This window comes from Brachyistius frenatus, unplaced genomic scaffold, assembly GCF_029030835.1.
Source record: "Brachyistius frenatus isolate BFR_SWC_R1_liver_20210118 unplaced genomic scaffold, ASM2903083v1 Contig_59, whole genome shotgun sequence".
Lineage (NCBI taxonomy): Eukaryota > Metazoa > Chordata > Actinopteri > Embiotocidae > Brachyistius > Brachyistius frenatus.
In genome coordinates this window covers 1,292,940-1,437,118 of record NW_027210658.1, presented here as the reverse complement: position 1 = coordinate 1,437,118, position 144,179 = coordinate 1,292,940, and the positions used below count along the sequence as shown (strand labels likewise).

The window sequence follows — 144,179 nt, the reverse complement described above, 5'->3', positions numbered from 1 at the left end:
GATTTACCACGCTTCTCTAAAACACAGCTGTAGATGTTTTTAACCAGGCCTCAGTTATCCAACAAATTTCAGTCTGTTGATGAATTTGTATATTTCAACAAGTAAAGACAGAATAAAATGAAATACAAACATTGTGCTTCCTCCATCAGCAATTGAACCGTTGGTTTAAAGTGTGGCCATGCAATCCCAACTCTTAACGCATATATAATGTTAATACAGTCCAATTCTATCAAAACCTGGAATACGTTAAATTGCAACATTTCTCAACATGCTGTGACAATGATTTTCAAAAATTATTTATTTTAAAAATATAAATTGTAACATGAATAATGTCATGACTGGGCAAAAATACAAAAACTTGGGCCAGAAATCTTTACAGTATTTTCTGACGCTGGATGGAAAGGATGAGCTGTTTTAATAGTTAGTGGACAATAACTTTTGACATCTGAGATACATTAGACTATGGATACACAAACACATCACTTGTTAGGATGTATATTAAATATCATCACACGTATCCTTTAATAGCTGATGGTCTGTGTTGTGGATGAGGATTTATCACAGAAATACTGGATGAAAAAATATTTGCTGAAACAACATATGTACACAAAGGTTACATTATATTTACATTGTATGAGGTCTGATGAAGCCTAAAACCTATATGTAAATTGTAATTCTCAGCAGCTAAAATATCACATTATCATGAAATCTCCTCTGAATCTTCAAACAGATTTAAAAACTATGATAAAGAAGATCAAATTGTTGGCGTTAACATTTCAAGTTTTGTCAGAATCTTTTTCTTATCTTATTATTCTGAATATCAGATAACAGCATTTTATTGCTACAACTTCAAAAGATGTTCAGAAAGCTGTGTTTGGGGAACAGGTTACAATTAGGTCAGTGTGCTGAAATTGAAGAGATGTGAAATAAAACACCCGAAAGGTTTGTTTCCTTTTGAGACTGCTATTCTGAAAATAGACCCTCCGTGAGGAAACTGGAATACCTATTATAATAGCACAGTATATAATGCTTTAAAACAAAGGGATGGTAGGTCTTCTCAGCTCTTTTGGCTTGTGAATAAAGTTAAATTCATTCAATATAACTGAATACTTCACATAAGATTCACTATAATGCACTTTCAGTCAAATATGCAATCAGGCAGAACAAAGAAGTGCTGCAATAAAAGTGCCCTTGAGTGTATTATATTCACATTACACACCATTAGTTCTCTCTGTGTGTGTGTGTGTGTGTGTGTGTGTGTGTGTGTGTGTGTGTGTGTGTGTGTGTGTGTGTGTGTGTGTGTGTGTGTGTGTGTGTGTGTGTGTGTGTGTGTGTGTGTGTGTGTGTGCCTCATGAGGCTGATAATCACATCTGCCTGTGTCATATCCTCAGACAGTAGTTCAAAACTCCTGAAAGCCAACAGACCTCTGCTGCTGCATGGCTTCACGACAGCAGCTCTATGCTCCTGCAGCAGGAAGAAGAGCTGTTTCATGTGAGAGACACATGTAGGCTGTTCCAAGAGAGCAGAGAGCAGTAATCAGATGGAAATTCAGCACATGAGGTCATTATCACATGTTAAACAGCGCGTGGCTCCAAAGAAACTCCATCTATCTATCTATCTATCTATCTATCTATCTATCTATCTATCTATCTATCTATCTATCTATCTATCTATCTATCTATCTATCTATCTATCTATCTATCTATCTATCTATCTATCTATCTATCTATCTATCTATCTATCTATCTATCTATCTATCTATCTATCTATCTATCTATCTATCTATCTATCTATCTATCCATCTATCAATCTCATCCACACTTATCAGCCTTTCTGTACCCATTTTTCATGTAGTTATGTCAGTTGTTGACTTCTTTGTACCAATGTGACATTTATATTGTAGCACTTGTGTTTAAACTCCTAAGTTTCTTTCTGTTTTGGTAAATTTTTACTCGATATTCTTTACATTCCCCTCCATATTTTCCCGGATGTTTGGGCGTGCAGCTGTACCTGACTGCAGCATCTCGGGACTGTTTTGCTGCAGAAGCACGTCCTGCATCGTCCACAGATTCCAGAGGCAACGGCATCACTACAGACCAACCGGTGCGGCGGCAGAAGCCGCACAAAAGACTGACCCACTTTTAAGAGCTGACTAGGAGTGAAGTGTGTTCCCCGGCTGGGAGGGGAAGGAGGTTTGCTGGGCTCTGGACGAAGGAGCAAACATCTTCTGTAGCTCACCGACATCATCTCAGGACAGAGCCACACGCACACACGTGGACACATCTAAACTCGGCAGGGGAAACGTCGGGGTGTCAGGTGCTCGAGCAGTGCACTCTTTGAAGGGCCGTAACTGTCACTGCTCTCCTCACCGTTACTGGGTTCATCACTCAGCCTGTCCACCACCCTGCAGGCCCATTGCTGTTAATCACATTAGCATTTTCCCCCCTCCTCTCCACCTTTTTCTTCCTCTTCCTTTGCTTTTCTCTCCATTTTTAGCCAGCCATTAAAGAGCTTAGTCCACAAATAAGAATTGTGATAATTAATGGCACAACATGTTTCTCATTTAAAATCTAATCTAAAGGAGGTGGACACAAATTATCCAGCCTAATTGAAAAGCTAAAAGCAATAAAACAGCTCCCTGCAACCTTAATGTGATTCTTGAAAGGGTGGGGAATGAAGTAAGGGGCTTGGAGTTTGGTAATATCAATTGTGGTAATGTAGCTTCAATAACCTTCCTCTTACCGCTGCTTGCCGAAACCCGACTCCTGAATCGTTGCCCGAGGACACATTATCACAGAGCTAAATTACAAGGGAGCATTGTGCTGCTGAGTTCCAATCATTACATTGGAAAACAAAATTTTTAGTTGTTTTTGTTCCTCACACTAAAATAGGTGGAGCTTAGAATACATTTTACTCCATTTTTGTTGTTGTTGTTGTTGTTTTTTAAAGCGAGTGTGTATTACCTCTTCATGAATAAGCCTTTCTATCCACTTTGTACAGAATTACCTCTAAAATGTGACTGTATGATTTTAGCCTGTTTTTGAGTGATGCTGGACATTGTTGAGGGGCTGCACTTCCCTTGGTACCATTATTCTATGTCCTTGTTGGCAAAAAAAATGAAAGAGAAATTTGGATTCAAAGTGCAAAAATACATAAGAAGCAGCTTTTAAAACTAGAATGTGGTTCAAAAGATGAAAAGAAATATGATAAAAAATGTCATCAACGTTGAGTGAAATTTACAAGTGAAAAGACTTGAATGGGATCTTTTCTTAGAAGTATCACAAAGTCCCTGAAATATCAGTGAGACATGAATGCAGTTGAAATGTAAAAGATGAAAACAAATCAAATGTTCGTTAAAATTGAAGTGAACCTAATTTTGGGGTTAGATTATAAAATTGATAAGATATTTCAATAGATTCCTTGATCTTGCAGTATAACTGAAAGTGTTGGAGAGAAATATTTAGTGGACCTTCATTCAGAATTGTTTCGCTAAATTAGTTTTCTGGAAACTCTAAATGAGTTTTAATAGAACATAGTTTTACTTAAGCAGATTCTCATGAAAAAAAAACAAATGCGGGGCCACATTTGGATGTCTTGGATCGTGGGACACAAGCAGCTGACCCTCACCACTCTGCACCTCCATAATTGTATTGAGATCCAACAAATGTGCCTCTCGGAAGACGAGTTCTCATCCGTGTTCAGACGGTAGAAAGAAAGAGAAATCTACAGGCTAATTATCCCTGACCAGGGTGGATTTGGAGAACCTGCCAGGTATCGTCTGATTGGTTGTCTCAGCAATTGTCAAGACCGGGATTAGTGAAGGGAGGGAGGTGGACAAACCCCTGTGGTGAGCCAGTCAAACCAGCACCCCACCCCACCCGACCAGAGCACCAATAGGCCTCTTTATCAGGGTGCAGATGGAAATGCCCGCAGAGACGGCCAACTGTGGTATGTGACGAGCTATTATGCTTGTCCTTTGTTGAAAGATGGCACTGGTGGGGAGAGTGAAGGGGGATTTAATCTTTTCTAAGGCAATCTTGCAAACTACAGAGTAGAGTGTTAACTAACTCTTATTCCTGCTGAACGTTTGATACTGCAGACTGTCAAAGGTCCAAAATACAACCAGTGACTCAACGAAGACAGCCCCCATCCAGGGTTAGGTCTGAACTGTCCTGACAGCAGCTGGAGCCGAGTCTCAAGAGACACAAAGGAGAAGGGATCCACTTGTAAAAAGAGGTTTTCAGTGCATTTCACAACCACGACTTCAGTTGTTTGTGAGGAGGGTCTCAGGCTCTTCACTTCTAACGAAAAACACAGCTACAAGACGATCCTAGATGAGTAGATGTCTATACTGTTTATGGTTAACCTGTTTACTTTCTTGGTTTGAAAAGACGAAGGGGTTTAGAAGGACTAACAGAAGGATTGAACATTGATCAAATAACCATGGTCTCACCTGGTCATTGCTTTGAAAGAAGATGTTTGCAGCGCTTACCTAAATAGAGTTAACTGTAAAGTTTGGGCTGCACAACAGATGTAGGTTATGTGAACTGTTGATCACTAACAGGACTAAAAAATGTTCAATGATCAATACAATTGCAGTTATTTTAATTTGGGTGTTTGCTGAGGTTTCTGCAATCACCTTTATTTGATCCCATACATAAACGAGGGTGGATCAATAATTCTGAGACTGTTACTGCTGTGCACAAACGATGCACAGCACCGTGACGTGCATGGAGCAGGAGGACGGTGTCACACTAATGAGTAAGAGTCACACATTATGTGTCCTTTTATGTCCTTATATGCAGTTATTTTGTTCCCGTTTTTGTTTGTTTATTTTATTCATTTATGTATTTGTTTCTTTTCTATTCCATTTGCTCATTTTGGTTATTTGTTTGATTTTCTTGCATTCATTACCTTTATGGTTTGGTCTTTTTTGCCTCCTGTTTTCTTAAATGTTTACCGGTATTGACGTTATGTATGACTATGCTTTGCTTCTCTGTAGAGCACTTTGTAAACTCTGTTTTTAAAGGTGCTACATCAATAAAGTTATTATTATTATTATTATTATTATTATTAAGTTGCTCGATCAGAATCAGCACCCCAGTTACACATGCTTTTATGAGCAGTGGTGCAAGTGTGTCTGAGATGTTACCCACACCGGAAAGTTGAGCAGAAAGCGCACATCAAAGTTGGTGAACAGAGAGAAGCAGCAGTGAGACCAACGGCGAGGGAGCGACGATTGTGTTGTTGCTGGTGTGTTGTCATTTTGGAGAACACAAGTGGCATGGCATCGCAGCTCAGGTTATTTGCACTGAATGTTTTACTTCAGATGGTCACAGTAGAACTCGGTGTTGACAGTCTGACCCTGAGGGGGATGAATTCATGGTGCACAACCCCGCCATTGTCAAAGAAAACCCACCTGGTTGCTCCTGACCTGATGCACCTTTTTCAGGTTTGACAGAAAAAATACCAACTTCAGCCAGCAAGAGGTTCACAGCTATAAGGTCACAATAACAACCTGGGTTCTATGGATAAGAGAGAGGTTTCTCTTTCCCCATAACCATGTCATTACACACACACGTACAGTATATATCTTTTTTCCACCAAATCAGACCTGTAAATGGGAGCAAATGAGTAAACATTGATCTTAATGAAGCTGTTAAAAACATTCTCAACTCCAACAAATCCTAAATCCATTTTAGACATGGAACTAATGGGCAGTCCTAAATCTGCAATCCACTGCAACCTTCAGAAATGTCAGGGTTGCGTTTAAACAGCAGACTGACTGTGGTCTGCAGCAATGCATCGTTCCACCCTGGATGTCCCTGTACCGCTCTTTGAATACAGCAGTAGTCTGGCCAAGAAACTCAGAAAGAAGCAGTCAAATGATACCGACAGGTTGTAAACAAATAGTCAGGAAGAGAACATTGAGGTAAAGAGTTCTCAAACAGCCTTTTGTGGCTCTTTGCCTGCCATTCATGGTCCGAAGGAATGAGTCTCTTGGTCCATCAGACCTTGTTGCAGTATAGTTTGCGTTATTATGGTTGTCATCATACTTTAAAACAGTCAGCTCAATTCATAATTTTTTACAATTTACAGCTTCTATAAATTGCCCTTTTGGCCATTTCTTAGTCAGGTACAGATTTTTAAGGGCCTCTTAGGGTCTCATAAATACTTGGCAGTCTCCATAGACACCACGTCCCAGTGTACCGAGCTCCTCAGATCCCCAGCAGGGTAATGAGTGCCGTCCTAGCAGGTTAATGTGTTTTTATTGCCATGGTGAAGCTAATAGAGTTGTGATGACTCCATACCTGCCACAGGCAGACGGGGGGGAGGGAAAAAAAGCCACCGTGAAGTCTCCCACAGGGCTGAGAGCTGTCCACGGGCAAGAGTGCAGCTGACAGATAAAGCGTTTGACAGTGACATGTTGCTACGGGATGGCAACAAAAATGAGGAGAATTTTAAAGCTCATTTTGTTTCTTCCCACCACCCTCTCTTTCCTTTTCACTTATCCATGCCAATTTCTTCAAGTCATTCCTTCTCTCGCTTGAATTTTACATAAATAAGTGGAGAAGAGAGGAAATTACATAGCTAGGCAGAGACATTAAGGGTTTGTCTGTGAGAGGAAATAAGAATGGAATTATTCCCACAAATATAATTTCCTTGATTTTCTTTCACGGATGACTGCTTTTCACTCATCCACCCTCCATAAATTCTCCAGTTATTGATCATTACATTACCCAAAATGCTCATCATTAAGGTTATATTGTATTGTTTAAAATAATCCTCACACCACTAGTAGCAAAGTAATACTGCAAATTAAAGTGCCACATTTCCTATATGGCTTCATTGTTTTCCAGTGAAGGTTAGGAGGGTTATTCCAGCAGTGTCATCTGCAACACAACACTGAACACCTGCTTCAAACGATGCTGCCTAATGGAATGGACATGAAGAAGAACAACTCATGACTTTCTCTTCTCTTCCATCTGGATTGCTTCTCTTTAAAAAAAAAAAAAATCAATATGTGCATTTAGTGAAACATTAAATTCTAATTTACAGGCCTCATTGTGCAGCGTATTAACACACTACGACTGCTATTAACTGTTGGTACACCTGAATAGAAAACCAAGGAATCCTACCCACTGTCTGTCACTAGAAGTCATTATATTACGATAATAGTATGACCCTCTGCAAACAGCAGAATACAGGTTATACAGTAGGCTTTTGTCCGGGAAATGACGCTATTCTGACCTCTTATTGTAAATATACATTCTGTAATAAATGTACCAGTTATATATTTGTAAAAAACAAAATGTTCTCATGCACTTTCCATTTGAAAGTAGTTCCATTATTAAATAGATGTCCGGCTAATGAGCATATATTTGGGGGCGTGTCTGTTTGATTGACAGGCCTGTGGTGCAGTCAGGTGTTCGCTGTAGGTGGGCGGCACATAGTGTACTCTGGTTTCCAGTCATCCCTCGCTCCTCCTCCTAAATATGGTCACTTCTGGCTCCAAAAACAAGATGGCGACACTGAAAATATCAGACTCAAAACTTGAAAGTTGCGTTTGGGTGACGTCACGGTTCTGACTGGACCTTCATACACAGCGGGATACTTTTTGAGGGGTTGACTGTAACAAAGCAAACCTCAATTTAAACAAACATTCAAAGACATCGGCATTTATGTGGGCATAACAGCAAATCATATTATTTATTTATTTCAAAAATTATAGTATTTGAGTGGTAGACCAGGATAAATAAAGTGCAGCTAACAACAGGAGATTACCGTAAATAAAACACTTCAACCTTTAGTCATTTTAAAGATTATGATCATCGCCACAGGAGACTGCAATTCATAAAAGTTCAATGAAATGTAGGAATGACAGTTTATATGTATAAATGTACAGTGAAAGAAGGGAAGAAGTCATCCGTAATAGCAGGTGATTAAGTTTCCAAACTGTTGAAAATGGACTGTATATGTTATTCAGATATTAACAGATTTTCTTATTATGAAGGTATTTCAATTTATTATGCAGTGATCATTATTTATAACTAAAGCACAAGAGGCACTCCTATCGTGACTTCAGTCAGCACCAACTTTTCTCTTTCATCTCGTGGAGACAAAAGCATCATAAGTTTTACCAACTGAACGCAGGCAGAGAGAAGAGAACAATAGTTTGAACATCGAGTACAGGACGGTGGTCCCTCGCTCGCATAGTTTCTGTTCTTTCTTTTCCAGATGTCCCGTCATGGAGCTGCATGTCTCTGCTCTGCGCTTGTCGTCTCCACCAACAGTTCTTCTCTTCTATCTCTATGCTGTCCTTTTCTGCTCTCCTATCACCCCAACCGGTCGAGGCAAATGGCCGCCCACCTCTGAGCCTGGTTCTGTTAACAGATGCTCCGCCCACCTCTGAGCCTGGTTCTGTTGGAGGTTTCTTCCTGTTAAAGGGAGTTTTTCTTCCCTCTGTTGGAGGTTTTTCTCCCTTAAAGAGGAGTTTTTTTTCCCTCCTAGCTTACGTGGGAATTGTTGAATTGTTGTGTTTCTCTGTATAATATTGTAAAGTTCTGCTGTAAAGACTTTAATGTGTTAAGATTCATGAAATAACTTGTGTTGTGATTTGGCGCTATATAAATAAAGTTGAATTGAATTGAATTGGTTTGAGGTGGAGTTTTCCGTTAAGTCCACCAGAGTGCAGCTGCTGGAGTTAAATAGAAGTGAGCTGTCAGATTAATTCCATTTCAGCCCTCCAAATAATGTACGGCCAATCACTCAACAGTTCCATGACAGGGTTACTTCGACATGGCACCGAAGCAACGTGAGTTTTCAGCAAAAAAGTTTCTATTGCCAAAATGTAATCAGTTTGGAATTTATTTAATCCCCGATTCACAGGGCGAATAGTAATATGTCTTTTCCGTAATCATTGTGTCTCCAGCAGAGTTCAATAGCACGCTGCATTCCTCCTCCCAACATCTCAGCCTGTGTGCACAGAAAAGCCTTTCATTCCCCGTCACATCACTCTGACAACAGTGTAAAATGCATGGAACATCTAAGCACAGCCCAGCAGTCGTACACACTGTTGGTTCAGTGCCAACAATAATCCACCTTAGATCCTCCTAATTCTGTTAAAACAACAGATCAGGGCAGCCACGTCTGACGAGAAGATCTCAGCAGCTTATCCTCCACCTTTGCAGCCACAGATGAAATATATTCTTATCTATTATGGATTGTTTGATTATGTTTGTCTGTTTTGTGAACACAAGTGCATAGAGACTGAAAGTACATTCTGCTGAGTTTACTCGTTAAAGAAACTTGTGAAAATATGATATAATCGTACTATGTATGAAACCAACCATCATCCATCAGTGATGTCAGCCTCCAGTTCAGATTCTGTCCGTCACCATCTTTGCTAGTTCGGAGCAGTTTGGAGCAGGAAGTGACCATATTTGGACGAGCTGGGGGAGGAGCCAGCGGTGGATCTGACCAATCTGATTGGAAACCTGACGATACTATGTCCCGCCCACCGATAGCTGTAACCTGACTGCACCACAGGCCGGTCAATCAAACAATTTATGTCCACTTTTATACACAGTCCATGGATTGGACACGGTTTTCAAATAGTCATTATAATATAAAATCAATTAGTTAATGAGACTATCGTTCTTCATTATTTCCCCTGTTTTTACGGGCCCCTAGTTTTAAGGTGTTACTCCCATCAGCAGGTGGCTGTAATGTCCCAAAAAGCTGTCTGCCAGCCGCCTTTAAACAACATAAGGAGAAGAAAAACACCTTGCTCCAATCTCCAGTGCTTTGCAGGTAAAACTGTGGCACCGTGTAAGATTAGATGCCGCGGTGCAAACGGCAGAAACATGCAAATGTTTGATTCATAATCAAATAGTTCAGAGCGAATTTCGAGCAGTATTGTTGCTTGAAGTGCTGATCCCTACAGCTTACTCATGCTAAACTTTAAAAAATTACAATTTTATGCATTTTACGAAACGCAAATTGTGTTGACAGTTTTTTAATCAAGCTGACAAATGTCTGCTTATAGCGCAACATTAATTTATATTGACGTTTTTTGGTCTTCCAACTGATCTAAATCTAATATTCACTCCTCTTTGAGCTTGTGTTCTTCTCTACCAACTGCTGAGAGAAACATGGGGCTCATTAGCTCCTAAATGCTGCGTTATGCTCACCAGCTAGTTGTTTTCCTTTTGCTTCTGGTGCTTGGCAGGAATGGTACAGTTAGATTATTGGTGCTTTCCCACTGAAAACAGGTGCCTGCTGCTGCTGGAAATTAGATTAATAAGATCTGTGACATTAAATTAGAACAGAGAAGTTCAAGTTGTAGAAGCAAAACAATGAGTAGAAAGAGGCTGAAAAGCAGAGTTGAGTGTAATTGTAGAAATTCATGTCCTTTTCTTTCACAATACATACAGTAATATGATTTAAAAAAAAAGAAAAGTATTCATGTAGTGCAACTTTAAAGTTGTTATTTAGTATGAGCTCTGATTGTGAGACTATTTGTTTGGTATCAAACACTGAAATTGATGATATTTATTATTTAGGATTTCCACCTTTGTTACATAAGTGGCAGCAGATGTTTCAGAAATCTAAAAACACTGATAAATGAATACAAAACTGCAAAGTTGTTTTTTTTTTTTTTTGTAATTTGAGTGAAGTGACCCTTTAGCTGGTTGGAACAGCAAATTCCAAAGTTGTTATGACCAGCAGAGTTTTATAATTGTGTGATTGTGTCATATGTTTGTGTTAAATAGCCACATCTTATTACAGTGAAGGTCAAAGGTCATGCCTGGTGTGTGGATATATCCACATGTTACACACCCTTTAAACACATTTAGTCCTGCGTGCCTGATCAGTCATGGTTTAGAGTGGTACCTGCAGGTCTCTTTGACGCTAATATACAGAGTCTGATATACACACAAACAAACACACTCACACACACATGTGCACCTGCCTGAGTCACAGTTTTGAAATCAGCCCAGCTTAACCTGCACATGCCCTGTTGGTTTAACGTATTGCATTCATATTTTGATGCAGAGCTCCTGGCACTCTGGCTCACCTCCCCCGGTGGAAGCATTTTCATTGTCTGCATTCGGTCACGGAGGATACTGGATCCTCTCCACGCTGCTTCCATCATGCTCGGCCTTCATGAGCCGGGGCTTCAGCGCTGAATAGCACCACGTACAACATACTGTGGTCAGACGGGAAAGCTGGCCATTTATCTGTGTTTGCCCTGAAATCCAGCACTGTTCAGAAGCCTCCCTTTCCTCTGAAAGTCGGATTATGTATCCTAAGGGGCAGCTAAGTCTCTAAACCCCAATTATTATGCTACCATTTGATTTATGGGTTTATTTTTAATGACACATTAAAATGCAATTAGCATCTGTATCCAGAACAAACTGTGTGCATCCAATGAAGGGCTGTGAGGGGGAAAAAAATGACACCTCCCATGTCCAGCAGTCTCTCTGGCACTCCTGCCTCACAGTATTTTACTGCTTAGTTTAGATGAAACAGCTCTGGCTTTTAATGGGAGTCTATTAAAGCCACATATATTGACTGCTTTCACCACAGCATGATCGAGAAGTTCTTCAGATGAGTGGATCCTTTGACTGAAACCTAAAACAGAAATCAAGTCTGATTCACTTGGCAAACATTCCTATGTTTTTTTCTTTCTCTGGCTTCACTTTCCTCAGTAACACACCCACACCCAAAACCTGCAAATAGAAAATCAACAGCACACACACGCATACTGTGCATGTCCACACAGTAGTGGGATCGTGTTCACAAATATAAACTCATTGATTTTTTTAGGACTACATTATTATCCAGTCCGACATGGATACAGCGACTTCTCCGACCACCGACCTCAGGAACTGTCACCAGCTTTAATATGCGTGAAAACACCACCAGTCAATACTGCGGCTGACCTACACCGTGCAGCAGAAGATATTGTGCTTCAGAAAGTCAGCTTTAGACATGGCGAAAAGCAGAAATAGCAGCAAGATCAGCAGCCTGCATTCCTGCATGCTGTGCTGCATGCTGATTGAGCTGCCAGTATTGTATTCTCATAAAAAATGGATTGGCTTTACACAGACCAGCAGACAGATTATCTTTGATAATCTTCCTCCGCTCTGGTTTAAGAGCACTTTTATGGGCCAGCTGGTGCTGCTTTGATATTCAGGTTAGTTAACCACTGCTACCTCAAATCCTTAACAGATTCCAGGAGCCAACCTGAGCACCAAAAGTCCCAAAGTCAGCAAAGCCTGATCTAAAGGCCTGATGACAAGTCCTTAAAACAGCCAGATTTTATTTTAACAAAACATTCATTTCACTCACAAGCAAAGTCAATCTGGGCTCATTTTAACTTGAGCACACTTTACAAAGCATAATTTGCACTGTGAAGGAAGCTGACCATAAAGTGAAGGGACAATTGCAGAGTCCAAAATTGAGGAAGTTATTGTAAGCTCGAGACAAGAGATCCACTGCAGGGAGGGAGCTTTCTAATATACAGCTAGCAAGACCTGAAACCTTTATTTACCTGATGAAACGAGGTTCAGTCTGAGAAAAAAAATGCCAGGTCAAAGTAAACAGCACAGTACAGAGAGATTGTAATTTACTAACACTGTCATGCTCTCTGTTAACGAGCTGTAATGTACCATTACTCACCACCAGGGGGTCGTGTTTTTTGTTGACATACCGGAGGATCTGACCAACTTTCCATTTATTTTTATTGGCTCTCTTGCATGACTTAAGCTTCACAGATGATTGAATTTCCAAGCACTTCAAATATATAAATTAATTTTAACTGGATGAAGAAAGCTGTGAACATTCATTTCCATACTGTGTTATTGCAGTGTGCTCCAGCAGGATTACACCGACACTCAACACCTACCAAATACTCAGGATGTCATCAAGCCTCCCTCAACACCGCACATTTTGACATACGAATGAACTTCATTTTGCCACTTTCCAGTATGACCAGCCCAGAAAGGTAATTTAAGGCTGAATCCAAATGTCCAGATTTAAAAGTATTGTTCTTGGGAAGCCAGTGAATGCTGACGTCTGTCCAAATCTAACTCATCAACAGGCATTAAGTAGAATTTCTACACGCTTCCACAGCCTCCTCTCTGTGTGCAAACTTGACAAGACTTTCTTCAGGAAATTACACTGCAGAAGATTGAAGCAGTAGATGCTTGTAGGTGATGCAGTAGTCTGTCGTCGACTGTATTTTTGTACTTATCTGTCGTAGACTGGTTTTCTGTTGCAGTTTGTGGTTCTCTGTAGTTGACTTTGTGCAGCGGTTCGTCCTCAACTGTAAATACTTGTCTTTTAAAATGACTTGATGTCAGTAAATGTGCTGAAACTGTGACATTACAGTTGTAGAATTTGCATAAAAGGACAGCATGCCCCGCCCTCTTTTGTTCCACCTACACAAACGATTAGGATCCATTCCATTTCTCATCAAAGAAATGCCCCGTCCTTTTGGCCCCGCCCACAAATATCAGGACAAACAACTTTATATTTCTATAATGTTGAATTATACTGTATATTATAACCTATTTTATAAAATGTATATATTAAAGTCTATGTTCTCAAAATATATGCATACTTTTTATTTTTAAATTATAATTTCTCAGTTTCAACATTTGATATGTTGTCTTTGGTCTAATTAAAGTAAATATGGGTTTACATGATTTACAAAACTCAAAGATTAGAAAAAACTACACAAACTGAAAATAGTTGTGTTTGAACAAAATCTTTTTCTTCTTTCTTCTCTCAGTAATCATGTAATGACCCCTCAAATATATCTATAAATAAAACTGCGTAAAGTATTTCACCCACAGCAGCCACAACAATGATGTCAAATATAATAATGCATCCATCATCAGACCAAACCAGTTATTTTACTTTAATACTTGAACTACAGTTTTGCTAATACTTTGCCTATGTACTTTTGCCTCATTGGGAATTTCCATGCAGGTTATTCACCTGTAATGGAGTATTTGTACACTGCTCTTATTTTCAATTAAATATAAATACATATTTACATGATTTAAAAATAATTTAATTCTGTTTTTATTTACATTTTACACAGTGTCCCAACTTCTTTAGAAATGGTTGAATTATATCCTGCATTTAAGATTTTTACCAAGAATACTATACCTGGATGAAAACCCTTTATAAAATCCAACATTCTTGAATCGTAATTGTAATTAAATGAACATGTTTTTTTGTGATTGATTACATTTAGATTTATTTTGTAATTGAGCTATATGTAACTAGTTACTCCTCTAAACTGCTGGTAACCACCATGAAAAAAGGATGTTTGACACCTGTTTTTACCAAAGCAGACAGAGCAGATGACTTTGATGTTGAAATCTCAGTTTTTGGAATAAAAAAAAAAAAAAAAAAAACAGCAACAGAAACAGATTTTGTTGTTATTGTTTTCTTCTCACAGTCCCTCGAAAATTGTGGTTGTTGCAGAATCTACCTGCACACGAAGAGAGGGAGGCAGACAGGAACATATACTGCAGGTTTTGTATGTAAAGAGGTTTAGTTTACAGTGATTATGTTAAACAAGTCAGAGGAAAGAAGGAAAATGACCTGGATGAATGTATTGGAGATTCATCCACGGCTGACTTAGTGTGTGGTGACAGCTGGAGTGAGCGAACTGACCTGTTACAAGACAGCAGCGTCAGCGGAAGTGACATGAATACAATTGATCTTGGCTCTGCCTTTGGAGAGACTCGGATATAAAATCTGACAAAGGGTCAACAGCTTCTTCCAGAGAGGAGCGTTTCTGCTCTCAGCCCCAGACAATAAAAACATTAGGCTGCAGACGACACTGCCACCACCACAGCCACCGCTCTCCTTGTGAGTCTCCAAACCCCCCATGCTTACATTAAGCAATTAACACAGGTGGAACATATGGATGCAACAGCCTGATGTAATCACTTATGCAAATGTACAAAAGAAAATTCGGGGGATTAATTGCAGCCTGAACACATGCTGTGAAAGATGTCACGATTCTCTGGTGTAGAGATGGAGATCAGGAAGATGTTTGTATCAAACTGGCTCATCTCACAGTCTGCACGGTCACCGTGGGAACAGATGAGATCATAAATGAAACTTTATTCAGTGTAAGTTACTTTTCAATGTCACAAAGAGTGTCATAAAATACAGGGCAAACACATTAAAAAAAAATTAAAAAACAGCAATTAATCACCTCATAAAAATTCAAACATGAACCAAACTTAGATAAAGTATAAAAACATACTAAAATAATGTATAGGTTGGTTCTGATCTCCAAAGGTAGTTCATTCCTCAATCTAAGAGCCCTGGCTGCAAAATCACCTTCACCTCAGTGGTTGCATCTTGACCCTGAAACAACTGACAGGTGAGCCAGTGAAGAGACTCTCAAGCACTATGTTGATGAATTATTGTGTGTCAGTAAACAATACATTAGTCAAGTCATGAAGTGATGGATTTATGCCAGTTTTGGTGTGTAAGAAAAGAAGGAAAATAGTCTTGTGAATTGCCCTGACACGTAAATAACAAATCCCAAAATCCTTCAGCCTTCTTAAAAGAGTACTTGACCTGTTCAGTATGGTGCTCGTACAGAAAAAATATAAATCAATTTAGCAGAACCAGACTTATCAGGCACCCACACAACAAGCCCTCCAATCTAAACGACCTTATAGGTGATTTGTCCATTTCCTTTTACAATACAGAGGAGAGGACCAGCAGCTGGAGATATGCAAGAGACAAGATGTACAAAATCACTGCTAAAAAAAAATACATCATTTTATAATGATGTGACAATGTTCTGGAAAAAGTTTGGTTAGATTTAGGCACAAAAATAGCTGAAGGGAAAGATCACAGTTTGGATGATTCATTAACCCTTTGAGCTCCAGGTTGTTTTCAGGGTATTTTACTCCCCTTACTTTTGTGTTCATATCTTGGTCATTTTAGGAGCTAACCATTCATGCTATATCTGGAAATGATGTTTTTACATGTATCTCACCATAAGATATTGTAGATATCATTTTACCTGTGTTGAGGAGATTGTTTAGAATCTGGCAATATCTGAACCATGTTTATGTGACACTGTATGACTCAGCAATTTAAAAAAAATATGATTATTGCCTGATGGAAAATAAATGTCGGGAATGACTCCCGGTGTCCAGGGGCCCAAACCAGGGACCCACACTCAGGACATACGGCCCTGTGATATGTGATAATAACTTGACTGTAGTGTAGGCCCACAAATATGATATTATTTTTTTTCATAATAAGTGGGATTTAATGTCAGCCCCATGTTGGAGACGATGCAGAAGTCAGCTGTGATATTAAAACTGGAATAGCTAAAAACACTTTGTCGTACAGAGAAATGACGGGTGTCATCAGAAAGTGTGAGGTGTGCGGTTTGATTTGATATGCAGTACGTTGCGATGTGATCGGGACTTCGGGTGTAATTCTCTTAACGGTAGTGGTGGTGGAGGTTCATATAGAGTGTAACAATGAGGTGAGAATTCAGAAGCAATTTGCGTCCATGGGGTTCTAATGGTTAAGAGTAGAGGAGCTTTGTCGTCATGGTTACTATAACAAACAGTAAGATTATGGATGGAACGAAACAATGCTGACTACAGGTTTGAGATGGGAAATGAACAGCAGTCTACCATCTTCAGGTCTGATGTTTTGTTGACTCTTCCATCAACCCCGACCTCCTCCCCACACTGACTCTGTGGCTGCATCACCTGACCTTTGTCTTTGCTTCTGTCATAACACTGTAAGAACACTGCACCTACACCGCCTGCAACTCAAACGCTGGCACTTCAGAGGTTTGAGTGTGTAACGCTGATAGCAGGTAATATAGCCTGGAGCCTGTAGCCTCAAGCAGAGATGAGCAGCTGGTTACAGAGGTCTGGTTTTATCAACCCCTTCCAACTCCACTCTTCTTCTACTACTTTTAGGCTTGTAGTTTTCAGACCCAACAACATCAGTTCAGGATATGACAATCATTGCAGACCCGTGCACCCAGTTATACAGTTACAGTTCTAAGGGTCAGCCATTCTTTTTGACAGTGATAGTAATGGCAATCACATCACACATCCTACATTTCTCAGTGATTTGGAGGAGGATCGATTAATTTAGTGTCCGGAGAGCCGAGAGCTCAAATTCATATATAATCTTATAATTCTTATGATCTTGTATGTATAAATCTATACTAATTGTAGAAAACTGTGCCCACGGTGTTAAAGCTATTAGGGAAGTCAATTAGGATTTTTAAGGTCATGATGTGAAGTGCTGCATAAACATGTAACAGCAACTGTAAGTTTTGATGTCTTCATCGATGCTAAGAGATCTTGGGTGACATGCGAGATATTTCTATCAAATTATTATGTTGTTTGTCTTCCAGCAGCCTTCAACTGTAAAGCCATATAAAAACAAATATTTGAAGGTGTCTTTAATCAGAGACTCCTTCTATTAATCATCCAAATTACTCCTCACTTTGCAATATTTGTGATAATGCAACCAACGACACAGCGTTAATTGCATCCATCCCTCAGCTCTTCTGATGGCGTGACACACCGATCAGAAGGAAGCCAGTTTCCTCTCGCTGCTGCTTACACTCAATCCATCATCTTCTCCCCTTTGTGTTTGATGAATGCTACATTAATGGGGCATTATTTTGGTTGTTTGTAGCCCCCCCGATGTTCCAGTTCAGCTGTTCATGTGGAATCTGACTGTTTGATAAACAGATGCAAACTGCATCTTCATATTGTAAGCACCTGTATGTTTTTCCTAAGAGCTGCATTTCCATGTAAAGGTAATATTTTTAGTTTTAGGAAAAGCAGGGTACAAAGAGGGGCAGCTGTGGCTCAGATGGTATAGCAGTCCCCGGTTCCACATGTTTATATGTTTAAGTGTCCTTGTGTAAAGCTCTGAACCCCAAGTTGCTCCTGATCACTTTTATGGTTTTATGACAAATATATGTACATTTTGAATTGGATACCAGCAACATGTTTAAAGAAAAGTTGTGACAAGGGCATTGTTACCACTGTAAGTGTTTGGGAACTGAAGTTTATCACCTGGACTCTCCTACTACAGAGCCATGCTATTGGAATACGTGCAGAATCTGTTTTTGCATTATCTTGCTAAAATAAGCAAGGCCTTCCCTGAAAGAGACGTTGTCTGGATATATATATATATATATATATATATATATATATATATATATATATATATATATATGCTACCCATGCCATGTGCACGATTGCACACCCATACTGTCACAGATGCTGGCTTTTGAACTGTGTGCTGATAACAATGTGGATGGTCCCTCTGCTCTTTATCCAAAAGGATGCAGTGTCCATGATTTCCAAAAAGTATTTCCAAAAAAATATTTTTCAGACCACAGGACAGTTTTTCACGTCATTTCAGCCCCTCTTAAATGAGCTCGGGCCCAGAGAAGGCGGTGTTTCTGGATCATGTTCATAAATTCTTTGCATGATGGAGTTCAATCTGCATGAGTGGATTCAGCAACAGACAATGGTTTACAGAAGTGCTCCTGAGCCCATGCAGTTATTTCCATGACTGAATTGTGTCTGCTTTTAATGCAGTGACACAGGAGAGCCTGAAGATCACGGCCATCCAATATTAATTTAAGCCCTTGTATACAACTCCTGTGAGCTTTTAATGATTTTATGTACCTTTGATGATGACACACGGTTGTTGAAATCCATGACTAGTTGATGCCAGCTCTTCATGAACTTAGTGTTCAGTTCAAGCTTTCAAGCTTTTTCTTCAAGGAATTTATTTTACATACACCATCGGTATCGGTATTATGAACCGAACTGAGTGATATATTTATCAAGCTGGTACGCTTCATACAGTTCACTTTTCATTTCAAAACTTCAAAGTGGGAATGGGTTCTCCTACTCGAGGTAAATGTGGCAGTACTTTTATACTGTAATCTCAAATTAATCATGTGTATACTAAGAGAAGACTAGCCAGTGAGACTCCTTTGGGATTTCTCCTGCTTATTATTGAAAGAAAACAGGTTGTGACCAAACAAAAAAGCAGCAAAAAGAGAAGAAGCTAAGTGAAACTGATATATCACTCATTGTTTACTGTAAAAAGGAATAAACTATTTCAACACACTGACAGATTGATGCGCATATAAAAACGAGGCATTGAAACAGATTGCCAGGAACTTGAATGCCATCTTTCTTGCTGTTGTTTGCAACCCTGTAAAATGCATAAAACCCAATCAGCAGCACATCTGAAGGTTACAGCAATAATAAGCAGAAGGTCTAACTGGTAGTATAAAACTGAGTTGGTTTATTTGTTGTTGAGCATCAAAGCACTTTAATACACACAATTATGGAATGTCCAATGCAACGGAAAACTACAGGTAAAAATGCACCCAATAAGCATTCTAAAGCAGATCTATAATAAACCTTAGCAGTCCATATTCAATAAGTCCCTTTACAAACAATTTTTCAATCACCTAATGCATAATTTTGACTCGTAATTTAACTGAGGAAAAACATTCCTTTTTTCCATTTTACTTACAGCTACCAAACTGTGCCGGGCTTTGTTTTTAGTTTTTTTTTTTTTTTTGTAGAAATGTACTTATCTCTTACAGCTAAATATCAGCTGATTTATACGAAATCACAAAAAAAAAAAAAAGGAATCCAGGAAGTTCACTGGAAAATATCAACTCAGAAAATAAAGCATTACAAAAAAATCTCAATAGATAAGTTTAAAAAATAGTTGATTCAATATATTCAACAAACATCCAGCTCCAGTTTTACAGTGAAACAAATGCCCCTTTTTTAAGGAACGTATGATGGAAATATAACAATTCAACAACAAGGCCCGTGCACAGCAAGTGGAAATAAAATCACAGGTTTTGTGACAGTCAAACGGAGGTGAAACCTGCTGGAATACATCCACCAACCCAGTTATTTGTTGCTTTAAAGTCACTCCATGTGGATATTTCAAGTTGTAAAATTTAAATCAAATTATTGCCTGTCTAGCAGTATTGTTGACAGAATCTTTTTTTTTTTTTTTTTTTTATGAAAGAAAAGAGCAAAACTTTTGCTTCCTCAAGCAACTCAGTAAACATTAGCAGAACAGCACTTTAATCTGCAGGCAATCATTTTATCATGCATTTAGTTGACCTTTCTCACAAATCCCGGCTGAGTGATCTGAGTGAACTCTGCCAGATGGAGAAAAGTTTGCAGAACAATGCAGAGGATCCTCTTTGTGTTAGAAAGCATCTCCGCGCTGGCTGCTGCATCTTATTTTAGCCCATATACTCAATTTCCCTGCAGATGTGCGCTGCAGCTGACAGCTGCATTAGAGGCTGATATAGAATGAACAATTACAGCTGAATAGTGATCTGAAGGTTAATTTGGTAATCAGTGAATCTGCAGTAATGATAGCTGCCATAAATTATGACAACGGGAAACATTTATCTTTGAATCAAAAGAAAAGGATTGTTTCCCAGCTGAAAACTGACAAATGTGAACACTTTAAAACCGAGCAGGAAACATGGAATTGGAGCATTATTATATATTATTCTACATCGGGTAAATATTCAATTACATCATCCAGTACAAACTTTCCAGATATGTGAAAGTCAAGGACTGGACACCTCAGGTCATTTCTTTGTTGGACACATGGATGTTCCAGCATCTGATAGTCATTAAAAGCAGTCCTTGGACTGCTTTGTAAGAATGGTCAGAGTTCCAGCTTCCATCCTACAGGTTTTGTGCGTCTAAAGCTGGATTATTATCAGTGTTAAGGTGCATGTTATTGGCTCTGGGCTCAAATTTATCCAGCTTTTAAAAGAAAGAATGCAGTACTTGCTTGAGAATCATTACATTTTTCTGTCTAAACCTTCCTGCCTCCACTTGATTCACATAGACATCCTCTTTACAGATATTATAGAAAAGATTATAGAAGATTCTTTTGTTGAGAAAACACTATCGGACACAAACACGTTAAATTTTGTTCATGCTTATCAGCTTATCAGCTGTAAAATAAATACTTAACTAGTTACTTAACATAATGTACACATCATTTTGCTATAAAGAAATTATGTTACGTTACTAAGAAGAACCGAAAAGATAGGCTGATAGTTTTGCAGCTGTTACTGACTACGTTTATATATATTTTACAGGTAGAAGTTTATTATAAAAAAAAAGGGGGAATTCAAGTATTTTCTTTTTCTTGTGTAGCTCTAATAGTAATTTACCTGGATTTTTACATATCCAAATACTTTAATATTTCCCTGTTCTCTTTAGTTGTGCATTTCCAGAACTTAGTTCCAAAACTAACAACACTAACACATCCTCAATTTAATCTCAAAGAGAGAGTGGGTGGTCTAAATACATCCCTCCCAAACATCTTCATCGTAAACTAAAGGTCTTCCTCCATGTCTGATATTAATAGCAGATGCTACTGCAGAACAGACAGACAGTCTGCAATATGGAATCATCAAAGACAATCCTGCATGAGTGAACAGTGATAATATGATACTGTGATAATGTTTGTCATACAAATCATACAAGAATATGAAGAATAAGGTTATTTTCTATACCAAATCCTGAACAGGATTATAACCAGGATGAATATGTATTTACAGATGATGTTAATGGGAGGAAACTGAATGGCAGTAAATCAAGTTATTATTATTATCCCCATGATATAAAGTGGTGAAGTCCATTTGGTTAGATGGACCTTTTGAAATTAATAATCCTGCAAATCGTATTATGTATATTAGTAGTGCATACATTTTATGTTCAATCAGGGGTTATATTTAATACTTTACACTGCTCAGATGAAAACTTTTTTAATAAGATTTCTCTACAATATCTTTCAAGTACAGTGTGGTGAAGGTTAGGGAATTATGATTGTCCCAATTAAACTGTGGTGTGGTTAAAGGTTCAGTGCGTAGGATTTAGGGGATTTATTAGTAGAAATTAAATATTATATTCATAATTATGTTTTCATTCGTGTATAATCACCTCAAACTAAGAATCATTGTGTTTTCACTATCATACAATGAGCCCTTCTTATTTAGATAGGGAGCTTCCTATGGCGCACACCATGTTTCTACTGTGGCCCAAAACAGACAAACACACACCGAGGGATGTTTGCATTTTCACAAGTTTTACAGCCACTGTAGGTTGAACAGAGGAGTGGTTGCAATCTCCAACCCTGCTGCTCGAAACCACTAACAACAACAACAACAACAACAACAACAAAAAAGAAACTGGATTCAAACTGCCTCCTCAGCTGCCCATCCACCATCTTGCTCATCTCTGGATATAATTGTGGGCTCCAGTTGAATATGAATATACCTCCGTAGGGGTACTGGGCTGATTTGTGCCACACACTACATCTTTACTACCCAAGACTGATCCAAATAGGCTGCCTGTTTATCTGGCCTTAGGACTGACAATGACCCCTTTATGTACAACACTTTATGTGCAAGCATGCTCTCGAACCTAGTTTACATTCAATATACGGCATCAAGGTCATCAGGGGACATGTAGACTATACATCATCACTGGTGGCTGTGAGCACTTATTCCAAGGGGGGAGTGAAGCACTCAAGGACAGCCTGCTTTTCCAGCATGAGCCTCCTCAGCTGCTCTTTTACTATATTAGCTCACCTTTCAGAAACACTCTGCTCCCAGCAGCTCAGAATAAACATCTTCTACAACTATTTTCTTTTCTGAAAAAGGCAAAGCAAAGTGAACACTTCTGCCCCGATGTGTGATCCAAACTCTGAGAGTGGAGACCGCTTTGCCCTTTTATTTTTTCAGCGGTCTTTTCCATTAGACTCATGGGGTGAACACCATGCTAGGATCAATACAGGCCCCATTAGGGACCCCTATTGGGTCTGGCTTCTGAGCATCGACCCGTCCACCCCCAGTAGGTGAAGAGAAACCCTATAGGATGTGGCTGCTGAGGACCATCCCTCTCCATCAAGCTGCATCTCCTAAAGGCACATCCCAAGCACGTCTACCCTCTCATGTATTCTAGCTGAGCACTGTCATTATTACAGTGATTACTAGATGCAGTTTGAAGCGCGTTTATCAGCTGTGTTTATCAAAATGAAGCTTCCTGAGAGAGGACAGCCAAGCAGCTGTTTGCCAGTCGGACCAGACGATTATGAATTCAGTCTCAGAGTTGCGATGAATTGTGGCTGATTTCCGAGGCAGCAGAATGTTCTATGCAAATGTGTTAGTGCAAAATAAAGCAGCGAAGGGACAGATGTCAACAGCTGTTTGTTTTATGAATATTTGCAAATGTGCACAATCTAATCATTGTTAAAGGAATGGCATATCATGCACGTTATCAGTTTGTTAGTAATCTCTAGACAGTGCTTCCACGGTATAAATACTCATCTATTGTTTTGTTTGCCCGCCTCCACTCAGCCGAGCCTCCAGGATCTTCCACCTATTCATTCGCCCTGAATAATGCGGCACATCTCATGTCAGATGGAAAGATAATGGTGTCATAATGCTGGCCCCACTTCTCCCGCTCAGCACAATTTACAATATTCCATTCTGTGATTTCCTCGCCACTTCATGCCTCACATTGCTGCCCGGTGAGAGCGCGATTTGCAGAGAAGCACATCCTGACCTTACACTGGCATACACCCACACAAATCACTCTGACTGCTGGAATGCTACTGATAAGTCCTGATTGGACTGCTTTGTTTGCTTCCAGCAGACCTGTTGACAAGATGGTGGATGCTTAAGAGAGATTCCCTCTTTTGTACACACAATGTCAATGAACTTTGCTCCTGATGAACCAGTTGTTTGAATTGTTTTGTGAAGAAAACTGTGCAATGTAGAACTTTGACCAGAAGAATACGGAGAACAAAAAAACATGCACATATATATTACAAAAGACATACATTAAACAGAGAACCTGAAAACAATACCACATGAATCATGCTGGACGTCGCATCAGGCCCTCATTATCTTTGAGACTGTCCTCCAAGAAAACAAACCCATCGGTCTTTTGTGCAAACAGCTTGATACACAGTTACGGTTTAAGGTCGGGCGACCTCTAACGGCTCAATGAATAATGAGAATCTTGAGCTTTGGAGCCGCGATGTAGTTCAGAAGACATTCACATAAGATGAGTTTTCCTTGAAAGGAGGTGGGTTGGGTGGATATTTAGATGCGTCATTGGACTTGGCTGCAGGAGACTGCTGTTCACTCCCAGTTTAAACCTACAAGTCTGGACAGTTTTTTAAAACAACATTTGACTGTTACCATGGCAATGAAGGTTGCATAACTTTAAGGGCATGGTTCAAGCCATCATTTGATCCCTAACTATTATCTTTTTTCTTCACCCTAACCAGGTTAGGGTGAATCTGTCTTGTGGCAATGATCCAAGCAGATTGCAGCATTGTTGACAAGTTGTCCCTTCGTGGAGTTGAACCATGAACCTTCGGATCGCAAGAGACGGTGACAGACTGTTTCACTGGGGAGACCTGCATTTACACTAACGTCTTGTAAAGTTTAGGGAATGGCATTACATGAGCGAAAAAGTTGTGTTTGTTTACTTTTAAAATTCACCAAAAAGTCAAAATATTTGTGATACAATTTTGAAAAAAATCACATCATTCTGATGAAATCAGGTGTATTATGAAATAATTTAGGGAAATTTAATCAAATGTTTGGGAAAATAGAAACTGTTCAAACAAATTACAGGAAGATGTGTTATATCACCACAGAGTCACCGTTTGGTCATTTTAAAGACGTGATATCTAGTATGCAAAGATTGTCTGTGTTAAGGTTGGTAATATTTGAATACATATATGTGGAGTTATAGATTTTAATTGATTTTGCATATTGCTTAAAAAAATCATGACCATTGACCATAAGTTGCAGTTGCAGTGGTCTGTGTCAGTTACGGTCACATTTGATTAAAGATTTGTTGAGTTACAGATGTTACTTGATTGAAGAATAATCAGAACAGAGACAAGAGGGGTCAGCTGATTAATAAAAACCCTTTATTGTGTCCAAACTTCCAATGGTACTGTATGAAGGAGGTAGTAGGATATGGTGGATGAAGACAGGCATGTGCAACAGGTCTGGATCAACAGATCAGCAGTGTGTGTGGTGAAAACCCAGCAGTGGGGCTGGCTTACCGTATACTGTGCACAGACACACACACTTTGTACAGCTGAACCTACATGAACCAAAATAGCAGGTACACTTGGAGATGCTCACACTGTCTGCTTATCCAAGACCTGCTGCTTTGCCCTTGAATGGTTAAAACAGGGTTTGAACAGACTACAGCCAAGCTGTTGACTTTATGATGCTGAGTTTAACCTCAATGCTAGCGTACTCACACACATGACTTCAGACACATTCATGTTCTGCAGGTCAAATTTACATTCATCAATGAATTACTTAAGAAAATTAGCATGCTAACACTTGCTCATAGGATATATAAAGGTTGATGTTTTGATGTTGATGTCATGGACCTACTGACTGATAAATCCAACGATCCCACTCCCATCTTTCAGAAGAGACGAGGCACTCTTATTTCACTTCAAATTAGCCAATAACAATGGAGCCTTTGGGGACTTAAAGGCTCGCAACAGCTAAAATGAAAAAGTTAGTGTACAGCAGTAAAATATCAGGTGTTAAGAGTTCAATCTGTCATAACAGAATCATATTTTATGACAATCTTTTATGAATACCACTTCACTTACTACTTTTTTCTGGTTTCTGTGTGCTGCAGGCAGCCCTGTCTGTCTCACATCTCTGTGGTGTTGAAGCTGACAAGCATTTTTCCAAAACTCAAAGTCCACTTTAAGTTCAAATCAAACCAAACACTTGCAATTACAGTGAATATCAACACATAAACTATTCACAGTCTTTCCAAATGTCAGTGCATTATTGCCATCCAAGTGGATCTGTTGAACTTTCCTCTGTGGTATTGCAGAAGTCACTCAGTCTGATCATCAACAGAGACTGCTGCTCTGCAAGCTGTTGAACGGGAGTGAATATGACAGCAGTTGATGAGAACTAGTATATATTTGTATATACTGACAATACACCCAGACTTCATTTTCAATCAATCAGTCACACTGTTAACCATCTGTGCCTCTTTCTTTTCATTTAGAAACATTCACACACTTTTAATTGTGCTGCCACAGTTCTGCTAAAGCACATTAACTTTATTTCACGCAGCTGATATCAGCGTTGCCAGATTGACCCGCAGTTTTAACAAGAAGTTGAAAATGGTTTGAAACACAAACAGGATGCTACAGCACCTATTTCCATAGTGGGTTCAGTTATAGGTTTTCTCAAATATTTACTGTGTACTATAATTTGCATTTGGTGCAACAGATTTAATTTTAAAGGAGCCTCTCCGGAGCTGAAGGCAGAGCGGTTTCTCTCACACCGCAGCGAGCTAATGGCAGCAGCACCATCACTCATTCTGCTCCACTGTGTCTTTGAAGGAACCATTGTATCTGCCAAATCCATCAACCTTTCCCACTGAGGCATTTGCCTGCCTGTGAAACTGATCATCTACCTTGGGGATTGCAGACCATAGCGGGAGGAGCAATATTTTACTGCCTCCTTAAATATTTAATGCGGGAAGGTGCCACGGGCTTGACCATAAAAAGGACCCCATGAATCCAAAGGCACCCGGTCACTCTCAATCAGCCCAAAGCATCCCAAGACACTCTCAGTCCAGACATTTGATGAATCTGACTGCCACTGCAACACTTAATCAAGATGAAATTTAGTTTCAGGAAGAAAAGCGGAATGGTAAATTAGTGTTCTTCAAGGTAAGCTGGTCAGATTTGCATTAGAAACACATTATCCTTTGATTTAGGAAGAGGAACAAATGATTGTAATCACCTTGTGCTCTACTTATCTATACTATACTTAATGAATAGCAATATCTACTTGAGGCAAGTCTCACCCTGGGAAATGAGCATATTGCAATTATTGTAGATGGATGCACAAGGATTATGCTATAGAGTAACATGATTATTTTCCAGGCTTATTATTTACTATTATTATGGTCATCATTTCGTCAACAAGTATGAAACATCTCTCAGTGTGCTGAAATAGTTTAGTATTAAGGTACTGCTGTTTTCTGCTGCATATGTGGTGAAACACTATATTGCAATTAAAAGACTAATCTTATGTCCACAAGGAGAACGGGCCGAGTTGGCATGCCTTAATGAAAAAAAGATAGATCAGCTGATAAACCAATCGGATGAGGCGACTGGCATGCCGTGGTCAAACTGTGATTAGTCAGGGCCGTGGCAAGAGGAGCCAATCACGACATCTCACCAATCACTTCATAGCATTTTGTCAACGTCATTGAGTAACGGCAGATAACCGTTAGCCACTTTATGTTTATATTACCGTTAGCAACATTAGCATGTGCAGTCATAGAAGTGAAGATTTGGGCTTTGTTCCAAATGGCGTACTTCCCTCAGTGTACTCACACTCTGCAGTCGTACCTGTTAGCACACAGACTTATGTTGTACTTGAGTTTTTTTTTTTGACAGGGTAGTATTGTCTCAAATGTAACTGCCGTTCTGCACTTACCAACAAAACAAATCACCGTAGCATTTCAATGCATCACCTGCCAACATATCTGCAGCTTGAATTTATTCACACATAAATTAACATGTTTTTGTGCACTCTGTTTGATGCAGATGATACACACACTGATGGACTCTGTCCAGCAGTAGTTTGGTGATACTTCATGAAAAATAAACATTTCTGTGCACTTTGACCCGCACTTTGGTAATTCTTCATGTGAGTGTTCCTTCATTTCCCGCTACAGAGCCAGGAAAGTGCAAAGTATCCAGCGTTTCATACTAAATTTTCTGACCGTTTAAAGTGCACCATCCGGGTACTTGTAGTGCACTGCATGTTTCCAGTCTTGTCAGTTTTTAACACGCACATGCAATCAAAATAGTTAGTTAGCACGCAAGTTTGCCTTTTGGAACACAACATTGGATGTTTTTAGTAAAAATAAAGTTTTACTGAACTCCCAGCAAGTTAAAATGAAATCTGATGGCAGGCCGATGTCAAACTGGAGCTACTTACAGAACGAAAAGAGGGATTCAGACATTCCATGTGTCAAATTAATGAGATGGGATTTTCTACTGCGTAGAGGTAGCAAACGTTATGAGTTTTACATCAAAACATATTAGTGTGGATGTTTCCAAAGTATCCAAAGGTGATACAAAATAAAAAGGTAGTTTTTGACACTGGATATATCTGAGTGAAGTGGCCAGCTGGTAGCGCTAAACTTCAGCGGCTATTCTACTGGCTGGGTCCTCTATTGACAGGGATTTGTGCTCACTTAACAGTCCGTGAGCCACAGCAGGATTCATCAACCTTGCCAACCTGTCACAGGTAATTAAGATACATGGGAAATCCAAACGTCATGTAGATTGCGCCGTGAAATGGAAAGCCTTTGGATGCATCAGTGTTGACGAAACTCTGGACCTGGCAAAAAGCATTAGTGTAAAGAAGCACAATCGACTGAAAAAGAGGGACAAAGATATTCTGATGAGACTCATTGTTGTAGCCTTGTATCTTGCACACCAAGAACTTGCATCCAGGGGACACGATGAAGCTGTTGGCAGCTCAAACAGGGGCAAACTTGTGGAGCGGGTACATCCTTTTGCGGAGTTTGACACTGCACTTTCAGAGAACTTGGAATCGGCACCAGTAACTCAGAATGACATCTCTAAAAGAATAGCTGGTGTTATGCAGGATAAGACTGATACAGAAATTAGCATGTTTTCTCTGCGGTAGAAGTGAATGACACATTTTCAACAAGTGCCAACTCCCTGTCATCTTTCATGTTAATGAAAAAGGCAGGGTGCGAAATGTTTCTGGCCTTTTTTGCTGTCAGCTCAGACAGACATGCAAAAACTATTATTTCAATTTTGATGACAGCCATTGTGAAATTGAATGTGATAAATAAACTCATTTTTTTAGGTGCAGTTACTGTGCTTGCTAATGATTGAGGTCCCTGTTCGGAAACTCGGGATATTTTGGCAGTTCGATAAAAGATTCAAAAAGAACGGTATCAGTTTCCTCTAAATTAGGGAAAAGTTTGTTTGTCATAATCAGCAACTTGGGATTTTTTTTTTTTTTATCAACGTAACATCTTTTGCAAACCACAAGCAGAGGGAAGTATTTTGTCCAAAATGTCATAAAAACGTCAGACATACATACGTATGGCATCAAAAAAAAAAGTCATACTGCAGTATTTTGTCCAAAATGTCATACTATAGTATGTAGTAGGTCATAAAAATGTCATACTATCATATGTCTTTCCAAATTTTTTTATATTATACTATGGCGTCGAAAAAGTCATAAAAAAGTCACACTGTACTGTGTCCTCCAAAATATCAAAAAAATGTCAAACAGCAGTGATATGTCATCAAAAAAAAAAAAAAAAGCATACTCTAGTATGTTGTCCAAATAGGTCAAAAATAATTAATTCTATTTTATTACGTCCAAAAAGTCATACTATATTTGTGGATTACATGGTATACATGTAGTCCAAAACTTCAAAAAATGTTATACTATAGTATGTCGTCCAAAATGTAGAGACATTTTCATACAATAGTATGTTGTCCAAAATCTAAATAAAAAAGTAATGTTGTGCAAAATGTGATCAAATGTCACCCTGTAGCATGTCATCCTAAATTCCATAAAAACATCATGCGATATCATATCTTCCAAAATGTCATACAAATGTAACATGTCATCCAAAATTTCAGAACAATTTTATATTATATTGTCATTCAAAATGTCAAAAAAAAAACTTTTTGGTAGAGCATGTTGTTTAAAATATCATAAAAATGCCTTACTATAGTATGTCGTCAAAAATATACAAATTTAAAGCTTATGAGGTAATCACTAACTTCCTGCCAGAAGATTGTATTTGGTGATGTGACTCGCCTGCTCATTATTCATACATTTTTCTTAAAAGCATACCTGCTGTTCAGATGCCCTTGTAACTATCATTCAGGCTTCTTAATTACCTCTGTCATAATCATTTATCAGGACTTGTTGATTAAGAGCAGCTTCAGAGGAACGCAATTACTTTATGCTGAAAATATGATGTTTACCCTGCAAATGATGAAACCAGAAAGAAGATTACGCCAGGAGATGGTGTTTGATTTTCAGATTATTTTGTTGACATCTGACACTTGGAGCCTGAGTAGCTTTTTACTCAGAGATTCACGCAACATGAAAGGGAACAATCAAGGAAAGGTTCTGCTGTTTGTTAGCAGTGTTGAAGCTGATGAGGTGCTTTCTGATTTCTCAACGAGTTTGAACAGTTCTGATGATGGATGCCTGGCATGTGAAAGTAGGAGGTGGTTTTTTGGTTGTTTTTTTTATCATGTGAAGACCCTTGCTCGGATGAATACATTCGTTATGATAGTGATGCATTTATTCCTGTGTGTACTGCAGCACGGTGGACTGAAATGAAGCAGCCAGTGCAGAGTTAAAGCCCCTATCTATTCCATCACTTCATTTAATGGTGTTTACATCAACATCTTATTGGATAGTTTAGGATGTATATCCCAACAGGGACATTTAGCATCAAGAAGACAAGTAAACAACAGTTGAATAGTGCTGATTTGTGCAGGCCTTAGTGGACCTTTCTTGCATATCTGACCACTCTCTCCCTCCTTCTTTTCATTCTATAAACTGCCCATTAAAGTCCATTACTATGGAAGATTTACACCCATCAATGATCTCCAATATGGTCAGAGGTCCAACATACTTACAACTTTGATCCTCAGAGGACAATGAAACACAGTCAATGTTTCTCTTTACTAAAGGTCATATGGACAAAATCTATCCAATTTCCATTGTCATGTCTGTGTGACAGCGAGAGCCACAGCAGGAGGCATTTTATGTTCAGATTATCCAAACATCCTGTTTTCATAAACACAATATCTCATAAGCACCTTGAGGGAATGTCTTCAAAATTAAGCACACGCATTCACTTTGTCCCACGAATGAACTGATTCGATTTTGGGGGTCAAAGGTCACGGTAACTGTCCTTCACATCTGTCCCGTACTTGTGAATGCAGTATCTCAATGCCTTGAGGGACTTTCTTCAGAAGTGGCACAAATGTTTACTAAGACTCAACAATAAGATGATTAGATGTTAGGGGTCAAAAGAGAGGGTCAAAGTCACCATAACCACACATCTGTCCCATTCTTGTAGGCACCATAGCTCAGGAACACCGTGAGGGAGTTTCTTCAAATGTGGCTCAAACGTTCAGTCGGACTTAAGGATGGACTGATAAGATTTTGGTGGGTCAGAAACAGGACGGGGAAATGTGACTATTTGTAACATTTCACCAGATATTGAATTGCAGTGTTTCCCTTATATGCAATTAGCAGCGGCGCAAGTCCACTGTTGAAACAGAACCGCCGTCGTTTCAACTTTTTTTTTTTTTTTTAAGGGCAGGATGAGACGACACCGACTGAAAAAATAAGGTTCTGCTTAATTTGCAGGATTTTTTTTTTATTTGGAAAAAAAAATATCTATAACTTCAGTCTTTTTTAGTTTGTTGTCAATAAATAATCATATCAAATATCAATAATCTCCTGCTTTGTTTTTTTCAATAAAAAAATCTTCAAAATTATGCAACAGCACAATTTTTCAAAGTATGAGTTGTAGAACAAGCAATAGAAGACCATTGATGTGTGAATGGATTTTTGAAGTCCTAAACTGTGTATGAATTGAAGTTATTGAAGATCCCCCCCCCCCAAAAAAAAATCCGGAAAATGAATTAAAAGCACATAATCCTAAACTAAGTGTTGTAGTAAAACCAACAGGAGATCGTTGATGTGTGAAATGATAAAAGTTATTCTGGAAAAAGGACCGTTAAAAGTGAGGAATGGAGATAAGGAATGACAGCTCCTGCATGGTAACGGTCACCCAGTGGGTGATTTGGGTCAAAGAAAAAATGTATACCTTGTTATGGAAATCATGTTTGAATTTTCTAATTTTACTGCAATAGGGTGGTTGTTGATACATATTTTATGTTCAATATTTTATGTTCAATAAACGTCAAATGTTTTTCACATGCACGCATGCTTAACCTCCGCTGCAACAACTGCATCTTAGGGGAAACACTGCACAGCAAGTATGACAACATTTCCCACAATTATGAGTAGGATAAGTTGCCGAAGTCATAACATTCTATAGCCAAAGGGTCAAAGGTCAAAATTCCCTGTGACATCAAGATGTTCGGCAAAAACACTTTTATGGGCATTGTTAAACATCACGACTCAGGAACAGAAGGGAAGATTGTGACCATATTTAATATTGGGCCAGATGCTAAATTGGTAACACTGATTTTGGGTGTGGTGATTGGCCGATTGGCCGGTCGAGGCCGATGGCCTCTGGCCTCTGACTCTGGTTCTGTCAGAGTTTCTTCTTCCTGTTAAAGGGGAGTTTTTTCCTCCCAGCTGTTGCTGGATGAATTCTTGGGTTTCTCTCTACAGTGTTGTAAGGTCTTCACTATGTTAAGTGCCCTGAGATGACTTGTAAAATTGAACTGAATCGATTTTCAAACTGTCTTTTTATGACACTGTGCCGTGCATCTTGAACTTTAATTGTAGTGTGACTGTCACAGCTCTGATTTCTATTCTATCTATTCTATCTACTCTATCTCTCTCTGTACAGTATTGTCGTCTTGCAAGCCGCATTCTCTACAAACTAAGGCTACATATTCTTTGGCCTTAAAATATGCAAAAATATACAGTATTTACAACTTGTTCTAATTTGCAAAAACACTTTTTTTTTATAAAATGAGAAAATAACCTAATGAGAATGGATTGATGTTCTCTCCCTGCAGGTAAGTCTAGGGCTAAACTTTTGATGAAGCACCAGCTCTTTTTTAGGAAACAGGGGCCCTTTCCCCAGAAATCACCTCTATTTTTCTTCAAGACAAGAGTAACAGATTAGGCGTGAAAAGTCGACGTTGTTGCATCTGTAAATACCACATAATATTTCCCAAAGGATGCACCTGAAGTGTGAAAAGCAAAGCCTTTGTTTTGTAAATGGGTCATGATCTGTTTTCCCTGTGGAGTCCAACAGGTAAACCATTAGTCAGACCTGCACGCTCCTTGTCTAATCAATTTACACAGTTTAAAACCATACATCTCCATATCCCCATTTGACTTCTATATTAGATGCAAAATGTCAGATACTGTAATAATGGTGATGCCGGGCTCTGGATTATTGCAGAATTGCCAAATGCAAATGATTTATTTTCCTGTTATCTTCCTCTGACAGTCTCCCAGGTTCGTCTGTTTGTCTGCGGCAGTACATGAGTTTATTTAAGAGATGTAGATGAAGACATTTTGTACTCTGATATGTAAAGGGACAATATGTGATGCAATACAGAGTGGTCATTAGCTGACAACTGGAATCAAATCGCTTGGAATCTGACTCAATAACGATTGCTGCTAATTAAATGTAAAGAGGACCATGCAGAGAAATCACATACAGACTCTACTCTTACTCAGAAGATTGACACCTGTTTCATTTGTGTGTGTTCAACACAGATGCACAGTACTGACAGAAAAGAGAAACTGCTAGCTGGGGCTTGTCTTAATTAAAATAAACACCTTGCAGCAGATCCAAAGCTGTCTTATTACAAACTGTATCCGTAGATGAAACAAAAGACACAGCCAAGTCTGAACACTGTCTTCAAATACATTGTTTCATGAGATGCTGTGAGTAGATTGACAGATACAATATATTCCCTGGTGAAGGAGTTGATCCTTGTGGCTAGAACTGAGTTTTGAGAGTAAAAGAAAATATGAAGATGATACATTGACAATACAATGTGTAATGGAGATGCAGTGCTGTAGGTTTGAGTTACTTATTGTCTGAAGTATGCACAGATGATGATACATCTTCACTACTCCCATGCTTTATTTACTGTGTACTTCAGATTTAAGGGATTTTCTCACACCCTGCTGACACACACCTGTTCCAGAATACAAATAAACATTGGGGCTACAGCGTCTGAAAGGTATCACAAGGAAACCACAAGAACTGTGATTGGTCAGCATTAGCTGCTTTTCTCCTACAAGTTTATAATACTGGTAAACAGCTGATAATGACAACAGCTTCAGGAAAGCTGAAGCAAGGTTATGTTCCCCAAACCTCCCCACGCACCAACGCAGACTTTCTGAATAAAATGTATCACACGGAAGTCATGAAACAGCGTTGAGAGCAAGAATGTACAGAAAACATGTGGTTCATTTGATAGATTTGTGCAGTTGAAGTGGTTAAATGAACGCGTGAAGTCCAACACTCAAATACAAATCAAAACCTGAGTCCTAGTTATTTATGACAACACTCCTTTGAAGCCCTCACATTGATAATACATCTGAATAGATACTGTATCTGCTGATACATTAGTTCGACTGTTTTCCCGGCCTGGCTCAAGCGATATAAATCATCACGTTATTGTATATTTTCTGATCACAAAATATTCCAAATATTTTTCAATTCATTAGTAAAACCCCATTTCCAAAAGAGTTGGGAAGCTGTGGAAAATGTAGATATAAACAGAATGCAATGATTTGCAAATCATGTAAACCTATTTTTGATTGCAAAAAGACCAAAGACAACGTATCAAATGTTGATATATGTTGATGTCAGCAGTGAAGATAGAAAAGGGTTCACCACTTTGTGAATGACTGCATGAGAAAATAGTGCAGCAATTTAAGATTAATGTTCCCCAGTGTAAAATTAGAACACATTTTTCTGATTTCATCATCTACGGTTCATAATATCATTAAAAGATTGAGAGAATCTGGAGAAATCTCTGAACACAAGGGACAAGGCTGGAAACCAATATTGGATGGTGCAGGCAGCACTGCATTAAAAACACACTATTCTGTGTTGGAAATCACTGCATGGGCTCAGGAACACTTGTGAAAACCATCGTCTGTGAACACAGTTCATCGCTGCATCCTGTTGGACTCGGGCTCATGCTAGTACAAAGCCAATATGTGTAAGCCCCCAGTCCTGCGTGTTCTTTTAATGAGGCAATAGGAGAAGATGTCAGGCTTCAAGGTATTTATTTAACAGCAGCAGAATAATCCGTTTACAGAGCTCTGGGTCCAGACTATGTTTCCCTGACCGCAACAGAGTATGTGTCAGTTCACGAAGTCTGAACTCCTGACTCTCCCTGACCCAGTCTTCTTATAGTACAGGAACCAAAAAGTCATGTATGGTGATGTGTCCTTTGTTGATTGGTCGAGGTGGGCCGTCTTGCCTTGTGGGGACGTGTTGCTCAGGTCAGTAACTTATTCCTGTTTTATGACTCGGAAGAAATAAGAAAGACAGGAGGTGAAACTAATGGTCGTACCATCAACCGTTACAGGTTGAGGCCTGTGGCCTTGTTATTATGCACAGCAGCATGCTGACCCCAACAGGATCGCTGACCTCAGCAGTATCGCTGACCTCTACAGAAACAGCCTGTTGCATACGCCTGAGGATTAATAGTTGATTAATACGAGATTGTATACAAGGAATATAATATGGCATACATATATAGTATTATTGTAAGCAAAGACTAGCATAGGATAGCACAGTCCACAAATGCAGGTTAAAACTCTCCAAAGAAGAAACCAGATAGAAACATGATCCAGAAACACCGCCGCCTTCTCTGGACCGAGATCATTGAAGATGGACTGAGGTGAAGTGGACAACTGTCCTGAGGTCTGATGGATCACAATCTGAGATTCTGTTTGGAAATCATGGACACTGCATCCTCCAGGTTAAAGAGGAGAGGGACCATCCAGCTTGTTATCAGCACTCAGTTCAAAAGCCAGCACCTGTGATGGTACATGGATGCATTAGTGCACATGGCATGGGTAGCAAGAATGGGACAACATGTCACTTTCAAAACTCCAGAAACTGGTCTCCTCGGTTCCCAAACTTTTCCAGAGTGTTGTTAAAAGAAGAGGTGATGCAGCTCAGTGGTGAACATGATCCTAGAACAACTTTATGGAGACGTGTTGCTGTGATCACATTCAAAACGAAAATACATTTTTCATCAAATTAAATTTCTGTTTCAACATTTGTTAAGTTGTCTTTGGTCCATTTTCAATTAAATAAGGGTTTAATCATTGCATTGTTTTTATTTAAATTTTACATTGATTTTTCTTAACTTTTTTTGGAAACGGTTGTAAAGTAAATACTTTTAGTTTTGCTGAAGTCATCTGGAGGGCACACTTCTGCTAAATTCAAACACATTGAAAACAGAAGAGCTGGAGTCATAAAAGCAATGCACAAACTGTCTATGTATTGTGGCCTCTGAATAATGCTAAAATATTCCTAATAAACACAACTTGATGTAACTTTCTCACTACAGCATGCCAAGATGTGCAGGGGAGCATCCATCCACCTGTTTTTATGCACACACTTTCAATTTAAATACTTTCATCTAATAGGGAATAGTGTAAATTGAAAAAAATGGAAATATCACAACTTTGCATTTGCCTGAAGTAAGTAAATAAATAAACAAATAAAGAAAAATAACAACAAAATATGAAAAATGCATTGGAAATGGATTTAACTGAAATATCTCATGATGTGCATGAAATCTTTGACTTAAATGTTAAAAAAAACAAAAAAAAAACATCAGCCCTATTTTGAGCACATTAAATAATACATATGAAATAAAGATATGTGATAATTACCTTTTTATGGTTTTCCAACGCCTTCTTCCTCTGATTTAATGGAACCAAACTGTTGATCTCTGTGAACCTCATGTTCATGTAACAGTAGCAGATCGAAAAGCTCATTCATTTGCATTTTATTTGACTGATTTTTGAGACATCTTTCACCAGATACAGAGTTGAGTAAACAATCTCATCGAACAGGCTTTTTGTTTTGGAAATATCACAATCTTCATGAGCAGATGGCGTTTTTTTCACTTTCTGTTGATGTTCTTTGTCTTTTTTCTATTAGTTGTTTGAATGGGTTTCTTGCTGTTAATTATTTCTTAATGATGTTGGGGATTTGGGTGACATACCCTATACGTTATTTGTCACCCAAGCTACAGCACGACTCAGCCATTTAACTTGAGCTGAGGTTGTTTTGAAGGATGAAACTAAAGAGAAGCAAAGTGGTTGTAAAGTGTGTCTCGTATGATGACCGATTAAGAGTAGCAGACTTTATCCACTGACTGTTAAGATAAGTATCTGTCTTTAGATTTTAAAGCCAGGCTGTAAGACAAAGCATCAGGGCACCATTCCTCTTTTCCGCATGTACGATCTTAGTGAGACACTTTAGTAAATGATCTAACCGTTGAAGCCGGATCAGACTGTGCAGTTTAAGCTGGGAAGTGAGGAGTAGCCGCACAGAAAAGGAATTGGAAAAAAGCCAAATTCATGTGAAAACCAAAGTTGTGCTTCACACAGACAGTCGAGCAGCTCAGAGACAGCATGGCGAGCCACGACTGGACTTACCAAAATAAATACTGGAACTGCTGAAAGATGTGATCAGAAGAAATCCATTCAATCTCTGGAATAATTGGAACTTTTGGGAAGATTATATTACAAAACAGGGAAGTTTGAAGGAGTGTTTGGACCGTTCTGGCTGTCTTATCATGTATGCATGTACAAACAAGTTTGTAAGAATGTCCACACGGTTTCTCAGGCACATCCACACTCAAACATGTTAATCCTGTTGATTCATGACTTCTCTTCTTCAATGCCTGGATCATCTTCACAATGAGCGACCCAATATCCCCGGTAACTGTGCCCAAACTGATTGGTTCTGCATGTCACCATTTACATTGAGAGCCAATGTTCTGTGTCAATGCAGGAAGTACAGTGACCATGATGTGGTAAGGCAGGAAGTAGGGTCTGCATGTAGGCATGGTGTGAATGGGCATTTAGTATAGCGTCATTTCCTTTTCTGTTTGAATGATTGTTGTCACATTGATGTCACGATACAAGCATTGGCTTTAATTTGTATCAGATCAGAAAGGAAATCACTGAACAATATCTGACCTCACAAATATTCTGGGAAAATGAACCCAACCAAAATCTCATGTGGGGTGAATTTACTGTATGCTGAAGACAACTTCCATTGAAATTGTAGTATATACATACAGTGATGATCCAAAACATGATGCACACCGGGTGAAGTGAATAAATGTGTTTGTGTTGTAACACGTCAAGTTACATTTTGCTGAATTTTGGTGGGCGTGGTCCTAATGTTTTGGCTAATTGATCTGATTACAGACATTTTTTAGTTCAGTTGATTTCCTAATGAGCTATGTCGTTTGTTGTCATTTAAAATCATGATCACATCACAGTTTCTCACCTTCCCTCGATGATAAGAAATGTTTTGTCGCTAAAATGAGTCTTGATTTTGATTCAGCTCAGGACAAGCTGGAGTTTTGTGGATTTGATCTTCAGGGCACAAGTGGTTTTAAATCAAGTTTGAGGTGATTTTAAATACAGAGAAGTCCAAAAATCATCAACAATATGAGGGTGGGTTGATAAGTTCAGAGACTGCTGCTCGTGTGCGTTCACGGAGCAAATCCAAGCTAACTCCAGTTAAAGCTAAGTTATCCATGTAAGAAGGAAAGATCTTTGGCAACCTAAAATAAGTTCTAATTTATAAAGTCATGGGTTAAAACTAATAAACCTTAACTTCAGTGTGCACTCTGCACTTTTGAAAAGAAGCTTTCTTGAATGATATGACTTAATTATTTTAGAAGGAAATCAGTCAGGTACATTTTTGTATGGACCAAAACAATGAATGAAACAAATCTAAAATCTTTTTTGTCACCCAAATACTCGCAGCAAATGATAAAGACCATCATTAAATAAATGTCACCAAAACTCAAATGAGCTTTGGATTTGAACATCATACATTTATAAAAAATAAACATGGTAAAAACACTCCAAAGGACACACGCAAATTCTAGAGATTGTATTATATTTCCAAAAATATATGTACAGTCTATTACAAAGGTTACAAAGCAAAAAGAATTGTCTATGTAACAAGAAATTGTCTAATTAAATGATCTTACAGTTCTGCTTCTGGGGAAAATACTTTTAACCAGTGGATATTCTCAATACTTTCATCACAGAAAAATAAATAATAAATCAACATTTTGTATTACTGTACAACAAACTAAAAAGTAAAATCAAAACAGAGTCAAAGGAAAGATGGGAATCCTATCAGCCGTCTTTGGTCCTAAATGAAAAAGTATGTACAACTGAAATCTTGTGGGTGACAATAATTCATCTGCAAGATACAAAAATATAGTGCATTTTCAATGTATTTAGAGCTCTACTGAGTAATATGTGTAAAAAACAATATAAATAAAATGTACAAGTTTTACAATTAGAACATATACAAAGATCCCCTCAAATCTCGGCTCGTTCTGACACAATCGACAGTGTTGCACTCTTTGGAATTACCCAACACCTCGCCAAAGTGGTGAAACTGATTTCCAACTGCTGAACCACGAGATTTGAAAAATAACTTCATAAATCTATCTGCTATTCCTGATTTCAACCAACACTCTACGTCCCGCACCTTTGTTTTGTTGTTTTTTTGTGTTTTTCTTTCCTGAAACAGAGCCTGAAACCGTTTTTTTGTCCAAAGTTTAACAACCTGAAGTTCAGAATGTGAATGAGAAAGCTGAGACGGTGACATGTACGATTAGTGAAGGTTGCAGCTGATCTCTTGATTGTATTCTGGCCTTAATCTCAATTTGGCTCAAACTGTTGTCTGCTGTCAAATGGAGGCGTGTGAAGGGCTTCCTCTAGATGCCTCCTTTAAAACCAGAGCAGGGAGTGTGTGGGGGTGTGTGTGGGGTGTGATTGTGTGTGTGTGTGTGTGTGTGTGTGTATGGATGTGTATGTGTGTGTGTGTGTGTGTGTGTGTGTGTGTGTGTGTGTGTGTGTGTGATTGTGTGTGTGGGCGGGTGTGATTGTGTGTGTGTGGGGGGGTATGGGTGTATGGATGTGGATGTGGGTGTGTATGTGTTAGTGTGTGAGTGTGAGAGTGTGTGTGATTGTGTGTGTGTGTGTGTGTGTGTGTGTGTGTGTGTGTGTGTGTGTGTGTGTGTGTGTGTGTGCGTGTGGGTGGGTGTATGAATGTGGATGTGGGTGTGGATGTGTTAGTGTGTGTGTGTGTGATTGTGTGTGTGTATATGTGTTAAGTGTGTGAGAGTGTGATTGTGTGTGAGAGTGTGTGATTGGTTGTGATTGTGTGTGTGTGTGTGTGTGTGTGTGTGTGTGTGTGTGTGTGTGTGTGTTAAGTGTGTGAGAGTGTGATTGTGTGTGTGTGTGTGGTTGTGATTGTGTGTGTGTGTGTGTGGTTGTGATTGTGTGTGTGTGGTTGTGATTGTGTGTGTGTGTGTGTGTGTGTGTGTGTGTGTGTGTGTGTGTGTGTGTGTGTGTGTGTGTGTGTGTGTGTGTGTGTGTGTGTGTGTGTGTGTGTGTGTGTGTGTGTGTGTGTGTGTGTGTGTGGGAGAGGGGGGGGGACTGAGGAGTTTTGCGCTGACTGAATGACTTCATGCTGGTATTAAATTCAAAGGTCTGGCCTAAGCCCAATGCTGAGCTCTGCTCTGTGGATAAAGAGGGTGCGTGACGAACAGGTCTGGTCAGGGCTAAGTCCTGGTGCTTCTTCACAAAGTTGATTCCGTCAGTAATTAATGGTTGGAAGCAGCATCCACACTAAACCGGCGTATATTTAGGTCTACAAATGTATTTTTTTACGAACAGTTTAGTTGTTCATATTTAAAAAAAATTCTACTGCTGTTGTCAGAAAATGGGAGAAATCACAAATCTGAATTTGACAGATGCTTATAAACGCTACTTGTTAAAGGGACAGTTCAACATTTTATCATATACACTTATTTGCTTTCTTGCTGAGAGTCAGATTAAAAGACTGATCAGACTCCAATGGAGTCGGAGTGGTTAACGCAGTTTAGGATTAAAACACCGTCCACAGTTCAGCATCACTCAGCTCATTGCCTCAAATATAAAAGCGCATTTTTGTGGATTTGGGACTTTTGTTTTGAAACGACTTCTTAGTGAACAGCAGTTTGGAGTAGTAACTTCTCAAAATCTTGTTTAGCTGTGAGGTTTTATCAGCAAAAGTGCTCAAATTAGTTGGCAAAGTCCAATCAGCATTTTCTGGCATTTTATAGTTGAAAAAAAATTGTTGCAGCTGTTGCAGTTCAGTATTTTATGATCACAAAGCTGTCATAAATATAAAATGAAATAAGTTTTAATAGAAAGGCTGTTATCCATTTTCAGACGATACCTTCCTTTTTAGCGGTGTGACTCGGCCTTTCACAGTCGGGCCAGTCATCGGCCTTCTCCGTTTTCTCTGCTCGATTTATCAACCATGTTCATTCACCAGCTCAGTGGGGACACCGGGTCAAACCAGAGAAAAACAAGGGTTTTCAAATGCATCTCGCTCAATGTAGACATACTCCAGGTGACAATGGTGAGAGTGAAGAAAGCTTGTTGGAGAGCTCAAGGTTGATTCCTGATGTGGTTCTACTTTCTTTATTAACTGTACGTGAAAAAAAACGTGAAAATATAGATTTATCTGTCCGGTTAGAGCAGCAGTGAAAGAGGATATACTGGTTGTCTTCTGGGAACACCACGTGACAGTTAAATAACTAGGATTTCTTATCCAAGAATACCGCACTAAAACATACTTAACAGTGAAACTTTTCTTTTCTTTTCGTTTCTTTTTTTTTTTTTTTTCTTTTTTTGAAGTGGAAACAGATGGCACCAAATAGGTTGATTGGCTTTTAAGCACATCTTCTGAAAAGCCTCCTCATCTCTGTTCTACATACAAAGCCGTGTGGAAGAAAAGAGGAGCAATCTTGAGAAACACTTTAATGCATGTTCCGTCACACACCGAGATGCATGAATAAACAAGGGAGCTGCATGACCGCCTGCAGAGCCGGGATGGAGGGATTTAACAGCACGCTCTGCATCTGACTCGGGCTCCGACGTTTGTTCCTGCGTTTTCATACCCAAACCCTGAAGGGGCTCTTTGATTTCTGGGCGGCACGATGTGTCAGAAGATGATGTCAGCGTGACTAATTGGCACCTTTCTAGTGTTTCAAATGGTGCCTCTTTCATCTCTGCGGCCACTCAATTCAACATTTCCATGCCATGTAAGATTTTCATCAAATGTTTCGCATATCATCGTGGCAAAATGCGACATGATTATTTCATTTGATGACTTGGCACGGCAGTATTTTGAGCACTTTCCAACGCCTTTTTAGGTCAAAGAGGTCCTTTCCTTTCCTTTCCTTTCCTTTCCTTTCCTTTCCTTTCCTTTCCTTTCCTTTCCTTTCCTTTCCTTTCCTTTCCTTTCCTTTCCTTTCCTTTCCTTTCCTTTCCTTTCCTTTCCTTTCCTTTCCTGTCCTGTCCTGTCCTGTCCTGTCCTGTCCTTCCCTTTCCTTTCCAGCGATGACTTAATCTTTCCAAAGGGTTTGTTCTCAGCACAGCACACACATGCGTTTCCACCTAGCATCTTAAAAAATGTCAGGTGAGGACCGTTTCTACCTGGTAATTATTGCTCTGTTTAGTCCAACTCGTCCTTGCTGAATATGTCACTCATGGCATTAAACCGTGCCCGTCCACCCCAGTTTGAAATTCCAGATAAAAAGACATCACGCTACAAGGACAGCAAAAGGGAGCTTGTCCACCCTTGAAATGAGCCGCAGAAAGCATTGCCACTGAAGTGCCTAAAATAGTGGCAATACTAAATCTAAATACATTTTAAGGCAGTAACACGTCTACTCTTTTCTTGGATCCACCCTTAAAGATTGTATTTGCAGCTGATCAATGCACCAAAACAAACACGGCGTGCAACATTTTAGGCAAAATGATGGCAAAACATAACGCGGTGGCTGCGATTTCAATACAATCTTCTAGTTGTGCTGAAACATTCGACTCAATAACCAAGTCACTGCTCTGAAAGTCTGCTTCCTGTAGTCAACACTGAGATGAAGGATATTGCTATTCTGATATAAAAGTCTGGTGATTTGAAGAACAATCTGAATCCTGCATCTCCTCTGTGTTGCACTTATCAGAAAATTCCTTAATATAAACTTTTTAAAAAGTCGAAACCATGTCGAGAACCCAAGAATGTGAGGATACCATTTTCACTTCAACAGCACATGAAGGAAAACACGAGTCACTGCAAACAGTTCAAACAGTCCAGCACGAAAAGGACCTTTAAATCTGCACCGAAGAACGTTCCCTCTGCATTTGGATTAAAGAGTTTACCCTGTTGTCACATCCAAAGAGAAGACGAAACACAACCTTTGCCACAACATGTCAATGTGGCAGATAAAGAAAATTAACAAATTAGAAAAAGAAACCAGTGAAACCACCGCGAGGAGACCGGTTGGTTTTTGTTCCATCGCCACGGTGTGCACTTAAATCATTCATTGAGTTAAAGAAACATAAAGTCCTTTCTAATGCGCCGTTTGATATGTGGTTGAGTCAGTAAGCGCTTCTACAAAGAAGAAAGTCGTGTCGTCCAGGTAGTTTCTTTTTAGTTGCTGTTTTTTTTTGCCCTTTTCCTCTCTTTAGTGCCCTTTGAAGAGGCGGACCACAATCCTTCACTGAGGAACAAAGGAATGATTTCACTCCAGACAGCGCCGGAAGAGTCTGACGTAACAGATGTCCGTTTACTTTGACCGTTATCCCGGTTGCATCCGAGGTGCTGCTCCAGAAAGGTTCTGTTTGTTCCCGCCCTGTCTGAGGCGGCCCGTCTCGTCTCGTCACACCTGGACGCCGGTGCCGTGGAGGTGCAGCATCTGGGCTCTCGTAGTCTGTATGCTGCTCATGATCTTTTTCTGATGGCCCACCAGCGTGATCCCCAAACTCATGACGTCCCTGGAAAGACAAAACACATCAGTCAGCACCACGTGAGCAAAAGATTTACAGCCTCACCATTTTCACAGCAGGGTTGAATCTCAATAACACATTGTAATATCAATTTCAAGGATGACGTGAGGTAGTCTGAAGGCTGATTTTGTTTCTTTGCGAAGTTTGGAAAGTTTGAACTCAAGCGTTTTATGTGAACGGGGACAAGGACTTTGACGACTCATGCAAGTGGAAAGCTTCACGTGGGAGCTGAAGGGCGAGAATGAAGAGCACGTTGAGAATGTAAGAAACAGCAGAGAGTTCACACAAGTTCACCAAGTATAAGACAGATTACATGAGAATAGTTTAAAACCCTCACATAGCTTCATCATGTTTGTGGCAGAGTTAAACTAACATTTACAACAACAAGTGCACAGCAGCCTTCAGCTAACTTTACATGTGGAAGTACACTAATAGAAGAAACACCTTCAAACGTCAAACTAAGAAAACAGTCCAGGAAGATTATGGATGATTGTTTCTGTTCTTTTGTTGAATCAGCAGCAGTTCTGCTGTGCTGTGTAAAGAGCCAATGGTGAAAATAAAAGGCTGAATGATGACTTCACTGTGCTGGAAGTAGTGTCGTACAACAACAAATAATTTGTATTATGTAACAGAAACACTGATCTCACAATAATTCTACTGTGAGATCCTGAAATGCTTTTAATGTCACACATCTGTGTACAAAGTGTTGAGTTTTATCGAAATTCACACTGGATGAAAAAAACTGGAAAGTGGATGAAATTCAAAATAATTAGTGAATGAAGACTGTTTCATAACCAAAGAGAAATTGATGTAACACAATTCTTTTGTTGAAATAATGGAGTCAGTGCTGTTGAAATGGGACGCCACTGTCCAAATTAAAATGTCAAACTCCCTGACTTTCACTGACTAAAGAGCTGACACTCTTTCCCAAACGGGACAGTACGACATGAGCATGCTTCTTATTGTGTGTTGAGACCAAAGGCAAAGCGAATTGTCTCCTCGCGTTACTCGCACGAGTACGGCCGCTCAAGTTTCATATTTTCAATTCACGTGGGAATAATTCGCTTTTCGTTTGCTCTAAAATGATCAAATACCCTGACTGTCCCCGTCTGGAAAGGAGTTTTTAAAATCCCCTGATAGTCAATGAGCAGTGGGAACCCTGACCATGGAATTTATCAAGACAACAGGTAAACATGGAGGAAGTGTTGAGTGTGCAGAAACAGCTGTTTAATGGGAGCAAATCAATAAACAGGCCTCTTGCTAAAATATGATAAAGTGTGGTAATAAAGGAGGGAGGACATGAAGGCTTTTCTCTCCTGTAAGTGTGTTACAGATGAAGACCTGCTTCAGTCTGAAAACGTATGATCACTTACTGACTCTGTGTGAATACTAAAGTAGATGAAATAGAGAGGGACATGTAGGTGAGATCACTGTCTAATGGTGCTCGGGTTTAATGTTCTCTACTGATGCTTCACCTCTCCAGAGCTTCACATCCACTTACTCGATTGACATCCTGGCCACAGATTCCAGGGAACTGTAGCCAGCCGCTGTGAAGTTGTCTCGGTATCGCTCCATCTTGATGGCTTCCAGCCACTCTCCCACTGAGCGGAAAGCGGTGAAGTCTGGTGTGCTCTGATCCAACAGTGGGCTAATTGGTCTGCGGGATGAGCACAGAAAGACGTTTATGTCTTATGTGGGAAGGAAACGTTCGGCTGAAAACACAATCAAGCGAGAGACGAGACAAAGCGGCGACCAAAGGCTTCCAGCAGGGAGGTAAATTGCGAGAAGGAGGAAAAACTCGCTGATTGGAGCGCTTCAGTCAATAAGAAAATCACAAATAGATGCAGGATGCCAGCCTCTGCTTCTGAAAAATATTTTCGTCAATATCTTTTCAATCTGAATGCATTCTCTGATACATCCTCCATACAGCCTGCACATGCTGTGCAAGTGCTTTTTAACCAGTTGTAACCTCCGAGTCTCTCTCATCTCAGGGAAGTCTGTCCTGACTGCAAATAGAGTTCATTTGACAAACGTCAGAGAGGTCTGGAGTTCCCACCACGCTCTGAAGTACAGGGAACTCATTACAGAGATTGATTTAAAAGCCCCACCGCTGACCATAAAGCCATGGAAGCTGCTTTGGGGCATCGATCCCGTGGGATTTATCTTTCATCTTTGAACCAGGGAGGCTGAATCATCCACTGGACACTTCGGATCATCTATTAATGTACAGGTTCAATTTCCTTCTCGTATGAAGCCGCAGCGTTTCGGTTCCTCACCGTGTACATGTTCCCACCGGGGTTTTCAGTGTGTTCGGGTTGCGGATCATCTTATCAAGGATCCCGACTATCTGATCGAATTTGGGCCGTTCGGCTCTGTCTTTCTGCCAGCAGTCCAGCATGAGCTGATGAAGGCCCGGTGGACAGTCCATGGGGGCGGGAAGACGGTAGCCTTCCTCTATCGCCTTTATGACCTGAAAGTACAAAACACGTGGCAGCATTAGCATCAGAATCTGATATCAATCGAACCCCAAACACCAAACCCGGACCCTGACTCTTGATTATCGGCCAGTGGCATCAGCCAAACCCACAACGCAAAGCCTTTAGCATCAAACTAACACCGCTCCCTCTGGCATCAGCCTTTTTCCAGCCAGTTCCACGACCCAAACCCTTCAGAATCCGCCTGTAGTTTCACTCCGACCCCAAACCCACAGCTCATTAGTATCACATGACCGCAAGCCTTTCTGACTAGGTGAACAGATTACTTCTCTGCATTCACTTGTCATCCCTTTAATCTCAGAGTTTGTAAAGCGTGTCGGGGTTAACCACATGTGATGGCCCTGTGCGAGCTTTGTTTGAGTAAACGTGAGGACTTAAAGCTTTCGACGCTGACGAGCTCTGAGGAGTAAATGTAGGTTAATCATCTTCTCCTGATGCTGAACTGCTTCGATGTGTCACTCGCATATGCCGGATTTCATGTCCGACAGCCTCTTCTATCAAAACGAGGCTGCTGGGATCATATCAATAATCTCCACTTCTATCTGACACAGTTTAAGTGGCCATTTACAGTGTTTACATTTTATGTCCAAGTCAATAAACTTGTAAAGGAGAGAACCTGAGAAAACTGTTGTATAATGTCTTGTTATGTCACTAAAGTTAAATCACTCACAAGATTGACAAAGACGGAGGAAGAGTCGAACCGAGTCAGTGACTCATTCTGTGGAGAAGGACTCAGAATGGTCAAACTTTCAAGCTGAGATATCTTAAATTTAATCGTTCTCTTTGCCCAACTTACTGTTATGTAATAAATAAACAAACTTTGATTTGACAGTTGTGTTAAAAAGGTGCATTACCAACATCGGAGCTTTCCTTTTGTCCTGCTCTCAGCTCGGAGTTAAACACCGCAGAGGCTTTTAACCGACTCTTTAGGGGATGAGATCATATTACAACAATCCCTTTCACTGTTCACTGGCTGATTGTGAGTTTGATAAATTGATTTTTAAGATTTTACTGATAACCTTTAAGGCATTGTAAAGATGGAGCTTGTGGTTCTACTGCAGCTGTTTCTCTGAGATGGATGTCCTCCACTGTTCATATGTCCAAACAAAAGTCTATATTTACACACTCTGATGAATAATAGAACAGATCTTTAAAGCTAATCTATTGTTACTCTGCACCACGCATGCACTTTAGTGGAGAGTTCATTAAAAGTCAATGCCGTGGGAACAGTAGCTGCAGCGGGCCCTTTGATTCCGGCCCCGAGCTCTCCGCCCTTTATTGTGCGGATAAGCAGCCGTGTACGTTTCTGCATATATTCATCAACTATTCCTGTCAGGGCCGCTCAGACGAGTGAGTCACGGAGGAAAAGGGTGTCAAAACACTGAGACTGTTGGCAAAAATGCAAATACTGTTCTTGCTGTACACCCGCAGGATGTTTGCTGACGTCTTGACGAAGCACACCATTTTCTGACATTGATGTCTGTCAAACAGCAGAATGTCAAAACACCACATATGCCACTTTCATGCCCGGACATCTTGTTTAGCATTTCTAACACCTAATTGTTCAATCAGCAGGCCTCTGCTTCGGAGCGCCGGAGAATCTTAAATGTGTTGAGCAACGTTGCTGTGGGTGCTAAACGCAGGAAGCCATATAGGAATCTAAAGGCAGAACTCACTCGCCCTCCCCCATCAATCAAAACGTGTCAAGTGTCCACGAATAAGCAACAGCTTCAAGTGAATTGGTGCAGTTGGACTCTCTCAGTGGGGAGTTGGCAGGAAAGCTGGCAACAGCACTCAGAGAACTACGGGTGAGTCCATCATTAAAGCAATTTGTGACATTTGTAAAGAGAAGTGTGGGATTTAAAAAAAAAGGAAGACATGTGTGGACGATGTCCAGAGTCGGCTTGTACAGTTTACTGGATGGTAGGGAGGGCTGCAGCTTTGGTACAGAAGGGTTCATCTTAATGATGGATCTTGTGAGTCTCTTTTGTCACTTTGCATGTTAAAGACACATGCAAAGGACAAACTAAGGTCCTGAAATGTCCAAATTTCCGGCTGTAGTGCAGACAGTTTTAGAATATCAGGAACTAGAAAATCTTGTTTTTCTGTATTGTAGAAGAGGTTTGACTGTATTTCTCCAGTAGTGGATGCTTCATTACTTCGTGGTGCAGCTACAACATGTTGGAGACACATGTTTAGGTTTTGTACATATCCAACATTTCTGATGCCATCAGATTAACGTTAAAGAACTGGTTTCACTGGCTGCCATATCCCTTTGCACTGCCCCTTTAAAATCTCATTATTATTATTATCCGTGTAGAAATATGCATCTACAATAAAGTAATGGCAGCAACGCACACTGCAAACTATGCATGAGTTGTCTATAGTGTAATTGGCTTAACACTGCTAGTCTCACTGCTTCCTATTACCATAAGTCATTACAAACTTTTAAAGACATTTGAATCAGAAGCATTCTGCATGACAGGAGTTTATCTGCATTGATGTTGTCAGGGCTGGATTTTAATACATGTCCCAGTTCAGGCTGCTTTCTCCTTCAAATGCATTCAAACGGCACAATTAAAGCAAGATTTCCTGAACTAATTAAGCCCAAGGTTACCGTCCCCACCGAGCCGCTCCCAGGAGGGTCGTGTTAAAAAAAAACTTTAAAAAAGAACCATAAACTGAGATTTTTGTCTGATTCTCTGTGTTTTAGTGTGAGGACTTCATTACTCATAATTAGGGATGAATCTGGGGAAAATCTTACATTCTTACAATTCATGTACACATCATAGTGAGTCCAGTAGTTCTCAGTTGACACTCTTAAAGCTGTTATCATTTTTATAAAATTATATTTACTGAATTTAATTAAAATGATTAATTAAAAATTAATTAAAAAGAGCAGATTTAACATTCTGCTTAATCAATTATTCATAATTAGTTATAATTACAACTGCAGTTGTTGCATTTTCATCTAAACAAATCTTTGATTCTATAACTGGATGTTTCCGTTTTTTTGAGGAAAATGCTGAAAGTGTAAGAATAATCATCAAGGGAGTAAATACTGTTAGAAAATCTGTGGCTCTTTGCTGTCTTAACTCTCATCTCAACTCTGCATGGATGTTTCCACATCACTGGCTTCACTCGGTCCACATGTACAGCCAGCTTATTATGATCTTTAGTTCTGATGTCGTCCATCATCACACAGACATTGTTTACCATCTTTTATCAGGCAGTAACTCACGTCTTGATTGGACATGTCCCAGTAAGGTCTCTCCCCATAGGACATGACCTCCCACATGACGATGCCGTAACTCCACACATCGCTAGCTGAGGTGAATTTACGGTACTGGATGGACTCTGGTGCGGTCCATCGGACTGGTATTTTCCCGCCCTGTTCAGTAAAACGCAGGTCAGTGGCTGGAGAAAACATCAAAGTCATTATATCCTGCATCTTCCCCTAAAACATCAATTACAGAGAGTTTTGTATTAAACACAGAAAACACAACAAATGCACCACAAACACAAAGAGACTCTTTAAATGGACCTTTAACTGGTTAATAAGTCGTTTATTAATGGGACACAGATCAGGTTGTCAAAAGTCCGACAGAAAACAGATTATTGTATAACAACAAAGAAGACCGTGTTTTAGCAGGAACTTAAAAACTCAGCTCAGACAGATGGCTCCATTATTCTGAACTCAAAGGCTGTTTTAACTGAAATATTTTACCTGTAATAATGGCGTCCTATTTTGCGTGGTATGAGTAGAGGTGCAATTAAATATTATCCTAATTATTAATTATTCACTCTAATAAACATCCAACATTTAGAGGAAATAATGAGCAATCAGAATAAAAGACTTTTACTTCATACTTGTATTACAATAATTGATTCCTATTGTCCTTGCCTTCAATAAACCACAACCTTCTGTATTATTTTATTTCCTTTGATCTTCAGCATAATCCAAAATCTCTGAGTAAAATCACTATTTTGAATTGCGCATGTACTTTTTCCAATTTCTTCTTTGCTCTTTCCACTTTGAAGATGTCTTCATCAGTTAATGAAGATGAGGTTCGTTTTTGGCTCCACTTCTAACTGGTTGTTTCAAAGATGACCAGAAAACTGCTTTTGTTTGGAAGTCAACGTTTTCTATTCATGATTTCTGAACATGTGTAACGACAGACACAAGAAGCAGACAAAACCTGGCAGCATAAAGGTCCTTATTACTGCTTTATAACTGCACTATGAGGCATTAATACATGATTAACAACTCTGATTAAAGACTTACTTGTAAAAACTTTTTAAAGGCTGTCTTACTTACTGCAGATATACAGCTTATTATCCATATCAATAACGGTGCAGGCTACCGTCGCTGTGCACTCGTACTTCTGCTCTATTTTTATGCACCAGCAGTGACTTGATTTGAGAAACTCAGACAGGCTGCTTGTAGGGAGAGCGAGCGCTTTAATTGACTCACGGTTGTTGTGTAGACAGCCTCGGGATCGTCGTCTATCACCCTTGACAGGCCGAAGTCAGACACTTTACATACGAGATTGCTGTTGACGAGGATGTTCCGCGCAGCCAGATCTCGATGGACGTATCCCATATCGGAGAGATACCTCATTCCCGCCGCGATGCCCCGCAGCATCCCCACCAGCTGGATGACTGTGAACTGACCGTCGTGTTTCTGTGCAGCGGAGAGAAACACGGGCGGGTCAGCCATCTTCACTGACCACGAGGTAAATGTAGGTCAGAGCACTGCAGCAGCTCTGGCACAAGATTTATGATATTTATGCGCTGCACAGATCCGGCTGCAGACTCCCGGCTCTCTGGGACACTTTCGAGCAAAATGAAGAAAAGTAGGAGAAGATGCTGCGCTTCGAAGGTGATACTCACCCTGAGGAAAGCATCTAATGAGCCGTTCTCCATGTACTCGATGACAATCATCACCGGCTTTCCTGGAGAAAGTGGAGAAAAAGATGGACAAAAAGGAGCCGGTTAATCAACATCGACGTTTTCTTTTCTTTAGAGATGCTTCACGATAAACAACTACTGCTTCCAAGTTATTCTTAGGTGCACATTTCATTGGCTTTTAATTAAAAGTTAGCATCTGCTCCTTTTATCACGGGGTCTAAATGAGAAAATGCTAAACAGGGAGCGGCTAATTGGATCAGATATAACGTCTCTGACTTTCATCGCTCGGTGTCATCAGGATGAAGGTCAGAGTTCAGACGCTGCTGTTTACCTCTCGTCACGACTCCCTCTAGGTGAACCACGTTGGGATGGTCGAACTGCCCCATGATGCTGGCCTCGCACAGGAAGTCCCGCCTCTGCTTCTCCGTGTAGCCCACTTTGAGCGTCTTGATGGCGACCGACACGTCTCGCTTTCCCGGCAGCTTGAGCCGCCCGCTGCACACCTCGCCGAACTCTCCTGTGTGGGATGAGAAAAAAACTAAAATAAAATCACGCACTTCACAATGACAAATTTATTAGTGTATTTTGAGACAAAGCAGCTGTGCAGAGCTTGAATACAAATTGCAGTGTGACATCTTGTTATTCTCAGGGGAGTGTAACCGGGTCCTATAATAAGACATGCTGGAGATGCATAGACGCCGTCAATGACCGCCTCTGTAAAAGCCATGTGGCAGCAGTTTCTCCACGGCTGCTATTTCGGTGACTAGCTCTCTCACACGCATCCCACACATTAATTGCAATGAACTTTTTCCCCTCTTTGCAATTGCGCCATCAATATATGATGCATAAAGCTGTGTCCCCATTCAAGGTGTAAATATTTGGCTGTCAGGGTGATGTATGAGAGCATGGAGAGGACTAAACACAGAGAGCCGAGACACACGAGATGGGCTCACCTGCTCCGATAACCCGCTCGATTTTAATGCACGAGGCGTCCAGCTCCTTGGCAAATTGATGGACAGCCCTGTTGGGGTCCTCGTAGGTTTCGGGGTCGATGTAGGTTTTGGTGCCTGGAAATTTAACTGTAGAAAGGTAAGAGGATTACTGTTACGATTAAATATGCACACTGCGCTCCAGCGGGCGCTTGACAGGCAAACGATTACTAAGACCAGTGAATCAGAGGAAATTGCTGAGGAGTCAGCAGCCGGTGTCAGAAAGGGTTTTCACACGAGAACGTTCAGCACAAAGATTTGAGTAACCCGAGCGTGGTGCTCTTCATGAGGCCATCAGTTGCCTTTCACCTCCCTGAAGCTGAGACTAACCTCGCTGGGAAATAATCCGTCTCGCCAGCCGTGTGGGTTCATACTTTTATATCCAGGATATCATTGATGGGGAGGGGTGTGTGGGTGAGGTGGGGGGAGGGTTGTTTCTATAATCTTAAATCTCTTAAAACTGCCCCTGATTGATGAAAATGATTACAGTGTGCTTACAGTAGTAAACTTTACAAACAACAGTGATACACAGAAAGTACAGAAAGACTGCAATGACTTGGATTCATGGTGCAACTGAATATTTATTTGTTAAATTCAGTTGTATTAGCTTTGAAATATTTGACTTTGAAAAGCACCTGTTCGATTTTAATTGGTTTGAATTCCCCTCTTTCAATACTTCAGGAGGTAATTTCAAGTTTCAAAGTTTGTTTTTTATCCAATTTTAATGGATATTGTTGGTTGGTATTTTTAAAGAAAGTTCCAAGCCTCTAGTGTTTCCAGTCTTTTCTTTGGGTTTTATAACTAACAGCTGATGCAATAGAAGTTGAGTCAGGGTATTAATATTAATGCTAATTAAAGTTAAAATGCTTAACATTTATTCTGATGTCTGAATTTCATCAACTTCAATTTTCTTTTACCCTGGAATTCATTTTAACGCTGCCAGTGACCACAATAACAGCAACATGGATATTAAACCCAACAACCTGTGGCTGACCGGGATGTTTGAAAAGTTTCAAAGTGCCTTACAGACACAAACACAAAGTAATATATTCCTTTGGACAAAAACTTCAAAGAAATCACAGGAAAAGGGTGAAAAATAGGACTTACGAAATCAAATTGCGCTGTTTAAAAAATACTTTCTGGGAGTTTCAAGCAGGTGAAATAAAACTACATGAAGCCATAGCTAGTTTTCAGAAGAAAAGGTTCCAGTGTGGACCTGTGATGGACTGGGGACATGTCCGTGGTGTACAAAACGTCTTTTATGCCTCATCAGGCTAAATATAGGTCATCATCAGATGTTAAGAGTCCTGGAATATGTACGTCCAAAGATCTTTTACATCTTCAATACAATTGAAATGAAGTATTTCAAAGAAATGATCATTTTTGGTTAAGAAGATATCCCTCACTGTTATATTCATTCTGCTGCCAGCCTCATCACTTTTCTGATTACAGATGACGAAGAGCATTTATTTTCTCTTAAAAAAGACTACAGAGCTGAACATGAAGGGAGGATAAGACAGGACAGGACGGATGCAGGTGTCTATCAATAAAACAAAATGAGGTGCTGCGACAAAGTCTGGTCAGTATTCTTTTGGGGGTTTGGGACTTTGTTAAAAAAAAAAAAAAAAAAGTGATTCATTTCCAACAGCAATATTATGGGAACAGTTCATGAATATCCATTCAGTGAGAGTCGAGACCTTTTGTAAAACAAATAAGGAAAACAAAGAAGGTTAGAGAAAGGCCAGAGAGGAGGTCGGGGGGAGCTGTTCTCCAAATTAACAGCAAATCACAGTATTATGGAGCATTAAGTTAACAGAGCATTCATGGGGAATATTACAACATGCATTTAAACTCCACTGATAACAGCATAACCTGTCAACTTTTAAATTGAATGAGATTGTGCAGTTGTAAAGCTGGAAGAGGATAAACACTGGACCACAACAACGCAACGCAAGAGAGGACCCGAGCAGCCAGAGAGACACACCTTCTCTTTGTGCTGTAAAAAAGCCCACTGCCCGATCCACCAGCGTAAATACAACTAATACATTGTGCAGCGGCGGAGGGGACGCCGGCAGTCGAGATTTCCCTCCACTTGCTCCCATAATTGCTGTGTCCATCCACGATGTCAGCGGATCTGATAGGAGATGTGACTTCCTCGCCTCGACATGGCAGACAAATTGGGTGTCCATGTTGGATCTGCGCGCTATCTAACTTGTGTCGCCTTGGCAGCCTCTTGTCATTTGACATTGCGTGGCGGATCCCTCCATTAAGCCCGATGCCGGCCTTGTTTGTGTGTTGTTTTTTTTTCAGGAGATGGGACCGGTGAGCTGCTGAGGTGCATCTGTCAGACACTTAGCAGCAGCCCAACTCGGGCTCGCCATCGCCGTCGCTGCCCTGACCCTTTGTTTCCAAATCAGCAGTTTGCCTACAGCATAGATCATTACAGCTGCACTCTGGGAAGCTGTCTGTGGCTGGATCTCCAGGGGCATCATTAGAGGTGGTGTATCAGTTTAAAAAAAAAAAACTTTTTGTGATAGAAGCACCACCTCCGACCGAGCACACCGTGAGCACAAACTGTCACCTGCTAAAACTGTCCGACTGATGATTGGCTGCATCGTTACAGAATCCTCCTTCACACACCGGTCAGCCCTTCACTCCCCAGCAGCTGTCACACTCATGTGCTTGTACAGTTTTGACTTCTTCATCTCCACAGTGGAGCCAATCAGCAGCTCGTGTGGGTCTGATGGATCATAAATGAACTGGGATACAACGTGCCTGCAGGGGCTGATGGGTTTTAAGGCCCCCTTCATATTCACAAGCCGTGATTGAGACGTTTCTCCGCCTGTGTACATATTCTATACATCTACTGTGTGTGTGTGTGTGTGTGTGTGTGTGTGTGTGTGTGTGTGTGTGTGTGTGTGTGTGTGTGTGTGTGTGTGTGTGTGTGTGTGTGTGTGTGTGTGTGTGTGTGTGTGTGTGTTTGGGGTGATGAATGCAGGCACTCACACTGGAAGTAGAGCTCCTCGTCTCCCTCCTGATCGGCTTTGCTGTAGCCACAGTGCCTGCACGGGGGGGAGAGGAAGAGAGCGGCAGAATCAACTGATTGTGCGCAGGAAATAAACGGCCTAAATTAAAAGAATTTTAATGCGACAGCTAATGCCGTGGATGACAAATCTCTTAAGGAACCCAGCTGAGCAGCAGAGGCTGTGAACCCAACAGCTGAGCCAACCTGGGAAATCAGCTCCAGCATCTAATCATGTGACATATCAAAAGTATAGAGAGCATGCGCTGTAAAGGACCGTTCAACATGTCTTATATCAATCTGTAATATTAACGTGTTGAAAAGTTCCTTTCAGCAGCTGATCTGCAGCACAACGTTGGTCTTTGAGCAGAAACTGAAAAAAGAAAGCAATGACATGGGAAGGTGAAATCAGCCACGAATGATGGACATGCACTTACTGAAGGTGCAAAGCGTGACTCTGCTGTTCAGACAACATGCTTTCATTTCCTTCAACACCAGCCTTCATAGTCGAGACACTTTCTGTTTTGCTCATTTGCTTTTTGTGCAAATGAGCAATTTTGTTTACAAAATTAATTATAAAAAGGGGATTTTCATGAGCAAAAATGAAACAATTTGAACCCATAATAAGTTTGATTTTTACCAGGTGACTCTGGTGTTTTAATACTGAGGACTTGACGAAAATAAAACTGGAGTTTACTGCAGGAGAAAATACTTTTACAAGCAGCAGTTGCTGCATTTCTCTCCTCTTCCTTCTGAGATGTGTGCGCTTTGAGTTTGTTTAACAGGAAGTGTTACCACGGCGTCGGAGAGGGAGCAGTGGACCACTCTGGAGACCAGCTTTAGTAGCCTAAAGCTGGATAATGGTGTGTTGTATATATACAGAGCTGTGCACAAGTTTTAGGCACTTTAGATGTTTAGATTCTTATCCATCAGGGAGACGTCTGATTGGTCCCGAATTTACTCTGCAGCAGGACAACAAGGCCGAACCTACAGCCAGTCATAAAGAGCTATCCTCAGTACAGAGGCCGGACCATCTGGCTGCGGATGGTTTGGTCCCTGAAGAGCCCTGATCTCAACATCATGGAGTCAGTGAGGGATTAAACACAGACACAGAAGACACTGAGACAGACTAAATCCTCAGAAGAACTATGGCAAGTTTTCCAAGATTTAACAGCAGATCTGCCAAGTAGCTGGAAAAACAGTTTCAAAGGCAAATGTTGCTCACAGCAAATAGTGTCATTTAGTTTCTTTTCTTTCATGAACTTTGTATGAAGTTTACTGGATAATGAAAAAGAATTTGACTTTTAGTGCCTTAAAAGTTAACACTATGCTGCATGTATATTAGATTTTGAGGATTCTGCACATTAAAAGTTAGTTTACGGGACAAACAATTCCAATGAAGAAGTAATTAATGGATATTATGCCTTCTGAAGAATTGGTTTACATTAGCTGCTGGCACTTCCTGTTTCCACCAAGTGTCAACCAACAGAGACGTCTCTCATTGGTTTGTGAACGTTACGAAGCCTCCAGTTCAGATTCTGTCCGTCACCATCTTTGCTAGTTCGGGGCAGTTTGGAGCAGGAAGTGACCATATTTGGACGAGCTGGGGGAGGAGCCAGCAATGGATCTGACTGATCTGATTGGAAATTCTACGTCCCACCCACCGATAGCTGTAACCTGACTGCACCACAGGCCTGTCAATCAAACAGACACGCCCCCCAAAACAGGTCTTTTTGAATCTTCTTTTCTAATGAATGAGGGATTATTTTCAGATGGACCTCCAGAAAACTAATAAGAAGGAGTGACTTTAGCTAACAACACCGAGATAACTGATGGACACATTTTATTAACTTTGTATTTGATGAGAGAAGTTGAATGGGAGTCTACGGAGCCGGAGGCTTTTTGGAGCCGACCTCTAGTGGCACTCAGTGGTATTGCAGCTGAAGACACTTCTGCATCGGAACCATTTTACAGACCTGGAAACTGTGAACTCTTTTATATCCAGTCTGTGGTTTGCACCTGTCTTTACATGTTTAACCCTCGTGTTGTTCCTTGGGTCAAAATGACCTGCAGCTGTGTTCAACCAAGTTCTATTTTATTTTCATATTTTTTGGGATCATTGGTGACAAGGAGGCTGTGAGGGTTTCTTTAAAGAATGATGACCAATGATCCCAAAAAATATAAAAATATAGAAATAAAATAGAACACAGCTGCGAGTCATTTTGACCCAAGGACAACACGAGGGTTAATCCTGATATTTAATTGATATCAGAGGTACCATTATCACCAGAAACTGAGAGTAACACTGATTCATCTGGGTACTCTGGTTGGACTGAGAAGAGTGATTGTTGAAACACAGCAGAGATTTAAACGGTTCTGATGGATCTATCATGAAAAGACAGTTTGGGCAACGTTACATTCGAGCAAATGAAAACACAGATGAAGTATGTGAGCGAATCATGATAACGACGATAAACTGGGTGCTTTGTAATGGTGGAAAAAAAAATAGCCCTGCCATACTTCATCCTGCCCTCAGGATCTCACACACACACACACACACACACACACACACACACACACACACACACACACACACACACACACACACACACACACACACACACACACACACACACACACACACACACACACACACACACACACACACACAGGGACACAGAGCCAAAGCTATCACACTCTGGAGTACATGTCTCATAATGGCTCTACAAAAATAGCTTAAAAATTTTGTTGGCGACTGGTGGGGAAAAAAATTATGCATCACAAGCCATTAGCACAGCATGCCACGAGATGATGGGTGCACGTGTGTGCGTGTGTGACGACTCCACAGACGTGGAGGCCTGTGAGTGACAGAAAGGCTAATTGACAAGCGCAGACTCACAGGAGCGGAGAGTCAATGGGGCCCGCGAGAGCGTACCTTCTCCCAATGATGAAGCCAAACACCATGAACACCAGGATGATGGTCCCCGCCACAGCCACCACCGCAATGATGATGACGGGGTTCTGCTCGCTGGAGACGATCGCAGCTGATCGGACACACACACACACACACACACACACACACACACACACACACACACACACACACACACACACACACACACACACACACACACACACACACACACACACACACACACACACACACACACACACACACACAGGGGAAGAAAGAAAGGGAGGATCAGTGAAGCACACAGAAAAACTATAACCTGCAGGACGTACAGTAACTGAGCCCAATGAGCAGCATGGAGATTGATACCCCCCCACACCCTGCACCCCACCCCATTTTCCCTCTGAGAGAGTGGAGGAGGGACGCTTCTATTTTTGAGCCGTCCTTATACACACGGCTCTACTGTTTCAGAAAGTGGGCTTAATAGTCCCAGACGGTGACGGCGATGCCCTTCATCTCAAACAAAGACACATTCAGGGTGAATTGTTTCCCGCTCGCAGCTCTCACAGTGCTCACACTGTTTGCGTTGACAAACGGCCGATTGCCCCGGAAGAACGAATCGCCTCGTGTAAAGTCAACGCAGGAAATCCATGCATTTTAAATCAAGTGGATCTGCACTGTATAAATAGTGAGACATGTGAAGAGAGGAGCCTCAATCAAACTTCGATATCACCAATATGTCTGCTCTGGGAGGAAATAAGAAGCTCTGTACTGTCAGGTTACACACTCGCAGGTTCCCCTCTGGAGGCCGTCGAAGAGGAGGCTGGTGGTTCAGCGTGCCGGTCAAGGACACCGAGACCGGACTGCAAGCCTCTCACCTTGTTGCAGGACGCACGCTGCATGTGGTATGAGTAATTAATGTGTCCTTTTATGCAAAAAATGTTGGATGTGAGGTCGGCGGGGGCGGATTTTAGGTGGGCAGGCTGGATCATGGGGCTCTAAACCGAGGGAAGTGAACAGAGAGGTGATGTACACGGGGTTAAATCCTTCAAAAACGCAAATAAAAAAAAAAAATCAGCAGATAACTTACTTGATAAAAAAGTAGCTTATTTGCCCACTTTTTGGGGGAATTTGTTGGAATAATTTCATAAAGGGAGCCTCACTGAAAGCTGTACAAATAAAACGGCCCGTTAGCGTCCCTTTTGGTTTGATTGTGAACATTTGTGTGCTGACTCAGTGATCTAAGAGACATAAATTGTGGCCTAACCTCGTGTGTTAAAACATCTTGTAATGGCAGACATCGTGATCCATAACACAAACACTTCACAGCATCGCACCTCACCAAACCTCACAATAAGCGACGGGGAGCCTCGCAGCAGAGCTAATGTAAGTGATTAGATTTAAATGAGTTTATCCTCACGACACTACAGTAGCTTGTCCTTGTGTTTAGTGATTTTTCCCATGATGTGTTATCAGCATAAAGTCAAAGCAATTTGTGTTTGCTTTGCTTGAAAGCAAATAATTTCCCTGGGCTATTACTACAGCGGCTGGAAACATTAACAGGTTGTGCATAAATTGTTGAGCTGAAAAACTTGTGTTCCAGGGTGATGTGCAGATACACTGCTGGGGTCCAAGTCTGGAGCATCTGGACTCCTACTGGTATCCTGCGTGAGCTATTCATGTGAAATAGGACTGCTATCTAAATATTACATTCGTCCTTTAACATCTAGTTCATCAACACATTTACAGTTGCACCAAAACAGTATAGATTTATTTTTTTCTTCTTGAAATAACATCATTTAATTTAATTTGATTAATATTGCCTAAACTGGCACTTAATGGCACAAAATCAACAAAAACAAAGTGGCACCGATATATATTCTCGAAGATTTTAAGTGATGAGGGAAATGGAGATACAGTACGTTTAAACGGCATAAATAATCTATATCCAAGCAGTACAAACTATCACTAAAAGCTATTTTGTATGTTTATTATTTAGTTTGAGGAAATTATTTGTGGTACTTCCTCTGCTGCATACACTTTAATCAACATTGTTTGTATTTGAATCCCACTTTAAGAAAAAGTAAACAGTGTTGATGGTCCAGGTGGAAATCAATAGCATGAGAACAAGAGGAAGTTTTAACAGAGTGAAAAAAACAAGACAGAATATCATCAGGCGATGTTGCATGGTTTCTCTTTAACCCTTTGAACCCTGCAGGCTGTTTTCAGGTTAATTTCAATACCTTCACTTTTAAGCTCCTATCTTGGTCATTGTTGGGTCGAACCATTCTTGCTGTATCTTGTTTTTTTCAGGACAGTCCAGGCTAACCAAATCTGTCATCATTTAATATGATAATGCTTGGATTTTTTTTTTTATATATATTAGCCTTTTTATCAAGGAAAACAAATATTTTGTCTTATGGAATTGTCATGTTTTTACATGTATCTCACCATAAAATATTGTCAGTAGAGATATTTTTTTTATTGTTGTGTAGATGAGATTGTGTAGAATCTGGCAATATCTGAACCATGTTTGTGGGACACTGTATGACTCAGCAATTTGAAAAATTGTTTGACGGAAAATAAATGTCATGACTGACTGCGGGTGTCCAGGGGCCCAAACAGGGACTCACACTCAGAACATACAGCCCTGTGATAAGTGATAATAACTCAGCTGTCTGCTCAGAGCCCGGTTTGTGTACAGAACCGATGGTACCTCCAGGCCTACCTGTGGTCTCCTCCTTGGTGGTGATCTCCAGCCGTGGTCCATAGGTTCCGTAGCCGGCCTCGGTGAAAGCCCTGATCTGGAACACGTAGGCCGTGCTGGGCTTCAGGTTGTTGACGGTGGCGGACGTAGACTTGGACCTCACGGTGGAGTAGATCCGGTCCTTCTGCTCCTGCACAGGGAACAAATCACAACTTCGTTATTTCTTCTTCCAAAAATAAATTTATGTTTTAGCAATCAGGCAGAAAAAGGACATCTAACTGCTGAGAGAAAAACAGCTTATAATTGAGTCCCATTGAAGTGCTGTTATCTGTAAAGTCTGGGCTTTGAACGCAGCACAGAAAGACTTCAGAGGATGTAATTACCTGCACTTTGTAAACTCAATGAATGTGATACAGCAAAGTTTCATCTAACTAGAGATGAAGCCATTCAGATTTACTCGTCATTTTCATTTTCCATCTATATATATCATCATTTGACCTATATTTAAATGAGGGTTTTAATAGAGACAGACTTCATACTTCAGACTTTCATTCGTTTTTATGTCTTGCTAAATTTAGCATAATTATAATGCCATTGTTAGACATATGTCATTTTATTCATTTGCTTTCCTCTTAGTTTATCTTTTTATGAACCTATTTTTTTTTATCATATATCTTCTGGACATGCACTGCCCATTAAAAGGACATAATCCACCTTATGTTATCTTGTGTTATTCTTAAGCATTCTTCAGGTGTACTGCTGCCGGAACGACCCTCCAACACTTTTCATTCTCCAAGTGAGAAAATAAAAATTGTCTTGATCCAACTGAAATTAATTTACATTTTTAAAGTGCTTCAAAATCCAATAATCTGTCAATTTTATGTCATAAAAAAAAATGGAAGGTCAAAGTTGTCGCAAGTGATTCACAATGTCGACTCCAGGACTGATTTTGATCTGCTCTCGTGGAAACTTGCCACGCAGGAACAGGTGGAAATGAACGTTAGAAATGAAACACAACTCTGGTACTTCAACAAACAGCTACACATCTGTACTTAAGAAATGATTCATTAACAGCAGATTAACAATGATGGGGAAAAAAAAACCAGTAAAGTTAAGGCAAATAGAAAATATACAGAGAAAATCAATGAATACATAAGTGTACTACACATGTGCAATATGATGAATATATTAAATGAACGGTGATGTTATTGTACGGAGAACTGCCACCCCTCCGATGTCTTCTGGCCCAGCAGTTACTGTGTTTTATTTGAGAATTGGCTGTATTAAAAAAGGACACTAACATCACATTTCTCTTGTGTTTCCTCATGCTGCCTGTAGATTACACAGAAGACCTCCGGTTTTAACTGAAAAGATCGTCTTGCCACGATGCAGCCGACCGCATAGAGAACATAAGTACACGTGAAAATAGCCTCTCTATCAGGGATTGCATAGGGATGCACACGCTGCGTGCATTGTGTACTTTGTTGTTGATCTGTAAATGTTTTGCTCGGCAGCCCAAATGGGATGCCAGGGGCTGTTAGGGGTGTAGTCATTGTTTCCAATTTCCCACTTTTACAGCTGGGCAGAGCACAGCCACCGTACGTGACGCAGGAGACTGATTGGTCGGTGTGTGTGTGTGTGTGTGTGTGTGTGTGTGTGTGTGTGTGTGTGTGTGTGTGTGTGTGTGTGTGTGTGTGTGTGTGTGTGTGTGTGTGTGTGTGTGTGTGTGTGTGTGTGTGTGTGCGGGAGGCTGCGGCTGGCAGGACCGGCATCACAGCTCTGCTACCCTGCCTTTGATTCGCTGGGTTAAATCCGCTCCATTAAACCTGGCTGTAAAAAGCTGATGCGCTCAGACTTGAAACACGGCGAAGCAGCCGTGTAATCTGTGTGGAAGGAGGAAGGAGATAATGCTAACAGATTGCTCATTCTGGCAGTGTGGCAGCCATGTATTGTGTGTGTGCTAACATGTGCGTGGGGGCGACTGTGAAGGACTACAGCCTGATTAAAATCTTATGAGCATCTCATTCATTATTGCAATTATGAGACAAAGAAGGTACTTGCAGAATCTCATGAATTCCACTCACAGCAGCATGCAGACCAGAATGCAAAATGAAGAGTCGGCAAAAGGGGACGTGAGGCTGAGAGATGGAAAGGAAAGAGCTTCAGAGAGACGAAGACAAACAAATCTGCTGCAAACTCACTTTTTCGTAGTATTTGATTTCGTATTCGGTGATGACTCCGTTGGGTTGCTGGGGCTCCTGCCAGGAGAGCTGGATGCTGCGCTGCTGCACTTTCTCCTTGATGACCTCGCTGACCTGGGACGGAGCTGTTTAGAGAAGAACATGTCAATAAGTGGAGGGCAAACCCTCTCAGCACGCACAAGCATAAACTCGACTCCTCCTCCTGAGCTGATGAATATTCACGCGGACGCCTCCGAATGTTTACACCTCATGATCAAAATTTCAATTACAGTGCAAACAGCGGGAGGTGGCGTCATCCCGGCCCGTAGAAAACTGCAACATGTAGATTATGAATGACAATTTGGTTCAATTAATTCCAACATTTCCAGTGGAACAAGCAGCACTTAGTGTCCCTGATGACAGAGGAGCTGAGGAAGCCTCTTAGAGGGAGACGGGTGTACCTGTAACCTTCTGACACCCGTCTTATGCACACCAATTATCTCCATCTCTTTGCATGACTCATTCTGAGGGTCTGGGTGTCTGGATTAGATTTACTAAACAGTGAACACACACACACACACACACACACACACACACACACACACACACACACACACACACACACACACACACACACACACACACACACACACACACACACACACACACACAGGAGTGTGTAAAACAGTAGTGTATTAACAATAGTACCAACAAAAATAACAGACATAAATGGAACAAACAAAAACAAAAACAAGGCATGTCGGTCTTCTCTATTTTCTGGTGCGCTTGTATGTAAGCACGTTTTTTTGTGCATGTGTGCGTGTTCCTGTGAGGAATGAGCCGTGGGAGGACGAGGTGGTGGGTTGGATATAATAAAGAGACAATTTGGTGATATGTGCGACTGCGTTCGTGTTGGATGAGTCGGTGAGGATGTGGTTGTGGAAAAAACTCCCTTTCAACAGGAGGAAACCTCGGACACAGCTCAGAGGTGGACGGACGTCTGCAATTATTATGTACTGCTGCTGATTCTGAGCACCTGTGCTGTAGCACCAACTACTGCTGCTGTACTTGGATTTAAATGCTGCTAATAAGCTACTGCTGGTGCTCTAAAATACTGCTGACGCTGCTAGGACAGCTGCTGGAACTGCCACTACGACACGTCCATGTAGGATTATGTACAAACTAAAGAAAGCTGCGATGAAGAACCGTAGATCAAATGTTATTTAAAGACATGACAAAGGTCCCCGTGTCCACAATTAAGGCTTCCTTCATTGACTTTCAGACTAACATTTTTTTTGTTAATGTGATGAATGTAAGAGTATTAATTCTAAGTTCTGAGGAAAAACATGTGACTCTTCGAATGCACAAAGCTGCATTCAGACAGTTCAGCTGAAGATACCAAAACGCTTCATGAAGCTGAATGGAACTCTTCTATTGTTGACACAGTTTTTAATGTAATAAAAAAAAGTCTCCTGGTCTTTAATGAGTTTGAGGCTTGAAGCAGCGTGTTACAGTAGTTAGGAGCTCCACAGCTGCTGCTTCTGGAATATCTTCTGTTACCTTTACAGTGCATCATTATCATCGTCGTCTTGATTATAATCACCATCATTTCACAGCACTTTTCTTAAAGACCCCAGTGAGGGAAGAGATGGCAGGCTTTGTGGATTACTCAACCTCACCCCGAGGAGACGATGCTTTCAAAAATATGCTTACTGCAAATGTGCACTCTAAACTGCCCCAAAATCCTTTCTGTAAACATACTGTGAAATCTTGATGACTCACACCGCTCCTGGGGGCAAAATATATTAATTAACACGTCTTAGCGAGTTTGAAAAGCCGTCCTGGGGATGACTTGAACTCCGAGGTAAAAGCCACTTGTCAGACTTGGTGCTTTGATTTGTTTCCTGAGTCTCTGACAGATCAGCAGAGTGCTTTCACATGAAAAAAGAAAGCTGCTGAATGAAGAATTTACTCCGAAGTCAGAGATGCAAATACTTCAATGGCTCTGTAATCATACAAATTTAGTTCATCATCTCATTTGAAGCAACGTACAAATGATGACACAGATGAAGCAGCGGTTCGACATGTTCCACAACCTGAGAAGTGAACGGTGGAAACCTGGAGATTTATCTTCTACTCTTAAAAACAAAGATCTAGCTGCTCTGCGTGGACGAGCAGCAGCTCCGAAGTGTCTGCGCCGTGCTCGGTGACCCGGTGGGAGCGGACCTCTGTCGCCGTAATACAGCCTGACCCCCGATTGTTTTAAGATGACCCGCCACTAATCACTCCGGCTGGATTAAAACCTCATTAGGCCTCATCGGCATTCCTGACAGTAACGCGCACAACAGCGGACACCCGGGACCTTGTCAGAAACCTGCTGCTGTGACATGTCCCCTCATAATCCACCCAAAACAGAGGAACAATGTTTCCTTTCTCAGCGCCGTCGGCCGGTCAAAGGGACGATTGAGTTTTCACTCCCGAGTCACAACAAGCAGTTAGTGCAGCTTAACTTCATCCAATTTGGCTGCGTGCTCAACCGCCATCCAGACGGCGTCCTTGAAATACGGACTTCTCTCTTCACCAACATAATTCTGCTTCGGGTTTATGGGCGCTAAATGATGCTTCTTCACTGTGTTTACTGCTTTAATTTGACATTTGCTTTCAGCCCCTGCAGATGCTGTTTTATACACTGCATGTGGACGGAGAGAAGCTGCTTTAAGAGTTATATTTATATAGTCAGGAACTCTTTCTGTGCTTCTGACCACAACTCAAGAGACCTTTTACGATCCTTATTTTCTGACTAAATACAAGGGAGCATTGTTTTAAATATAAAAATAAATAACTAATGTTTCTGTGTTTTCGTTTGTCTATGATTTCTTTAGAAAACAAAATAGCCCACAAAATTGAATAAAAGATTGTCCAGCTGCTTCTTGCTGAAGGTCATAAAAACCTCTGAACCATAAAGTGTCTGGTGTATCTATGAATTCTGTCTGAAATCAATCAGCAAGTAGAAAACCAACAGGCTGATGATACAATCCAAATCTATGTTTTAATCTTCCAGCCGTCGAGAAATTATGTTGTAAACTTGTGTTTGTTCCCAAGTAATAAACTTGTTTTGGTCGTGTCTGCCTCTAACTTTGGCCATTAACTATTAACCATGTTTGACATGTTTTACATGTCTTCATCCAAAAAGGAGGATTACTTGCCAGAGGGAGAAACAAACAGTAGGGTTGAAATTGATGCAGAATAGGCTGATTCCAAAAAGATGAGATCCTACAATTCCCATGATGCAACTCGGTGGTATCTTCAGTTACACCAGATGGTTACATGCAGGCCTTTTGAATATCCTGACATATCCCTTACTTTCACGCGTTTTTTGGGTAATCTTCCCATCTTCACTTCCCATGATGCAACTTGCTAGTGTCTCAAGCTACCAACTATGGGACCCGATCAGTTTGGACATGGTGAAACATCCTGACTGACCAGTATGGCTGGTAAACCAGTACCAGGTCTCAAACTGTTGATCTCAGTATGGGGTAAACCAGGGGTGTCAAACATACAACCCGCGGGCCGAATCCGGCCCGCCAGGGGGTCCAGCTCGGCCCGCCAGATGACTTTGCTAAGTGTGAAAATTACAGAAAGACAAATTGCATTTCTATGAGAATATGGAGGTTTATGAGTACAAACGTTTTGTAATTTTTTTTTTTTTTATCGATCCAGTAATTGCTTCAAAAACAGCGTAAATGCGACGTCTGCTCCGGAGGCAATCTGCAGAGGAGAGCCAAGGCAGATAAACAGTGGGCTGATGTCTGAGTTTTTGCTCTTTATGTTTCTAGTTTATTGTAGAAAGACCTTAAAATAGGGTTTATCATCCAAAAACCTTCACCAATGATTTAAACATAGAGAAATATTGTCATTATGTATGCGTTATTATGCTATGATTTTACTGGTCTGGCCCACTTGAGATTAAAGTGGGCAGTATGTGGCCCCACACCAACATATCAAACATGAACAGGCAAATTTTGGTTCTTGCTGCATGGTTTCACGTGACCGCCGTGATATTATCCCCTCTCTCCTCCCTCTCTCCTCCCTCCTCCACGGGTGACAGAGAGCTGCATGGGGCCATGTGTTTCCTCAGGAAGCATGAGATCAGTGAACAGGACTCACAGCTAAAGGATGACCATCACAAGAAGGAGATTTTCAGAACGGAGAAGAAATTATCCATTTCTCAGGACGGTGAATCAGGACCACAGCTGAGAGATGATTTGAAGAAAAAGTGCTCCTCCGGCTCCGTCCGTCTCCCCCCTGAATCATCCAGGCGGCACTGCGTGACAGCCGTTAATGACTGACTTGATATCATGGAGGAGCAGTCAGCCTCTCTCAGACTTGCAGCCTACCTGCGGGGCTCAGCACGGCGGAAAATTGCGTAATTGTTCTGCTGCTCTTACAGAGCCTGTTTGGGAAGGCATTTGTGCATTCATTTTGCAATATTAGAAAAGGTGTTAGTGACCCCGAACAGCTTCTCCTGTAAAGCTAACTGATCCAGAAGCCAGTCGCTTCCATACTCTGCATTTATGAATACATTAGACAGTGCATTTTTTAATATCCTCCTCTCTGAGGCAGGAAGCAGAGCAGAGGTAGTTTATTACACAAGAGTCTTTCTCTGCCTCCCTGCTCGCCTTATGGACCGAACCGATGCTATAAACTCATATATTAATTACTGCTGTTTTGAGGATGTGCTGGCGTATCTCAACGCCTACGGCACCATCTGTGTTGAAGATTGCTGGTGTTTAACAGTGTTTAAAGGTTTGTAACAGGTTTTTAATTTGAACAGGAGATGACAACGTCTCCTGCAGAAAATAATCCAAATACAAAAAAAATCCTGTGGTTTCTGCAGAAACAAACATGGAGCACGTCTACCGAAATGAAACGAGCGCACATTTGGATACTTTTTTCCTTAGAAATGAAACTTTTTGTGCCGCAGATGAAACTTTGGTTAAAAGCAAATTTTACACTATTTTCAAGCTGAATATGTTTTTTTTTCCAATAATCTGTTAACATACTTAAAATCTGTGCTCTCCATCTTATCCAGTAGTTCACACATTGGCAGCTCCTGATGCATTAAACATACTGTACAGGTCCATTCAGTTTCCTCTTTCATCGCTGCAGAGCTGAATATTTACAGTTCAGGGGAGGCCAGTTATTAGTCTGAAGCCTTTTAACACATCATCTCCAGCAGCCTGTGAAACAAAAGCCTGGCGACAGTCGGGTCCCGGGCCGGGCTGACACTAACGAGGTATGACATAATCAAGATTACTTCTACTTGATGCTGCGGCTCCCATAACAGAGCAGAGCGTGACTGCTGTGAAACGTTGGCCGCTCAGGAGAAAGTGACATTTAAGGAGTGATCCCTGCACAGCACCCTGAACATGTTGATTACTCATTGTTGACACCAATAATTCTCCTTGAGAGGAATTCTGGACGTTCAGTTGAAGATGCAGTCTGGCTATTTGTTTACTGCAGTGACTCAGTGAAGCAGCGGTGTCTTGAGACTTTTAGTACTCAGTATTGGTCAAGCACCAAACATCCTGCTGTTTTCACAATGCAACTTAGTCGTGTTCTTAGTTAAACCAGGAGTCTAAAACTAAGCTGATGTGACTGAAGACATCCTGGTTTTTAGGGCTTTGCATTGAACAGGCTCCAAAACAATTTGTCCTCCATCTTCATAACTCAACAACACTTTAAACAGATTGCCTCAGCTGTTAAGTGCCCCGTTCGAAACTCAGGCTTTCTGTTAAAACTGTCGTCTCAGAGAACAAGCCCTGATAATCCTGATGACACCACCACGGGGTTATTTTCCCAGACTTGAAAAGTCTCGACAAAACCACTGCAGAGCCGTGCAGGATGAGTAAACCGACATCTCTGCGGCTGGAATTCTCTTTATGCTCAAAGCTACGAGCGTTCTGGTTAAATGTTGCTCACCGTGAAAACAAAGACGCGTTTCTGGCACAGAAAATTGCTTGCATGAGTTGAGGATTGTACGTAGGTTGTCAAAGGGAGACTGACTTTCCTGGTGGGGAGAGTCTGTCTCTCCCCGTGTGCACCATCCAATTTACATTTTAAGATTTCACCAGATTTCATGCCATCGATTTTTCCAGCAGGAATGTGTGTGTGTGTGTGTGTGTGTGTGTGTGTGTGTGTGTGTGTGTGTGTGTGTGTGTGTGTGTGTGTGTGTGTGTGTGTGTGTGTGTGTGTGTGTGTGTGTGTGTTCGGTGTGTGTAGGGTGATGTCATCCACCCCCGAATCCTCCCCACCTGACCGAGTGACACGAGCGTGCAGCTCATCTCTGAAGGCCGTTCAACACACCTGGAGGATACTTGAATGGAAAGAATTCCCTTCGGTAGCCGGAGCACGCTCAGTGAGTCGCAGAGTAAAGGATGGAGGACACTGATGGAGCCGGCTCTGAAGAATGTGAGGGGAAGTGTCAGAGTGGATGTGACACGTCTGCTGCTGGGCTGCAGAGCCGGCGTCTCCCCCCGGTGGCACCGAGACTCTGCACGGCATGGCGTCCCACCACCTGCTGACATGTCACCTCTCCTTAGACCCAAGCAGGCCGAAGGTGTCGCTCGGGGTGCCGACAACACTTCGCTATTTCATCCCTCTTTTAGCCTACAGTTTTGGTTTTCTGGCCAACAACCTGCACCTCCTACAATTATCTCTTTCAAAACCAAACCGACGCGGTGAAGTGCTCCAACACTTATTTTATTAAAATGAGGAAATTAAATGTCCAGTTTTCGTCACCTGATTAAAATTCATTAACATGTTTTGAATGTTTGAAGATATAAAGCATATCATTCAACAGAGCCAATAAAAACTAATGTTATGGTCAAATTTGTTATAATTACATTTGAGATGTATGAATTTATTCTTTAATTAATATTTTATCAACCTGAAGTCTTGCAATGATTTGCTGCCATTTGCGCAGTCAAAGTTACTGCAAACTCAACACTACCTCTATTATTTAAAATTAAAAGCCCTCTAGTAGCCCTCATATTTTACAATATCTTTTATTGTGAAACTTGTGCAGGAACATGTGCCCGAAGTTGAACAGTCACACTAACAGAAATCTCTTGATAAATGTATAAAATCAAAGCAATAGAAATATATACAATGTTATTATGACACTTATTTTTAGCTACTATACATCTATGGTTGACTGCCATCGTTCGTCTTATTTGATCTTAGTTTTATCTGTTTTTTATCTTGTTCATTGCTGCCGATCCTGAGTTGCCAACTGTTGTATTTTTATAATGACAATAAACTGACTTATGTCCTTATTACTGACTTGCCACCGTATGAACAGTGTTTACACCTTAGAAGCGAGCCATCCGTGCACACACACATCACAGGCACGCTCCGGTACTTCAACAAATATCACTCCACCCCCGCTTGTAGGTATCTGTCAACCGATCTGGCAAATATTCTAATTTTGGGAACCCAACGGTTCCTGTGGAGGTGCTCGCAGATACCCTTGAACCAAGCATGTTTGAAATTAGAGATTTAAAGAGCCCGGCAGAGGACAGAGCGCTGGCTGAATAACAATGTCATCAGAGGCAGGGACACCTTTAGTGACCACGCGGGAGGTCAAAGGCGCCTCCGTTTGAAAGCAATTAGCTGGGCCTGATGTGGAGGAGACCCGGCCGGGTCTTTCATGTTATATAGGCCTGACAGCTGCAGACGGTGATGGGATGGTTATTAACACACATCTGATGCAATGACCGCTGACAGCATATCACATACCCCCCCCCCCTTATATTTCCCAGTTTGAGGACCATATTTACATGAGTTCTGTGGATCAACAGACTGCCATCGACTCTAACTCTTTTCTCTTTTAAATGTGACAGAGGACTGATGGAGACATCCTCATCAAACGGTGTCGAGGTGTGTTTGGCCGTGAGCAGAGCACATTACACGTCAGAGAGATTTTCTCCACTTAATAGAATCCCTCCTTGAATTGTGCCTCCACTCCAGCAAGTAAATGTTTTTTTAGTGTGAGTCACCAAGTGCATCAGCCACACCTAACAGCTTAAGTACAGGCCTGTGTGCGACTGTGCAGCCAGGAATCACAATCACAGTGCAAGTCGGTGGGGAAATTGCATTCATGCCACACTGACATGCACACGCGAGGCGCACGGTGCATGATTGCTCCTCCAATGCCTCCTGACAGCAGTTCATTTTAACACACAGTGGTGCTCCATGCCGGTTGCTCTCACATAATATCAGAATGCTGTTCAGTAGTGTGAGAGATGCAGAAATCACTGGTCAGCTTTGTTACGTAATTGTCAGAGCAGCAGGGAACCCGCTTATCGAGGAAGCACTCAGCTTTCCCGGGTCAGTGTCGAAATTAGGGAGCAGCGCTGGCAGCCTATCATCACACGCTCTCAGCACACTTCCTGATTTCTTCACGTCAGCAAGAATTGGGTCCGCAGCAGCCGTATTTATTTTCCCCCATGTGGGGTTGAGAATAGAGTAATTTTGGCTCTATTGTGCTGCGGCCTAAATTTACATAATTGTATACCTGTGATGGTGAAATGATGGTGTTGTTCACACCGGGCTCTAAAACGCATTATGGGGTTATCCCTTCACAAATGGACGGGACTACACACACACACACACACACACACACACACACACACACACACACACACACACACACACACACACACACACACACACACACACACACACACACACACACACACACACACACACACACACACACATACAGGATACAAGGCTGATAGATTCACACACAAGAACAGTAATTTCCCTCTTCTTTGGATAATCAGAGTTTTACGGTGGTGTGTCGCGAACTGAACTGAGAATCAACATGAACTAATCCGTCTTCCTCTCTCACTGGCTAGCTGAGTAGATGTAGATGTATGTGCTGCATGCTGCAGAGTAACATAATTGTGATTTCCCAGCATGCCCGCTCCCCTTTGTAACCTTTGAGAATAAAACAACCAAATTAAAAAGGTGTAAGTGATTGGTACGTATTTCTTTGCATTTTTAATTATTCATTCATTTTTAAAATAATATTTTAATTTGTTACATTTCAATAAAGACATTAATATAGCCTTCATAAAACAGGCCGCTTGCTAAATACGCTCTCTGAATAAGGTTTGTGACCCAGCGGTGTCGTCATAGAACAGAGGCACCATGGATCCAGCCTCATGAAAACAGGATTATGGGAATTCATATGCAGGGAGGTTAAGGGGACTTTTATTGTAGCAGTAATATAGTATAATAGTATTTTTAGAACAACACCGGAGGGACTGTGCTGACAGCAGGAGGAGTGCTGAGCGACATTTTTGGGATTCAACATCTGTATAAACTTGTGAGCGGTCTCTTTGTGTCCAGTTGTTCTCCAGACTGTTGAGCTGACTCCTCCTCTTATTATGTATTCAACACCAACGTATTATACAACAGCACAACAGTAAATAACTCTAAATTTCGGTGCTTTCTATGGGGAGAGGCCGCCTTGGGCACCATTAGTGCACCAGGAGGGAAGGTGGTATATATACCCATCACAATCATTAGAGTGTGGAAAGTAACACTGAACAGACTATACGTCAAAAGCATCATCCTGATACCTTATGTGAGCCTCTGACTGCTTCGGCTGCGGTTGCCCTGGTGACAATAACGCCACGGAGCATGTCTGCCTGAGTGAACCTGGACATTAAAGGTAACCTACTGGCAGTTGGTTCTTATAATGACTTGAAAATATAATCCTGCCAGCGCTACCACCCAACAGGACAATCTTTTCCATCGCTTACACAAAACGGGATCCTCTTGTTGGGAGGGAAATTAGAAATATAGTTCCAGTGACAAAAGGCGAGGTATACATTTTCAATAAAATGTAAAAGTACTCATAATTATCCTACAGAGAAAGCCTTCTGGACTTGTCAGGATAATCTCACCAGACCCGAAGGCTCAGGAACACGGGACCAAATATAACAAGGCCAAATAAATCCTCTCCTCTTTGCCAATTGCAAATATATATTTCCTTCTTTTGCAGTTTCCCACACATAACATGAAATATAAGCAGTGAGGCACATTTTTAACAATTCCAGGTGTGAACTGCAATTTCCTGCTCTGCCTCCCAGAAACCAGGTCATGTTTTAGAAGGGCAGAATAATCAAGACGGCAAACAGCAGTGTGACTCAGAGAACAATGATATGGAACGTAAAGTGAAAGTGTGCTGCAGCTTGATTGTGCCAAACCCAAGTATCTACCACAGAACTGAAGCCGAGCCTCCTGACTGCATCACATCAGAAACGCTTGTTTGTAATAAATGTCTCAGGCTGCCACAAAAACGACATTTGTTGACGTAGCCTGGCAATCATAATTATCATGACAATACACAGCAGGCCAGCATGTGTGTTGGATGTGATGTGATGTGAGGCGGTGCGGAGGGGAGCTGGTTTCAGGGAGGTCGCTGGAAATAAATGACACGGTCTGAAACGGGAGGGAGAGCTCGGCCAGTCTGTAAATAATAAACCTGGGTTTTGTTCGCAGCCCGTTTTTCCATCTGAACCCACTTAATCAGAGTAAATCCCCAGAACCCGCCGGGCTGCATGATGTACAGCCTGATATCCTCGCTCTTAATTGCTGAATTTCCTGAGATCTGCAGAATTCATCGCCCAGACAGCCTGATGAAGTCATAAAAATATGCCACGCTCGTCCAAATCCCTTCTGTTGGTGAGCTGTGTTATAATGATGCTATCTAACTCCGGCTCAGCACACGGACTGTCGGAAGGAATCCACTGTGAAACCAACAGGCAGCGGCCAGATGAGGAATGAAAGCACTGGTACTTGTTCTAATGTACACAGTGGGCTGTGCTGATCCACTACGTCTGTGACCTTTCTGCTACGAGCCGCTGCGAGGCATGTCTTTCCAAACGCAGGACCGGCCTAAGCAGATATATGCGTTTGCATACACAGTGGCTTTATCGTTTATCTTGATAAAACAAAGACTGCGGAGTGAAAAGGCACAGAGCCGATTAGAGCCGGACCCGGCGCGGTGACTCAGGATATATACAGGAGCTGCTAAGCAGCCAAACGGCCTTACACCTCTTTGTGTTCCTTAAATGTCAAAGCGCAGCCTGAGGGCCGGCACCCCAATCTGAAACTCTGATTGGACATCTGAGCTCCACGGGGATTGATAAGTGATGTAATTCCCAGAATGCAGTGTGCTGCAGACTGAAGGCACACCGGGTTGCCGTCCTGAGGCGCTGCTATTATTTGGAGGTTGCAACCCCTACAGTCAGACTTATCTGTGGCTTCATACCGAGGCAGCTGCTCTCCTTCCCTTATCGTCTGATGTTTAGCATCCAACTTGAGAAATATTCAAATTTCAAATTAAAACCAGCGCTGCTCTTTAGCCGAACGTAGGGACATATGATCGCTGAAGGCTGGCATCATAAACATCCATTTATTATAGGAATACGTCTGTCATCAGGACGATGATCGTATTAATCAGTGCTCATATGCTCTTTAATCAGTCCTGGACCGAATCCATCTCCGGGAAATCTTATCCAGGGCCCCTCCAGCCGCCACTGTAATTTTGCACGGAGCTGTCTGGTCCAACACGCTGCTGATTGCCAGCAGATCCGAGCCGGGCCTGCAGTTCTCCGACACGCCGCACGGTTAAATCAGATCACAGCAGCGACACACACACACACACACACACACACACACGGCTGTGGACGGGTGGGGGAAGGGTGGAGGGGTGAAGGGGGCTCCCCAGGTCGCTGAGCATCTCCAGTCTGTCAACCAGTTCACTGCTCCACCAGATGAGGTGACACACACACACGCACGCACGCGCACGCACACACACACACACACACACACACACACTCGGTTTTGGTTGTTTCAGCACCGGGCTGCCGTTTTCATATTTCATTCTGCACAAAGACAGAAAACAATCAGCCGCACAGCAAGTGGGACAAATCTGTAAGAGTGCAAACGCACCTCATTGTCAGGGATCACCTCCATCTTTGAAAAGTGAAAATAAAGTAGTGGAGACGACTGCGACCAAAATAAAACACAAGCAGCTGTTCACCTCTTCAACATCACGAGCCGCGCGGTCGAACTTTGTTCAAACAAACCAACATTTAGAAGTTACATATCTCAGATTTCTCAATGATACCAAACATGCCAGTCTGCATGTCGGGAAATATGTTTAATATGACGCCGAGAATATTTCTATGTTTACGAAAAGGTCCGAGATAGACTGCATCACCAACCTTCTTGGTTTTAACTAATTTCAGAAACTTCACATTTCCTAAAACACAATATCCGTTATTATGAATAGGACCTTTCTTGTAGAGGGTTCAAACTATAGCGAACTCATATCCTGCTTCACGTCTTATACATTTGGGTGATATTGTGATAAAATTGTGCATACTGCAGTGTGTATTTTAGAATAAGATGCCATATAAAGCTGAAACAATAAGTAATTTAACCGATTAGTTAATGATAGTAGTCAAAATCTGGATTTTGAAGCCAATACACACAAATCACTGGCTCCAGCTTCGTTGTTTGTTTTTGTCATTTGGGATGTTGCTCAAATTTCAGGGACATTTGAACTATTTTCTAACTAAATTAATGAAGAAAATAATTGTTAGCTGTAGTATGTATGTATGCACTGTACTCACGAGGAAAGGGGGGCTACGTAGGATTTATTGCCCCCAGGACCCCTCAAGCAGGCCAATGCAGCCCAGAGCATGCACATATTATATAGTGTCATTTAATGCAATATAATACTGTCAGACAGTGACATTATTTGAACAGCCTGAAGAGGAAATAAAAGTGGACTCTAACTGATATCATCTCTAATGAAGCTCCTGACGTCTGTGATTCTAAAGTCTCTATTTTAAAACGACCTCATGCTGAAAGGTGTTAATGATCAGGTCACATTCACGCCAGCAGCTGTGAGGTATTTCCTCTTTTTAATAAATCCCACACTGATTCGGTACACGCCCGCCTCAAAGCTCCACCTAGCAACACCTCAACCTGTCAGAGAGGAGAAGCCGGATGTCCATAACGACCGTAGGTGGAAACTACGTTCCTCATTCTGATGCTCCCCGAGTCGGAGTCGAGCGAGTAAAAGCACCTGGTGATACGGGATAACACCGGAACGCCCAGCCAACTCAGCAACAGGCCTGTAATCAGGGGGCGGCCAGATGCTGGCAGCTGTGCTCGTGATGACTAACCCCCGGGCCAGGCGCTTCACACGGGCCTCCAGCCAAACCAGAGCAAAAAAAAAAAAAAAAAGAAGACTGACAAAAGCCTGGTGAGTGGCTGACTGCAGTTTCAGGGACCGTCTTTCTGCGTCTGTCATCAGCGGTGAGCTCCTCCGTCACTCAGCTGTCTGCTATGAGCTCACTTGATGTCTTCTTTATGCGCAGACAAAAAGCAAATGACAGGATGTGAAGGAAACCAGACGGCAGCGCACGAACGCTCTCGACTGGGTGTGTCGCTTCACGCTCGACAAAAACGCTCGGCGAGTAGATTCGTCGTGGAAGAGCAGCTCGCACAGCGACCTCCTGAGACACATATTTCCTTCTTTATGTTCTGTTAAGTTATGGAAGCAGCTAACTGATTATGATTAATGACCACTAAGCACAGAGAGAGACAGGCAGCGACTGTGAATACAGTGCGATTTAACAATATTTTTCATGCGTTTGAAACAATTTCAGAGTTGGTTTGCCACAACTCGCCGCGCGTAACAATCTGTTTAGATCAGATTCATAACTATGATTTATTATGAAGTGTCGTGCAAAAGCTTTTTTGTGCTGCTAAAAAGCTGCTGAGTCTAACAGGGGCTGATTATTCGCGTACTTGAGGACGACACCGGCTGACCTCGACCTCCGAACAGTCATCGACCCGAGTGGCGCTGAGTGATCGGCTGCGTGGAGACAAAGAAGCTCTCAGGCTGAACTCTGTCTGCTCTGCAAACACAGACTCACTGTCCTCGGCCGGGACGTTAGAAAGTTCACATGATCAGTCACTGTCAAGTGTATCTTCAAGCAGGTTGTATACTGTAGAGAAGCATACATACACTGTACAAACAGCATATTTCTACGACTTACACTTATATGTGTGCTGCACACCATGTACACAAATATTACATAGCTTTTGTTCATTTAAGTTTTTTTCTGCACAATTATTTTTTACTGTATGCACATATTTAAATATATTCATATTTAATAATAATATATTTATTTATAAATATAAATATATATTTATATGAATCACATAAACTGATACTCATAATACAAATCAATACCATAAATGTAAACTATCATAATCACGATACAATACACTTGTTTGACCGAGTTGCAATATTAATGTTTTATTATCAATAAAGTGTATTTCATGTATTTAATGTATAGCTTGTCTGTGTGTATTTATATATCTGTCCTTTTTTTTTTTTTTTTTTTTTTTTTTTTACATTTTCCTAAAATGACATTTTTTATTGGATTGCTACCTCTATCCTTGAGCTGCTGTGATGACTGATTTCCCTGCTGTGGGATTAATACAGCTTTGTCTTATCTTATCTTATAAAATCACTGATAATATTTCTTTAAGTTAATTTATTCCCTTCAAATCTAAAACGTATTTCAGTGTTTGCATCACATATATAAAACCGAGTGACCTACACTGACACCGACAAGTCTTTCTACGTGTAAACATACTTTTCACTGACTGTAAATATGAATATCCACGCAGTTATATATTCTACAATAATTCAGGTGGAAACTGAAACGCTGGAGGAGATGAGAGGAGATGAGAGATGAGAGGAGGCGGTTTCTGCAGCCACAGAAGCAGACAACAATCCTTCAGGACTATTTCAGTCGAGGTCGTGACTTTCACTTTCTCTTGACTTTTTTTTTTTCACCATTGTTCATCGCACCTGTGCACAAACCCAAAACCCACAAACCCACAGCTGACAGCATCAGGTCCTCAGTGGAGAGGAGGGAAACCGAACGTCCAGAAAAATGAATCTGAATTGTTCATTTCAATATAGTCAGTGATGTAAAATAAATGTTAAAGAGAGAAACCTGCGCTTCTTTTATTGAGTTGATCAGTTGTGACCAGAATTAAACTGTTCGTACTCCGCAGCAGGACCGAGTGCTGAGCTAACACAGATTCATTCTTCAACAGCCTCACCATCATTATAATGATGTCATTATTGCCAGATAATTAGCTTTGAAAATGTATCTTGGGAAACAATCTCATAGTTTGTACTTTCTCCTTCGAGCAAAGTGTCCCTGTTTTCCTGCCAACTATATATTGGACATGATAATGACTCTTTTCTTCTCTGGCTGGTTACAGAAATGTACTTCCCCGTTTCCAGCGTGATCTCTTAGCGGGAGTAATACGCAGAACAGATCCGCTAATGAGATGTCAGAGATCATCAGTGGAGCTGGGGAGAAAATACCGGTGATATCGAGAAGGACTTCAAAAACGCCGCCGCGAGCTGAGGAACATAATACACCCGGCGCGCTCGAGGTGGAACCTCGTGGCATTGAACAATCCAGAGAGCTAGTTTTTCTAACAGCTCTGTAATGTTTTCTCAATTTGGCTATTTGGTGGCTTTGTGGTGAGCTTATGGAGAGCAGCTCATAATGACAGAAGCAGGGAACGCTCCGTCTCTGCTGGGAGAGGAAGGAGCCTGTGGAAAGTACTGCACCTCCTTGACTTCAAGGCAGACTGATTCAAGTTTGGAGATTAGCCAGAAAAACAGAACAAAAAAAAAAAAAAGAAGCTCAATCTGTACTTCACTTCTTTTTTCTTGTGCTGGGAATCATGTTTCTATTTTCTTTAAGAGGGGGGAAAAGAAGCAGGTGGAGAAGAGAAGAAATAAAACTAAAAAAAAAAAAGCTATTTCTTCATCTATCCCCTCTGCTGGTCGAACAAAGTCTCCGCCTCCACATGGAAATCATCAGCAGTCAGTGCCTTCAACACACTGTGTTGTCTCCTAAAATGCCCCCCCCTTCACACACACACACACACACACACACACACACACACACACACACACACACACACACACACACACACACACACACACACACACACACACACACACACCACGCACCACAAACTATTAGTCACACAGGGACAATTAAAACCGCAGCCCAGCCTGTCCTTTGTAAATCTGTCTGAATCGCCTTAAATCCTTCACTATTAAACTCAGGAATGCTTGGTGGGACCATTCATATCTATACAGGCGAGAGCTGTATGGACTCAAGCTCAGAAAGCAGCAGCAGGGGGTGGGGGGAGGGGGGCTGTTTGTGATGCAGATTCACCAGTAGAAGAGGACCACCAGCAGCGTGGAGCACACACACACACACACACACACACACACACACACACACACACACACACACACACACACACACACACACACACACACACACACACACACACACACACACACACTCATACAGTACGTTGGTCTGTCAAGATGTCAGTTCCTCCATCAATCAATCAGCTGATGTGATGGAAGCAGACGTGTCAGTCTGATTCAGACCGAACCACTAACAGGAAAGAACTGAATGCGTGTTGCTGTGAATTATTAAAAGTCGATACTGCTGCGGTTCAAACTGGAACATGTGACCATCCGTTCATGGTCGGGGTCATAGCCTCACATTCTGTGTTTGAGCAAGTCACTTCCTGGTCACCAGCTCTGAACTGTTTAACTTGAACCGGTGTTTGGGAAGTTCAGCGTCTTTTTAAAAGGCAAATGAAGGACGAGTTAAATGCCAACAGTCGAGCAGTTCCCACCGAGAAATCTGATTGGTCAACTGGACATTTAGAACGTTCTCAAATCACCACGACAACACACCATGCTCATCGCTCAAAAATGTAATGTAATGTGACCCCGCCATCTCCATGGCAACACTGTAACGACAGTGGTAGTCCGTTCCTGGAGACGGTGGGATTCCTCGGGCTCAATAAATACGACACATAGACACACTAAACTGCTCAGCTAGATAATGTTGTAACTGAGACATCTGCTGACTAATGAAATCCATGGACTCACGTATTTTTAGGATCGTAGCATCGTTTTTCCAAAACTCTGGAGAACCGTTAGCCTGTTGGGTTTGGATGGTATCAGCTGTGGCGGTGAGAGGGTGACGGGTGAAGTCCTGACCGCATCAGTCGGGCTGATCAAAGACGTCAAAGCAAACCATATTATGTAATATTGCTTAATTTAAGCTGGAGCTGACCATTTAGACTCCATCTTCTGTTTCAGACTTTAAATCTCACTGTTGTTTCGGACTTCGGATGCTGCTGAACATCTCACGTCCGGCAGGAATCTACTGCCAGCTCGGTGAACAAACTCGTTTCTATCAAAACAATATGATTTCACTCATTTTTTGCTGTTTGTTTGTTGTGGCCAAGTCTTTGACAAAATAATCACATTATAATAACTACAGACAACAATACTTTGATTTTCTGGAGCCAGAAATGGAACATTTGAAAAAAAAAAATGGCACAAAATACCAGCTATTGACAGCATTAATCAAAAATCATTGACACGAGCCTACAAAGCACCAGAGTGGTTGAATGTAACACACACACACACACATTCATGTCCTGGAGACACACCATTATCCTCCCTTATCCTCCATTATCCAAACCTTACCTTAAACATAAAGTTAAAAGAAGTGTTTACCATAAATGTAATGATTTTCATAATGATGACTTGCTTTTCGTCCCCCAAACAAAGAGTATCTGTGATGGACTGAAGATTATTATATTCTTCGGTTTGAATGAGTCCTTGATCAACCCGACTCGTCTAACTTAACTTCTCCTGAAATGCTTCCATCTCCACATGAATTCTTCCAATAATCAGTCAGCTCACTAACAGGAGTTTTAGAGGATGATAAAGTTTTCATGTGATGGCCGTGAGAAAACAAACACAAACTGTGTCTCAGACAGTTATTCTTCTAACAAACTCCAAACAGGATAACTACCCGAAGCAGCTTAAAGCTGCATACCAAGTGACAGCAGATTCACAAATAGAGAGCTGAAGCCCGACATCCTGATTAAGGCCAGCGAGGTGTCACATCATTGTCAGACTTTGTGTATCGGCTGCCTGATTTGCCATTACTGTAATTGGTGATTTGTGTGTGATAGGCAGCGAGAGAGACGAGGCTTAAGACTTAGTGGGAGGGCCCACCGAGAGCTTCTCCCAAACCACATCCCAATTACCTCCGGGACAATGACGGTCTGCCTTTTGCCTCTTTGTGTCAGGCGTCTGCTGTGTTTACTCAGCAGCTCTCCAGTCCACTTTGTCACCAGTTAATTGGAAAGTTAGAGTTATTTTAATGTAAATGTCCGACGTGTTCACACAACTCAAAGTGAGCTACCTTCACACAACAAAACCTGTGTTTGGGGGAGCCGTGTTCACCCTGACTTCACACCCGCCTGTCAAGACGCTGCACACGTTGGATTTCCACACTGAATCCATCTCCTGTTATCAACTGCAATTTAATTTCAGGCAGAAAGCAGAGGATGTTATCTGCAACGTGTCAGATTAACAAACCCACACAGCTGAAATCCATCCAGTCCATGCATTGAGTCACTGAATCTCGCAAGCTCGAAATAATTTAATTTTGCATAGCAGACAAAATCAAATAACATCATGACATTAATAAGTGATTATCTCCCTTTGAGCACCAGACGAGTGTTTCGCAAAAGCCAGAGCTGCTGAAAACACCGAGGTCTCTGCTGGCCTGTGATTTCCTCTCTCATCCAGACATCCTCTGCCAGTGTATACTGGTCTTAACACATTGTGACACACTTCCTGGCAGCATTGGTAGGCGACTCACCAGCGAGATGATTTGGGAAGAATTTACAAATTTAATTAGCTCGGTCTCTGAGGACACCGGCTCTTCCAACTTTCATTTAGATGTAATCTTTCTTCTGAAAATACATTTCAGCACACAGTCCTCGCACCAGAATAGCTCCACTCTGTCTCAGTACTTGTCGACGCAAGATAGAAAGCGGCGGGTTGTTTTCCAGAGAGACGACTGGCAGCGTAAGTGGTGAAAATAACACAATCGCCATAGAAATACGGCACAAACAGGGAGGTGGCGTAGAGGACTCGTGGGATTTCTGGGTCATCCAGAGCGGCTGCACCTGCAGGAGATAATTCCTGGACTCCTGCTGCCAAGTATTTTTCGAAGATGATGCCAACATGAAAGAGCATCTTGAAGGGACGTCAGACAGTTCACATCTCCAGAGAAAGTTTCTATCAGATTGGGAAGCGGTAATGCTTCCAGATGATAAATTAACAACAAACAAAGGGCTGCAACTAATGATTATTTCTGTTATCCATTAATCTGACAGTGATTGTCTCTATTAATCACAGCGATGTCTTCATATTAGTTTGTCCAACCAAAGTTCACTATCAATAAAAACAAAGGAAAAACAGTCCATCTAACATTTGAGATTCTGGAACCAGCACATATTCCCCTGGAAAATCATTTTTTTCAATATGAATCAATAATTCAATTTATAACCTCATTATTCTGTCGATCAAGTCACCGGCGCATTCAGTAATCATTGCAACACAACAAGTACCAGAACATTGACCTAATTAAAGCATATTGGGCTAATGTGACAGTAATTATTTGCTTCATAGTGTGCAGCCAAGCAAGGAAACTCTGAGCAGCTCGACACCAAATCTAACACCACAATATAAATGTTGATTCATGGAAAAATACCGTTTCAAAGCTTCTCCATGGTTAAAAAAACATTACCGGTCTCATCCTCGACCGTTTTACTTTTATTTCTTTTTTTTTATCTTTAAATATAAACAGACAACCAGACTTGAAAGTTTTTTTCATAAAATAAGCCCTAAACATGAGATTATAGGTAAAATAAAAAAGAGAGGAGGGTTTCATTGTAGACTCACCATCCAGCACCAGTTTTAATTATACAGAAGGAATGCCATCAAAGAGCAGAAACATCAATCTCTCCCCCAAAAATTGAATTAATAGATCAAACGACACGATAGGAATACCTTAAATGAGGTACAAGTTCAAGAAAGTCACCGGAATTAGTGACAAACCGTCTCCAACATTACAAACAGCAGAGATTCCTCTCAAATGTGAAACCAGAAGGTTAAATGGGCAATTATTTCCTCCACAGCAGGACTCAGAGAGCCCAACTCTTCCCCGGAGTCAGAGTCCCAGCTGTCCAAGGACGCAGCCGACAGGACGGACGGGTGACGGAGATCAGCGGAGACACGGGGATCCGGGGGACGCCACCGAGCTCTCGGCCACGTTACCTTGTCACAGCATCCCTCCTGCCCTCACTAACTTCCTCCGGCCCAGATGTGAAGCCCATCTGCTCCGCTGCCGACACCAGCGTCCTCTCGGATCCTCGGCTGCCATCATCTTTTTAATGTTGTTTAATGCCAAATGATTAAAAGCAGCCGAGCAGATGGCTGTCAAACACTCCTTCTGCTTTGATAACGAAAAGGTTTGGGACTCCTCCGGTTTGAATCAGTGCAGATGAGGAGGCGAGCAGGTGTGCAGGACTAAACTAAGTTCTGCTCGGGCCCTGAAAGAATTCCAGGTGACAGCTTTCGGGGGTCAAAAGGTCGCCCATAATTGCCAGTGGCCTGTTTGAGGGAAGGCAAACGGACTTTTCTCAATTTTTTTTCTCCCCTTTTCTCCAAAGCCAAAGTGGTCTGCCACAAACTCATTATGATTTCCAAGTGTGATGATCTGAATAAAAGGGGAGGGGGGTGAGGCAGGGGGTTGAAGACATAATTAGTTTTCCTCACTGCAGGAGACAGTATGCTGATGAGACAATGAAAGACGGAAAAAAAGCCGAGCTGTCAATCTCCCCTGATTCTTTTTCATCTCACAAAGCACCAGTGAGTAATGCTCACAGACCAAAAAAAAAAAAAAAATCCCCACACACACACTGCAACCGCCGTTACACAACGCAGACCTCTGCCAGCTCCACAGCAACAAACCGGTTCAGAGACCTTCGGAAGGAAGCAGCAACAAACACTTTAAAGGAGAGGCTTTCTAGAAAACATCATTCAAGACATATTCAGCTGAAGAAATAACTAAATATGTTCAACAGATTTTAATTTCTTATAATACAAAGGTCTGTAATTGTCAAAGTTATGATACCTGACTCCTAAACATGATTAAAAAAAAATGCTCTGAAATAACAAATGTATTTATTAAAAGCAAAAAACAAGTCACTTAAACCTCAAAACACTTGAAAAGCAGACCTGTCAATCATCTGATGTTCATTCTATTATAGTCTATTTTCAAATGCTTATATGACTGTAATTTCTAAAAGTTTATGTTATTTGTGGAAAATCTTTATTATCTTAGTAGCATGTTATAACGTGGTCAGACTGGAGCAATGGATTTGAAATCACTGGAAACATGCTTTAAGAGGGAAAAAGCTTCATAATCATTTTTTTCCCATCTTAAGCTGAAGGACCTTGAGTTTTGTGTTAAAGGAGGCCGCCATCGTTTCTGATGAGGAACCGGCCCCTTTGTTTCTGGACCACAGCTGTCTGCGATCGTGAAATACATCTAGATCCAACAAGTCGCTTGTCTCTGGCTGCAGGACAGATGTCAGCTTTGTTTCCAGCTTTGTTTGGTCGGCAACTTTCTGGCAAAAATGATTCTGTAGTCGCTGAATATTCCACTTTTATACCAGCTGTTAGGTTTCCCACTTTAAGGGAAATGTCTAATTCCTGGACTTTTCCCATGAAGCTGAAACTCCGTGACCTCTAATGAACAGAAACAGACACATTTCTGTTTAAAACATGCCGACACATGCCCCTCGGATATTAAAATAAATGTAATTAATGTCTAATTACTGTTTGCAGAGGAATATAATTCATCTAACAATAACTGTAATTAGCTCACAACCTAATAATCTACATTTCTAATTTCTGTCAGTGAGCACTTAATGTTACCAAACATACAATAAGCAGCGAACTGACCTTACAGCTACATGCATGGAACATATTACATTTTGATAAATGGAAACTAAAATTTAAACATGCAAATTAAATTCCCTGATATTTTTAGGACTTGGCCCCCAAAAAAATATAAAATTCCCACGACTTTCCCTTTCTGGAAAAGAGTTTTTAAAAGTCCCTGATGTTCAGGGCAGGTTTGTGTTCTGTAGGTTTTGTCACCGTAAGGAGCTGGAAACCAAAACAACGAGCTCATAGAGGCTACAGCTGAAAAAAAAAAAAAAAAAAAAAAGCTTGAGGGGCTGCAGGCTGAAATTCTCTGGAGTGACTTTTTTTTTTTTTGTTACACACACTTTACGCTAATGACAAAAATATTGATTTAACTCTTAAGTCTTCTTCAGGTGGAAGATGAACGGTTGTACATTCAGCCTGTGGCGGCTCGGTAGCAGCAGACTGGTGCTGTTATTGACCTGCGTGTGACAGATGAAACATGTCCTCTGACGAAGCGACGCTCTCTGGGCTACAGACACCGCTGCCTACAGGACGCAGCAATCACAGCAGCCGTCCGCTGGATCGCCGCCGTGCGTCTTTGTGTTTGTGTTTTTTTTTGTCCGGTAGGGGGAATTCTCTGCTGTCGGGCAGCTCCGGCATGCAGCCCCGCTCGGCTTTTATTACCCTTGGAAGTCCTTTTAACTCCTTCGGCAGGAAATGAAACACTCGAATGGCTCTATTGCAAAGTGCCGAAGCCATTTGCAGCCGGGGCCGTGACATTCCCGAGCATGTGTTCCATATAAAGAGAGGCTCGGGGAGTCACAGGTGCATGCTGACTGGGTGTGTGTGGTATGTGTGTGTGTGTGTGTGTGTGTGTGTGTGTGTGTGTGTGTGTGTGTGTGTGTGTGTGTGTGTGTGTGTGTGTGTGTGTGTGTGTGTGTGTGTGTGTGTGTGTGTGTGTGTCTGCATGAGTGTATATGAGAGAATGGAGTAGATAAAAAAAGAGGAGGAAAAGGAGTATTTGGGTGTTTACTGAGGCCTTACAGTCACCCGTGGGCCGTAAACGGAGCGCTGCTGCATTCCAGCGTTAAAGCCAGCTGCCTTCACCGACTGCTCGGCACACAAAGCCACTTTAAATACGGAGGCCGGAGGTCACTGCTCAGTACGTCCCAGAGAAGAGAAGAAGAATGCCGATCGCTGATTTTACTGGGATTTACAGTCTGTTGCAGCTTTGTAAACAACACACTTTTCTGTTATCAAGTATTTTCCTGATTTCGTCATCAACCATTATTCTTTTCTTTTGACTGTTCGGATTTTACAATAGTAATACAAAGAAAGAAAGCCACAAACAAACACATCAAAGAAACTATAAATTTCCTTAAATGATTGATGTAATATGAACATTTTCTTATCATGTAATGTATATTGGCAAGTATTTGCCACATTTATGTTTATTAAATAGAAATTAAATCCAAAAACGGAGCAAAATGTATCTGATTAGGAAACGTGATAAGATATTTAATTTGATCTATTGTAGAATTTTAGAAATGTGATAAGATATTTAATTTGATCTATTGTAAAAAAAAAAAGTGTATTCTATTATTACAATACTAGTTTTGATTTGACCAGTGCACGTGTACATACATGTTTATGAGTGATGTTGTGTTTTGTTGTAAATTGTTTTACTGTATTTGTCTCTGTTATGATATTTTTTAATGTGTTTTGTGGAGATGTTTGGTTTTGTAAATTTAAAAACAAAAAAACCCACACACACAAGATACAGTTAAGGGCTTAAAAAAGCTTGTAAATAAACCTTGAGTTAATCTGAATTGACTTCTTTGTCTAAATTCTGTTTCCAAAACTAGTTTCCATTCGTAAGCAGAAGAACGTGTTTCTTTGGCTTCAATGTTAGCAGACAAAAACAATGGTGATTTCTGATTTTAGAAACTTATGCCGCTTTCAAATCGAAGTCATGAACTCGTGGATACAAGACGGGAAGTCGTGTGCACCGTACAGTAAATCGTAAAAATGCTGTTGCTAGGCAGAAGCCACTGAGGCTGACAGTTTATCGAGCTAACAGGAAATACAAAGACACAGAGGGAAGAGATGAGGCCGTCGGGAAGATCAACATTATCCTCAGACGTAGAATATTATCCAAGTTACGAAGACAAACTCTACAGGACTGAAATTACAACATGTGAGCTGGACATCCAACCAAACATGAACTTCCACGACCTCTGACCTTTCTGTAAACGTCAGCAAACAACTGGTGAACTCGAGGCTTACTGAACATTTCGAGTCGTGACGTGGTGAACACCACCAGAGGGCGCCGTTCATACGGACTCTTCTCGTGAATGCAGCGTCACAACTTTCACAGCTTCATCAACCAAATTATATAATTATTTGAACTTGTTGTTGCAGGACCTGATGATTACTAAAAATGAAAGTTTCTCACCAGCAGTGAAACTAATAATCAACATGTAAAGACAGGAGGAACAATGGTTGCGTATGATGGGCTTTGTTGCCCGACTTGAGAACAGTGTGCTCTGGCTGCTTCACGGCTCGGCTAAATATGTAGATTCTCATTGCAGCTCTTTTGTTCTCAGGTCACACTGTTATTTGTCCCACGCTTCATCTGCCGCACCAGACTGACGGCCTTAATTAGTGGCTCTCGCTGAGAGACATTAATAAGTGTCCAACAAACTTGAGATGGAATATAGCCTATTAGAGTTCCATTTTGGTCGACAGTGACATTTCTCATCAACTGCCCCTCAGGTCGGTAATTTCACTGAGCGAATGCTCGGCTCGCGATCTGTCAGGTGGCACGGAGACGGCTCAGGAGATCAGGCCTTTATCGTGGATGGGAAATTCTACCTGATGCAGTATGTATCTGTTCATTCAAACTTCATTTAAATGCATTGAAGAGTTTGTTTTCCTAAATAATGAAATATTAAAACTTACATAGTCGATAAAAAAGATGATTCTAGAGATATCTCATATTTCTGTCTCTGCAACACAAAGATGAATGGAAGTATGTTTGCTGTCCTCACAGCTGTAAAAAATGACATTATAAAACAACTACTCTGTTTTTAAAATCATTCTCCCTCTCCAGATCACGATGATCGTGTCTGACTCCTCCCCCTTCCAGCTCAGCCGCTGGTCGTCGTTCACGTTAATGTCCGCTTACGTCACCATCCATGCCACACTTGTACACCCAGTAAAGATGTTCACCAAATCCAGTTGATACATCTCCTAACTTTAAAATACATAATACTTCAAATGCTGCAGCTTTTATTTTGAAGGCACAGACACTCGACTACTGAGGAAGATTTTATCACTTCTGTCGATTTAGTTTTGGATGCTTTCATTGAACCAAATATCTCATCAACAGTCCAGTAATGTTGCTCTTATTTCCTCATCAGCTTCCTGATTCTGGTGTCGCTGGCCTTCACACCTGACCTGCGACCAGGTTCTCCTCTCTGCAGCAATACTCACCAAAGACGGAGCAGACTGTTGAGAATTGTCGGAAAACTGCAGAAACCATTGCAGCTACGTGCTAAAATTGAACTTTTAAATGCCGTTATTATTGTAGTATGACCAGCATGAGGCTAAACTACTAAAGTCCAGGTAAACCTGATATTATTTGGGTCAATGACTAACGTGATTAAGTCATATATTTGTCAAAAGACAACACTTTTGTAACACTTATGAGTTCAGTAAATTGTATAAATTGTCCATCTTGTGGCCCCCAGTTTTTAGAAGTCATAATTTAGTAAAATAAACAAAAACAGCTTTAGTACTTATGGACCTTTTTTAAATCAAAGGAAAACTGTAAGGTTGAAAACAAAATTAATTTCTGTTAATAACTTTGTTTTGAGTTTAAAACATGAGAAAACAGACAAATAAAATATTAAACATATTAAACATATTTGTTGAATGTCAGTTCAACAGTTTCAGACCTGAAGATGTAAAGTTCACTGAAAATAAAACTATTAAACAATTGGATAAACTGCAGTCAATTTAACGTAATTGAACTTGAAAATAACTTCAATGACTGATCAAATACCAAACGGTTTCTGAGCAGCATTTTGTGGCACTTAAAACATGAAACTTTAAACTGGAGTTCAGCAGGAGCCCAACAACAGTTTCTGGGTCCCCTCAGAAGTTGAATCCCGACATTGATCAGCAGCACTTTTTCATGCTGTATATTGTACTTTTACAAACTTAGAGATTGCACAGTCCTCATTTAGGCCGGTAAAGAGAGGCATATTTCAACAAATATTTAGACGACAGGGAAAAAAAACCTCCGTTACAAATGAAAAGTGTCGAGTCTGTTGTAGTCTGAGGACAGAAAGCACACAGACCAGAACTATGTCCACAGTGCATGACTCCATACCAACAAGTCAGCCATTTGGGTGAAACCAGCCTTTAACATACCTGCACGTCCCTAATGTGGACGTTTTGAAGTCACGTTACAGGATACAGCAGGGCTGAGAACATTTCCGCCACTGCAGGTACCAGTGTGCTGACCAGTCTGGATGGAAATGTATTCTCAGCTTTAACATTAGAAATGAAATTTCCTCTGACACGTTTATTTTTACTTCCTCGTCCAGACAGATCTGCTGAGAGAAGGATCCCAACAATGTGAGCACACCGCTGACACGTTGATAACTCTGCACATTAAAGGTGTTTGGCTCATTTCATCCTCAGCTCTGTGTCTTGCTCAAAGACACTTCAACAGACTGCTCTGTGCGGTGAACCCGCAACCTTTAACTCCGCGGCCTGTCGCTCGAAGCACTCAGCCAGTCTGTCGCCGACATGTCAACATGCAGCCGAGTCTCATCAAACATCCTCCGTGCGTCTCAGCTTCCTGCTTCCTGCCAGCACAGAAATCTCTATTTATTTACAGAAGGTTTTAAGATAGCGTAAAATACACACGCACAAATGTAATATCCCGAAAACGCAGATAAGTGCAACAATACTCTGGGAAAATTGTTTTGTGGTCCAAAAAAATAAAAAAAAGGGTTGTCAAATGTGCGAGCTGATAAATGAGAGTGGCTGATGTTGGTGAGAGAAAAATAAGTGACTGCAGGAAGGTGAGGGTCGGAACTGCCGTGAGGAAGGTAAACAGCACACCGACTGCCAAAAAACAACAACATTGCCTCGATCTCTTTCTGCTGCCTTGCAGAGGCCTGAATAATTAAAGCCGTGTCTGTCTGCTGCTGGCGAACGCAGCCTATAGGAAGAGGCTGAATGTGAATCAGCGCTCCCTCTTCAACTTCCACATATTCCCAGCTGAGCCTGAAACATCAGAAATGTTGCAACATCTCAGACAGTTTTCAGAATGAAATGATATCTCTCTGCAAACGCTCCAAATTAAAAATGCTGCATCCAAACACAAACAAACAGAGCTACAGACAGACTTTCTGTGGAAATAAACAAAAGACATCCTCAGGAAAAAAAAAAAAAGAAGAAGAAATAAACAGTTAGTGGAGCTGCAGTTATGTGACTAACATTAACACTACCATTAGAAGAATATCTGTGGAGGCAGGAGATAAACTCAAACAGGGATTTATTGGATTCTGTGATTTCAGGCTTCCTCTCCTGTCAGTATGTTTGTTGTTCACCTGTAATTCAGCTGCTGGAACAAGGAAACAATGATGTTTCTGTGTGAGAGTGTTTCAAGTGCACATCTTCCATCTCCTTCAAGTTTCTTGCTGATTTATTATTTTCTATAGGTGTCAGCGAAGCCTCAAGCCAAATGGCTGCTTCGAAAATCTTAAAAAAAAAAGAAAAGTATAATGTTCATGTCTAGAAAATGTTCATTAATGTCCTCAAACAGCTGAAGACTGGAGGTTTTAATCAAACAATATACAAACCAGTAGCTCTGACCCAGAGATCTGATTGGTACATCTGGTACGTGCTCATCACTAGAAATATCACTTCAACATCTCCATGGCAACTATATAATTGGAATTGAATTTCATATTACTTGCAATATAATGTAGTTTCTACTTGCTCTAGGTCTATTAAATGACCCATTTGGTGAAGTCAGGTCTCTTTTGGTCCTTTTTGGTCACTCCGAGCACCCGTACCGTAACACCACGGATAGTCACTCACTTACAATCCTAGCGGTGGCTAGCTGGACCGGTTTGGTTTGAACACATGACACGCTGCTAAAATGTTAAAAACATCACCAGATATCTTTGTTCTAACCAGACTGAGCTAGCTGAGCAGTTTAGTGTTTCCATGTTCTGTATTTATTCAGTTGGAGACTAGAAATCCTCTCTGTTGCTAGGTGGTTGCTAAAGGTCGGACTACTTCCTGGAGTAGTAAACGTTGCATACGTTACATCAGTCTACTGACGTGATTGATTGTTTTCCAGTTCTTAGTCGTGCCCCTTGTGTTGCCACGGAAACAGAGATCGCGCTAACAAAAAAGTTGTATATTCGGAGAGTGAATTGCTCCACAATATGAATACATTTAGATTAAATGTTTTATTTAGATGGTAACTTCTTGTATAACCGCAACTTCCACTTCCATCTGGACACCAATGGAGCTCTGTGGCACAGACGAGAAAAACTTATCAGGCTTTGGCTGCACATGGAGTGCACGCAAGTAAGATATTCATGTTCTTTGGGCCCTTTCATACAATTTGTTGGCATGGAAAATAAAATATGGATGGTGAATATCAACAGAAAACATGTGAAGCTGCAGCATCATCCCGCTAAACCCGCTCCTGCCTACAGCCCTGCGTGGATGTGTCTGCCCGTGTCCTTTCCAAGGCGCTGAAACAGCCGGCTGCTCTGACAGGCTGCCTGCACAGAGAGAAAAGGAGCGTCCAATGGCTGCGATAGGGACCAAGTGAAGGGGAAAGAGGCAACGCCAGCTTCTGTGAGGGAGCGCTCATTGAAGCACGGCAGATTCGGGGGGGATTTAGGGAGCTCGTCTGCCAGCAATAAAAGGCTGAAACAGGATACTTGGTGAGATTAATTACCTAGATAGGCCCCGATAATGCCATTTAAATGGGAAAGTAATTAAAGTGCACCTTCCATGAAAATTATTCATTGCTGACGGATTGGGTGACAGACAAATCAGGAGGCATTTACAGAAAAGCTACAGGTTAAGTGCTCCGAGCTGCTGCTCTGAGACCACCGCAGTTTTATTGCAGCTGTTGAATCTTACTGCTTTGCCCGGCTCTCATCAAATTACTGCGAGCATGCAGGGTGGAAGGGGGGGGGTGAAAAGAATGGGCTCCCAGGTAACGTAAAACCGGGGACAAATGCTACAAAGGAGGATCCGCTTAACTCGAAAATGACACTGGCTGGCAGTGGTCAGCAGGGACTCCTCCGGATCAATCCATCCTTCTGTTTAAGGCCACCGTGGCAGATTAGGACACAAAGAGGGATAAATCAATGGCCGTATTGTTCCCCAAGTGTTACTTTCACAAATGCACTGAGCAATATCCATTTAGTGATGATAAAGCGTCAGTAAAGAGGACATATAGGTTACCGCGGAGGAGCTGGGTCTAAATGTGCACCCAAGAACATCTAATACTTTAATGATCGCTGCTTTCTTCTGACAAAAACTAACAATCAGACCAACTCTGCCATCTTCAGACACTTAATTGCTGCAGGACACTGGATCAGATTTCTGATTGAAACAGCCCAACTCAACGGGAATATTTGCTTCTCACGCAATGCAGCGGCGCCGAGACTTTTCAGATCAAAGTGAAATGCTTAGCTCACATTCTTGTGTGCCTCGCTGCTTTTTTCCCCTCCGTTTGCACTGAGAGATCGTTCTAAAGGGAATCGCCTGTTGTTCTCTTTGAATCTTTAAGTAGGTTTGTACTTGAGAGGGGGACGAGAACATCAGCCTACATTCTCAGTGTTGCACAACAAATGAAAAGAACAACAGCTAAAAATAAACATGGTAGCTTCTCCTGTAGAAAAGTCTTTAACTTGTACCGTACAGAGAGGCAGATTTTAAATGTGATATTTTGATTCTGTCCTCTCATCTTTTGCAGAGACGTTTTTTTTGTCATTCAGACATAAAGGAGTTAAAAATGTAGAAATCGGCTGCGTCAATGACAGAAGTGAAGACTTCCTGCTGCCGCTGAGGCTTCTGGGAGTTTTCAGGCCCGACCCGTGTGGTGTGGTTTAAACTAATTCTGCGGCAGGCTGGGTCAGTACACACAGAACAATCTGAAAGTGGTCATTCAAACCCTGGTGTGGACTTCACAACCGGGCCGAGACCGCTTAGAAAAGAGTCTCAGTTCTCTTGTCTGGTTCTGAAATAGAACCAAAAACATTTAAATACATAACTGATCATAAATCCATCAGCTGTTTAGAAAGCCATCTTATAATAATCCATCTGCAGGGTATACACAGAATGTATTTATATAAGTCATTTAGTAACCATGACAACAAGGGCTTTCCTCTGATCAATCAGGCAGTCAAAAGGTCCCACAGTAACACCCCCGAGGTACAGCTGCACACACTCTTCTCTCTTCTTTGTGTCAATACTAAAAACACACACACACACACACACACACACACACACACACACACACACACACACACACACACACACACACACACACACACACACACACACACACACACACAATAGATGACAGAAAAGGTAAGAAACTATCATTTTGAAGTGTACACACTTTAATTACATAGTGAGGAAGTGTTGCTGTTGTGTCGGTATCTTAAGATATCAGCCAATCAGAGAGATTAATCCATCACACTCTTTCTGTAACAGTCCAGTCTACATAATGCCATAACAAACATTTATATCTACGTTTGGAGGACAAACATTTCTAGCCAGACTCCCTGCAGTCTAAATAATACATCTGGCATCCCGTCACAGTGCCTGCTTTCTGCGCTGGAATCTGTGAATACTTTAGAGAAGCTGTTGGAGGAGTTGCTATCGGAGGCTAACAGGCTCTGTGCTGCCGGCTAATACAGCAGTCAACATTAAAATCAATTTCCACAGGCTCTCTCTTTCACTCAATATATTGTTTATATCTCCATTTGATTGCACCTAAACCCCATTTCAAGCTGAGTGTGTGCACACCTGTACACACACACAGACACACACACACACACACACACACACACACACACACACACACACACACACACACACACACACACACACACACACACACACACACACACACACACACACACACACACACACACACACACACACACACTCCTCCACAGTGAGTTTTCTGCCTCAGAGATGTGAACGCCCGCTTGAATAAATATTAATGGTAATGCTATGAGCAGTGCCCACTCGTGAGTGTGCTGCAAGAACAAAAGGCCTTGTTTACAAGTGTGCTCGAGGAAAGCTAAGGCATGGAGGGCCTCGGAGGTTGGCTCTGTCTGGTCGGCTCGCTGTCGGCTCACAATGGAGCGCTGATTGAAACACGCTCTTAACTTCCAGCATGGGGCAACAGCAAAGACGGGGGAAAAAAATCCTCCACATGACCAGTTTCTATTCAGCTGCTGCAGAAATCAAGCTTACATAGCTGCAGCCTCTACTTTAACTCATTTAAGACAGAGCTAAGAGGTAATTAGGTTTCTGGGAACAATAAGCACTCAGCACCTCGTGCAGCTTCAGCCTCGCTTCAGATGGTTCCTTTGGTATAATTAGAGGAGGTGTGAATTCCTCATCAGATGGATCACCATCTGCATTTACACACCAGGCGTCGGTTCCCTTGGTTCCCCGGCACCGGGCCTGCGTTCACGCTGATTATCATTCAGCAGGTGGAGATGGGAGCGTTGGAGGAGAGGGATGCACTTCTTAAAACTTCTTTCAGTGCGATGGGCCTCCAGCGCCACACCACGCAAAGGTTAATCAATTCTGAATGATGAGCCATAAAAGCTTTAATAATGCAGTCATTTTCTAATGAGTGGTCCTGCACATTTGCCCAGGAAGGAGCGATTGTTTTAGGAAGCTCCGACGTTCCAATTACAGATCATTCAAGCATTCCTAACGGCCCGGAGAGCGCCGGACACAGAGAGGGTCCAGTGAGCAGGACAATGAGCCCTGCAGCACGGCGCTAATGTCCCGGAGATGGGAAACGAGAGAGAGACGTCACATGGACGTCAATACCAACATAACGCTGACTGCGGACGTTCAGCTGAAACATTCTGACTGCTTCCTTCTTCAAGTCTCAGAAAACAAACTGTCTTCGATCTACAACATCAACCAGACTGAAGCAAAGGTAGAACTCGGGTATAAAACCTACTTTATTTTAATTCCTGCAGACAGTCCAGAAGTGTAAGACTAATTATTATTTTATCTTTGAGGACAAGTATTTTTTTTATTTTTTTTTTTATTTTTTTTATCCAAACCATTATCTTTCCTTAACAAGACAAGTCACCCTAACGCTGGGAACTGAGTAACCACCTTCCATAATGTAGTCATAGCTCTGGCAAACTACATTTGTGAATCTTGACTCGAGACAATTTTGGGAAGCCTAACCTACTAGTTTTATCTCTAAATTTCCCAAAATGGCCAGGCAACTTTAGGAAATTTACCTTTAACCAAACTAACGTTCTTCCTGTGTCTGAATCAAACAAAGCTCATTGTTACACAGGATTATGCACTCGTTAGAACAGAATCATGCGGTCAGATCATTATTAGATGAACAGTAATCCCTTACTAAATATATATTTATGCTACTCATGAACAGCAACATATTTAAACCTGGGGTCATTTTCTTTCTGCATATTTAATGTATCCGTTTTTTCCTCATCCCGGGTAATTCCAGCCTCCATCTTAAAGGTATTATTCTGCCCTGCTGTCCTTCCATTGAACAGATGGAAAGGGTCGCGTTGCCTTGAAGAGCTACTAACCCTGAATGAATTTCATTAGTCGGGGTTTCAAAGAGGAGTTGTAGGATTGCATCATGGTCTAAATACTATTTCAGAAGTTCCTCCTCAATAAAACACAAAGAGAATCAAGGAATCTTTGCAATTATTGAAATAAAAATGATTGAATTTACAGATGAAATATCAAAATATAACTGAACTGGTCAACAACGTATTCATGGTTGTGATCCATCCTGGACATAGTATTCCCTGATTGCAGTATCATAGCACATTAAACGGTGGCACGGACTCCCAGTTATAAACATGACACGATGTTGGCCGCTCTCCTTCACAATAGCTAATGGCTGAATATTCTGCCAGGTTAACTGAGTAATTGTGCTTGTCAACACACCATGAGTATAATTATGAGTGACTCAACAGAGCATGTGTTAATTGTTGTGTTTCTGTTTTTGTCCTGCAGGTCATCCTCCTCCCGACGCCCTCGTGTCCTTGGCCACGCAACCCCTCGGCGGCTTCCAGCTTCTGTCTCTGCCATGAGCCGAGCCGCACCAAATACATCATCCGCAGCGCTGCACAGCACACATGCACTACGCTGATCGCATCCATCTTTCTTTCTGTCTCTCCCACACATACGCACATCTAGAAAAACGGAGATATCGACTGTGTTTTTTAACAGAAAACACAGCTTGCGAGATATTTCTGGAGAGAAAAGCGGCTCATTGGCAGCTTTACTTCACATGACTAAATGAAGATGGGAGATTCAACAGCAGCAGGACATGATTGAGCAGCACAGGTCAGGTGGCAGGTGCAGTTATCCCGAGACAGAAGTTGTACATCCGACTTCAGTCCTCTCTCTGCAGCCTTCGTTTCAGCACCATCGTCAGAACACAGTGTTTTCAGGCCAACTGTGTTTCATGGATGCTCGAGCATGAAAGAGGAATCTTGTTGGATGGATCCATAGAAATAATGAATAAAAAAAAGGCTTTAAGACTTTGTCACCACAAAACGCAGCATTTTAATTACGGCACATTCCCTTGAGACTGAGCTACAAATACACTATTAGCTCTTGAGGTGCCGCTGGGAGGCTGCATCATCGCTAAGCTAATAATGTCTGCCTCTGCAGTGCTGATAAACACATTAAATCAATTTCGTAATATGCATACTGAAAATAATATGGATCATATCAGATGATGGCCATTAATGTTAATGGGAAATCATTACCGTAGTTTGCATATGAGAGGTTTCAAAATGAAACTGTCAGTCGTCGTGGTCTTAATGTCTGACGCTCTCGGAGGGTGAGCTCCACGCTGACATGTAGTAAACCCCGCAAGCGGTGCAGAGACCAGTGGGAGGCAAACTTCAGCTTTAAGGAAATAGTTTGACATTTTAGGAAATGGAGGGATTTAGTGTTGAAGCCGATCTGAGCCTCATCTCCATGCATGAAGCAAAAAACCGGAACATGGTTAACTTATTTTAGCACCTCATCGTAACATGTTTGTTTCATCCACACTCAAAACATACAAGAAGCAATTTGTGGTTTTAGAGGAGTTGCGCTCTTTCAACATTTCTTGAACAACAGCTTCGGATCTTTAACATTTGTGTTTGTGTCCAGAAACAAACTGTTAATTATTGAACTTTACAGGTGTGTTTTTGAACACTGAACAGAAGCAGGTCAGGTGTTTCCTCCTGCATCAAGTCGTTATGCTGAGATAGGCTTTTCCATTCTCTGATTCAGCTAAAACACACACTTTGGATCCATCTAACTCTTGAAGAGACAGTAAATAAATGTATCTCCCAAAATATTTTAAAGGTCTTACAAAGTATGAATTCAGATTTTCTTTTTTAAAATTATAAAGCATGTCCTAGTGCTACTATAATTTGGATGAAAAAAAGCACACAGCTCGTATTCAGCAAGTGTGCTGTTTGGACTTCTATCAGTTTATGATGTCACAAACTCACTTGTGTCACATGTCCACCTTCAGCACGGCGTTCTGTCCAACCTAGGACAACTTAGGAAGAACTAACAAACTACAAGACTGAAGACAACCTGTGGTTGGCCAGGGCGTGTGTCACTCAGAAACCAGTCGCCCAATCAGAAGAGAGAGTCATTGATATCAATATGTCTTAAAGACACAGACATTAAACAGCCTGGTCTTGGTTGAGCTGCTGAGAGGAGATAATTAAGGGTTTTTGATACTTAACGCCACGAAAAATATCGTATTATGCAAACTAAACACAGCAAAAGTATAAAATATGGGACATTTAACAGTTCACGGAAAGAAAAGACCAAAGGTTTCCTACGAAAACTTCATGTTTCAATCCACACCAATCAAACATCACTTTCGCCCAACAGAGCACACAGAAACACGCATAATCAATAAACTGATGAGAGGTCCTTACCTGCTTGACCGGTAGCGATGCTCACTGCCGCAAACAGCCTCTGCGTGCGGCTCAGATCCGACACCCCGTTGACGGCCTCCACCTCGAACGTGTAGTTGGCGTGGGCGAGCAGGTCCATAATGGTCACGTAAGTGTCCACTAATCCTGACTGAGCGGGAGAATATCCCACGTTGGGCCCACAGGGAACACACTCCTCCGGTTCCCAGCTGCAGCGCCGGCATATCACCCTGTAGCTGACATCGTTGCGACCGCCGGTGTCGGCCGGCGGGCTCCACTCCAGGCTAACCGTGGTCTGGTTGATGTTGTAGACCAGGTTCTGCGGCGCCGAGGGAGGTCCTGTCAAGAGGTGGACACGGAAGGAGCCAGAATTAAATAACTGGAGTGCCAATGAAAGTGACAGGCAAGAGTGTGCATATACTGGATCTGTGCTTTCACTGTTCTCTACAGGACACGCCAGCTCAGCCCCAGAGCCAAACACTGACACTCAATTATAATAAGACTCAGATCCAGAAGAAATGGCGCAGGTAGACTGAAAGGAAGAGAGCTCAGGCAGCACCGAGGTCAAGGTGAGAGGCTGAGCAGGCCAGACTTTCAAAGACACAATAATTCTATAATCAGAGGACGTTCAACACCGTTTCTATGAATTGTCATCACAGTTCAGTCAATCCAATATTTTCACACACAAAAAATCTGTCTCTTTAGACAGCTGCGTGATTCACTGTTCACGGGCTAGCTGCTAACTCCCTGGCTGCTGTTTAGTGAAGGGCACACAGTGTATATTTCACCAGTTTTTTCACTGGCAGAAGATGGCTACTTTTTAATGTTATATGTTTTTTTTATGTTTTATTTCAAAACCACAATCATGAAACTTTAATTGATAATTAGTCGTCAAAAGAATTTTGTGATTGACGATTTACCTCCAAGTTATCAGGCTCCTTTTTCCTTTAGCTAAAAACAAAGATACAAAAAGCATGATTTACTGAAACATAGCAGAAGAAGTTGGCTCAGCAGCCACCAGCGATGTCATCGTTGGTTTGTGAACGTTATGAAGCCTCCAGTTCAGATTCTGTCCGTCACCATCTTGTTAGTTCAGAGCGGTTTGGAGCATGAGGTGACCATATTTGGACGAGCTGGGGGAGGAGCCAGCAGTGGATCTGACTGATCTGATTGGAAACCTGACGATACTACATCCCACCCACCGATAGCTGTAACCTGACTGCACCACAGGCCTGTCAATCAAACAGACACGCCCCCAAAAACAGGTATTTTTGAATCTTCTTTTCTAATGAATGAGGGATTATTTTCAGATGGACCTCCAGAAAACTAATAAGAAGGAGTGACTTTAGCTAACAACACCGAGATAACTGATGGACACATTTTATTCACTTTGGATTTGATGAGAGAAGTTGAATGTAGAGTAAAGAACACTTCTGTATTTTTATTAAACCTGAAAGCTACGTCCACTTTTATATACGTAATCTATGGTCACACCTCAAACATTAGAAAACAATGTGGAAATAGTGATAAAAATATTACATTTCTGTTAGTTTATTTGTGCTGTTTCTACACACATGAATAGGAATGAAAATTATGCAAAATTATTTCAGTCAGCTGAAATAATTAGATTATGTAATAATTGTGACCAGCCTAATTAGACATTTAATTCACTGTCAGGATTAAAGATAATGGTGAGAGGGTTGGTGGATGAAGGCAGCCCGGTTCCTCTGAAATCACGCACGCAAACATTCATCCAGATGGACACCAGGCTTTGTTTACATGGTGACTGTTAACAGCCTAAAATCTGCAGCTGCTATTGAAGTGACGGAGACACGGTCAGACAAACGGTTAGCAGCGAATCAGAAGCCACAGACAGTCACTCGTTAAGTCGTCCTGCTCTCCAAAAATATACACAACTGTCCCAGCTGGAGACGGTGGCTTTAGAGAGTATATCACACAGACAGCAGCACACTTAGACTTAATGTCTTCCAAAAAAGACTTTAAAGCCTGTCGCAACCACACAATTTATGAAGCAGATTTAACCTGAGTTATCACCAGCCCTGCAACTGCCAAGTACAGTTTCACTTGACATCCAACAACAACCAGCTCACCAGCCTCCAGAGTGCTCGGGACCACGGAGCATTCACCTATAAACGCTCACATAATGGCAAACAGATTAGCTCATCTCGTAAAACAATGAATAACAAATTGCCGCTTTCATGTTTCACATTTCGGGCTGTTGGCTTTTACGGCCCAGATGTTGGTATAAATAAACTTCTCCGAATGCAGTAAAGATGATATGATTTGTAGTCTTTGTTTATAACCGTCTTAAGAAGATCTTCATTTGTTCACTGGGACTCTCAGGAAATAATCTGGGAGGGAATCTTGGGGACGAACCTCTCAACTCATTAAATTTGTCACATTAACTAACAAAACAGGTCATGCATATGCAGAACAGCAAAACTGCTAGCACCATATTCCTTCTCATTAATACGGCACTCGGTTGTTTTCCCTCTTCCACCCACTAGGGCCGAGGGCCCGCCGGAGACATGCATATTCATGGCGAGAAGAGATAAGAGACGGAGATGAAAGAGCCACCTGTGGCAGGTGAAGTGGAGAAGAGTGACTGCCAATAGCGCCACTCAACTTCAGTTTTGGCATCGACACTCGACCCATGCTCTCAATCTTATTTGTGTACAAAAGGAGGGTGTGACTCAACACACACACACACACACACACACACACACACACACACACACACACACACGCTTGTTTTATTCTACCATTTCCATGGCCACAGGAAGCAGCGATAACATCTCATTTCACCTGTGCCGCTCTCACTCGGGTCTCAGGTGCCACAGATCAAAGCGGTGATTTATTGGCAACAATAGGCGAAAGGAAATTAGATTTGACTGACCCTGGATCTGTGTGACCTTCGTCTTTTGCCATCTTTTTTCAGATGCACACTCCGCTGTGAGCGTTACCTTCTGTCCGTCTCAAATGAAGTGCTTGGCAGGTCGTCGACCAGCGACTGAAATTCACCTTTGGATGATTGGATCGACGGGTTCTGCAAATTTTTTGTAAAGTTGTGTAACCAAGCAGAGTTTGAACTCCTCTCCATCATGTTTCATATGTATACTGAGTGTTTCCCCTCCGTTGTCTCGGGAGGGCGTGTCGCTATGCCAACGGGACCTCCCGCCCCGTGAAAGAGACAAAATACGAAGTTACTCGAAGAAGCGCAGTTACATCCAGTAACAACTATTTATTGACTCACTTCATTTCATTTCAGTGAGTCGCTCACGCATCAAGCTCGTGCATTGACTGAAAGTCGTGCTAATTTGCGTTCCTCTGCTCTGCTACCTTTCTGTGTTTCATGAAGGGAGGGGGCGGAGCCTCACTCACGTGGACACCAGGTGCAACAGAACAGAGAGGTGGAGACAGGTGAACGCCACTCCAGTTCAACCACACTCGTTACGTGACTGGGAGAAAAGCCAAAAAGTTAAGCTGTCAATGGACAAAACCTCGAACCTCAAACTGCTGAACACCAGCGCAAAATATCAGCATCTTTTGAACGCACCCTTCCTGTATCTACCGGCATTATTTAGCACGTTAATGTTAGCAGCTCCGCCGAGGCTGTCTGGTTCGGGGAAACACGGATGCTGATGACCAAATGTTTTTAAAGAGAGACTGCGGGGAATGGTTTGTACAAAATGCCAAGTCTACAAAGACATGCAGAAGTCCGTAAGTCGTTGCGGGGAGATAAAGACAGCTGTTGAGGCCCTCTGAGGGTGTTGAGGTGACGGATGATTCGACCCGGTGCGTTTGAAGCCTGAACACCTCGGTTCTCTTTCTTCTGCCGCCGCCGTGGCGCCTCTTTGTTTCCCCGATTCTTCTCCGTCTGGACTCAGGAACAAGAAACTCTTCTCGCCCCGACTTCACCTGCAGCACAGATCTGCAGGCATCCTGAGCCCGCCGCCGTCCTGTCTGCTCATCCTCATAGCTCAAGGGCTTGTCACTCTCCCTGTCCTTTTTTTCCCCTCTCCTCGGTCTCTCACTCCCCCACTCTGTCTTATCTATTCGTGTTCTCTCCTCTCACCCCTCCTCCCAGTCAAGTTTCATTTCACGGATTAGCCTGCCAGAGCCCCCACAGCCTGAAATGTCTCAATCACTTGCTCGCTTCCCTCCCAACTCCGCCACTGCGACCAGGCTTGGCTGAGCATGTGTGGCGCGTACGTGTGAGCGTATTTTTGTTGTTGGACATAAATATGTGATATGTGTGTGCTCACTTTATGTTTCCTGCTACAACATTTGCATGCTAACATGGCGCAGATTTGAAAGCAGAACCGGTGATTTTGTGGAGTAAAGAAAGACCTCCCATGTGCACAAAGAGGGAGAAAAAGGCCTCAGCTCTGCCGGGGTAAGCGCCGCATCCGAGAATCTACCGTACAGAAAACAGAGAATAGCAGCAGATTGTTTTTAGGTCATGTTTCAAAGTCCATCTCCACTCGGTGCAGAGTTGTAAGACCTGAGTAAATCCAGGCTTAGGAGGAAGAATCTGCCGCTTATCGGCCTTGAGAGGTGATCCGGGCTAACTTAACCCTCCACAGCCTATTAGCTGCCTGGGCTCTAATTGGGGAGCTGTGGGAAGAGGGGCAGCAGGGGTGAGTGGTATTCAAATCGCCCATGAGGTAATCCTCAGTCTACAAATGTGTGTTGTGACCCCGTGACCTTGCCTCTAATGATGTGGCTGCAACAGAACCGGTGTGAGAGGAAGACCAAAAGAGTTTTTCAGCCTCCGAATGCTGCTGGCGTAATAACCAATATTTCAATTCTCCTTCAATTCCACACTGAATTCAATATTGGATTTGCCACTCGAACACAATGTGCGCTGCAAGCTGAAATCCATTTCAGCCTCGGTCTCTGGAGTGTGCATGATGGCACGTGGACAGGAATAAGAAATTAAAGCAAAGCGTGCCTAAGACTGTGTTAGAACAATACACGTTTTTTTTTTTTTTTTGGTGCACCTAGGCTGCATGAGCTAAGAGCTTGGAGATTTCACTCTTTTTGAGCTGCTGAAATATATATATGTATATATATATGCAAAAAATGCACAAACAAAGTTCTGATGCATTTGATGGAAGCTCTGAGCCTCCGACCAGCTCTGTGAAATGCCTTCGAAGAATGATGTAGTGACGTCTCAGATGTCCTTTATATCTCAGTATTCATGAGTCTTTATTGTAATCCCATAACCTCCTCTAATCACAGTGTGGACACAAAAACGTGCAGTGATTTACATTGAATTTACATGTGCATGATCAGGTCAACCCTTCCGGTCTCGTTCCACATGGATCCGAAAAGATACGCCATCACTTGCATCCGTAATGACACAATTGTACAAACCAGTGGAGGCTGGATTACAATGCCTCAAATAATTATACAGAAATATGCATAACCAAATTTCCAAAGCAGATAACTGCCCGGAGGCCGCAGATGCTGAAGGTCCCCAAAGGTCTTCAACAACCTGCGCAGCAAGTGCTTCATGATAATTCGATAAATTGCTCATTTGTTTGGTTCAGTTTAGCACGATATACACTGCAACATGGAGGACATGTTTTTCTCGCTAGTCATTTATATTTATATTATCCTATGTCATACTTACATTTTTACCTTCTAACTCCTGAGCTCATATTCTAAGATTAAGCGTCCTAAAAATTGTCTTGACAGAATGCTTTTACATAATTTTTTTTAAATTAGGTCACTTTCACTAGAAGCAGAAAAAGGTCCTTGGGCTGGTTTGTGACCTTTCTGTCGGTTAAACCAGCCCTGACCGAAGTAATTGCTGTAATGTGGGAACACGCTGACGTTGCTAGAACGAGGTCTGAAACTGGAGCAGTCACAGCATCAGACAGGTTGTTAACAAGTCAACAGCGTGGCCTGATTATCTCAAATGTTTGAAAGTGAACGCAGCCCAAAATGTGGGTAATAATCTCATTTTACAAGGAAACCGTAAAACGACAGCTGAGCTTCCACCTGAGAGGAGAACGAGTAAGAAGTTGACCCTGTCGGTGCTCCCGGTATCTGGCAGCAACACTTACGGTCCCCTAGCAACTCCAGGCAGGACGGACCCTCTGACCGACGCCGACTTGTTGAGGTGGCACATTTTTCAGAGGGGTGGCCGGTGAACTGGGAGGAGGAGACAACAAATGCCCCGTTCAGCCCCTTCGCTCGCCCCTGCCCCGCTCACAGCTGTTGCGTGATTGATGCTCGGCTGCCCAACCTGTCAACAGCACCGGTCTCTGCTGAGTCTCTGGGGGAAAAGCCTCCCGATGGCCGTCCGCATATATCTCATCCCCTCACAACTTTGCATATGAATGGCGCGGACAAACATTGGACAAACAAAAGTGTCCCCCCCCCCCTCTTTACACATACCACATGAGGGACAATGTCTTTGGAGCTATGTTTTTTGGAACTTCTTTCCTCATCTTTATTCAGCGTGGATTTATCTTTTCATGTCCTCACATTACATCTTAATCACATTTCCTCTGAAATCCTCGCAGACACATCCGTAATCTGTGTGCGCCAGAGATCCATCTCTCTGTTTTGCTAAGGCCTACGATATGGTAGCTTTACATTCCCCTATTGAAAAAAAACCTGTCAATCAAGCTATTTACTCAGGCAGTGCAAATTCATTTTCAATTACTATTCACTCCTAGTCCGGATAAGACTTGAAAAGAGGAAATCACAGTGACTATTGGTCACACCGACTTAATCCAGCGGTGAATGAGGAAACGCACGTACGGAGAGCCGTGCACAGATTGTGCCGGCTGAATGAGGAGGAGGGTATTCACACAAGTTAAAAATACATATTTACATATAATGGTATGGGGTCATCAAGTGTAGACCCAAAGTTAATGAAAATGAATAATGGAAAGTGTGCATTAGGCAACTTCAGTAATTACTGTGCGTCTTGGGCAAGGTGATTACCCAGAAGGGAACAGCCAGAGGACACGGAGGGGAAGTGGGAACTTTCTGTGTTTCCCACCCGCGCATGTGTGTCCTGCCCTTGATCAGCGAGGGATGTCAGAGTGAAGCGTTAACATCCGATTAGGATGGTTGGAGAAGTGAGTAATGGACCTGTCTCCGAGAACAGGATCTGTCTGGCTGCCTCCGCGCTACACCGACAGATTGGTAGTTTGTGGTCATCGGCCGGACCCGCATTTGCTTAGCCTCAGTTAGGCCCTCGTCGGTGTCGGACGCTGATCGGAGCGGAGACGAATCCCATCCACACCGAGGTCACTGAATTTATTCACAAGGCACCGGAACGACCTCAACGGGCTTCAGCGCGTCTAGAACGAGGCTGCCAGGTAAGTTTAAAGGAGTCCGTACCACACCGGCAGAACTAAAACCTCCCCTGTTCAAACTGGACGTCACTACAGTTTACTTTAATATTTATCGCAGATATCGTTGGATAATTTCCCACCCAAACAATAGCAGCAACATCTCAGACTCTGCTGAAGTGATTGTTCTATTGTGTAGGGGCTCCATGTTTAATTGCTACAACAAAGATTGTGTAATTTCTCTTTGTAAAGACTGTAAGTGACAGGGGGTAACGATGCCGACAAGCTCGTTAAAGGAAAACAAAGGACAGGGTGTGTCTCCCATTGGTATACTGTGGTATGTTGGGAAGTGTAATGAGTTAAGTCACTGTTGAAATGAACATTTGGACACTGTGAGTGAGTCACTGTGAGCCGCACCACCACTCAGCCCTCCTTGACAGTTTTCCCAAGTGGTCACTTGAAGTATTGCAATTTTAAAATCCCCTGTGACCCACAAACCACGATTATAAAAGCAACGTCTGTGAAAGTGCTGACTCCACAAGGTTGAGTTCTACTCTTTGTATTATGGATTTTTAATCCATGAAGGTTTCATATTTCTAAAACCTCCCCAGTGCTTAGAAAAGAGAGGGTTTTTTTGACTGATGTGATCAAACCGTAAAGACCAGGGGTGGAGTGGGACCCCGCGGTCAGAAGCTCCAGACCTGTTTTTTCCTCATGCACCAGGAGAGTGATTTTAATTTAAAAAATTAAAAAAAAAAAAAAAATTCCCCTCAGGGATTAATAAAGTAACTACCTAACCTAACCTAACCTAACCTAATTCAGGTGAGCGGTGCCATCGCTGGTGTTGGTATGTAGTTCTCCAAAATAAATCCTGAATTAAGCTGTTGTTCGACTTCCTGTTTTCTACAAACAGGAAATGACAATGCTTCGATTAACACACGCAAGGTGACGAAGGCAGAAATGTTCTTTTGACCTCTATTAAATTTGATTTTGGTTCCTGGGACAGTTGCAGTGAACCTGCCTTGAAATGACACACTGATAGAGCCTTCAATTTTAGAACTGTCCTGATAATATTAAATTCAAGTGAGTTACACAATCTTTTCAATAAATCATTAATAAATGTGTTGGTGGTGCTGTAGCTGATCACACCGTGGTCCACTTTCTTTTTTACATTTTATAAGTAGTGTGAAGCTTCTTGACTATCTTCTGGTACAATAGAACCACCTAAATGGGACCTTACTCAGCATGATAGCATTTGTACTTTTAAATGTATCACACTATATGATCAAACATGAATAGCTTGATAAAATTAGAAGTGTATAACACAAGTCAATATTGTTTTTTTCAATCTCCCTACTTTTCTGGCATTTTAATGAAAATAAATAATACATTTTCACTTCAGTGGAATCAAAGAATCTCAGAATAGGAGAAGCAGACGCTTCTGGCAACACAAACACACCTGTGCATGTTGGAAATAAATGAGAAAGGTTTCAGAGCAGGCAGAGACAAAGACGTTGCTCAACAAGCTTCTTCACAGTCACCCATAAAAATCAGAGTCATTTTTCATTTACAACATTAAATCTAAACTTCAATCTGTTAAATCCTCTGATTTAATGCATAGACAAGCCGATGCAGCACTATAAAATTATACTATTTGCATATCTCACCAGCAGTTTCTCTCTGTCACACACACACACACACACACACACACACACACACACACACACACACACACACACACACACACACACACACACACACACACACACACACACACACACACACACACACGCACGCATTAGAGACTCTGATTTGGCCTACTTTGGTTGTACAGGGAGAAAACAGCCGTGCATATTTTCCTGCATATGAATATCTGTTTTTGTTGTTTTCATTCAACAGATAATGGTACAAAATAAATTACGGCAATCTGAAATGTTTAATTTATCCGCTCCACTCAAAGTTGCGTCAGTGTGTCTGTCTTCCAGCCAGCAGCCTGCGGACCGATGCAGCCGGCCTGTGATACATTATCAGCAGAGAGACGGCACACAGATAAGGTGCAGAGATTATGTTTGGGGGTCCTGTTTACCTCCAGAGATAAAGCGCAGTGCGAACACGGCCCTGCTGGGGTGTGCTGCTTCCACATGCACAGTAGCCGAAGGCAAAGGAACATAAAAGCCATCCAGCAGCACCTTGGAATAAACACGTTGGAGAATGGATGTGTAGGCAGACAAGCCCCGCCCCTTCAGACTGTGTAAATAAGCCATCAATGGCTGTCACAGGCCGGTTCCACTGGCCGGGACAAATGAAGACAACGGGCGCTGCGTGGGCCGCCGCCGCCGTTGCCGACTGTAATTGCAATCTTTCAGACGGGAAATGGCAAATTGCTCCTCTCATCATTAGCAACCGGCTAAGACAGAAAACAGACACGCAAGCCTGCAAACATAATTATAATGACATACTGGGAGGCAGAGAGACGGCTATGGAACACATCTGGGCCTTTCATGAGGCCAGTGCAGACGGACCGAGCAGGTCTGGACCGGGCTCTCCGCAGCGTCTCGCACGAGCAGCTGTTTAAATGCAAGCGAGCTGCGCTGTGTTTACCTAGCAACGGCATGGCAGACTTACTTGTGCAGGCCACAGACGGAGGATCAGAGGGGGCTCGGTAGTAGCCGTCCTCGCAGTCGCAGCGCCAGGAGCCCTCGCGGTCGTTGAAGCTGTGCGCCGGACAGCGAGAGCACTGAAGGTCCTGGGAGGAAGACTTGTAGAAGCCACGGCCACACGCTGTGGAGAGGAAGGAAAACAGGAAAACAGCTGAGTCACAGGAACAGTTTATCTTTTCAGGCAACACAAATATCAATTATTTATTATCTGATGAACTGATGAATCGTTTCATCTACAAAATGTCAGAAAACAGTGGAAAAGGTCTTAAAGAACTTCCCACAGCTTCAGATGCCTTGTTTTGTTGAGCTCTCAGTAAAAGAAGTCTTTAAAAACATTCTCAGACTGATTCATGGTCGTAGTTGATGGAGGCCAGAAAAGGTTCAATTTCACAGTTTTGGAAAAGAGCTAATTTACGCCGTGGAGAATTTCTTCCTTCCTGTCCAATTCATCATCAGGTGACCCCTCACATTCATCCTGTGACCCCCAGAAGGGTCCCTGCACGTAGGTTGGAAACCACTGACATACAGAACTAGATCAATATTAAAACAGGGTTCTGACAGCACTTGGTATTAAAGCTCAATATTTTTGAGAGTATCTTGGCCCCAAACTCTCTTTATATTTTGTCAATGTGCTTTTAATGGAGCTTTAATTTACAAAAAGTCTCCATTTCCAAAACGTCCTGGGAAACTGTATTCGTGGTGGGCCGGAGAGGAGGACAGACAAAATATATTTCTAGAGATACAAACTTGTCATCCAAACTATTTACAACCAATATCTTGCGTTGAGTTGTTGTCCGGAATATTCTGCATCGCGTCTAAATTTCCTCTCGCAACTTTTTAAGCATCTCCTCCGGGGCTGTCAGGATCTGTGATTCAACAGGTCTCTGACGTTGTCAGGGCAATTTTGATTGAGTACATCCCAGCTGAGCCAGATTCACTGATGATCTCAGCAGTCTTTACAAATCCCTGAATGTCTTCAGGTGATATTAGTCCTGTGCAAACACAGTTTGAAAGAGTCCTAGCTTCACACCTGAATTCCCACCGTGGAGAGGGCATGACAGAACAAACCGCCGTGTTCACATCTGGATGAGTCGGTGTTTGAACGAAGCACCACCCCCCACCCCCCCCCCACCCCCACCCCCCCCACACACACACACACACACTTCATCAAGCAGCCTGAGCCATGCAACGGCAGCGCTGAACTCAGGGTGGAGCGTTCACCCGAGGACAAACCACAACCTGAGAGGAGCATAACGAGGCTATTTTTAATCTGCTGAATCATCAGGTCGGCGAAGGGGTCCGACGTGTTTATAACAAGTGCTATCTGTGAGAGGAAACATTCCTCAGCAGAGCGGAGAGATAAGCGATGTGTCGAGCAGCAGCACACGGATCATTTCAGCGTTTCACCTCGTAGGTAAACAAACCGGTGAGATGACGAATCAAAGACTCATCACTGCTCCGTGGTAATTAACACACACGCTCTTAAATCCATCTGACTCGTGCACTCGTCAGTTTTTCTGAAGGTGCAGATGATCCTCCAAAAGAGCCGCGCAAGTAATGACAAAGACAGACTGGAAAACAGATCCAGTGACTCACAGAAACCTCACAGCCCATGTTGAAATGTTACAAAGAGGAAAACACTTATTCTGGGTCTGGAAGTCAGCGGATCCACGCCGACCGAAACCCGACTCAGCCTTGGATGTCCTAAACAATCTGCATGAAATCTCTACCTGGGAGCAGCTCTGCATACAAACTACCAAATTACACGCAAAATGCATTTTTCATGAAGCGCGAGCAGAAATGAGCAACAATTCTCAGACCGGCTTCTATCTTTTTCAGACCTCCATTCTGCTCTGCTGCTGCTGTTGTTGTTGTTATTTTTGATGTTTGTCCCCTTTGGCCACCCCCCCCTTCCTGTGACAGGTCCGGACTAAGAGGCCCAGAGGAATCAGATATTTCCGGTTGAGGCGGAGGCCGACGTATCCTCATTTCAGCGACATGAAAGCCCCGTCGCTCCTCATTTATCGCGCCGCAGCAGCAGCCTTGTGAAACAAGACCTTTTTTGTTTTTGTTTTTGTTTTTATCAACAGGAAAATAACGTGATTTTATCTTTAATCTAATAATTAATTGTTCTTTACCTTTTCGATCCGGTAATTGAAAGCAGAGCCACGAGGAATGCGCGAGCCAGCAGGTCGCAAGTGCTGATCGGGCGAAAGATGAGTGCTGACTCATCATATTTAGCTTCTTTTTTTTTTTTTTTTTTTTTTTACTGTATGTACAGTTGTGATGAGCGATAGCACTCCACATAACAGCAAAATAAACCCTGTGTAGCTGCAGTGTAAACACCCCCCGTGGACGTTGTAATGACACTGAAGGACTTCCTCCAGCGGGTTAAAGACGGGCTGCGTCCCGCCGCGGTCACCCACCACGACAGCCTTTTTTTAACATTAGGATAAGCCAGCGCGTCTGTTTGCATTTGGGTTTCTGAGAGCTGTTCGGCAGCGGGGCCGGTGTGCGGAGGGGGAAAATTGGGGCTATCTCCCACCACGGCCCCCCGCTCCAGCCAACTGGAGGACCCACGGTGCAGATTAAGATTAGTGCAAGGCTTTGGAGAGGACGGCTTTCAAAACTGAACACGGCTTTAAAAGGAGAAATCTAGTATTTCATAACTGCACGAATATTCTGTAACAGTCACAGAATTTCAACTGGTTGGAGTTGTGCTTTTTCTCCCTTAACACTGATACAAAAACTATTACTACTACGATAACAAAAAATGTAAAACTACAAGTACACATCAAATAAGCGGATATATCCATAAAGCTACATCTGTTTTTAGGCTTTCGATGATGTTCAGGGGAAAAACGCTTTGCTTAGCACACACAACCTTTGCCATCTCTTCAGCAAACACTCACCCCTCATTTCCTAATTTTGACAGCAGGTTGTAACCTCACCGTTTCTGACTCTATAGGTTTAAAGTTGTTATATTCTCTTTAATTTACAGTTTTGATTAGGCGGCCTGGTGATGGCATCCAGGAGTCGTAATGCTTTTTAAATTGTCCATTGAGCCCGAGGTTCTTCATTTTGGCTTCACAGTTTTTTCAGATGGAAATAGAAAAAAATAACCTCCAGCTGAAGGGGCTAATTACATTTATTTGTCAGGGACCATGTACAAAAACATTAGTTTCATTATTCTCAGATTCAGCTACTTATTAACCTTCAAGGCAGGTTTCACTTTACAATACCGATAATGGCATTGTTCACATGAAATCAATTGTAAGCTAAATTACACTGGACATTATGGTACAAATCTTTAGTTTTTATGCAGTTTAGATTGGGAGAATGTGATCCCGTCCGTTTTATGTCTCTACAGTTAACGAGTGTCTTCGGAACACCTCCCAGGCTGTTGGTATACTCGAGCTAGACGTCTGAACACACAGAAGCAGAACTCAGACATGTGGTCAAATACTAGTTTGATAAGATTTAAATGAGGCATCCTAAATGGAAACCAAGTAGCTTTATCTATGTAGTCCAGCTGCCAAAGTAGGAGCTGATGAGATTTACTTCTGAGTAAAGGCAGCAAAAGTTATCCCGAGCCATATTTCGATGGTAGATTGTACTTTGGTTGGTGTTTTTAAAGTATCAAAGCTCTGTACCCAGCCTTTACTTTCAAAATGCACTTAATGCTAACCACATGCAGGAAGTGTGACGCATAAGGAAGCAAATGGAGAGAAAAAAAAAGTTTTGTAAGCAACACTCAGTTTTGTTCTTAACTGACGGCCTGTTTTTGGACCCACTGCTGTTCCCCCAATCTAAGAAATGACTTTGGTGAGTTCAGTGGTCAGTCAGTAAAAAAAAAAAAAAAAAAAAAAAATGATGGCTGCAAATGACAAAAATAAGACCAGCGTTTTCTATGAACTAAACCCGCTCTTTAACTGGAGCTCACAAGCAAACATGGTTCATTTTCCATCGTTTTCTTTCTCAGTGACAGCCAATGTGTTTATCAGTGCATCCGACTGCGTTTGGCACGCGGGAATGTTTACAGAAGCAACAAGGCGGCAAATGAGGCCTCAAAAATCGAACGGCTGTATGACACAGGCAACCAAGTGTTTCTGCAGTGCTTCCCACCACTGGCAGTGCACTGAGTGACAAGTACAAACACAGCCGTCCCGGCCCGGCATTCCTGTCCCAGCAGCAGCGAGGCGAGTTCCCTTCTCCCGGCACCAGATGCTGAGGAGACACTCTTAGTCGAGATGGGGCGAGAGCGAGAGCTTCTTTGTCGACTGTCCCTGCAGCAACACTTTCTTTCTGAGGGGACATATACACAAAGCAATTACACCGAGTCCGTTCACACAGCAGTCTTCTTAAGCGACTGGACGACTGACACCTTCCTGGCAAACGCCTACACACAAACATGCTGGTACATTGTACCAAACGGCCGACTCTTCGACAAGAGGACTCATAACTCAACGTGTAATTACATTTGTAAGGATGAAGTGTTTCAGAGTGACTCTTTGGGAAAAAGGCCCATTTCTGTAAGCCTGGTCTTCTTCTTCTTGCAGATAAAGGCCGACTGTGCTTGTTGACACGGGGCCGTAAAAGAAGCTGAGCGGCCGACACAACAGCAGGCTTATTTACGACGCGCAGAAATTAGACAGTCTTTAGAGAAGCGGGTTGAGGTTTAGCAGAGAGAAAAAAAAAATACAAGTCTTACATTCCAGCCAGCTCCTCGGCAGGCTACAGAGGCAGCATCTGTAATTTCCCTTACAGTGGTCAGGCACTTTCATTCAGTGATGTGTGGGGGGACGAGCTGCAGTCAGCACTTTTACACAGAGAGGAAGAGGAGCCTGAGAAAGGAGAGGTCCTCGGAGTAGCGGGATAGAAATAATCAAACGCTCCTGTGACCGTAGTCTCTCAATCACAGCAGACTTGTGGCCCGGAGAGTAAAACAAAGTCTCCTTATCTTATGCAGACACGCATAAACAAAAAAAACCGGGGAAAACAGATTTCTGTATTTTTCTAAGATCTTGGTTTATTTCCTTTTCTTCCGTGTTGAGCTTCTTAACATTCTTGAATTACATCCAATTTCTCTCACGCTTTGGCAGTATCATGACACTCCGGGTGATGGACAGAAAGGGAGGGGGGAGCAGTCTGACATATCCCTCCCCAGCCAAAATAGAAAATAATTATTTCCCTTGTCTGAAGTGACACAATGGCAGTTGATGAGGTTTTTTTTTTTCCTCACTTAATCTTGTGCCTTTGCTGAAAGATGGGATTGAAAGTTTGCCTTTTTAGTTGATTTTTAGAATCAAACATGGGTCAGAAACTCTGACGAGGTGTCCGACCAACAACTGATCTTTGGTTAAGGTATTAAAAGGAATCAAATAAATTATCGTTATGGGATCGCCACACACACTCACGTATCATACTTGCACCAAAACTCAGGTATGGTTATTATAGAAAAATGAGGCCGATGCAGAAGTGTTTTAAGCTGCAATACCACCGAGTGCCACTAGAGGTCGGCTCCAAAAAGCCTCTGGCTCCATAGACTCCCATTCAACTTCTCTCATCAAATCCAAAGTGAAGAATTGTTTTCTATGACTTTGGGTGTCTGTGTAGATGATATGTTCAAATAGGTGCAGTCAGTGAGGATGATCCATGGGCATATTTTGGGTTGCCCAGAAAGACCTTGATGTGAATCCTTGTGAAGATGGTCGGATGACAAAGTTTTGGCTTCCAGACTGTTGTGGTAACACAGATGTGGAGGGCATATTTGTGCAATTTAAACAAAAAGTATAGTGTCGGTAGCAGAATTAAGGTAACATATTAGTGGCAGTATTAAAAAAAAAACTTGTGACGGCACCCAGTCTCTGAGGACCTGGAGGAACTAAGCTTCTTTATTTGCTTACAACCCATAAATCCAATCAAAGTTACAATCCTTATTACTACTGAGCACAAAGGGGGCCGGCTGGTCCGAGCTGGGATATTGGTTGACTGTGTTTATTGGTTTGTTGTATATAATATATATAGATATTTAATGTACTGTATATATACTGTATGTACCCCATCTGTCTTAATATTGCTGCTATTACGGGACTAAAATTATTTTAGCTGCAGTGTGTTGGAAAAAATGTGGGAGATATACCTACCTACCTACCTCTGTTTTTCAGACTGCCAGAGCCGGGGTGAGAACGACTAGTTTGGGCCTTTCTGTCTCCGCGGTGCTCGCATGATGAGTCCTGTCAGGGCCGGGCCGACCCCCCTTCTTCTCCGGCTGCCCTCCCGTCCGGCCTGATTATGTGTTAAATCCGCCCGTGTGTCGGGATGGATGTGGAAAGAATGCGGCTGAAGGGAGCCGAGCGGTGCTGAGCAGACCCGGAGAGAGCGGCCTGGAGATAGCACCCCATTAGAGTGATAAAAGAGGCAGAGGGAGGAGAGCAGCCGACAGGACCAACATGCCGGGCCCGCCACTGATGAATGCCAGGTGGAACGGGTCAACCGTGATAAAGGAAACAGTTTATTTTCTTATTTCAAAAAACACCATTGCTTTCCGTAAAGCGCTCGCCGTGGCCAAGGCTGTTCTGATAGGGAAATGTCTTTATAAATATCAACTGTAAACACAGGGCGGTACAATGTGGAGCCCGTCGCCTGTGGTTTATGAGGAGGTTTCCTTCCACTGTCTTTTCCTTTGTCTGCACGATTCACAGGACCGTGTGTTGTTTGAAATTTATCTATAATTTATTTTTCTAAGCTCTGCAGCTGATTATACAGTTTTGGTACCATTTAGTGCCATTTCCTTTTTTTCAACACCTCACTTTGTTATGCGAACATGTCTTTCTAGCGAAGCCATTTTCCATGTGCAGAAAAGGGCGATGGGTGACCGTCACAAGCTTCACAGAAAATATTTCATCACGGATGTTTTTCATTTAACAAACGAAGCCCAACCGCTGAGATGCAAGACTGGATTATCAACCACGCAGAGCGGGAAGGTGCCCGGGGCCCCCGAAAGCTTTCCTACGGGTCAACCAGTTTGTGCTAATTTGGGAATATGCACACAGCTGTGATAGGAACCTTTGAGAGGGTCTTCATTCTTAAGTGCCTGACTTAAAAATAGTCCTTTGTGCAAATCTGGTTTCAAAACTTTCCTTTTATGAGTGTATAAAGTGTACATTTCCTAAATGAATGTGTTAAAGTGTTTAAGTTTTCACACATTAAAACTATGGCTGGAAAATATCCCAGCACGGGACGAGCAGCTCCATCGCCTCCGTCAGTGGGAGGAACAGAGGGGTCAGTCAGGGCCGAACGAATCTGCTCATGTTGAACTGTTAAATGTTGCAGAAAGACGAGCAGTTGAACAAAATGTGTGCTGCTCAAATATTAACTGACTTAAAATGAGGAGCGACCTGTTTAAAGAAGAACTGACTTAGTATTGAGACCAAAAACCCGACATTCGATGCGACCTGTAAAAAAGACAAATGCTTTCTCTCCCTCCAACTTGTCTGTTGGCTTCTATTACTGCCACAAACATTCACGATGCCCAGTGTCTAGCAGGAAAACAATGAAATGCTATTTAAAAAGCCAGCTCCTCCTTTATGCTTTTCAGTTTTACTTTCGAGGCGTGCGATTAGGAGCGTGACCGTGTGCTACGAATATAGAGAGGGATGTCAATAGCTCACACAGAGCTTATTTCTTATGCATTAATGTAGCCCAGGGCCTATGTGCGCTGCTCTGATTAGATGTGACTGATGTTCTTTGCTTGGATAAATAGTCGGCCTGGGTGCGGACATTCATCAGGCTCTGTTTACTGGCATTTTAAGCATACTGAACTATAGCTGCGTCTCTTTTATGGACTAAAGCCTGTGGTGTTTTCCCCTGCAATGGAAGAGGCAGTACATCTTGTGAGTAATTTCAGAGCACCGCAGACGGGCAGACCTGGCAAAAATCCTGGCTGAGTGTATTTCTTCTAGTTTAAAAAGCCAAAGGACAGCTCAATTGATCTCGTCTCATGGGTGATATGTGGAAGGTTTTTGGAGAAATCCAGAGTAGCTCAAAACAAGACATGAGTTATTTCTCTGGCTTACTGCAGTGCTTGCTAACATTTTTTTTTTATATAGCTTTGCATCATCTGAACTGAACTGAGAGAACTCCAGTATTATGCTGCAGAATCATACTTTTAATATTATATATCTAACCATGCTTTTGAGTCTGATCATAAGAGTAACAAAGGTAGCAGCAGGTGCTTGTTGAATTTTCATTTTTCCTCTGAGCCCGCTGCACCTTTCTAAACCTCTTTGTTTCCACCGGTGAAGAAAGAGATGCTCTGCAGCTGGGTTTTTGCCCGCAGACATGTTAATCTCCCACCTATGAGAGGCGAGGCGCCTACCCAGCTCGGGGAAGCAGTGGCAGAACACACAAAGAAAAGGAAAACAGCTGAGTCTGTGCTGAAAATCGCTTCACGGGACAGAGATGGAGTTTCAATGTCAAAAACCAACCAAACAAGCTCGTTTCCAACAGCAGCACCTCCCCTGGGCTTCGGACGGCGGCGGGAAGCCAGGACACGGCTACAACCAGGCCAGCGCCTGAATGTAAAGGAGCCACAGAAACATATAGTGTACTAAATGGTTAAAGAATACGATGTCATGTTATGCTGGATCCTCCCTCCACCCCACGCATACTTGGAATGGCTGTCTGGCTGCTGCTGCACTCCACACATCCACACAAGCGAGCCATTCATCCGAGGTACCTGTGCTTAGCGGGAGATAAGTAGCTTTCCATGAGAAACAAAGACAAGATTAGCATTCCCTTACACTGTGTTGGAGGGCATGCAGCTTTGCCCTCTAAGCAGGGAAAACCCTGAGGAAGTGCCTGCTCAGTTGTACACAGCAAAGATCAAAGCCAGACACTGATTAAGTTATACTCTGATTTAAAGCTAATGCTCCTGCCATGTGGATAGAAGTAACGCCGCAGCCAGCCGGCAAAGTTTAACCTAAAACTGGGACAATTTGGAATTAAACAACAAACCAATGAGCACTTCATCAGCTCCAAGTCAATAGAGTCACGTGTGGTAATCTACATTTATAGTTGTTTAAGTTCATACTCACCAATACACAAGCAGCTTTAGCATTGTTTACTATTGTCAGTATGAAGGTCAGATCATTTAAAACTACAAGGAAACATATAGTACTTCCTCGTCCAGCTCCGCTTGCATTTTCTGCCTGCAACATAAGATAAGTTCTCCTCGCTCTGTCTGACTGTTGATCACATCTCTGGAACCTGTTCGCATTAACGTTTGCACAACCACTCTGAAAGAAAGACCCATCAGAGACCAGTGTCGGTGGTTGAGTGCAGCAACAATGAAGTCCAGCGTGTTTTTCTAAATGTAGTTACAGCAGTGGTCGAGTTTCAGCAAATATGTTGGTAAATGTTGATTTCTTCAAGGCTGCTCCAGTAGTTTCTAAATTAAGCCAAAGTCTACACCCAGTGGGATGGAACAAGAGGAAGCGATTTCCAAAGGAGGGCGATCAGACTTCTATATCTACCGAGTGAATTTGGGTCTGGGAACACAAGGCTAAACATACTTTGTTAAATTGAAGAAATGATTTACAGCGTTTTTTGTAGATTTTCCAGAATAACAAGGACAGTGTTTCTGGAAAGAGATGTTGCTATGGATTCACTGATATTAATTTTAAAACATTTTATTTTATTTGTATATACTGTATATTTACATATTTGGATTTCTATCTATCTATCTATCTATCTATCTATCTATCTATCTATCTATCTATCTATCTATCTATCTATCTATCTATCTATCCATCTATCCATCTATCCATCCATCCATCCATCCATCCATCTATTCTTTTTAAATGTCTCCTTTTAATCCACCAGCACCATGAATGATCTTCATTTCATCGGCAGGAGACAGTAATCTAAGAAACAGGCTGAAGTTGGTTTTGTAGGAAAAATTTAGAATATCCTGAGTCCTAGTCTTTAAATCTCCCTTTTCATGATAAACCTAAGACTGCAAAGCCAAGACTATCAAACAAATGTATCTAGTAAGGTTATGAGTGAAATTTAAAAGGGGGAAGTAATATGATCTCACAGAAGAAAAACTGCTTCGGCTGCATTAGAGCCGCTGCTGACAGCAATACAAATGAAAAACAACAAACTCAAACACCTGTTTTCTCTTTCAGCACGGAGGCTGATTTACTGCATGGATTTGGAGGTGGAAAATGAAGGGCATTTTAAGATTAAACCCATTACATCAGTGAATTTACAGCCTCTCGCTCTGCCTGAGCTGCATCGGGAGTCTGTGCACAATCCTCCTAAGAGCTCCCTGCTTCTTCAAGTTATCATGTGGAGAGTGAGCTTTTTGAAATGGATTCTCAGTGACATGGAAAATGTCCCTGCCTAATCGCCTTTTGTTTAGTTCATTTAACTCACATGGAAACAGGAGAGTGGGCCCTTAAGGCCAGCCAGGCGGCTACCTTTAATGGATGGGCTGGTCAGCTCTAAAAAGACACTGCAGATGAGGCAAAGGACTCTGCATTCTGGGGATGAAAGCAGCGGGTCTAAAGGTCTGACCGATCCAAAGCCCCCTGCAGCCCGAGCAAAATCAGCACGGAAAATGTCCCAGTCAGCAGCTGAGCATTATCTCTGAATTGTGCCCATGCCTACCAACACTCCTGACCCAGCACCCGCCCCTCCCCGCTGCTCCCCCTCCGGTCCCAGAGAGTTGTGACAGAAAGGAAGGGAACAATGTCGAACCAGCCGCTCATCACTGCTGCTGCTCCCCCGACTCAGAGGCACCGGCTCGGCCTCAGACGCCCACCAGGACTTCAGTCTCAACTGATCTTAGAACCTTCGTTCATCCAAGTTATAAAACAACACATTTTATCATATGGCCCTTGGTTGTCTCAATGGACACTCAGTTATAGAGCCAATCAATTTTATTATCCCGTGGTAATGCAGCAGATCATTTAATAATGAACATTATGATCAGTTGCAGCATTAAACATGATGATTCCCAGAGACTGGAAATCCTCTTTAAGACAACTCACTGCAAGAAACAGCTCAGCCATCCGGAGCACGTTTTAAGTCCTGTTTCCTCTGCTCTGGATGTAAGTGAAGAAGTTATGTAATAAGTTATTGATTTTCCTCTAAAAGGAAGATTGAAGCGCAGAGTCAGTGGTCTGAAACCTCCCGGAGGAGCCGACGACCCCCCCCCCCCTGCTGCCTCTGAAGGTGGCCAGACCCCGGGCCCGGTCACAGATCACTTTCACCCTCATGCCACTGGGACACAACACAAAACACCAAACACATTGTCTTCTGACACGCAGTTCGCCTGTCTGATCACATCCCTCTCAAGCAGTTAGCCGGCAAACAATTATAAAAAAAGACATTTGTGCCACAGTTTGGATAGCTAAAAAGGGCAAGAGCTTAGGATTGCGAGAGGAATGGAAGCGGGGATCGATGGAGATGTCGCAGCCTGTTAGTGCAAGTGGAGATGAGGGCTGCCGCACGGTGGGGAGGGCTCTTTTGTCATGCAGGGAGAGGGGGGCCAGAGAGGTGACTCCTCTGGCGATCAGGGGTCAACTGCTGCGATCATCCATCTTCTTCTTGACAGTGTCCTGTCAGCCCGGGTGCTCATGTTACTAAACACAACCGGCAGGCCTCCATTGTGGCGCTGGGCCGGTCTGCAGCCATGTGTAAATGAAGTTAATATCCACTGACCTCATGCATGGCCAAATGAGGACCTCGGTGTCACCTTGGAAATAACACTATCTGACGCGGAGTCACAGAGGTCTCCCTTTCTGGGCATCACACGGTCCTTAACTGGTATAGCCGACCGTATGCCATTGTGTGTGTGAGAAAGAGGAATGTTTACTCGGCTTCTGTCCATTCATGTGATGCAACGTAGGGTCTCAAATTTGGACTGGCAGGTCAGATTCCAAGACCTCAACGCTGAGAAGTCATCAGTCATGTTTTTCTCTTGCTGATTTAAAGTGCTGGCTGGCTGGTTGGTCAAATTTGCAAAGGTTTCTTCTCAGAAAATTGCACAAATACACAACACACTTCAACCAGACATATGAGCAGCTCTGATTTGCATCGAAGGTAAACGTCAATAAATCGGCTCAGAAGTCATGACAGACGTGCTCGTTATGTCAATATATATATATGTTTTCTTCAGGTTTAAAGTATTTCATTGTTGTCTATACATCCATTTTTTTTTTTAAAGGACTAAGACATAATCCCACGAAGTTAAGGTGTCCTGGAATATCTATGGTACAACAGGCATGCTTCTGAGCGGACTAAGTTAATCTGTAAAGATTAGTTTGAGAGTAAAACTGAGTACAGCCTGCCCAGGGTTCAAGAGTTGTGAGTCAGAAGACAAGAGGTTTCTAGAAGGGATTCAAATATTTGAATAGTCATTATAATCTACAAAATCAATTACTACATGCGACTACTGTTCTTTCTTATTTCCCGCTTTTACCGGCACCTGGTTGTAATGCGGTACTCCCGTCAGAAGGAGGCAGTAAAGCGCCTAAAAGCTGTCTGCCAGCCGCCATTAAAGAGAAGGAGAAGAAGAAGAACGCCAAGCTTTCAGGAGTTCGGAGCTTTGCAGATAAAAATATATATGGTTTTAGATGTCCTGGTGCGAATGTGAGGAAACATACAAAGGAAGTCCTTCAAAACAGAAATAAAGATGAGGTGCGATGAAAACCACGCGGGTGAACTCTTGCACCGCTGAGAGACACTCCACCGTGCAAATTTCAAATAGTACTTTTGCTTGAAATGCTCAGCTGCTAATATTTCCAAAGATGTCTCTGTGAGATGTGTTTTCCAAACAACCTTGGAGCGGCTTGAGCTGCTTGATATTCATGTGTGTGTGAGTGAGTAGTTGCAGTTTATCAGCAGAGGTGAGAGACAGCGATCACACGGCCGGCCTCCTGCCCTCCTCAGCTCAGCTCCCTGCCCTCAGACGGACTCTTCAGATCCATCTTTACCTCACTCTGATCTCTGGAAACCTGGAAACCGGCAAATTATTACTTATGACACGCTATTGCTTTCTGAAAAAGTGTGGCTAATATGAATATCACTGAGGCAATTTTTTACAAAGCCAAACAACTTAGTGAAGGAGCCTCGGAGGAAACTTTTTTTTTTTTCGTATGTAAAAGTGAGGCATTTGTATTTCATGTGATGCGTTGACAGGGCGACTGGATCCCGCAGAAAGCGCCGCTGCCACCAGCTCAGGCGAGTGTATCCCTGGAAACAATCTCCTCCTGCTTTCACTTCTCATTTGGAAGTGTATATTTGAAAAGGGGGAGCTGGACGTGGAAGTAAAATAAATAGTCTTTATTACAGGCTGCCAAATCACAAGCTCAAACATCGTGCCCTGTCTTCATCCTCTGACCTGTGGTTTCGTCCTGACTGATGAGGAGCTGCAGGAACACTGAAGGAGCTTCGGACCGACCGGGAGGAACTTATAAAAACTTTTATGTGTTCACTCTGCAGGAACAGTTTTGGAGGATTTTTTTTTTTTTTTAGCTCTTAGGTGCTTTCCCAGCACAAGAGGAACCGTAAGCGTACAGTGACCGGGTACATGTGCTGCTTTCTTCAAATCCACCAGACCTCTGACAAAAACAGTCATTCTACCTCGTAGAACGAGGAAGCTGTTGGGTACCGATGCCAACACATTAGTTTAAATCCAAACTACCACAGTGATTTAATAAGAACCCATTTTAGAGGTCATACTTGATATCCTTGAATGTCTGCTGGACAGTTCACATGTCCGCAGATAATAACTATACTAATACCAATACAAAATGGAGTTATCTAGACTTTAAACAATCATTTTATTAATTTATTGGTAAATTTATTCATGCAAAAATGTCTTTTCAAACATCAGTATCTTCTGTTGTTACGACACTGAATATCTTTGGGGTTTGGATTATTGGTTGGTTTTAAGGAACCAAAAGATTTTTAGATACATTTTAAATGTTTGGTTTTAGCTCTAAATGTTTACTGTGAAAAATATGTCGTAAAAACATCCTGTTGTGTTTACCAACAGTCCAAAAAACAAACAAATTCCATCTAATCATCGAATAAAATGGAGGAAACCTTTGAGAGGCTGCAGCCAGTGAATGGTTGATTGATGGCTTTAATTATTTGTTCATGAATCAGTTGAGTTTTGTTTCTCTCTCTCTTGGTCTCCTCCTCTAAGTGATCCATTTTAGGACATTGCCAACTGTATTGGTAACTGCACACTGAGCAGAGAATGCTACATCTGTGTGCTGACTGCTACCTGCCAGGCTGAGACAACACGCAGGAAAAGCCCTGGGCTGTGGAAGAATGCTGCTATTCACAGGAAGCACACTAACAGTGACAGGATGAGATCCCATCCATCACCAATTTGTTTCAATCTTGAATGATTTAGGTCCATTTGAGTCTCCTACGGCTTTGACACACACCTCTCATTTGCATAATTAAGCTCTGGAGCGCTTGTGAAAAGACAGCCATGTGGTGTATTAAATTCACACCTTATCAATCAGGGAAGCATCAAGATGTATGAGGACCTCCTGGCTCCATTTGAATTGCTAAGTCCAGCTCTTTTTCTGCAGGCCTGGGGGCCGGGCCGCCTGGCGGCCTCCATACACGTTAGCTGTCGCGCTCAGAGCCCGGCCGCTCCAGCCGCTCCAGCCGCTCCCTCGGGGGCTCAATCATCAATCAGTCTCCAACTAACTTCTGTCCAACTCCCTGACAGTGAAGATGGATGATGCCGGCGTCTCCGGGATGCTGTATCCTCTCATTACTGCTCCTGTTAGCATGCACCGATAGCAGCTAGATACGGCCTGGCTTATCTGGCTCTCACCACAGAGGCCTCTCCCTTTTTTTCCTCTGGGCGAGGGTCAACAGTTAATCATTTCTCAGGCGCTGGTTACTTAGTACCACAATGATGTGATGTGTCAAAATCGGACAACATACATTCCCGGGATTGAGCCGAACAAAGACGGCAGTGTCCTCCCACAAGGGCCCTCTCTCTGCCGAAACGACTCGGTGGCTCCGTCGCGACCAGCAGCCAGCGCCGAACAGAACCGGCCAATGAATGGGCGCTATTTTCACAACACGCACTTCTTTGGCGAAATGAAGCTCTCGCAGGCTGCGGGGACACTTCAACTGGCCTTTTCTTCTCTTTTTTTAAAACACATTACACTGACACCACTGAGTGAACACAGCGGCCGGGGGAAGAAGAGTGACATTTACTGCCACACAAAGAGTTAAAGACAGACACGAGGGGGGAGAGGGGTTAATGGGGGGGGAGGGGGGGCAGAGAGAGAAGTGAAAGACAAGGGGTCCCTCTTTGCTGACGGTGATGAATGAGTGGATCACAACACGTTTCTGGAGAAGGCCTTCGAATCCACACAGTGGGGGGGTGGAGGGGGCTCCTCAAATGACATGACTGACAGCTCGACTCGCTGGTTCCACCTGCACCCCCCTCCCTAACCCCTAACCCCCACCAGATGAATATTTGACTTTGCGCTAAGTGTTATAATCACAGCGCAGCACACAGTAAATATAACCAGCCACTTAAAGACTTAAGAAAATAATTTGACCAGTTTTTTTTATTAGAAAATATGTTTAAAAAAAGTTGACTTTTACGTTTTAATCCGGTGCTTGTAATTTCACATGTTGGCTGTGAGTTTGTTCCACTTCACTTTTCTTTAATTCTTCTCTTTCTTTTTTGGAATATCAACATCACTGTTTGTGATTTGTACAAAACCAAGAAGGCTTCAGAGGAGAGACTTTGAAAAGTGGAGCACTTATCTTCATCTGTAAAACTCTTGGTGTCTCACCTCTATGACAACCACTTCCTCCAGGCACCAACATGTTTCCTACTAACTAGTTGCAACATGAGGTAACATTAGAAAACAAAAAGCTGATGTTTTTTTTGTTTTTTTTTACAGCACTCAGACGAGCTCGTCACAGACACTTGGACTTACTGCTTTGCTGTTCAGCTGATACAAATACTTAGAATAGCTTTCAGATTATTCGGCGGGGGAAACTACTGAATGGACAATTTGCTGTCAGTGGAGCCGCTGGAAGAAGTGCTGATGGTGCACCGTGATTCTCATTTTTATTTAGATTAACTATCCCTTAATACAAAAGCTTCTCATGCCTCGGTGGAGATAAAGCTCATAAAGGTGCAGTGTCAAGACTGTGGGGTTTGATCCACACACACACACACACACACACTAAGGAGCCTCCTCGCTCTGCCTTCGCTCAACCTCCGGCTCCTACCGCTGCCCGGATGTACCACCATTTGTTCCAGTTGACACGCGAACACGTTAATTAATAGAGACGGGCAACGGTCTTGTGTTCGGAGGGCTTTGCACCAAGACATAATCATAAAAGGTGGCTAAAATTACCCAGACAAGTCGGAGCTATCGGTTGTTGCTGCGCTGCTCTCCCTGTGGAAATAAATGGTGGGCTTTCTCTCAACCAGAGGGCACAACTGGATCTTACATCTATGCATATTAAAACCACAAGAACAATAAGAAGGAGCTCCGTGGGGTTGAATTAGCGATAGCCCGCTAACATTAGAGACGTAGCACTACTTGAGGCGGGCTGTGTTGCTCTAAATTACATGGCCTAATATATTTCATTAACACACCTCCCTCAGAGGGGTCCCTAATGGATGACAGCGTGGCATAAAAGCTCGTCTGCCAGGGACACTAATTTGTTCTTAGACGCATTCCCTTCAATTATTACTGGCTGCTGCTCCGTCTAAGCTGCTTACATTGAGGTTGCCCACTTTGCAAAAAAGAAAAAAAAAACAAGACAGGCCACTTAAGTTGTGTGACCTAAGTCAGCCTCTATTAATCCACAGAGATTTCTATCGTTCGAGTCAGGTGGCCGCTGAAAATAATCCTGCGTGTGACAGAATTATTGTTAATTGCAGCGGTACGACGGAGCACCACGACAACGATAAGAGCTCTCTTCCTGTTACGCTGCTTCATAAATACCCCCGAGGCCTAAACGCCGGATTGTTTCCCCGCGTCGGGGTCGTTGTGCCAGGCCAGAGGGACACTGAAGGACCGGCTGGATTTCCTTTTGGACCGGTATGTTCTGCTGCTGATTGTCTTGGCTCCCCGCCAGTAAAACAGACTGAGAGGAGCGTTGGAGCCGAGGAGCTCAACTCAAGTTATTATTTAATCCCAGTGTCAACAGAATCACGCCGATACATTAAGAGCCTCAAAATCAATTAGCACTGAATCCAATTATTCCACTGAAGATGTTTGGTTTTAATACTTTACCTAACTTTACTGCTGTCACATCAGCCGCTTTAATCCCGTTTGCCAACACAACTGTTCAGCCATCGAAGCCGTAATTGTCATTCACCTGCTTTGCATAATCAAATCATTAATGCTCCCCAGTTTATTGTCTACTTTTTTTTTTTTTTTTCTTCGCACCTCTTTTGTGATGCGGCATCCAGGATGCAATTTAAAAAGTTTATTCGATAAGAAACAATTTTGGGAATTCTAACGAGTGAAGGAAATTATCCCCCAAAAATATTTTTCAAAAAGTAAAAACACTCACGTTCACAGGCGTCTCCTTTCTGATGGAATCCAGCTTTGCATATACATTTCCCAATGGGCACCAGCCACTCCCCCTCGGCACTGCAGTGCATCTTGGGAGAGTTGTCGGCCTCCTCCTCGGCGTCGTTCACACACATGCCCTCGACCTCCACCAGCGAGGAGAACTCCGAACCCGTCACGGTGTCTGGGAACGTGGCCAGGTTCTCGATGATAGACCAGCACTTCTTGTAATAAACTTTGACAGAGACCAGGGCGATACACGCCCCGACATCCTGGAAGGCCAGGTAGAAGCCCCGCCTGGACAGGGGGCCGATTATACGCACTTCTGTATTCAGCTTCATCTTCCTCTCGCCCAGGTCGCCCTGGGTGAAGCTTTCATCTGCAGCGATCGTGTCAATTTTCACGTACTGGTTCTCCCTTAAGCTCCTGCCCACCTCCGAATCCGTCTCCTGATAGTACAAGTTGAACGTCTCCTTGCACGTGCCCACCACTCCGGGTAGGCTGTTACAATCCCTCAAGGTGAACTTCAGTTCCACAAAAATTCTCTGGGCATCGCCCTTGTCTATCCAGTTAGTCCGAAGCCAGTTATTCTGATTGGGCTCCATGACTTGGCAAACCTGGTACGTACGGATGGGCGTGTAGTTCTCGTCCAGGCCGCTGATCTCTTCCCACTGAAACAACATGACATACATTTGGAAATGAATGAGGGAATACATTTAAGTGTGAGAGACAGACAAGCGACTGATTGGCAATCATAACTAAACCGCAGGTGATTAAACCGCCGGGAATACAACTCCATGAAATATTCCAGACGCTTCTGTATACAGTAAACTGCGGAGACGGAAGGCAGATTAACAGATGCGTTTTTATCACGCAAACACATCTTTAAAGAATGAATTGGCTCGGTTTATCTGCTTGTGCTTGCGTTATTTATTTAAAAACTTTCTCTCTGCCTGTTTTTAATCAGACCAGCGAGTTGGTTTTGCTTTCAGGCCTTCTGAGCTCTGAATGTCCAAAAACGGTCGTTTAGATGCAGAAAAACAACCGCTTGCAATCTTTTTCTTCTGGAAATACTTTTGCATGCAGCACACTGATCCTTCCGCATGTGTCCTTTAAAGCGTATTATTCCCTTCACAGATGTGAGACAATAGAGAGAGAGAGAGAAAAAAAAAAAACAGTATAGAGATGTGGAATAAATCCGCATGCAGGCAATGCAGAGGTTCTGCAGACTTACCCCATTGGGAGGATAGGAGATCCACTCCAGTTCTGTCTGCTGTGCCTTGGAGTCCAGCAGAATCACTAGTGACAGGAGACCAAGAGGCAGGTGGTTAAATCTCACCGGGCCACCGGGCCTCGGTACAACTCATAGGCCACATGTATGTATCTATAGCGCATATAGCCGTGACCTAATTTCTACCAGCAGCAGCTACAGCAAAAAAAAAAAAAACAACATGCAATCAGAGCGTCCACACTGCAGCAGACAGGTCCTCATGTCTGCGGGGAACTTTCAGGAGACAATTCAAGACACACGCACTCTGATTAAATACAATAGAGTCTCCATTAATACTGGAATGAGGGAATCTTTACGCATGAGATTTACGCACATTTAATCTGTAATTCTTCTAATCTATGACGTGTTTATTAAAAGTCATTTTTGAAGTGGAAGTTATTGCATTAAGGTCAAAGCTCCGACGCACTGACTGCATGTATGTGCTTCACATGATATTTTCGGCTCCCACCGGACACTGTGCTGAACCATCTGAAACATGCGGCTTGGCTGCAGTTTTAATCAGAGAAGAAGATTTGTCATATCAGAGCCTGGTTTATGTTCTGGACGCGTGCGGCAGCGCAAAGCGGCAACGCGGCGGATTTAAAAAAAAAAAAAAATAGTTAAAATTGTATTAAATATCAGCAGACAGTTCCGTCGTGACGAAGCGGGCAGTCGCCAGGACGCACGGCCGTGGAAATAAAATAATAACGATCCGGTTATGTTTTATAGGAGACTGTCTGATACGGAGGTCCACAAAAATCCCGCATATGATCACGGAGGATTTACAATTCATATCAGCATGTCAGCCTCCACAACACGCTCCGTTTCACTCTCCCTGCTGTAGTTTTGGTGGTGAAAATAATTTCAGTTTTTATTCATACAATAATGTCCTTACTTTAATCAGAATCCAATTAATTAAAAATGTGAATTTTCAACTGTCAGGAGTTATTTACATCCTCTCTTAATTTGGTCTTTTATTGTTTTAACTTGGCCGTCTCTGGGCCACATCACGGCTCCACGGCAATATTCTGGATTTTCCTTCCAGGAAAGCAGACAGGACTGTCTGTGGGAGGCCACTCTGGATGGAATAAACCCTCCGAAACTGCGTCCTGATCGAAGGCGCGCTCACTCCCCGCGCAGCGAGCCCGCTGTTATCGATCCGTGGATATCGGGCTGCTAGTTTTGTGGTGACAAGACTGTTCATCTACCGCGGACAGGCTGGTTATGTGACTGCGGACTGTCGCTGGAGTCAAATAAAAACACAGCTTCTGGTACTGATTCGCGTTCTGTCGCCGTGCGTAAAAACACCGAGAGGTCGCCCGTTAAACAGCCCCGTGAGCAGACCGCGCTGTCATCCCGCACACCGGCCTCACCGACACACACGTAATAATAACTGGAATTAAAGAGAGAACGCAAAAAGTCCGGACGCTGTCTGCTGCTTCTGGACACGTCCGGGTCGAACCGGGAGGATGTGTCCAACTGTAACGGCACGAAGGCAGTCCAAACTTTAACAACTCACCTTCCTTCGCGTTCTGTGCTTCCCCGCTGTCCACAAAACAGCACACATGAAGGCAAAATGTAATCCACAGACACGGGATGGACCGGGAGAGCATGGTGCAGCTGCGGATTTCACTCTAGACCGTAACTCGGTTTGCCACCGTCTCGCGTGCTTCCCATTGACGACACTAAACCGGCTCTATGTACAACAATCCGCTGGTCCTCACTCAAATAGCGTCTGCCGCCGCTGGGAGGAGACTGGAGCTGCGGGGCTGCCAGTCAACGAGACGGGCGGAGGAGTTGACCAATAGGAGCGCGGAGAGGGAAACAGCACGAGGGGGAGAGCCAATAGGCGCGTGGAGGATTGTTTTTTTGTTTTTTTTTTTTAGGGGGTGCACGGAGGAGGAAATGGCACAAGTTGGATCTGATATTTCTGGGTTTCTCCAGGAAAAAAGGCAAAAGATGCTCCAGAGGACAAACACACATCCACACACAGGCTGAAATAATCCTGAGAAAAACTCCAGAGTTTCAACTTCTTTTAATGATGATGTCACTTTTGAAACTCCTGAGCCTAAATTATTGGTCAATTCTACAATCGGCTACAAAAGCAAACAGAAGTGGGGAAAAAAAGTGCGCTTTATTAAAGAAAATTGAAAACATATGATCTAAATAAAATTTAAAAAAAACATGAGTCACATGCAGCTAGCCCAAATTTAGCTGGTATTTAGCTGTTGCATTATTTATGTGATATGAATCAAATAATGACTGAACTGAATTAGTTGGCTAACATTTAAATCATCAAAATTGTTTTTGAAAACACAAAACCAGGGAAAAAATTGATAAAGGAGCTTTTGCTTTGCACACCAGTTCATGAGGTGCGTCTCTGCTGTCGTATCACAGCAAGTTTTCTAACGAGTTGAAGGAAAAAGGGAAACTTTTCTGCAACTTTTGGTTGTTGTAATCAAATAAATGCTAAAATCAAGCAACATGAAATAACATTTCACAGTTGAGAACAAATCGTACAATAACGTACTGCTCTGAAAGGGTTGTTTGTTACATCGCTGTAAGTGATCCTTCTTTGAAAGCATAAAGCACTTTTATTTTGGAAGGAATATCGGTTACAGTCATGCCCTCACCAAACTGTCAACACAACGCAGATGAAGTCGACCCCCGCCTGGTAAAACTCTGTATTTCACAGTATATGAAGTTTTTAAATGTGGCAGGCTGATACTAAAAGCTGTGATGTACGTCCTCGTTATGTGCATCCAACAGGGTTTCTGTCGTGACTCTCACTGCCAGAAGGAGGCGAGAACAGATCCGCACTGCAGGTTGAAGCTAACCTGAAGGAGTGAAAGTGACTGTCAGTCAGTTAAACTTACTGTCAGACAAAGAAAAATCAATGTGCCCTTCATTTCCTATGTATTCTTATTATCAGTCTTCTTATTATCAGTTGCATAAAATTGGTTTATTCAAACTTAATTCTTATCGATAGTTTCACTTCAAATGTAAATGAGGGAAATATTTGATATGAAATGTAATTTAAAAAAAACGGTTTATTCATTAACTCTTTGTTTATTTCCAAAATTATGGAAAAAAATATCATGATATGCTGTATATATATATATAAAATTTGTTTATAGTTTATTAGTTTTCTGCATCATTGATACACAAACTTGAAGTAAAAATGATTGGATGATTGTAATGATTTGAAGGACATGTGTCCTGCAGCGTCCCCATATGAAGAAGCAGCCGTGTCGGTCTTCATCACTGCAGCGAACAGCAGCAGCCAATCAGGTTCCAGCTTAACGCAGCATCTTCTCACCAGTTACCTGTAACTAGTCACTGCAGGTTTCCCTTTAAACTAGTCATTCTCACAACAATGACACATTTGTATGACATCATAATGTCACAGCTTTAACGGTAGGTGAGATTCGATGTAACATTTGTCATCGTGATAAATAAAGATTTGGGCCGTGTTTCCTCACAGCAGTGAAACAGTGTTGGTGGTCCGGACTTCTCAGCAGCCTCCTCCTGATACACAACGTGTTTTCTGTCATTTTAAATATTCTTTATTTGTGTGTGTTTGTGTGTGTTTGTGTGTGTTTGTACATCTGATACCACTGCAAACCCACAAAACTGCAATATATATATATATATATATATATATATATCCCAAATGTTCTGTGTATTTTCTCTGACAGCAACAGTTACTTTACAAATTGTACATTTTATGAACCAGCAGAGATCAAACAACCAATTTTTTTTTTTGTATATAACTCAGTAATGTAAAGATCACATTTTGATCAAAATAATTGCTATAATTCTGTTCCTGAGGGTAGTTTTATTGTTTTTATTCTCATTTCTTTTGTAATTTCATGGGACTTAGTCAGGCGTCCTTTTCTGTTGTTGTTTCTTTTGTGTATGTTGAAAAATAAAAACGAACACAGATCATGCTCTAAAATCATAATTCATTCGCATGAGCGATGTCCATCCAGTAATATAATATAGAGAGTCATTCAAAATAGTTTTACTTTGATGTTAATACTTTCACTTAATCAGGATTTTCATATTAAACTCCGTCTGAAGAGTCAGCGGTGCAGTAGATAAATGAAAAGGACTGTGAGGTTGCATAAGACACAAGAACCTTGGAAACTGTACTGAAGCGCAGAATTTCTATAAAAAAAATACTGAAATCACCTTTTTAATTTTTTTAAATTTTTTTTTATAATTAAAGCACAGTGGAGAGTTCAAATCAAGGCAGAACTGGAGGTGTTTGAGGAGAGCCGATCGTCCCACACACAGATGCTAACAGAGAGTGTGTGTGTGTGTGTGTGTGTGTGTGTGTGTGTGTGTGTGTGTGTGTGTGTGTGTGTGTGTGTGTGTGTGTGTGTGTGTGTGTGTGTGTGTGTGTGTGAAAACCCACAACATGTTGAGAGTTTGCAGCAGTACCTCTGAATACTGTAAGTTTGAACATTCCCCGTAAAAATGAAATGAGTTCTTCTAGCTGTGCATTTAACAAAGGAAAAGTCCACCAACAAGGAAAAAGGAAAAGAGACAGTGAGAAGAGGAGTAGAGAGGAGGAGGTAGAAATACAACATGCAGACACTGAATGAGAGTATTTAAAGAAGTAGTTGAATAAAAAAGTTGAAGAGGATTTATGTTCTCTTCTGGATTCTGTGACAGCGTATTTAATGTCTGAGCCGCATTTAATATGTGGAGACATTAAATGGTGTTTTTATGTGCGGAAGGTCACCTTAAGTCCCACCGAGACGGACCGTCGCACGACGGGACCTCATTCATTACTGCTGCTTCAGACACCTGGAACACGGACCCACCGGGGGTCTGCCAACAACAAACAAACATAAACACAAAAATACAATTAAAAAGTGCCAAGTTAATTTTCTCAGATGACTTGGCGTATCACTTAAAGACTTAAAGCACAAAGCGGAGCTCATTATGCCTTCATACATTCGGCGTTTGTTGCAGGTCACTAATTAATCTCCATTACTCCACAACGAGCAAAACCGCTGTAATTATGGGCCACAAATATTGATTAATAATCTGTGTACATAAAAATGGACAGAATCTGACAAGGACTCACTTCAAGGTTTATTTACCTCTGCTTTTTTTTTTCTTTTTCTTTTGTTAGTTTGGCCTGTTTATTATGCAAATTGCAGCTAATCCTTTTTGCCCTTGATGCACAGTGGAGTCCTGCGTGGACATGTTTTAGTGATGACTGTTGGAATTAATTTGGATTAATGTTACCTTTATCATATACTGTCTGTACGGCAGCATCATCGGTGTGTGAGCTCACAGCTCAGATTCTTCGCCGAGTTTCAGGTTTCAGTCGACGGCATTTAAACGTTCAGCAGTATTTCCTGTCAGCTGTTTACTCCTCAGAGCCTTCACATGTGAGGATTGAATCATCAGACATGTTCATGGCTGAATCTTCATTTTCATAATGATGACCATCATTTCTGTCACTGCAGACACTAGGGCTCGGTATGGTTTTGTAAATTTAGGGATTTGAAAAACGTGAGAAAAAAACTGACAATCAAACATTTACAAACTAGAAATAGTGAGTTTCAGGTTTATTCTTACATTTCTGTCTTCAAAACTTTACAAGTTTGTTCTTATTGTTTGTTGCCTCTCATACACTTTCCCTCACTCGCATATTTTCTGTGGTTTCTTTTGCAGACGTCCCGTCATGGAGCAGCATGCCTCTGCTCTGTGATCGTCGACCCACCAACAGTTCATGTCTTGTATCTCTATGCTGTTCTTTTCTCTCCCTGCTCTCCTCTCACCCCAACCGGTTGGAGGTTTCTTCCTGTTAAATAGTTTTTCTTCCCTCTGTTGGAGGTTTTTCTCCCTTAAAGAGGAGGTTTTTTTTTCCCTCCTAGCTTATGTGGGAATTGTTAAATTGTTGTGTTTCTCTGTATAATGTTGTAAAGTTCTTCTGTAAGAAATCTACTGTGTTCAGTGCCTTGAAATAACCTGTTGTGATTTGGCGCTATATAAATCTAATTTAATTGAATTGATTCAAATTTTCAGATGCAAAGGTAACATTTTATTGTGACCGCTGACACTGTGAGGTCTGCGTCACGTTTTTTTTTTTTTTACTTTTCTTTCTACAATTTATGCTCACGGAAAGATTTGATTGTGTCCAAACACAAACTGTGCTCAGGTGTGCTTCATGTCCACCAAACTCACCTCTGGTTTGTTTTATCTCCGCGATGCTGAACAGGTGTTCGCTGCAGGAGTTTGACCTCGTGACCTCCAGTTTTTCCGATATTTTACTCAGTAATATTTATGTAGTAATATGCAGCTCTGGTCAAATGATTATGGTACTAAAAGGGAAATGAGGATTTTAAACATAATGCTATGAATAATTGATTCAGCAGTTAACTTATCCCAGACTGACTCCATGATGATGAGATCAGGGCTCTGAATCTGAAGTTCTTCATGAGTCTGGCTGGATATCCTGCTATATCACAGAATTTTTATTTGCACTGGCGTTTCCTGTTTCGGATAAATCACGATCTGCTTGTTTCCCACCTCTTGGTCTAAAAACATCACCGACCGCCCGTCGTCTTTCAACATTCCTTTAACCCGACACATAACACCGAACATGTTGGCGTTACCGACTCAGGGCTAATGATCCGCTGAGCGCTGGTGTTTCTTTCCCCTTCAGACTCATTTTTAGGGGCACTGCCTTGTTACCAGATCTCCGCTCTTACTTTGGTGAGTACAATGTTATCGTGACCTGATGGCCAGAGCCGTTAAAGTGAGAATGGAGATTATCCTTGAAACCGGGATTTACTGCATTGTTCCATTGTAAACACTCTGTAAGTCTTTGAAGAGTTTAATCAATAATGAGTTTTTTTTTTTTTTTTAAGTATTTCTCCAGACTATTAAGAATCAAAATCAGAATCAGATTTATTGACCAGATATGTTTACACCGACAAGGAATTTCACTATAAATAGACCTTTTTCATTTGTATAGTAAATGCTGATAATAAAAGTTGCACGATCAAGGAGTTTTTAAAGGAGCACACATAAAATAGTATAAAAAGTAAGTAGAAGTGAATATTCAACATTTAACAGCATATATAAGTAAACACAGTGATTTAAAGCACTAAATATACATACGACAAAATGAATAGGAACAACAACAAACATATTATTCTTTCTGAAGGTGTTGATAAAAACAAAGCAATCAGGAAAAACAAAAAATGTATGAAAGAAATTCTAAATTAGGAGGTTGTGCTAAAATATTGCTTCATTGCTGGGAATTTGTTCTATTAAAAAATTTTTTTTTTCCCAATAACAACCTGTTTTATCCAAATTATGAAGAATCAGGGATAACACATAAATAGACATATACACTGTAAATAGACATAAAACATAAATAGACACATAAAGAGCGAGAGACATAGTGTAAGACATTCTTCGGCTTCAGTTGTGACAGATGTGACCTTTAAGTGTGAAGATTACCTTTATGAAACATACATCTGAAGTTGAGAAAACATCCGTACTGTTTGTGTCTTCGTGACATCCTGACTGTCACAACAACGACTCGAACTGCTTCACTAATGTGAGACGTCTCACTGACTCGGAAACCGTCTGCTCCACATCACTGTATCTAACCCAAACATGTTCACCGTTGCCATGGCGTCGTCTAATTAAAGTGTGGCTGTTATCCTTGTGTGGAAGTGACACTGAGCATCAGCGGCATTATGTGGCGCACCGATAGTAATGAAGCTGCTGCCTTGTCGTTGCCACACTGATTGGACGACAGAGGAGTGCGGACGTGTGCGACAGGTCAGGAGGTCACTGAGAGGAGTTTGGAGCTGGAGGACTTTTCAAGCTGATCTGGGTTCAGTAGGTGTTGGAGTCCTGACAGGAAACAGTGGCTGGTTGGAGGGAGCGGCAGCACCGACACGCAGCTGCTACAACACGATGCACTGACGCAAACTGGTGCTGCAGACTGTGGACTGGAGCAGCTAATCGACCCAGTTAGTGATTTTAGGACCCGGCAGCTGTGCAGATTTGAACTATAATGGACACAGCTACAATTACACATTCACACTTCATCATTATTTTGCTGCTGAAGAGCACGGATTTTTACTGCAAAAGCTGCTCTCAGATTTAACTGCAACTCCACCACAAGCTGCTTTCATTATTCAGTGTCACATTACAGCTTCTCACCAGCAAATGAAACAACATACACCATACCATAGTCACTGAGATGGGTAATCCCAAGCAAGTTGCAAAGGATGAGTCACTTTGGATCAGTGCTGTTTTGTAAGCAGTCTTAGCTATATATTAATTTAATTAAATTAATACAACAAAACCTGGTCCTTCTATAAATACGACAACAGAAGAAAACTCTCCCACAACCAGGAGTAAAATGTTGGTAGAGAAATGCTGGAAAAGTAATTACATTCATATGTAGCCTAGAAATACAGGTAATGAGTTTTTTTTTTTTTTAATTTATGATGGTCACTGGTTATTAAAATGTGATAATTTTGGCACATGATGTTCATTTAGTTTTTGTCTTTTGATAAAAAAAAAAAAGTGTCATAGTTTTAGTCAAATAATAATCATTCGATTTTTGTGAGTTTCAGTTGAGTAAAGTTTTTGAACATTTAGTCTGTGTCTGTTTGAACAGCTGATCTTCCTCCATTTGTCCTGTTCACCCAGGATTAGCATTAGCATTAGCATTATCAGCTAACTGCTCTCCCCGAACAGAAAGGAAATTATTCACTCACTTATTCACACGAATAATTCAGGTTTTTTTAAGCCTGGATTTTTTGTTAAATTTTTTTTTATCAATATCTGAGAGATCTTTCACAGCTTAACATTTAAAAAAAAAATGACAAAAGAAAAACCTTTTTCCTGGAGAGAGACAGGGAGCTTTGACACAGGAAAGTCACATTTTTACAGAAAATAATTCAGTTTCACATTTCATTTTTGTTTTTACTTTTGGATACAAACAATAAAAAAAAAAAAAAAATGCCTCCCACCAGTTTCATCATCAGATGTTCAACTTGTGTCTCAGTTAAATGTGCTTGTGGCAGCAGTGGGTGTTGCACCACGGAGGAATGTGGGCTGACACCGGTCTTTATTAAAGGCTGGCCGAGGCCCTGATCCCTCACTGAACCAGTGACCCTCCATCTGAGCTGCTGCAGCGGGTCACGCCGCCTCCTGGAGGCTTCATGCGCGGTGTCAAAATAGTGCCCCATATTGTTCTAAATGTTCATCGCATAAAGTATAAAGAACAGAAGCACAACGTGTATTCCTTCTCCAGAAAAATGTGTTCAGCATTCATCCAGCGCACTCATCAGCAGGCAGCACTTAACCCCTCCACCAGTGTTTCCTCCCTCCAGGCTCGAATTACACGCCTGCGACAGACACAGTCCCACAGACTGCTGAGATGTGTAAAGAAGTTGGAAATACTTGTGTACACACTTGTATCTTGTTCCCATGCACCTCTCGGGCTGTGTCAATAAGTAGTGAACGGGCCCGTCTTCAGCTGGCAGCGGCCGGCTGGTCCTGACACCCAGCGGGCGGGCGGGCGGGGGTGGGGGGGAGGGCAGCCTGCAGTCTGCCTGTCAGGGCCCTGCAGGGAAACACCACCCAGAGCTTTAATAGCGACCATGAGAAGCAGCCCAGAGGCCCTGTCAAACGGCGGTTCGGTTGTGCAAGCAGGCAATTTGCTTCTTTTTATAGATGGGTAATGTGGAACGGTCGTCCCGCAGGAAATCTCAAGTGTGGAAAATTCAACTGGTATTGTTGTGGGGCAGCTCAAAGCCATTTGCACCTGACACCATTTTGTTGATATAATCACATTCCTGTCTGCGAGTGCAGTGGAGTTTTAAAAAAAATGCAAAGCACCAGAGAAAGAGTAATCATTCCACACCAAATTTCCCCTGTGTTTAAAGTCACATGTGCCCACGGTCACGGTTAGGAATTGGTTCATCAGGAGGGGAGGACGAAGGCCAGAAACCAACGTCTCTGTGATCCAATTAAGAGGTTTAAAGAGAGAAGAAAGCTTCCGTATTTATTAGGCACATTTCTGTCTGCCGTGTTGCTCCAGTATTTAGTTGTACACAGAAAGTTTGGGGTGTTGCGTCTTCGTTAACGAGTCACTCTGCAGCTTCAGAGTGAACAACAGACTGTAACTCCTTCCTCTACAGTCCTCGTTAATAAGAACAACAGACAGAATGGAAAACGAAACAGAAAAGGATGAATGGAGCCTCAGATTACTGAACATTCTCACTATTCATGGAACACAAATGCTTTAATTGATGTATCCACATTAAAGACAACCACATGTGAAGACAATCCTTTCAATTCCAGTTTGATATTTCCATGCAAATGGAAATTAATTAAAGCGCTAATTAGTCGGTCTTGCTCACATAAGTCGCTGCTTTTATAGTCTGATTTCAAATGATTCCGGGATCACAGCTGCTTGTTCGTTTCAAACACAAATGGCTTCACACAGAAACGGCTTCCAGTGAGTGAAATGTCAGGACGCCGCGGTGCGCCGCTCAGATGACGGCCGCGTTTCCACGTGTCACCGTTCTTCTCAGTACAACTGTGGGATTGTTGGAATCAGTGTTGACGAATGAAGATATCCAGACGTCTGCACTTATGGGAAACATGTGGTCACTTTCACTCGGCATCGTTCATGTGTGGGCGACGGGACCGTCACCGTGTTGTTTGTTTATTTAGGAGTGATTAAAATGGCTTCCCTTTGGCTCACCCAGAATCCCGCAGTCGAGACATCTGAAAACAAACTCACTGCCGCCGTCTCGATGAAACATGAGCAGGGGAGGAAGTCGGGAGCTCATGTTTTATACAAATGTGATGATGCTTCAACTGCACGAAGGACGCTACTTCTCTATGGAGCTGCCCAAAGATGGAGTGTATGTATGGCATCTCATTGTGTTGTCATGCACTGTTATCTGCCATTTGTTTCTACCATAACAGTTTAAATAAATAGTACTTTGTAATTTTAATAATAATAGAGTGTGATTGCATTACTTCACCAATCTCAGTGTGTTGTAGCATCTTTGAGTTGAACAGATTCAAATCGAGTGTTTTGCACTGCAGCACTTCGCCAGCTTCTGATGCTAATTCACTCAACAGCTTCCAGTGTTGCCACCTCAGCACTTTGTCCATCTAGTAACTTCTCAGACTCCTTTAAGCCTTTGAACTGAAGGATATTTTCACTATAATTTCACTGTGATATCTGCTAATAGCTAAATAATAAATAATAAATAATAAATAGCTGACGTGTAGACCCACTAATACCTTGTTATTATTTTTTCTTCATACAAAGTGTGATGTAATGTCAGTCCTGTGTTTTTTGCTGTTTATTCTGATGTAAATGGCTAATGTGAAAAATATAACATTTTAGGATCCTGTCTTTAAGTGCCCTGGTTTGATTTGGCCCTACACAAATAACAAATATAAAATCTGCGTATTCTGCCCTACTACCTGCAGCGTCCAGGCTCCGGGGAGATCCTGTCTCACCTCCTCCATCTACATGGCTCGACGAGGCGTCATCGTCGCCAGCGTCTAATCGCAAAGACACTTAACTCATTCCATTAAATTGTTATCCACGACTATGTCTCCTTTATTGAATTAAAGTCCATTGAATTGCTTATTATCTGGTGTCCAAGTTGTAAAACATCTATTTTTGGGTTGTCGGTACAGAACAGTGCAGAACTGCAGGAAACAGAACGCTCACGTCAAAGCAGAATGTCAACATTCCGTTTCCACGACAACGCTTTGATTCTCTGACACGTGAACCGACTGTGACACGACAGTTGTGATTTCAGTCATTTCACATCCTGAAGAGCTCCGTTCACATTCGATTTACTGTGCTTACAAATTAACAGTTTGAAATGTTTGTTAATTTTCTGAAAGTTTATCATCAGAAGAAGAAGACTGTTATTGGTAAAAGATATATTGTTCTACTCTACTTGGTGACAGTTCTGATGGAAAACAACTTTAATTAAAGGACCAGAGTGAGCAAATGAACAGAGTCTGGTTGGGGAAAGATTTTAGTTTGGTTGGGATTTGAACTTTACTTTTCAAAACATCTTTTTAAATGTTCTGAAATCATTTTCTTAAGTGGATATAAAAATGAAATGGCTCTTTTCTTAGATTTGTCTTATTGTAAAGTGACTATAGTCGTGACTATGTAGTTGTTATGAGCCTAAATTCAAATGCTGTGAATCTCCAACACTATGAGTGTTTTTTTTTAAATTTTCTTTCAAAGAAACTACAAAACACTTGATTGCAAATTGCTTTTTTTTTTTTTTTTTTTAAATCCACACTGAAAATATATTTACAGCATTACACAACAAGTGACAAACAAAATAAATGAAAACAAAATAAAAAAAAACAGGTTCATCTTTCTTGCAGTTTTTCCATTAAGTGTTTTTTTTTGTTTGTTTTTTTTCAACAGCTACTAACCACTGATCCTTTCGCTGCCAACGACCTTCTGCTCCTTGAAAGAACTTTTTTACTAGTCAGGTTATCAAATATGTCCACACTACAGAGAAAAGAGACATTTATAGAACTGTGTTTGTCAAGCAATAATCATTGGTCCTGCTGAATTAAATGTAATACATTTTAAAGGTAACACTTTCAGTACAAGTCTTTGAATTAAAAGCAGTGGTCACTGACTCCGCCTCTTTCTGTCTCCATCGGCTCTCAGTCCTCTCACGACAAAGTGATGGTTTACTTTTGATCGGATACCGTGACGACGAAGGAGAATCTGTACAGGTAGGCTGGAGAGTGTGTGTTTATGCTGCATGCAGGTTACTGAGTGCATGTCCAAATCACACCAAAGTTACCAGGGCACCCCCTCAGGTGTCGGGCAACACTCCCACCAAGCTGGAAGCAGAAGAGAGAAACGGTTCTTGAGATATGCGACGGTTGAACACATGAACGTACTTGTACAATGGTGTGAAAAAGTGTTTGCCCCCTTCCTGATTTCTTATTTTTTACATGTCTGTCAAACTTAAATGTTTCAGATCATCAAACAAATTTAAATATTAGTCAAAGATAACAAGTAAACACAAAATGCAGTTTTTAAAAATGAAGGTTTTTATTATTAAGGGAGGAAAAAAAAAAATCAAAACCCACATGGCCATGTGTGAAAAAGTGTTTGCCCCTAAACCTAATAACTGGTTGGGCCACCCTTAGCAGCAACAACTGCAATCAAGCATTTGCGATAACTTGCAATGAGTCTTTTACAGCTGTGGAGGAATTTTGGCCCACTCATCTTTACAGAGTTGTTGTAATTCAGCCACATTGGAGGGTTTTCCAGCACCAACCCCCTTTTAAGATCATGCCACAGCATCTCAATAGGATTCAGGTCAGGACTTTGACTAGGCCACTCCAAAGTCTTCATTTTGTTTTTCTTCAGCCATTCAGAGGTGGACTTGCTGGTGTGTTTTGGATCATTGTCCTGCTGCAGAACCCAGGTTGGCTTCGGCTTGAGGTCACGAACAGATGGCCGGACATTCTCCTTCAGGATCTTTTGGTAGACGGTAGAATTCATGGTTCCATTTATCACAGCAAGTCTTCCAGGTCCTGAAGCAGCAAAACAGCCCCAGACCATCACACTACCACCACCATATTTTACTGTTGCTATGATGTTCTTTTTCTGAAATACGGTGTTACTTTTACGCCAGATGTAACGGGACACACACCTTCCAAAAAGTTCAACTTTTGTCTCGTCAGTCCACAGAGTATTTCTCCAAAAGTCTTGGGGATCATCGAGATGTTTTCTGGCAAAAATGAGACGAGCCTTAATGTTCTTTTTGCTCAGCGGTGTTTTTTGTCTTGGAACTCTGTCATGCAGGCCATTTTTGCCCAGTCTCTTTCTTATGATGGAGTCATGAACACTGACCTTAACTGAGGCAAGTGAGGCCTGCAGTTCTTTGGATGTTGTTATGGGGTCTTTTGTGACCTATCGGATGAGTCGTCGCTGTGCTCTTGGGGTAATTTTGGTCGGCCGGCCACTCCTGGGAAGGTTCACCACTGTTCCATGTTTTCTCCATTTGTGGATAATGGCTCTCACTGTGGTTCGCTGGAGTCCCAAAGCTTTAGAAATGGTTTTATAACCTTTTCCAGACTGATAGATCTCAATTACTTTCTTTCTCATTTGTTCCTGAATTTCTTTGGATCTCGGCATGATGTCTAGCTTTTATCTTTTGGTCGACTTCACTTTGTCAGGCAGGTCCTATTTAAGTGATTTCTTGATTGAGAACAGGTGTGGCAGTAATCAGGCCTGGGTGTGGCTAGAGAAATTGAACTCAGGTGTGATAAACCACAGTTAAGTTTTAACAGGAGGGGGCAAACACTTTTTCACACAGGGCCATGTGGGTTTGGATTTTTTTTTCTCCCTTAATAATAAAAACCTTAATTTCAAAACTGCATTTTGTGTTTACTTGTGTTATCTTTGACTAATATTTAAATTTGTTTGATGATCTGAAACATTTAAGTGTGACAGACATGCAAAAAAAATTGGAAATCAGGACGGGGGCAAACACTTTTTTCACACCACTGTATATACAAACAGATCTCTTGCATCATTTAGAGATAGTAAGACGCACTGAGCTTAAAGCCATTTACAATTTTTTTTAAATGACCTGTATTCATCCTTGTAGTTAGCCTTGTATTAATTCAGTATTGGTCATTTTGAGGCTCCATACTACCGGAGATATGACGGCACAACTGTTAACACAGTTTAGTAAAAGGATAGTTCAGCTGTTCGACTGACTGTAAATCTCTTTTTATGAGGTGAAGTAGAATTAACGGGGCTCTGTGGGGCCCACCCTGCTGAGGTACTGAACATACAGCATTAGACTGTTAGGAATACTGTATATCACCCAAATCCAAATGTAGCAGCAGTGTTGAGTTACCAGAGTGGCTCCTGTAAGCGAAGCTGAGCGTTGGGGTACCGGGTGAAGAAGTCAGTTAGGGTTTCCAACAGCATGAAAGAGAAGAAGGTGGCCCCCTTCAATCAGAAGCAGAAAAGTGTTTTATTTCACTGCTTCTCCACCTGCCTGCTGACAGCATCCAGTTTAGGATGTCCAACGGCTGTCCTCCGTCCAAACACGGCACTCACCATCCCTGAGAAATACACGTCCGCTTTTTTTTTTTTTTCTTTGCACAGTTGCTCGTTAATCAGCTGTCTGCACAATGGGCTGACCATTTTAACATGCAGCTGAAGCTGCTGAAGATAGTGGAGGTATAGGAACATGTCATTTGGTGTCCAGCTCTGCTGTCAAACGTCCAACTGATTGTTGCTGTATTTTTTGCCTCTGGAGAAAAAGTTAATCTTAGTTTCTGTTTTGTAACAACATTTATTCAAGCAGACAGAATTATTATATCTAACAACATGCAAATACCACAAACTGGATATAAAAGTGTTTTGTAGCTTCCATGTCTGAGAAATGGTTCCGATGCAGAAGTGTCTTCAGCTGCAATACCAGCGAGTGCCACTAGAGGTCGGCTCCAAAAAGCCTCCGGCTCCATAGACTCCCATTCAACTTCTCTCATCAAATCCAAAGTGAATAAAATGTGTCCATCAGTTATCTCGGTGTTGTTAGCTAAAGTCACTCCTTCTTATTAGTTTTCTGGAGGTCCATCTGAAAATAATCCCTCATTCATTAGAAAAGAAGATTCAAAAAGACCTGTTTTTGGGGGCATGTCTGTTTGATTGACAGGCCTGTGGTGCAGTCAGGTTACAGCTATCGGTGGGCGGGACGTAGTATCGTCAGGTTTACAATCAGATCGGTCAGATCCACCGCTGGCTCCTCCCCCAGCTCATCCAAATATGGTCACTTCCAGCTCCAAACGAACTAGTAAGATGGTGATGGACAGAAACTGAACTGGAGGCTTCGTAACGTTCACAAACCAATGGGTGACGTCATTGTACGCTACCCTGGCCGGTACGAATGTTAATGATCCTGCAAGCACCAAAATCATGTCAAGGAAAGTTAACGGCCTGTGATCTTTTAACTGAAGAGACATTCCCAAATATTATCAAGAGGTACACAAAAGTAAAAAAGAACGTGAAAATGCAAGATGCCAAGTAACTCTGCCTCACGTCTAAATTCCAATCACATGAAATCATTGAAGATAGTTCTTTGCTTGAGATTGATATAAGTACTGCAGCCCTTCCTTTTAATTTTTTTGTGCATGTTGCTGTGAGGAATTCAGCTCTCTTCATCCTCTGACATGACAGAGAAAATGTGGCCGATCCTCCGTCGGGCCCGGAGCTCTGCAGCAGCGAGGCTGCAGCCCTGAGAGGAAACCTGCTATCATTAGAACATCAATCGCCTGCACTCGCCTCTCTTAAACTCCTTCTTCATCACCGCTGGTTTCAGCTGCAGTACATCAGCGCTGACTGAGGAGGAATATGGGAGCAGGTAGTCATCCTTTAACGCCGGCTGCAGCCTGTGTGTATATATTAATGAGACGCCACTGGCTAGCTCCAAACTTTTCGGCTCATCTCTGTCATTAAAACATCCGTGTGCACTTTTGACACCATATTTAGTTTAGTTTGCCCTTTAGGGAAACACAAAGGATTATGTAAGATTTATAGGGATCAGCCCACATCCATCCTTCTGCTGCTCGTCATTGTCTGATTGAGGTAATTATTGGTTGAAGGAGGGAACATTTGGCTTTGAAGCGCATCTCTCTCAATCCAAATGTTCTACTTACACCTTCTACATTTTGTCTGTTTTTGTTGTACAATTTTT

General features: G+C 42.0%; 1 protein-coding gene across 4 annotated transcripts; it reads right to left on the bottom strand.

Annotated features, from left to right (window-relative positions):
* Positions 1 to 40,522: 40,522 nt before the first annotated feature.
* epha7 (eph receptor A7) lies at positions 40,523 to 129,102 on the bottom strand. Of its 4 annotated transcripts, none has more exons than XM_069705822.1 (17): positions 128,909 to 129,102; positions 127,354 to 127,418; positions 126,121 to 126,790; positions 108,491 to 108,646; positions 98,532 to 98,867; positions 63,267 to 63,391; positions 61,087 to 61,255; positions 58,347 to 58,491; positions 55,432 to 55,487; positions 52,390 to 52,515; positions 51,768 to 51,953; positions 51,419 to 51,480; positions 51,000 to 51,209; positions 49,767 to 49,916; positions 46,307 to 46,500; positions 45,532 to 45,687; positions 40,523 to 44,018 (listed from the first exon to the last, which is right to left on the bottom strand). In XM_069705822.1, exons 1-17 carry the CDS (start codon positions 129,000 to 129,002, stop codon positions 43,904 to 43,906), a joined length of 3,015 nt encoding a protein of 1,004 aa, XP_069561923.1. In that variant the 5' UTR covers positions 129,003 to 129,102; the 3' UTR covers positions 40,523 to 43,903. The 4 variants fall into 4 exon arrangements, with proteins under 4 accessions (XP_069561923.1, XP_069561924.1, XP_069561925.1 ...); XM_069705823.1 differs by having other exon boundaries at positions 52,390 to 52,503; XM_069705824.1 differs by having other exon boundaries at positions 58,383 to 58,491.
* Between the last annotated feature and the right edge of the window lie 15,077 nt (positions 129,103 to 144,179).

Coding starts and splice junctions, on each gene's coding strand:
- epha7 (XM_069705822.1), bottom strand. CDS start 129,002: ATGCTCTCCCGGTCCATCCCGTGTCTGTGGATTACATTTTGCCTTCAT. Junction 61,256..63,266: donor AAATCAAATACTACGAAAAA/GTGAGTTTGCAG, acceptor TTCCCTGTGCAG/GAGCAGAAGGACCGGATCTA. Junction 46,501..49,766: donor GGGACATGTCCAATCAAGAC/GTGAGTTACTGC, acceptor TTGTACTTTCAG/GTCATAAAGGCGATAGAGGA.